General features: G+C 44.5%; 1 protein-coding gene and 1 pseudogene across 1 annotated transcript; both read right to left on the bottom strand.

The window, feature by feature from the left end:
- Positions 1–41958: 41958 nt before the first annotated feature.
- Positions 41959–52320, bottom strand: LOC142768259 (heterogeneous nuclear ribonucleoprotein 27C-like; annotated as a pseudogene).
- Positions 52321–73117: 20797 nt separating this feature from the next.
- Positions 73118–128375, bottom strand: LOC119164438 (venom metalloproteinase BumaMPs1). The gene is made up of 14 exons (XM_075871741.1): positions 128225–128375; positions 127092–127261; positions 122110–122202; positions 120682–120802; positions 119327–119395; positions 119000–119118; positions 118817–118888; positions 108978–109114; positions 95184–95233; positions 90840–90948; positions 90176–90346; positions 83721–83871; positions 83487–83624; positions 73118–73203 (listed from the first exon to the last, which is right to left on the bottom strand). The coding sequence occupies exons 1-14, from the start codon at positions 128292–128294 to the stop codon at positions 73138–73140; spliced, it is 1536 nt and encodes a 511-aa protein (XP_075727856.1). The 5' UTR covers positions 128295–128375; the 3' UTR covers positions 73118–73137.
- Positions 128376–144179: the final 15804 nt, after the last annotated feature.

Here is a 144179-nt window from a genome sequence, read left to right as displayed (position 1 = left end):
TTATATGAGGAATATATGATGAAAAGATGCGAGATGGCGGTACTTGGAGTGTTGATTAGGTGGACGAACAGACACATAGATGCATGGACGGACGCACGGATGGCTGCACGGACGGATGAACGCATGGGCGGACGCAGAAGCGGATGCATGTACAAAAACAGGGATGGACGCAGAGATGAACGTGCGGACGCACGAACAGACGCAGGCACGGACGGGTGGGTGTACGCATGGGCGGCCACTCAGGCGCACGCATGGATGGACGGAAGCAAGAACGAATGAACGGACGGATGCTTCGCCCCACTATCCATCATTCAATCCGTGAATATGCTGCCATTTTTTTATGACCGACAGTCACTATTCAGGCGTCGATTGCCTGGGCTGGGGTGGGACTGTTGGTTGGCGTCTTTCGTCTACCGAGTGAGACGGCGTCCCGGGGCACCAGAGAGGCGGCGGGCGAAATCACACTTTGATTCATACTGCGGCTCATTTATTGCAAGTTAGGGGGCCATGCAAATGTATGGCTTTCACAACGTTATATTGTATAGTGTGTCTGTAAAAGAAGCAGAAAGTTTCAATACAACTGTTTTTCTTTTGAGGAAAAAAACAACTCAAAGCATATTCACGGAGTACATGATTATGAGTGGGACGAAGCATTCGTCAGTTCGTTCGTTCTCTCTTCCATCTGTCCGTGCGTCCCTCTGTGTGACCGTTCGTGTGTCCATACACCATTTTCTGCACCTTTCATGCGTCCGTTCGGTTTTGCGTCCGCGCGTGGCCACGTCCTTGCGTTAGTCCATTCATACATCTCTCAATCCATGCATTCGTATATGCGTCCACTCGTCCGTGCTTTCGTCTGTGCATCGGTCTGTATATCTAGTGAACACTCCATACCGCTATCTTCCATCTTTTTATCATTTTGTTACGGATGTGATGAGATTATTTACAGTGAAAATGCCGACCCTCAACTGTCACTGCCGAATCACCATCGCTCGAGAGCGTCCTACCTCTTCTTCTTTCTCGCTCTTTCAGTCCGCGTTATATTTTCCTCCGGGCAAGACAAAGCTCACCGAGTGAGTGGAAGCGATCGGTTGTTGTAGGGCTTCAATCGGAAAATGTGCACAATAGGCGTCTTGCGCGAACGCCGGTTCTGAGCTGTCACTTTCGCAACAACGTAAGTGGTGTCACTTAGGCACTGAGTAATGACGAATGGTCCTGAGCACGTGGAAAGAAACTTCTCGGAAAGTTCCTTCTTTCGAACGGGCGTCCGCAGCCAGTCGAAATCACCTGTAGCAAAACTCACAGGCGGGTGTTTTGCGTCATAACGGCCTTTTGCGCAAGCGTGGGCGGAAAGAGTTCGGAGCCGAGCAAGTCAACGAGCTTCTTTGGCGTGAAACAAAGTCTGCGCGACACTGACGCTTTCGTTCGTAAAAAAAGGAAGTATGGTGTCAAGGGAACTTTGGGAATGATGAGCACAGAGACAAAAGAAAGGCGTTTAACCGGTGACCTCTTGTTTTGTGGTATAAAGGCTTATGTAACAAAAGGTAATGCAGCATCCCAGTTTTTGTGATCCGCTGCAACGTACATTGAAAGCATGTTGATGATGGTACGATTGGTGCGCTCAGTGAGGCCGTTGGTCTGAGGGTGGTATAACGTCGAATGCCAATACTGACACCCACAAAGCCATAGCGATTCTTCGACAACGTCAGGGGTAAACTGCCAGCGGCGATCACTTATCACCACACGAAAGGCCCCGTGATGGAGTATGATCGAGTGCAGAAGAAGCCTTGACACATCAGATGATGTGGCTGAAGCAACCGCCATCGTTTCAGTATACCGCGTCAGGTAATCTACGCACACAATAATCCAGCGGTGGCAGCTGGTAGACTTAGGAAAAGGGCCCCAGTAAGTTTATGCCGGCTTTTTTGAATGGTGATGTCGGTGGCCTAACCGGCTGCAGTTGGCCAGCCAATGGCGTGGTAGGTTGTTTGTGGCATTGGCAGACATCACAACTTGCGACGTAGTGCTTGGTGTTCTTTCAGAGTCGAGGCCAGTAATAACGTTGTCGGATACGGTGAAGCATTCGGGCAAATTCAAGATGCCCAGATGTGGTGTCATCGTGCATGGCTTGGAATACCGCAAGACGCAGGCATTTCGGCACGATGAGGAGTAGTGTGGAACCATGGCTGGAGTTTTCTTGCAATATAGACGACAAGCGTGGCGCGTTTCTACGAGCCACATCAATTATTGGTTTCAGCGAAGGGTCACGCTGTTGCTTGTGACGAAAGACGTCCAAATTTGGGGAGTTGGATGAGATTGCAGCCATGTAGTTAATCAAGTCATCATCATCAGCATCCATAGTTGGAGATGGAAGACGTCATAAGCTGGCGGCATCTGCTTAACATCGACCGCTCTTGCAGGTCACAGAAAATTTATATTCTTGAAGCCAGAAGGCCCAACAAGCCAACCGGCCCGTTGGGTCGCGTAGTCCGACGAGCCAACAAAGAGAATGATGATCTCTGACAATCTTGAATTGCCGGCTCTACAAATAAGGTCTCAACTTTTGGACTGCGAAAATAACCGCAAGACATTCTAGTTCAGTGACCGTATAATTCCCCTTAGTCTCCCTTAGTCAAAGTATGACTTGCATACACCACGACGTGCTGGTGGCTGTTGTGATACTGAACTAGCACGGCACACACACCAATACCACTAGCATCTGTATGCAGTTCCGTCAGTGCCTCCGGGTCAAAATGGCGCAAGAAGGGCCCGAAAGTAAGCAAATACTTCAGCTGCTCGAAAGCAGTCTCGCACTCAACGGTCCATCGGAATGGGGCGTTTTTGCTGACCAAATCTGCCAGAGGATGAGCAAGCTCGGTGAAGTCGTTGATAAACCGGTGAAAATAAGAACACAGGCCCACGAAGCTACGGAGATCCTACACTGGCATTGGTTGCTTGAAGTCTCCGACAGCACTGATTTTTAGCGGGTCTGGCCGTATACCGTCCCCGTCGACTAGATATCCGAGCATAAAGACTTGACGCTCCCAAAAACTACACTTCTTTGCGTTTAAAACGAGACCATCTTGTTTGACGCAATCTAGAACAACGCTACGACGATGGTTGTGTGTATGTCTTGCCAAAAATAATTTCATCATCAAGATAACACATACATATCTCCCATTTGAGGCCGCGAAGAATGGAGTACATGAATCGTTCGAAAGTAGCTGGGGCATTACATAAGCCGAACGGCATAACGTTAAATTCAAATAACCCGTCAGGCGGGACAAAAGCAGTCTTCTCTTTGTCAGACGGATGCATTGGTATTTGGCAGTATTCAGACCTTAGGCTGACGGACGAAAAGTATGCGGCAGAGTGCAGACAATCAACAGTATCATCGATGCGTCGTAGTGAATACATGTCTTTCTTTGTGACGGTGTTGAGGTGATGGTAGTGTACACAAAATCGCTAAGAGTTGCCTTTCTTTTTTACCTATAAAACAGGAGCTGCCCAGGGACTGCTTGACTCTTGAATAACGCTTTTCTGCAGCATGTTGTTGACCTGGTCGGCGATCACTTGACTCTCTGACGGGGATACGCGATAGGTATGTGGCGTATCGGCGTAGCATCTCCCGTGTTGATGTGGTGGTGCATATGAGATTCGGGCAACATGGAACAACCCTTGTCTTGAGCGAAATTAAAGACTTTCGCGTAGCGTGCAAGCACTTCCTCGAGGACATCCTGCTCGGAAGAATGAAACGACTTATTGATCATACGTTTAATCTCGGCTGAGTAGTTGAGCTCAGTCTGACTGATAGCTGGAGGCTCTGAGACAATTTCTACGTCCATTGTGGCCTGCTCCTGGAACCTTCCCAGTTTGAATCGAGTAGTAGAACAACAGGCTTTGAGGCTGCGTTGAATGCCCACAAACAAGCATGTACGTCGATGGCTGTAAGGACAGACCGTGGGACCAGCACATTCTTCTTAATGGCGTTTGCATGATCAGGCTTGACAAGTCCAGTGCAGGGTCCTGAGCGGACGTGAGAAGAGCATACGGGTACAAACACCGCTGTCCGACCAGGTATCATCACATCTTCAGACAACAAAAGCACATCTATGGGCAGAGCCGGAAAATAGTCAACTATTGCAGCGGGCAACGAGATTTTTTTACTTTGTAAAAAAATCTCTTCAATTCCACAGTCAAGCGTAGCGCCTCATTCATGAAGAAGGTCTATCCCTAAAATGGCGTAGTGAGTAGCGCGAGGCATTACAGTGAATTCAACTCGGACATTTTGCCCACCAATCATGAGTACGACTGAGCAAATACCAACAGGGCATAATGCTTCGTTTACAACTCCACGAAACGTTTCTTTACGATTCCACGCGAACATAACTTTGTGAGCCAAGAAACGATGTTAGAAACGAAGAATCATAACCAAAACAGCAGCACCAGTGTCTACAAGTGCAAGAGTATCTACACCGTCTCTACACAGACGCACTTTGTTGATCCACATCACAGCAGAAAGGAGGAATCGGCGAAACTGACCGTCCCGCAACCACACCTTCATCGGTAGCACTAGCTAGTTTCCCAGCTGATGCGGAGAAAGTGACCGACGACGCGTAGACGGCGAGTGACGGGACCATGTCGGAGGTGGCGCCAGGCTCCGCTCGGAGAGGTGGGACTCGCTGCGAAATTCCTTAGGCCATTGCTGTCGGGAACGGTGGTCGGCCGGGTGAGAGGTCCAGGTTTCGTGCATACGAGGCGGGTATGTCGAAAAACGTGGTGGCGCAAGCGTTTCGTGCATACGAGCTGGATACGTCAAAAAACGTGGCGGTGCAGGCGGCCCGCTGGGACAGAAGCGCGAAATATGCCCTGGGAGACCGCTTGTGTAGCAAACAGGGACTTGTGGGCTTACATTAGCATGGAGCAGATGTGACAGAAGTACGCGGAGACGGGTCGTGCTCCGCATTTCGTGATGACGCATAGTAATCTTCTAGTAGAGGCCTGGTTGACGATGGTCGGAGGTCTGCCAGGGCGCGTCGAGATGATGACATCCGGTGGTGGCCGCGACTTGTCGGGGAAAACGGAAGCCGCGGGGCGAAATCTGCCGCTTCTGTGCGCGGTCAGTTTTCGACGTGGCGCTCTCGCATCCAGTAGGGAGTTGGTTCGGGGCACGTGTCGAACGAGCATTGGTGGTTAACGTCACCTGCCTGAAGTCGTACGAGCTCTTCTCGAACTACCCGACGTACGAGGAAAGGAATGTCTTCGCAGGTGGCGACGTCAATACTTGCAAAAGTGGGAACATTGTCTAAGCACCCGAACTTGGGTGAAATTCTCCGGGTCTTCAACGCATCGAATGCGTGACACTGCTGCCTGAAAATAGAATGAGTGTTCAAGTTCTCTTTTGTTATCGAAAATTGTACACGTCCTTGGTGATGCCTTTTAACCAATGACCAACTTTGTCTTCGCCAGACATATTTGCGTTGACGATCCCGCAAAGCTTCAATACCTCTTCAATGTAGGTTGTGCACGTTCCGCCAAGCAACAGAGCCCTATGTTACAGCGTTTGCTCAGCTTTTTTTTCATGGAACTCGTGTCCCCAAAGCAGGTCTTCAGTTCTCAAACAAATATATCCCAAGTGGGGAGGACACTTTCATGGTTCTCAAACTAAAGCAAGGCTGTCCCGGCAAAGAAAAATACTACGTTCACGAGCTTCGCCGGCGCGCCCCATTCGTAGTAGCGGCTCACTCGGTCGTAGTGTTTTAGCCAAGCGTCCACGTCTTCGTCACTTTTACCTGAGAATATCCGTGGCTCAGGTGCCCAGTAGCCTGGTTGTCGAGGTCGACGGCCACCTTGTGCCATGTCGGTGGCACTGGTGGATGCATCAGCGTAGTACGTCAACGAAACTGCTGTGTCGTCGTTCATGCTGATGTCCGGGGGTAGGCCAGCTAAGCGTCTGCTTTTTCGAAGAACTTCTGCTGCGGGCTGCAGCACGGCAAGTTACCCAGCACCGCTCCACCATAGCTGTGACGGGTTTATTTATTTACACTGAAAATGCCAGCGCTCAACCGTCACTGCCGAATCACCATCGCTCGAAAGTGTCTCACCTCTTCTTCTTCTTCGCTCTTTCAGTCCACGTTACAACATACTTATCAAGTAAAATTGTCGCCATCCAACGTACATACCAAAGACTAAACGGAAGGTGGCATGGCCGGACTAGAGGAGCGGCATGGACGAACTCTCTTACAACCTGCACTTCGTGTCTAGTTTCCACTTTTCACCACTGCTTGTTCATGGCACAGTGGCCCAAACTCCACTGAACCTTGCTAAAACCAAAGAGGTTACGCCAAGCAATTTTGACATTTCGAGATAGTGCTCAAAGTGCATCCTTCTGTTATAACTTTTTTAGAGTATCAAATTCAAGACAAACTTTATTGCACACTGTACTCGTCTCTGTGGGTTCACTAATAAAAAACAACTATCTTTTTATTATGAATAAAATGCCCTGGATTCCCACTCAATTCAAAAAAGTGCGCGCGTGCCGCTTCTCTAGTCCGGACGTGGAGGAAGCCGAGCAATTTCGTTTCCAGGCTTTAGCTACGTGATGCAACTGCTTTTTTTGTTGCTTAACTGTCCCAAGTTTTCATACAGCATCCACAATCCCACAATAACTCTTTCGGGACACCTAAATCCCCAAAAAACTTTTACGAGTACGTTCTCCAGCAACAGGAAGCGTGCTGAACGCTTAGTTAGCTCTGCTACTCCTTCAAGAGGCCGCAAAAATAAAGAATGGATTCGTGTGAAAATTCCCGCAATAAAAAAATTGATTTCACTGGCTTCCTGTGGAAATTTACTCTCTCCTCCCCCCTGTCCCCGTCCCGACTTCCTTCATTGAGGAGGTGGTAGCCTTACTTCAATATCGTCGCTATGTTTTAGCTTGGTGATGTATTTCTGCATCGATTCTCAGCGAAGAGAAACTCTAATTGAACAACACTGGCAGATGATTATTATTGTCCTTCATTGAGAATAAGAACGTGAGAGATAGAAGGAGTGGTCTGTATCAAAAACAGGTATACGTGTATAAATCGTTTGAAAAGTGAAATAAAAATTGAGTATAGGCCTTTATGGTTTTGAAGTCTTCACGGAGCTGCCGTTACCTTTTGCGTTCCCTAGTATTCCCTCGTTGTACGTACTTAGTCCCATGGGCTACGTGACATCGTTTTGCAGCGGCAGCGAGCAAACTGTTCTTGCGTGTAACGTTGTGTGTAGCAGGACTTACGAAATTTCTGCCACACATAACCGTTCATAATTTTCGGTGGGAGCTGATTCGGCTCACAACTTTATTCGGCCCGCAATAGTCGGGGTGAGTTAAGAAGCCTGCAATAATACCAATATTGGCTTGTTGGTATGTCGTAAACTAGCTTGTAGCACAGCGCAGAAAGACATAAGAACAAATAAGTACCGGATGAACACAAATTGTATTAGCAACCAATTTACCAAGTTAAGACTTGCTAAACAGCTGCGCTGTTGAAAAGAAAAAAAAGTGAATGTCAGCCACAATCAAGACTGGACGCTTTCAGTGGGCGTCAGCTGTGTTACCACAGAGCCACACCAGCACATGTCATGGCTTCGAAACAATAGCTTACATTGGCGTGATGTCGGTCAAGTAGACACGAGTAAATTGTCAAAGCTGTTTAGCACACCTGCAGGAGTTAATATTTTTTGGCTTTTGACAAATGACATTGGAAAGATTGTAATTTTTACTTGGTCTCTTCCTTTTTCGTAACTTCACTGTTTCTTTTTGTAGAGAAGCAAGAGAGCTGTGGAGTCTTTGTAGATTTCAGCTTGGTATATTTGGTATTTCTGAGGTAGGTTTTAGCCAATTAGTTCTTTCGAGAATGCTCTTATTTGTACTGTCTCACATGCCATCTTGTATTTTTAATAAAATACGTCATGGGCTCTCTTGCTTTAGGAAGCTTTCTCATTTACGTGCTTGATGTGTTGAATGAGATTCATTTTGTCGCCTATCCTACCTGCAAGCGGCTTGTTCTGTCTAGGTGTGTTAAAGCCGATTGTTTGCTTTATTATGTCGATAACTACCATCATAAATATTTTGTATAACACCGAACGCAAGTTAATGCACATATAGTTTTTCTAAGCACTCGCTTCTTCTTTCTTGTCTAACAGTATTGATGCGAATGTTTTTTCAGCTCACTTGAGCTTTTCATGTTATAAGGCACTGAGTGTAAAGTGCTTCAAGTTTGTTTTAGCTATAATTTTTCCTGTCATTCATCAAGTCAGTTGTTACGGCTGCAGCTACGGCAGCTTTACCGCGTGGCACACGGGGAATGACCTTTTTAACCTCGTACACAGTGCACATGAAACTTCATATTTTAGCTCCACTTCACTGTTGCTCGAGCATATATGACCTAACCGTGAACTATATAGCTTAGAATGACATTCTCCTACTGATCTTCTGCTGAAATTATTAACGATGACTTGTTTGTCTCGTAAAGTGCGCAGTTTGGTATTTGTTAAAGTTTCTATTTATGTGCTGTGATGAGGCTGTCTTATTTAACTGCTGCCTCTATCTCATTGACATTATAGTTCACAGTAACAGACACTCTTCTTCTTAGCCTGCTTTTGTTAGCTTAGCGCATTCTATATTTATTATGGTGTTCGTCCGTTGCATGTGTTGTTATTGACTAGGTTTGCTTCCTTGGGATAAATTACTTATTTCTTCCAAGGGCGATCTCATATTTTTATATTCAGAGTTCTCTAGAATTCAATGCAGAGTACAATATATCCTCCTAGAACTTCGTGAACGGCCAAGAAGCCACTCCTAACTTGGCGCTCACCGTACTCTTTACAGTTAGGCGCACCGCTGCTGGCTTCATTCTCAAGAAATTACAATTGACGACGTCTTTGTTCTAGATTAACGTAAGTTCTATACTTTTCTGAGCGGCTAGAAAGTGTCCAGAAATTTTGGGGATGAAAGACCAATTCGAGGTCACAGGTTTATACAGCGTGTTCCCTAAACCAAGTAAAAGAGGGTATACGGAAAAAAAGTTAGCCGCAGTGGTGGTGTGGTCATGCCAGAGAGCATACTGTTTACTATATTTAACAACGAAGGCTTTTCGTTCCTGTGATCTTAAACATGGCAAACAGAAAGCGGGCATGTACCACATAAGCCATGCATGCACCATGTAACTCTGTTTAAGAAAAGTAAACGCTGTTCAAAAGTAGACGCCGGATGCACTAAAGAGGTCTCTATGTTTGTTTGTCTTCATGCAGTGTCATATCCTGCTTTGGCACGTGTGAAAACGAAGTACCTCTAAGCTGTATTCACGCGGAAGTCAAAATGACGATTCGACCTCGTGCAACGCGTACTATATAACCATACGTTATGCGTTCCCGCCTCCCCACTTTTACCCGCTCGGAGCAATTGGTGAAATGACGGAAGCCCAAATCATAGTTGAGATCCTCAAGGAGCAATGCTGAAATCCTCACTTGTACCGTCAGTGCAACCCTCTCGTGTGAATGTTCATTTTTATTTTGGTGTATTATTTCATTATTAAACTATTTGTATTAGGTAATTGAACGATCAGACGTTTTTTCGATAGGTGGGTTTGTTGCGGTCTTAGCGAGCATACCTCAACCACGCAGTTATTTCTGCTTGCCATGTTGCAACGGCTTTACCAGGGCGGCGAAACACAAAACTAAGCCAAGGCGTGCACCTGGGTGAACGAATAAAGGAAATGGGAGAAGTGCCCTTGAAGCGCCGTTGCCGATTCGCTTTTAAGGGCGACAGTCTTTCTTGGGGCCCTTCGACGCAGAAATTTTGGTCTGTCTGTCTGTCTGTCTGTCTGTCTGTCTGTCTGTGTGTCTGTCTGTCTGTCTGTCTGTCTGTCTGGTCTGGTCTGGTCTGGTCTTGTCTGGTCTGGTCTGTATGTCTGGTCTGGTCAGGTCTGGTCTGGTCTGGTCTGGTCTGGTGTCTGTCTGTCTGTCTGTCTGCCTGGTCTGGTCTGGTCTGGTCTGTCTGTCTGTCTGTCTGTCTGTCTGTCTGTCTGTCTGTCTGTCTGGTCTGGTCTGGTCTGGTCTGGTGTCTGTCTGTCTGTCTGTCTGTACATTTGTGTGTTTGTCCACTCTTAACGGCATCGGGTTCATGAAACGGCCGACCTCATCCGCAGCACCCACCAATGTTCAAGATTGAGCGTTAATTCTTGTGCAATCGTGAATTAAAAAGCAATTATTGCGCATGTCTGGGGTGAATATCGGGAGATATATTCTGGGGAGATATATTCTGCATGTGCGTCTTTTACTAAAAAAGGCATACACAAGTAATTTTAAGGGCCTTACGCTTAGCACGCTGCGCTGACCATGCAACGCTTGCACGAAAAGGTGAGTGTTTCCAACGCTTTGCTAAGACGAGACTGTGGAGGCACCTACCCGCCGCCTTCCGTTCTACACCTTATCACTTCCGAGATGGGCCCACACACCCGGCAAGTATGGTCACACGTGAGACATGAGCGCCATCTGGCAGTTTTTTGTTGGAAAACCAAGCGCTTGGTTCTGAGACTAACGTTCGTATATACTGATGTCTACGCTCATCGCTATTCACTCGCGTTCATACTTATGCCTATATACACTCACTGCTACTCATTCTCTTTTAAAGCGAAAGTTGTTATCAGATCACATCTCCGGTCACGCGCAGCTGTCGGCCACCACCGCCACCGCTGGTGTTCGTAAAGACATCGCATGAAGAAAAAAAAAACCTAGCACCAAGGACAAAGTGGGAAGGAAGGAAGGAGGGAAGGAAGGAGAGAAAATAAGAAAAAAAGAATGGCAGAGAGGTTAACCAGCCTATAGGCAGCCGGTTTGCTACCCTGCGCATGGGAGGGTGATGGGCGACATGAAAGATAGAGAGCAGAGAGGGAAAGAGATAAACACTGCACATTCGGCAGCACAGGCGCGCACACTCAGTTATAGTCCAGTCTTGTCCTTCGCGGTGTGTGACATTGCAGTTACAGCCGCTTGTTCAAGTCTGTGCCGCGAAGGAATTTCAACAGAGCTTTTGTCGCCTTCTATTGCAATCTATTCTCTCGGGCACTTCACAGAATAGTGTCCACAGACCTTTGGCTGTTGTTGATGCACGCAAAAACAAACGTCAGTGACTCTCTCTGGATGTCTTACAACGGACAGTCGCACGGGATGTGGTGTAGCGTCTCTTCGCAATGACAGGCGTCGCAAAGAGCGTTGCAGGCCATTCCTATGGCAAAAGAATAAGATTTTGTGAATGTCACTCCTAGCCATAAGCGATGAAGAAGGGTGGCTTCTCTTCGGTCGAGCCCAGTGGCCATGCGGAGAGCCATCAAAGAGGACAGGTAGTGTTGACAATTTGTCTCTTTTCTTGGTCGCCATTATAGTTAAAGCGTGATTTCACGCGCAAGTTGTCGAACATTACCGGCGGCATCGGTCCACGAAAGAGCTATGGCTTTTTCTCGTGTTCCTTCAAGAGCTGCCCTTGCGGCAGTATCGGCATGTTCGTTCCGTATGACGCCGCAGTGACTTGGAAGCCACTGAAACGTCACATGATGCCCTTTCTCGTGTGAAGTGTGGAGAAGGCATCGAATTTTGAAAACAAGCTGTTCATACGGCCCCCGACGCAGTGCTGAGAGCACAGATTGTAGGGCAGACCTTGAGTCGCTAAAAATCGAGCATTGTTGCGGTGGTTCCCGATTGACCACACAAAGTGCAGCGCGCAAAGCAGCTAGTTCCGCTGCTGTATATGCCATGGAGTGGTCAGTCCTAAAGCTGATGGTAACACCTCTTGCTGGGACGACTACTGCATCTGACGAACACTGGCGGTTCGTGAAGCCGTCAGTATATATATATATGTATTCTGTCTGAATATTTCTCGTGCAAAAGAAGAAAAGACAGTTGTTTCAGCAAAGGCGACGAAAGCTCCGAATTCCTCCGGATTCCTGCTAAACTAAGATGCACTGTTGGTCGAATAAGACACCGAGGGGGTATCGATGGTTTAGATGCAGCAGTGAAAACCCGAGAGAAGTTTCTCGTTGTATTTCATAACCATTTTAGCGAACAGTGCTTGGCGCCTCTCTGAAGGCAACAGTGCAAGGTGATGACAAGGAGCACGTGCGAAGTGCCTGATGTGCATTCTCAGGACTTCTACAACGTGATTTTGTATCGGATAGTCACCAGCAATTGCAATTGTTGCCCCTGTTGACGTACATCTTGGCAGACCAAGGCACACTCTCAGTGTTTGGGCTTGTACTGCCTGTAGAACATGAACATTGGTGTTGCAGGTATTGCTAAGCACGGGCAAGCTATATCTCAGGAAACCAAAAAACAGGGCTCTGTAGAGTTTAATCATTGCGTCTACTGACATCTCCCACGTCTTTCCTGCCAGGAACTTGAACAATTGGGAAATAACGGTCAGGAACGTCTTCATATAGGCCCCATGCGGACTCTAAGAGATATCCCTATCAATAATGATCCCCAGGTAAGAGATATCCCTATCAATAATGATCCCCAGAAACCAGTGGGTTCTGGCAGAAGAAATCGGTGGAGATGACATAAGAGTGATTGCTTTGCGAATGAAAGCCACCAGCGTGTATTTTTCTGGCGATACGCTCAGACCTTACTTTAACAAGTAGTTGGCAATTATAGTTGCTGCTTTTTGAAGCCGGAAAAGTATTTGAGGACGTGTGACTGCCGAAGTCCAGACACAGTTGTTCTCTGCGTATGTTGAGATTTTCATGGTACTTGGCAAGTATTCAGCAAGGCAAATTAGTGTTGATTGAATAGTGTCGGGCTAAGAACTCCGCCTTGAAGAACACCCCTGGAAGTATAGCGTCGCGTAGTTGAGCAAACTACTGTTAACACAAAGAATGATCTTGCAGCCAGGTAACTCGAAATCCACCGAAAGACTCGAGCACCAAGGCCAACCACCACAAGAACACCCAAAATGGCGTCATGTAGTACATTATCATACGCGCCTTTCACATCCATAAACATAGCTGTAGATAGTCGCTTACGGGATCTTTTCTGCTGAACGTACGAAACTAGATCAACAACATTGTCAATGGAAGAGCGGTCGCGTCGGATACCAGCCATGGAATTCGGATAAATTTTGTAATATTCAAGATAGCACTCCAGGCGGCCTAGTATTTTCCGTTCCGTTATCTTTCCTACGCAGCTGACCAGTGCTATTGAGTGGTGTAGGGCGAGTTCGAGTGGGGACTCGCCAAGCGTCAAGATGGGTAACAAGCGGCTTAGTTTCCAGTCGTCAGGAACATTGCGATCTTGCCACGAGATGTTGTAAAGGCTCAACAGTTCTCTCCTTGCACCTTCCCCAAGGTTGCGCAAGGCTCCGCACGGAATACCATCTGGGCCCGGGGAATTTGAAGGCCTGAAGAAAGCTAGTGCCACCTCGAGCTCCTCCATCATAAAAGGGAGAGCCATGTGGTAGTCAGGGGAACGGGGGACGTCACCTCTCACTGGAGAATCTGAATGACTGGCTTGGTTGGCGATCTGCGCACAGAAATTTTCTGCAACATCGATGTCTTGCCTCCTTTGAAATAGCGCGAGCGCTTTGAATAGAAAACGCTGTTCCGTAGGTTGACGGAGACCTTGCACCGTTTTCCAAATATGTAAGAGTCGCTTGCGAGGGTCTAGCGACTGGCAAAACCTGTCCGTCGTTCCAACGTTAATCTGTCCATGCGACGCCAAATCTTCTTTTGCATCCTCCTGGCTGGCCTAAGATCGTGAATTGATTTTGTACGCTCATACCGACGCTTCACCCGGCGTCAAAGTGCTCGGAGTCGTTTTAACTCTATGTCAAAGTCATTTCGTGTGGAAGATATTGTCACCGTGCGAGCGGCATTTTCCATTGTGCTCTTAATTCTTTGCTCTAACGCAGATCGCTGGCCATCACTGCAAGCATCTTCTATGCAGATTTGAAGTTGTTCCATTGGATTGCTCGAATAATCGTCCGTGGACCACAACTAGACAAACCTTTGATGTTAAGGTAGGTTGGAATGTGATCACTTATCGTGTCTCACCATCTGGAACCATTTGACGTATCTCGCGAGCAGTTGGAGACAGCTGCCGTATGTCACCCCTCGAAGAAAAGTGGGGCTACCGTCGTTCAGGAGAGTAAGGCTTCAGTTGTAGGCGATGTTTGCTAACCTGCGTCCACTTGCATTTGTCCGCGTACTTCCCCATTCGTGATGGCGCACAATGAAATCACCTATGATGGCCCATGGTGCAGGACATACTCTCAAAATATCCGCTAATCTCCTGGAATCGAGATTATTCTTCGGCGATATATAAACGCCAATGAGAGTGAGCATGGGTATGTTCTTTTTCACAGTGATGCAGACATACTTATTGTCATCGTTAGGCGCAATTGATTGCACAACATAAGTCAGTTCACGACGAACAAAGACGATGATTTTGCTGCACGCACCGTTGGTTGAAGACATATTAGCTTCGTACCCCGAAAGTCTTATTGGTTTCGACAAATTGGGTTCACAAATGATGATGAGTGGAAACACGTTGGTAAACATAAGCTGACGAAAATCTGAAAGGCGTGATTTAAATCCTCTGGCCTTCCATTGGATGACGGATGCAGCCTTGACTTCTTTACGAAGTGATGATGTGTGAGTGACCATCTTCCTAGTTGAAAGTTTCAAGCACTGGGCTTAGGGCGTCCAATACTCCAAGTGCGCTTCGAGCAGATGGTGTCTTCATGTCGACTAATATCGCTCGGATGGCTTCTATGAGGGAACGCAGCAACGAGATCACTTGACAATAAGTTTAGGCAAATCTTGCATGGCAGGAGACTGCTCTGGTAAGGCCGCTACCTACTGAGGTTCCTAGGCAGAAGAGCGGGTCGGGAGCACGGTTCATTCCTCCAGAGAAGGAGGCTTCTCTGTTTCTTTCGTAGAAGTGGTGGGCCCTTTCGCGGCGCTACTGGATGGAACCGCTAAAGAGTGGGAAGGAGCATCTTGGGAATGTGCCTTCCTTGAAGACTTTTGATAATGCCGACGTCGACGCCGACGCCAGACAACTTCGGCTGCCTCCCTGTGTGTCGAGTGTGTCTTGGGCCATTTGTCTGGGAACCGCACGCACCTTTTGAATTCGAGGACAGTCTTTCGATGAGGCTGCGCGAGGAGCGCTGCATTTGGCGCACTTCAGAGTAGTCACTCGAGAGACGTCTTCAGCATGCGGTTCAGCGCAACGGGGACACATTCGTGAGTAGAGGCTTACGCCCTTGACGTGTCGTAGCCTGAAGCACTGATGACATTGAAGTGGCTTTTGTATGAAGGGCCGAACCGGATGTCGGAAATGTCCAACATTAACGTGGAACGACAGGCAATCTCTCCTGAAAAACACTTTTACGCAGCGCGTATTTCCAAGGCACCACACTTGCGTAATGACAGTTCCCTAGTTTGTAGGTTTGATGAGGGTAGACAAGTCAACATTAGGATGGGCAATGTCAATGTCATATATTACACCGGCAAATGATTTATCCTATATCGGGATAAAGGGGCGGCTTTTTTCTGCCGCCTAGCTCAGTCATTTGCCGCAGCTGTCCTAGCGCACTGACATCGTGCACGTCTATAGCGAGAATATTCTTCCTTGGGTTTACTCGTACGTCCTTAATTTGATGTGGCACCGCACATTGCAGAGCAAACCGAAAAGCTTGCCTGTTCAGAAGTCGTAGGTTGCTTGAAGGATCTTCCGGCACGAAGATGATGACGTGCGGACAGCGCGTAGGCCTTGACTGTGCCGTCGCTGTACTTGCAGAAGCTGATTTTGATGTATTTGCCGTCCTTCTCTTCGCCCTCTTACCCCGGACAGGTATAAATCTGTCATCGGATGTGCCGTCTACCGACATTGAATAAAAATTGGTGTCTTCAGTGCCTCTGGGAGAGCTAGCTCGCTTCCTTGTAGTTGACGGGTGTGAGGACCTCTGACCAGGCGGGCTTCTGGCATGCTCCATGGCCATCACCGCTAGACGGGAAGGCGAGGCACCTTGAAAAACCGATGGTTTCACTAAAAAAAATACAGAGCACAGAAACAAGCGTTCTTCTATTGAGACACTTCTTCTTCCTCCCCTCAAAATGCAGTGGGGCTTGAACACTGGTCTACTAGGTACCAGCCCAGTATTAAACCACTGAGCTTCGCTGGTGCTTGTGATGTCATGGCACAACTGCCTTAGGCTGGCCTAATGTCAGGAAAGCAATCACATTAATATGACTTACAGCGAGTTTTAAAACAGCGAAAGAGCAACAAGTTGTCGCACAATGCGAATGGCGTAATGAGTGGGCCGTCCAATGGTCCAACCCATTACAAAAAGCTTGTATTAACTGTGGCGCACACCCACTTCAGCCATGATTCCTTATCGTCATCAGCCACTGCATGAACAAGTGGCACAAAATTCCTCGCAGTAGTTTAGCGGGTACGATGCTTCTCAGAAGAGTGACGAAAAATAGCATAGCGAATGCCTGCGTACTACCCCAATATTTTATTATTAATTCTTTAGTGGGTATCAAGAAAGTGTGCTTGCAGTAGTTGGCAAATGAGTGTTTTGAAAGGCTCTGCAAAGATGCTCTTCTAGACTTCGCCGAGACTGTGCTTCTTCTCTCCCGCTGGCCTGGCGTTTTTTTCATATTGATGCCGGCTCACTCGGAGGTACTCACTCATATTCATACTCACGCCTACTCACACTTATCGCCACTAGCTCTTGCTCAGGCTTACAGCTACGCACCCTGATGAGCACTCACTCGTGACCTATCAAATGAGTAAGTGTACTCATGAGTGAGTTTGCCTAGCTATGGGTAGTGTTCCAAGAGAGGGACGTCCGTTTCTTTTGCCTCACCTTTCACCCAGAGTATATAGTTCTGCCTTACCCGAGGACGACCTTTGAAGTGGGCACAGCTGGAGGCATGATGTATGGTAGAGTGCCTGGGACTTTGGGTGTTACACTTGTTGGTTTTTCTTTCAAGACGCCACCTATGAACAACTGTCTCTACATTAGTCAAATCAACAATACGTTATTTTAACAAAGCAATGCATTATTCATGCATTGCTTTGTTATGAATATTTTTGTATGTATTTTAGAGTTTTGATTCTATTATTTGCTGTCATTGGCCACATGCGTGTTTCTTTTTGTATTTTCGCTTTCCGATGCCTGTAATTTTTCTAATTTTTTTAAATTTGTAGTTTAATTTTTTTTCTGGGTGAAGGGGCCAGTCAAGCTGTGAAATGCAGCTTTTTTCCCTTCGCACCCAATCACGTATACAGTGTATTTTTGTATACTTGTAACGTGGTTGAATAAACTCAAACTCAATAAACGCAAACTCTCTTACGTGCTGCAGAGCTTCAGGTGTATGCCACGAGTGTGAGGTGGCTGGTGTGGTTGTTATATTTGCGCTTGTACTTCTCTTAATTTCATCAATCTAAGCAATCTTTGTCATTTGCATTTCAATAACGTGCTTGTCAAGTCATGTTTTCTACGTGTGTGGCATGTAACTAGCGAAAATTAAAGCAAGCACACGCATAAACGTGTGCGACAGTCGTAAATTCAAATACAAATTCATGAGATTGCGGTTTCTATTGCCACAAGATTAACAGAGTAATGTTGCCTTATATGCATTTTAGAAACTAATTGATTGATATGTGGGATTTAATGTTCCAAAACCACCCTATGATTATGAGAGACGCCATAGGGGAGGACTCCGGAAATTTCGACCACCTGGGGTTCTTTAACGTGCACCCAAATCTGAGCACACGGGCCTACAACTTTTCAGCCGAGATTTTTTTTGGAAAGTAATCACATTTATAGTGTAAACTCACTCCCTATTCACTCATTCTGTGTTTTCTCTTCAAATAGCATAAAATTGGGTTGCAAACACACTACAAGATTTTTTCATGGTTGTGTCATTATTTAGCAATTAGACTAAAACTTTTTCCATGTATCGCACGAAGCGGCACGTAGAGCAACTTGTCAAACAAGTTGTGCTATCTACAATGTTATCCTTCATAGTGGACATCGCTATATGTAGATAAATGGAGTCAAACTTCAATGAAGAAGGTTACGTTTATTCAAATCTCAATGCAGTTTGCTCTTTCTTAGGTACTAGTCGATGCAAATATGAAAAAGCGAGGTGTTTAGTGGGTCACAAAGTATCTCAATGGGTTATGATGCACAACAACTAGGTACTATCTCTGCAAATGAAGAGAGCACTCGTCTGAATCCACGTAGAGGCAGTCTACTGGGCTGGTCCTAAAGGCACATCTGAAAAGGTGTATACCAAATTGGTTGCAAGGATCCAGAAGTTTCTAATCACTTAGTGTTGCAGATTGACAACCTATAATCACAGGCGTAGCCAGGGAGTTGTACACCAGGCCCACGTATTAATCCGCGTTATTGCACTTGATGTAGTGGGCAGCAAAAATTAATAAAAATTACGTTGATTAGGTTACAATTTCCCATCCTTAAAGCAACTACTTTCTCCTGGGTCATAGGGCTGACATTTTTTTTTCGGGATGAAGTAAGGTGCTACAATCCTGTATGTGATTTCGGGCATGCGTATTGTGTGTGTATATCTTGTGTTCTTGAGTGTGCAGTGTGCGTAGTCTGTGTGCATATATCTACTCTCAACATCACGTGCTGCCAACATGAACAAGTGAGTGCTTGGAATCGCGTGACCATATTGACTGGAAACCAAACAACATGAATCATCAAACAAAGAAAAGAGGACTCCTCTTACAGCCGAAACTGCTATATGCCTAGTTAAAGATACACTGATCCATGCATAGCTACGTCCTGTATTCAACAGAACGGCATTCGAATTCGGCTTTTAACGCGAGAACGAAACTCGGTGGGATACTTGCAATTGGCAGCCCTAGTCACGGTGGAGAGGTACGTCGAAAGCTTCCATGTAGCAGTGAAGCAATGCAGCACACAATGTGTTGCACATTTCGTAGAGCCCGACTACACATTAGCAGTTGAGATAAAGTTAGTGTAACACGCACTAACGGAAAATCTCCCCATAGCGCTCATTCTTCAAAACCTATAACCGCACAGGTGGCGCCATGATGGAACAATACTGAGTTTTTGGTGATCTCTCTCGCACTGGCCAGTGCATGCTGAAATCTCCGCTGGCATTTTTGTGTTTGGCACTGGGCTTCATCTAAGTTTGAAACTGTCATATAAAGTCGAGATGTTGACCCACAGCAACAACAACCAAAAACGAAGATGACGAGACATTACGATTCACACGACGCACGAGCCGAAAAGGCAAACTTCGTTGCATGGCTAACATGACCACGTCCTCACGCTCTAATATTGGCATGGTACAAGAATGGTGGCGCCAACAAGTATGAAAAAATTAACGCTTTCCGCGTACAGTAATTTGCATAGGTTACAATTACGCGATGTTTATGTCAACTACTTTTTGGAATAATGCAATTTTGGTTCATTTATAATACGGAAACACACTTGTTTATAATTTGGTAGTGCGAGAATTTGTATGTTTTACGCTGTTATATTTAGCACTTCTAAAAAGCGCATTATTGAAAAAAGTGTGAACGGTCCAAGCTGTCAGCGCTTTGTTGGTTACAGCTTTCGCGGGCGAGCTATTGCCCTAGAGCCTGTTACATTACTTCAATAGCATCGACCTTCTTGAACCATTGGCTCGGGCGACAGATTTTCTAAAATGGAGTAAATTTGATCCAGGTCACCGAAGAGGTTCAATATTTTCAAATACAGCGCAACTTTCCCGCTGTTTTAACAGTAAAAGCTTTCGTGCCAACGAGACTGAGGCATTCTGCAGCGAATACCATGCTGCTTGCAACAAAGTAACGCCATCCGACGACACAAACAAAACTTCAGCGCATCGCCAAGAGAAAGTCTCGCGTTAACCCTGTAGCCATCTTTCTTTTTTCGGCCCGTTGTTGACAGCTCCCGGAGAGTCTTATAAAATTTCGAATAGTGAAGGGGAGCCAAAATATCAAATAAGCAGGTGCTACAGAATGAAAACAGCTTACAGAGTAGGCAGTATAAAACCCTCGCGTTCACTATGAAGTGCCTAATCATGGCTTTGTCATTAGCAGCCACATCATCAAGAAAGTGCCAGTAGTTCATTATAGATAAAGCCCTCAAAACATAATCGGTAGGTTGGTTCATTGGCTGGAAGGTAGGAAGGTATGTATGTATGTATGTATGCATGTATGTATGTATGTATGAATGTATGTATGTATGTATGTATGTATGTATGTATGTATGTATGTATGTATGTATATATGTATGTACGTACGTATGTATGTATGTATGTACGTACGTACGTACGTACGTATGTATGTATGTATGTATGTATGTATGTATGTATGTATGTATGTATGTATGTATGTATTGTAAGCACAATATTGACCTCGTTTGACCTTCATCTTCTTCATTTGTATATAATCATCATCACGAAAAAACGTCGTCTTTGTTCGAAGGGTTGATCAGGCAATTCGGCCTAATAAACGCCGTCGAGACTCCAACGCTGCTCTTGTCTCACAGAGTGGTGGAAGTGCTTTGATCCCCAAGTCCTCTCCGACGTCACGTTCCCCTGGAGCTTCGTTCGGGTCGCCGCTTGCTTCCCCCGTCCACTGTCATGGCTCAAGAACCACAGCCCGGAACATCCAGCATCCCTGTCCAACAAACCATTCCTGCGTGGATTGTCAATGCCCGGCAGCGCGACCCACCCATCTTCTGTGGTCTTCCACGCGACGACGTCGAGGTATGGCTAAAAGAATACGACATGACCAGTGTTTATAACCAATGGGATGAGCCTCAAAAACTTCATTACGTCGCCTTCTATCTGTCCGATGTCGCAAAACGTGGTTTTTAACCACGAGAGCAGCTACCAGGATTGGCCTACTTTTGCTCAACAAGTCCATAGGATTTTTGGAAAACCGAACATTCATTCCGAAGCGTCGAAACGAAAGCTCGATGGGCGAGCCCAAATTCCCGGGGAGCCGTACACTTCGTACATTGAAGACGTCCTTGCCCATTGCCACCGCGTGAACTCAGCGATGACAGAAGCTGATCGTGTTCGCCACATCATCAAAGGGATAGGCCATGTCGCGTTTAACACTCTGGCTGTTAAAAACCCCACCACCGTTGAGGACGTCATCACGACATGTCAGCATCTTGATCAACTCCAAGCCATTCGATTGCACCCAGACTACCCAGACGCCAGTGACAGCCGGCCTTCCTCGGATGCGGATTTTCGCGCGCTGATTCGCACTCTGATTCGCGAGGAACTTCAAGTGCAAGGGTTGTCATGTGCACCCACCCATCGGCCTCACTCTCAATCTGCAGGTCTGCACGACATCATCGAAGAGGAGCTCTCATCCATGGCTGGCGCTCCCCCATCGAACACTATGGTGCCACCAACACCACCCATGACGTATGCGCAAGTCGCTGCCATGCCACCTGCCTTGGTTAAGGACGCGCATCCTGTTTCTGCGTAGTCCAATGAAGCAGCATTTGCACCACACACGCCGGTCTCAGCGCCAGTACCAGCGCCTGTGACAGCTCCAGCACACGACGCCCCCTGGCGTTCGCCTTGCCCAATATGTTACTATTGTGGCATTCGGGGCCATATTTCACAATTTTGCCGCAAGCGCCAACAGTACGAATGCCATGGCTACGGTGTTTACGAAAGGGATTCGGAGCCATCCCCTAACCAGTAACAGCGACGCCCTACGACACGTTCCTTCTCTCCGACTTCTCCACTCGCCGCACCTCGCCCCTGCTATCCCGGACGCCACCGGTCCCCTTCACCTCTACGACGCTCAACATCTCCTCTGAGACCGGCTGTACCTACTTCTGACTACCACTCGGAAAACTAGCTGGTGCAGTTTTTGGACGGAAAGCTGCATCACTCGAACGAACACCAAGACCTCCAGAGGGCCCAGCCAACTTGTTATTAGTGTATGCGGAAGGGGTACCAGTTCAGGCATTGGTGGACACGGGGGCTGCTATTTCTGTTATTCATGCGGATTTGTGTACTCGTCTACGTGAGGTTACCACACCTTATACTGGCACTCTCTTACGTAGCGCAAATGACTCGCAGATCCGGCCATCAGCACAGTGCACCGTTAGAGTTTTCATTGATGGGATCCGGCATCATATTCAGTTTGCCGTGCTGGATTCTTGTGCTTTTATGCTTATTTTAGGATGGGACTTTCTTTCTGATGCTTCTGCTTCCATCTCTTGTCGACAACGACTCATACATATGCGAGAGACGGATGATATTTCTCCGAAATTATCACGTGACCGGCTACGAACAGCCGATGACTTTCTTGTGCCACCTAACCACGAGCACGTTATCACGGTTATGTCTGACTCAATTGACCACGGTGACGTCCTAGTCAGTCCATCAGCCCGTTGTTTATCCAGAGGGATTGCCCTTTTATCGAGTCTTGTTCACTTCTCCAACGACACCGCATTTCTCGCAGTACTGAATGTCACCAATGAGCCGATTCTGTTGACCAAGGGCACTGTTGTAGTTCCCAGCGTGGACACACAACCTATCTCTGTAGTGGCTTCGGATACCAGTCTGGTGAAATCACGTTCAATACCAACAGATGCTCCACCCACTACGGCTCTCGTCAATACCATCAGCATGGATCTCACTCCCCCGCAAGCAGACGAACTACTGGCGTTGTTGTCTAAGAATAAATTTTTGTTCGACGTACATTCCACTGCTCTAAGCCAGACTTCTGCGGTGGCTCATCGCATACACACCGACGGAACTTCTATTGTCCGTCGTCCACCATACCGTGTTTCTTCCAGCGAACGTGAGATCATCGACAAGCACGTTGCTGATATGCTCAAGCAAAACATCACCCGCCCCTCCTCAAGCCTTTGGTCGTCACTTGTCGTTCTCGTAAGAAAAAAGACGGTTCGGTGCGATTCAAACAAAGTCACCAGAAAAGACGTATATCCCTTGCCTCGCATTCATGATGCCTTAGATTTCTTACAAGGAGCAGAATATGTTTCGAGCCTTGACCTGCGCTCCGGTTATAGGCAAATTCCATTGCAGGAGGATGACAAGGTGTCACACACGTCCCGTTATTTAGGGAGGCGATCGCCGGGCTATTTCAAAAGGCTGAAGTATTGGCCCCCCGAACCGCACCACGAAAGCGTGGACAATTTAGAAGTGGTCCTTTTTGGCGCGCCAGCAGACGCCGGCTGTGGCCCAAAGAACAAGTCAGAGCCGAGAGTTGATAAACAAAACAAATATTATATTCTCAAAAATGGCAGATCGAAAACAACACACAAGAATGCACACTCCACAATAGTTACATACAATACGTCACCAATCAAACAACGTACTACACAGTACAATCAGCCACACTCAAAACAACGGACACAGACAACGATACGCACTACAATGCAGTCGCATGCATTGAACAACCAAGACACTTGAAGACTGAAGAGATAGAAAACCTATTCAGTCCAAAGTTCTTGGAACAAAAGTCTAGATGATACTCTTCCGAGAATCACTCACTCAAAGTCCAGCGTTGTTGTCGTTCCGCGGCCCCCGAAGTTTCTCTTCCAGGAAACCTCACGTCTTCAATAGGCCACTCTCCAAGCTTCAAACTTTTTCGCCGGAAACACGTCGGCTTCATACACGCAGCTGTTGCCACGCGTCTTCGCTCGATAGCGGTAAACACACACTCTTGCCTGTAGCTCGAGTCGTCACCCCTCAGGTGGAAATCATCTTCTTCTCCTTCTTTGTCTCCACGGACAAAACTTTCACCGACTATACGGCGGAATCCCTACGCGCTCTGGCGCTAACTTCCGTCTTCTCCTGATCTCTCATCTCCGCTGCTCGGTTAAATACCTTCCCCGCGACATTCCAGAAAGTTCTCCTCATTTCGTGGGCGCGATGTGCAGCGGAGGCTGGGGAGAGGCGCGAGACTGTACGGGGGCGGTCCCCGACAGATGACTCAACTCGGCATAGACGCCCCTTTCCTTCTGGAAATTTCTAGCGCTTGGCCGGCCGCCGCTGTGGGGTGAGGAGGTTCATCGGCGAAGCCACGCTTCCGAGAGGAGAGGCGTCGCGCGCCCGGGGAGCCTTAGATGCTTGTTTTTTTTCATTTTTTTTCGTTGACCTTGCCGCGTCTCTCTGGGCGCGTTATCGCAAGAATTTGGCGGCGCGCCCGTTTTTAGCGCTCGTTCTGTGACACTGCCCCCCACTTTAAGAATATTATCTCATAATATTCAAATTCACACAAACGAGCGCGAACAGTCACCACACACTCTGAAAGACTGTAACACAAACCGTCGCTCATGACACTTCACATTCGCAATAGATCGCTCAATACAATCTTGCATTGTAGTTCAATTCCACAACACATGAAATATAGCCACAGGTGCATGACTACAACACCTCATCACTCATTCCAAACAATACAAACGTACAAAGTTCTCTCATTACAACAATTATACAACACTATACATCACATCACAGCACAGACACTTCGACACTTGTGACACAGGATAACACAACATTAACACAACGTATGGCACTCAGCACTGCCAAACACATTCTTATTCGACCTCAGCACCTATCCTGTGTATTTCGAGCTGCGCTTGCGTCCTTTCTTGTGGTGCTCGCTCGATCTCTTCTTGTTTTTTCTTGTTCTTTTTCGGCGAGCCTTTTCCAACGACGGTATCTGAGGCAGCGTCTCAGCCATCGTTGTCACTTCTGACACTGTTAACGGGTGATAACACTCAACCGATCCTGTCACCCGCTTGTTCACGTCCCGACATTTGGCCTGGCTGGCCAACTCCGTCTCCTTTGTACTGTCGGTCGCTTGAGGTCGTGCCGACGTAAGTCCAGTTGCCCGGCCCGTGAACTCGTTCAACACGATCATCTTATCATTCATAGTCCCTTGCACCGCGGCTTCACCTTGGGCTCGAGTGGGATCCGTCACGGGTTGCTCCTCCACTGTATCTCGCGGTCGTTGGGTTGGCGAGGGCTCTATCTTAAGGTCTTCCCCCAAACGTTCTGGATCATTCGGCCCTCGCGCCCCGTCGATGTTTCCGATGACAAGGTCGTACAGGGGGGTCGTCATGCACAGAGCGGTAACCTTCCCGCTGATGTACGGAGTTTCCACCTCAATCTCGGCTTCGGGAAGTATCCGAACCGTACGGTCAATTAGGCAAACCGGTTTCGTTCTGCCTGTCAACTCGCTTTCCCGTACCAAATTTCTCCGCACGATAACAGTGGAGCTGCCGGTATCTCTTAACACCGTAATCGTTTTGCCCGCCACTTTTCCAGGCAGCGTTGGCATTCCTTTCGTAACACCGGTTGGCTGTTTTGACATTACAGCACCCACAATAGGAATTTTCTCCCCACTTTTCAACTCTACGAATCCATCTGTGACGGCCTTATCATCGGATTTCAGTGCTGCTAGCACACAGGACACCTGGTGAGTTTGACTCGCTCCGTTTCCACATGCGTCTGCTTTGTGCCCAGTCTGACCACACTTAACGCATTTTACTGCCGTAGGGCTCGTAAAGATCGTTCGACAGTTTTTCGCGCGATGACCCACTCGGTTGCATAGAAAACATCGCGGAATGCTCTCTGGTGCACGCTTCTTTTCTTCGGGAGCCAATTTCTTCGAATCATCGGGACAATCCTTCTTGACCTTGGCCAAATTAGTTCCACCTTGCGCTTCCAAGAATTGATCAGCCAATTCAACCATTCCTTCAAGTGACTCAGCCTTCCTCTCTTTAAAATAAAGCGACAGGCTTGGGTGGCAACTAGTAAGAAATTGTTCTCTAATCAGGAGCTCTCTAAGTTCATCGTACTCCTGCGCTGTCCCTGAAAGTTCAATCCATCTGTCGAAATAATGGCAAAGTCGGGCGGCATACTGCTTGGCCGTCTCACCATCAGCTGGCTTTCCTGTCCGAAATCTGTCCCGGAAACCTTCTACAGTAAACCTAAATCGCTTCAGCAAAGCAGTTTTCACCCTTGCATAGTTGGCTGCATCGGTCGGCGTCAGCCTACCGTACACATTGAGCGCTTCACCACTCAAGCAGGTACTTAAAGCAGTTGCCCATTGATGTTCCGGCCAATTCTGGCTCCTTGCAATCGTCTCAAATCTGTGAAGGTACGCGTCAAGGTCGTCCTTCCTTTCATCAAACGCCACGAGCAACTTGCTTGGGTTCAAGCGGAAGCCATGATCCTCCCGTTCGCTGCTTTCAACTCTAGTTTGGACGGGAGTTTCGCTTCGCTGTTGCAAACGGAGCCGCTCGAGTTCCATCTCGTGCTGCCGCTGCCGTTCCCTTTCAGCCATCTCCGCTTCTCTTTCTTCTTTCAGCTGTCGCTCCTTTGCCTCTCTTTCTTCTCTCGCCCTCTCAGCGGCCCGCTTTTCTCTCTCCAACTCCGCTTCTCTTTCTGCTTTAGCTCTTTCGACCGCGAACCTTTCTTTTTCGAGCTCAGCTGCCTTTTCTTCTTTGGCCCTCTCTTTTTCTTCTTTTTCCTTCTGGGTGACCCACTTCCGTAGTTCGACGCCAGAAAGACCCATCTTCTCACCAAGAGCAACTAACTTTTCGAGATCCATTGTATCTCACAAATAAGAACTTGCCGCGTGCGAAAAGTATCTGCCTAAATCAGTCTAACGGAACACTCCCCTGCACTCGTTAACGAGAACACTGAACAACACACCAAATCGTTCCGATAGCACTATCAACAACTCGAGGCTCTTTCTCACTACTTTGGACGCACTGTGCACCAAGAGGTCCTGTTTCGCGGACGCCAGAATAATTGTCACACACGTCCCGTTATTTAGGGAGGCGATCACCGGGCTAATTCCAAGGGCTGAAGTATTGGCCCCCCGAACCGCACCACGAAAGCGTGGACAATTTAGAAGTGGTCCTTTTTGGCGCGCCAGCAGACGCCGGCTGTGGCCCAAAGAACAAGTCAGAGCCGAGAGTTGATAAACAAAACAAATATTATATTCTCCAAAATGGCACATCGAAAACAACACACAAGAATGCACACTCCACAATAGTTACATACAATACGTCACCAATCAAACAACGTACTACACAGTACAATCAGCCACACTCAAAACAACGGACACAGACAACGATACGCACTACAATGCAGTCGCATGCATTGAACAACCAAGACACTTAAAGACTAAAGAGATATAAAGCCTATTCAGTCCAAAGTCCTTGGAACAAAAGTCTGAATGATACTCTTCCGAGAATCACTCACTCAAAGTCCAGCGTTGTTGTCGTTCCGCGCCCTCGAAGTTTCTCTTCCAGGAAACCTCGCGTCTTCAATTGGCCACTCTCCAAGCTCCCAACTTCTTCGCCCGAACACGTCGGCTTCACTCACGCAGCTGTCGCCACGCATCCTCGCTCGATAGCGGTAAACACACTCTCTTGCCTGTAGCTCGGGCCTTCACCCACAGGTGGAAATCCTCTTCATCTCCTGCTTCGTCCCAACGGACAAACCTTCGCCGACTACACGGCGGGATCCCTTCGCACTCTGGCGCAACTTCCGTCTTCTCCTGATCTCTCATCTCCGCTGCTCGGTTAAATACCTTCCGCGCGACATTCCAGAAAGTTCTCCTCATTTCGTCGGCGCGATGTGCAGCGGAGGCTGGGGAGAGGCGCGAGACTGTACGGGGGCGGTCCTCGACAGATGACTCAACTCGGCATACACGCCCCTTTCCTTCTGGAAATTTCTAGCGCTTGCCCGGCCGCCGCTGTGGGGTGAGGAGGTTCATCGGCGAAGCCACGCTTCCGAGAGGAGAGGCGTCGCGCGCCCGGGGAGCCTTAGACGCTTGTTTTCTCTTTTCTTTTTTTTCGTTGACCTAGCCGCGTCTCTCTGGGCGCGTTATCGCAAGAATTTGGCGGCGCGCCCGTTTTAGCGCTCGTTCTGTGACACAAGGAACAAACTGCCTGTGCCACACCCGATGGGCTTTAAAAATTTAACGTCATGCCTTTCGGCCTCTGCAATGCGCCAGCAACGTTTGAACGACTGATAGACGCTGTATTGTGGGGCCTTAAGTGGAAAACATGCTTATGTTACCTTGACGACACCGTCATATTTTCCTCAACATTCAAACAGCACCTGCAGCACCTGGATGAAGTTCTGACGTGTCTCCCAGCTGATGGCCTTCAGCTTAGCACCAAGAAGTGCCACTTTGCTAGCAAAAGTATTAAAGTACTCGGACATCTCGTCAGCAAAGACGGAATCCGGCCTGATCCTGACAAGTTTACCGCCGTTCTTCACTTCCCGGTGCCTCAATGCGTCAAAGAGTTCCGAAGCTTTCTTGGCCTTGCGTCGTACTTCCGGCGCTTTATACGAGACTTCGCCACCATTGCTGCGCCACTTCACCAACTCCTTTCTTCGGGAGCGTCATACGTATGGTCAGACGAATGCGAAATGGCTTTTGACACCTTGAAACGTGCCCTCACGTCCGAGCCAGTGCTTTGTCATTTTGATAACGCCGCACCCACTCTCCTTCATACTTATGCCAGCGGACACGGACTCGGCGCTGTACTTCTGCAACGAACAGAGCGTTATGACGAACATGTGATCGCATACGCAAGTCGCACCCTCATAGCAGCAGAGAAAAACTATACCATCACCGAGCAGGAGTGTCTCGCCGTTGTCTGGGCCATCCAGAAGTTTCGACCATATCTTCACGGCTGCCACTTTACCGTCGTCACTGACCACCATGCTTTGTGCTGGCTGTTGACGTTGAAGAATTTGTCTGGACATCTCGGTCGCTGGGTACTTCGTCTCCAAGAATACGAGTTTGGCGTTATCTACAAATCCGGCAAGAAACACAACGATGCCGATGCCCTTAGCCGCTGTCCTTTACAATCCTCATCAGGCACTCCTGGCCTGTCACCAACTGTGAGTGAATCCATCCAAGTGTCTCCGTCAGTTCATTCACTCGCCGCTGTCGATTTTCTTTCTACCTTCAACAAGACATGTTTGCATCCCACCAACGCAGCGACACTTACTGTCGCTCTGTAATGCAGCGCCTTCAAGGCTCCTCTCGTCCTCCCAACGCTTGCGCCCATCGACAGCTGCGGAACTTCAAGACTGAAAACTCAATCCTTTACCGTTTGTCTTCCACCCCGAAGGACAGCGCTGGGTTCCTGTTGCTCCTCGTTCCCTAAGGGCGCAGATTTTGTAGGCGTTTCACGATGACCCCAAGGCTGGTCATCTCGGTTTTCAAAAAACCTATGAACGCATCCGCAGTCGTTTTGCCTGGCCTGGCCTTTCCAACTGCTGTTGCGTCATGCTCGCTATGCCAACGCCGCGAGCGACCCACTTCCTCCCCGGCCGGTCTTCTACAACCTCTTCCGTGTCCTGACGCTCCCTTCGATGTCATTGGCATTGACCTCTACGGACTGCTACCAATATCAGCTAGCGGCAAGCGCTGGATTGTCACAGCAGTTGACCACTTAACAAGGTATGCCGAAACAGCTGCACTTCCTTCAGGATCAGCAGAGGACATTGCCACATTTTTTTCTGGGGGCAATCTTTCTAAGACATGGTGCACCACGCATCTTATTGAGCGATCGCCGCAAGGCATTTCTCTCGAACCTACTCGAACAAGTCCTCCACGCATGTAATACGATTCATAAGACGACATCCCGCTACCATCCCCAGACTAACGGCCTCACAGAGCGCTTCCATCGAACTTCCATCGACACGATGTCTATGTATATCAACGCCGACCACACCAACTGGGATACTATCCTGCCATTCGTGACTTTTGCGTACAATACCGCTGCGCAGCGCACCACGGGCTATTCCCCATTCTTTCTCGTCTATGGCCGTCAACCAATTTCTCCCCACAACATCTCCTTTTTTGACGTTCCTGTGAACTCGTCAAGATTCAAGATTGTTTATTGTCTCTTTTTTCATTTTCATCGTCATTGAGGGAGCACTTAATCTCTCGCCTGGCCGATTGTCACCTACGCGCCCACCTCAATACACAAGCAAGCCAACAAGAGTGGAAGACTCGCTACGATGGCGTCCACCACGTAGTTCACTTCGATACTGGAGACGAAGTACTGTTGTGGACCCCAACGCGGGTTCCCGGCTTGTGTGATAAGTTTCACTGACGTTTCATCGGCCCCTACGCTATAGTCGAGCAGACGTCTCCTGTTAACTATCGAGTAACCCCTGTTGTCATACCTCCCGACAGCCGTTTTCGTGGTACGGAGGTTGTTCACGTGTCGCGCTTAAAACAATCCGTGCGCCGTACACCACCGTCATAAACAGCGGCCTAATTGTCCACTTCGGCGCGAGGGGGAAATTGGTGTAAGCACAATATTGACATCGTTTCACCTTCATCTTCTTCATCTGTATATAATCATCATCACGAAAAAACGTCGTCTTCATTCGAAGGGTTGATCAGGCAATTTGGCCTTATAAACGCCGTCGAGACTCCAACGCTGCTACTGTCTTACAGTATGTATGTATGTATGTATGTATGTATGTATGTATGTATGTATGTATGTATGTATGTATGTATGTATGTATGTATGTATGTATGTATGTATGTATGCATGTATGTATGTGTGTGTAGGCAGGTAGGTAGGTAGGTAGGTAGGTAGGTAAGTAGGTAGGTAGGTAGGTAGGTAGGTAGGTAGCTAGCTAGCTAGCTAGCTAAGTCTCCCTACACTTGTATTGCAATTACATGACTTGCACAAGCTGGGGAAAATGTCTTAATCGAATAAAACACAATTTATAGATACGTCCACGAAAGATTTTATTAAACGAAGCAGAAGGTCTGAAGATTTGTCGAATATGTCCACGGGATAGTTGTCTTTTCCGCAGTGAAATCATTTTCAATTTCGAGCAAGACAGTCACCATACTTTCAAAATGTTTCGCTTGTAGCATATGAGTGGCTGAAAGCCCTCGGGAGCGACTGGTTGGTTCTTGGCTGCCATGGAGGCCTCACTAAATACCCGGTTCTCTCGTCTGGTATGCAATCTCCATTTATGCATATCTGTTAGAGAGATGCACATGGTAATAATGAGTTGACCTAGGGTTTATATCTACTTTATTAGGCGCTCTACAATAATGAACCTTGCGCGCACAGACATCTGCAGAAAAAAAAAGAAATGATCATTATCTAGTTCTATTCTATGGTTAAGATGGTTTCTCGTTCTTGAAACAAAATGAATATTTTGTAAAAGGCGTCATATGCTTATTTTATTTTTCAGCCGGTTACAGTTATTGTTTCCCAGAGTGCACTAAGTGTTTTAATAGCTGCATGCATTTCAATATTGGTTTCATTGAGGGTTAAAATATATTTAACAACAACACTTGCACACAATGATTGCTTTTAATAATCGGTAGATCGTTGCTTATTACGTGCACTTCGAATTCAATAGCCCATCTTATGAGCGAATATCTTACTTTACCATGGGATTCATTGTCTTCTCTGTACGCTGAACAATACATAGCACCAGAGCGACGACAGAAGCCCAGCTTCTACAAGTGTTTATAGGGCTGCCTTAATGTACAAGTTTTCTTTTACTACTTGTCAGGCCATTTCATAATTTAGAAGGACGTACAGGTTCATCTAACCACTTCAGTCATGAATTCAGATGCGCTCTCAGGAACGGTTCATTATTGCGTGACATAATTCTAAGGCCCTCAGTTATGCATTTAATGTAGGGAAATGAAAGAAAGCATTGTTCTACGTGAGTATTGGCAATCATTGTTAGTGAGCGTGTAACTAATATTCTAGTTATCCGGCCACCAGTCAGCTACACTACTTCCATATAAAATTTATAATTGCCTCAAAATGCATGCGCTGTTTTTGTTTGCTTTTACTTGTTTCGAGCGAACAAAAAAATACTGTTCACGTTGTTCTTGGAATGTGTAACGTATAACGGCACACAATCGCTGAGCTTGGTAGTGCATTCAGCCAAGTGATCTTCTGCTGCAATACGCAGCATATTGGAAGTAAATGATCGTCAGCTGTTCAATGTGCAAACTAATTTTCAAGTCATTGAAATGAATCACACGGTGTGTAACGTGCAATTGAATTTGGAGTCTCCATTTGTACGCACCCTGACTGAAATGTTACTTTGATTATTCAATTGTCAATGTGCACGGAAGCACATAAACCGCAGCCCCTTCCAAATGATGATGTTTGGCAGCATTCAAGCTGTCTCCAGATTGCTCTCATGAAAAAGGGGAATACACGTGAAAGGGTTTGGAGGCTTCTGTTTTAAGTGAGATGTACATGAGTTATCAAGCGGTGTCAGCTATTTACGTTAGAGGGGCGGTAGCCGCGAGCGCGCCGACACCAAAAAGAAGAGGACAATGACGGCCGCGGGTGCGCTCGGGGGCACGCGGCCGCCGCCGGCAGCTTCGCATTTGCGGCCGAGGCTTAGACGAATGAATAAGGTTACTGGTCTGGCGTCACATCTTTCCTGTGGAACTTTGGGCCGAGCTGCCTTGAAACCCCTACAACGTGAACATCTACGCAATTGTGCGCCTCTCAACTTCGCGTGTACTGAGATGGTACCACTGTTGAACTTGCCGCCAACGTGCCCCCGAGACATCAGCTTCGAAACCCCTGAGATCTGCACGCGTGCGACAGCGTCTGTCAATGCTCACATGTTGCAACAAATACGCTGAGAACCAGCGCCTGGCCTTGTTAACGATCTTTCTAAAGCAGCTTCTATGTCACATTCACCACCTCGACCACACCCGTCAAAGTCTTTTCCAGCTGTTACATCTGCAGCCCAGGTCATCGTAGCAAACGGAAGTGCAGTGCTGCCTAAGAAAGATGATAGCCGGCAACCCATCGCTACTTTGCCAGCCTCACCACAGCAGCGTACAGCGGTTCCTGTGACAAGAGACTGCTTCGGGCTTCGAAGCGGCACTCTCCCATATGCGAACTGGATCATACTACCCCCTAATGACTGGAAAATAACCATGTAGAGACCCCCCTCCCCCCAATGCACTGAACCACTCTGTCATACACAAAAGCTCATCGGTCGGAGTCTGCACAGCAGACGTCTTGCAGTGAAATAAGACGCGCCGCCCGTCAGCGCAGGCGAACTCGACGACAATATAGGTTTTAGGCTTCATGTGGACATTGAATTGCCTAAGAAAGAGAAGATCCCGAAGATCTATTCTGATATTGGAGGGGACTCTATGGAATGGACGTTCTCTACTGTTTGCAATGGCATGGAAGTACCGCCATTGGCATCGCCCACCTGCAGCAAAACATAAAAGTGCTGCCTTTTCCAGGCTATCTGGTATGGCTGAACTGTCAACCGCCTACGCAAACACTTGCAACAAGCTGGCTCACAGGTGCGCTAAAGGGCTGAGTAACTACTGCAAAGATTCCCGACGATATTTTCGTGTCAAGTAAAAGCAGGGCTGCATGATGTGGGATTTTGCTGGATGGCGATTAGAGCGTCTAACGCCCTTTAGTCGGGCGCTCAACCTCAGACGAAGTTGGTTGTTCAGGTTCCAACAAAATGCGTCGTATATCCCTGCAATGGGTAATCAATCGCAGCGGGGCCTCGGAAATTTTCCGGCGTGTTGTCCTTTCGCTATGGTGAGACTCTCGAACGTGTGTTCTTCTTTTGTGTCATACAGGTTGAGCCGAGACACTAGCTCCAACTACACATTGCTACCATGTACCTCGTGACAACCTAGCAATAAAACTTCCATTTTTCAAAGTTCCACCAGGTGCCTGCATTTTAGAGTATTCGTCGTTTAGAGTTGTTCGTTTTAGAGTTTAGAGTTGTTGATCGTTTGGGTCTGCACAGAAGCCGCAATCATTGCTCTGCGACGTAGACTTCACTTTCTCCAAGCTGCGCCATTTAGGCTACTTTTCGGGCTTGTCAACAAGAACAGCCCTATGTCTAGCGGGTTCCCGCCTATGGAGCCCCCGCCTTTCCGGATTTTATGAGTAGGAATCACCTACGCCATTCTCTTTTATCGATCACCTCCGACTGTCCTACTCCGACGGGGCTGAGCTGTGCATCCGCCGGGAATACAGAAGGGAGCTCCATTTCGAAAGCGGAGTGCCTAAAGATTTCCGTTGCACCGGTCAATGCGCATGTGTGCTGCCTCCGGCCTCTTCTTTATCTCCTGCTTTGCTCCAACAGCAAGTGCGGCGATTTGGCCGACGTGGCATGCAATAACTAGGATAGACACATTTGTTAAGTGAGTAAAAGTGCGGAACAACAGTGTAATGACTGAAAAGAGCTTAACACTACGTGAAACCAAATCACGGGGTTCCTATTTCACTTAACTTGCCAACGTATAAGCACGTGAATGAAATGAGAAAACCGCGTAGCCGTTATTAACGTAAGAAATTACTACGCAACATCACGCACCTTCTAGTCAGGTGGCGAAAATCGCGCAGCATCTGCTCACATCGCTAAATTCAGGTAAAACTACACAAGAACTTTTCGCGTAACTAAAACAACGCAATATCACGGAACAGCAAGCGGCAATGTTCAAACCACAAACCATCAACACGCAGTAACGTCTAAAAAATCAGCTAACAGCCACTGACAAAGTATTTCTTCGCCAGAGACAAAGCAATGGCTTGACATTTGACTAAAGTTACGTCACCACCTAGGCGCGTGAGTTAAAATCACAATACATTGAATATAGTTACCTGACTAAAATCATGCTTTATTTTGTAACAACTTGTTGCTTGACTAAAATAACCCAACTGCTCTTGTTAAGTGTCACCGCCCCGAAAAACGTACTAGCTATAGGTACGAGACATGTTCCCACACAAACTGCGAGACACCCGTGAAGTGGGGGCACCACCCCAAAATGGAGAATGCCCTAGCCTAGACGTACCTAGCATGACTAGAAAAAAAATTTAAAAAAGCTTAGGTCGAGAAAAAGCTGTACTCTTGGTTCAAGCTTTGCAACAATATTACAAGCTTCTCTGATATTTTTCTTTTCTTCCTAAAAGATGTATCACTTTGAAAAGTATGGCTGGTTGGTATATAGTACCTAATAAATCCGCCACAAATTTCCAAGAACTAGACTCAGACTATTTGAAACGCTGTGGGAAGAGGGTTCACATATTTTTTCTCACTCGGTTTACCCTCCCCCCCATAAGATTACCTAATCATAAAATGAAATATCTAAGGACTGTCTGGTGAAGCATTTCTCTTTTCATCACCCTAGTACCGGTATATAACTACTCGAAATGCACTGTTATCAAATTATTCGCTATTATTCGTTTCATTTTTACGTACATTTCTTTTCCGCAACGATTTGGTATTGAAAATACCAGTAATTTATTTATTTATATATCAACACTCTACTGAAATAATGAAACAATACATTGTTTCTGGGTCTGTATTCGCCCAGCTCAACCACTTCAGCTGACTTTAGCGGCCGTGGCACTAGCTTCTCATTCGCGCACATCTTTAATTGAGCACACAACAAGCTAAAAATAGATGAAATATTACAGTACATGTGTCGGCTCCTTCCGGCAAACAGTGCCATCCAGGAGAAGAATATGCCAGTAGTGGTCGGAAGCATCGTACTGCGCCCCAGGAACGAAGCAGTAACCTTTGCAATTCCATATTCCCTTCTCCTTGAAAATAAAGTGAGAAGCATTCACACTTTGCTTATATTTAAAAAAATATATATGAAATACCATAAATTGAACAAACCTCTAGAAAATGGGGTTGCCTAAGATAGAGTACCAAATTTTGCATTGAGTATTGACGCTCAAGTAGTCCCCAGGTAACCCATAGCGTCTTAGCCAGTTAAGTGGATATTCCCTCAAATTATTTCAAAGCAAGCAGTTCGCTTCGTAGGCCCTAAAAATGGATATATAGAGATAAATAATCATCAAGCGGTGTTGCGAATAAAAGCTCGAGTCACATTTCGGAACTTGCTACGCGTAATAAGCAGCACTTGTTTGAAGACATTCATAATTGTAAAGCATTCATTAGTGAATCAGAGATAATTTCTATCTATCTATCTATCTATCTATCTATCTATCTATCTATCTATCTATCTATCTATCTATCTATCCAGCCGCCGGCGTCTCGGCACTGTCGTTATCGTCTCCTAACTTCGCATGTGCGAAAGTTTACATGGGAGAGCATCAGTCACGTGCGCCACATACCCGCATACTACGGCCCATACAATCCAATTATGGGCCACAGCCACAACCGCAGCTTCTGCTTGCAGTCTTTATCGACTCACGACCAAAAAAAAAAGAACTTGGCAGATCCCACGTACAGTGAGAATCGATGATAAGCGAAGCACGAATGAGGAATTTTTATTTGTCAGTTTAAAATCAGAACAACGTTACGAGGCGGAAGTAAATTATGCCTTACATAACTTCCATGTCATAATTATTATGTTTCGACGTGTCGTTTACCTTCAGTATCTATTCACGCCACCTGATACCAAATTTGGTATATGTAGCAAAACGGCCATGAGCGTGCTATGAGCGTAGCATGTAGTCATGTTGTTACGTGACACGCATGTTATGATTATCATGTTTGGACATGTCATTTAGATATGTCGTCTGTTCGCGTCACGTAATGCTGAATTTGGTACATGTAAAGCTTGAGAAACGACCGCGAGCGCATTATGAGTGTGGCATGTGGTCGTGTTGTTTCATGACACGCATCTCATGATAATCATGTCTGCACCAGTCACATGGCTTCGTCATCCATTCTGGTCCCGTAATAGAAAACTTGGAATAAGCGAAGCTAGCAAAACGGCGGGGAGAGCATCATGAAGGGCCCGATATACTGCGACGTAGCGTTGACGAGCGCCCGCTGGGCGCAGCAACGCTACGCTAGCAAAACGCGAACACTCTATAGTCTGACGTCAGACGCGACCAGCATCTGTTGGCGCAGCCCGGCGGTGACTGGTGCGAAATGCGACATGCTGAATTTCGCAACAACCACGTTGCCCAGAATGCACCGTGTCTGCCTAGATTCATGACGAAGGGACGCAGGGCATGCTCAAACGCGCATGCGTCAAAGCAACGCAGAGCGGCGCGTGCCTGCGAGTATGGGCCAGGCAGATCGGCGCCTGGCGTGGCATCGCTGGCATGACATGACGAAACGAACGCTGGAGCACACGCGCACCGGGTCACGTCTAAGTGTATTAATGTCTTGAGTCTGGCATATAGTCACGCTCTTGCATGACACGCATCTCATAAGTATTATGTTTGAACAGTCACATACCTTGATATGATATGTGGGGTTTAACGTCCCAAAACCACCATATGATAATAAGACGCCTTAGTGGAGGGCTCCAGAAATTCCGACCACCTGGGGTTCTTTAACGTGCACCCAAATCTGAGCACATGGGCCTACAACATTTCCGCCTCCATCGGAAATGCAGCCGCCGCAGCCGATATAAAATCCCGCGGCCTGCGGGTCAGCAGCTGAGTACCTTAGCCACTAGACCACCGCGGCGGGGCTCACATACTTTCGTCATCCGTTCACGTTAAGTAATACTGAATTCGGCATATATGGATCTTGCGAAACGGCCCCGAGCACATCATGAGTGTGGCATGTAGTCATGTTGTTACATGACACGCATGTTATGATTATCATGTTTGGACATGTCATTTACATATGTCGTCCGTTCGCGTCACGTAATATAGAATTTGGTACATGTTAAGCTAGCTAGACGGCCGCGAGCACATCATGAGCGTAGCATGTAATCATCTTGTTACATGACACGCATCAATCACATGATTATGATGCTTGCAGCAGTCACATCACTTTGTCGTTCATTCACATCCGTGATACCAAATTTTGTGTATGTAAAGCTAGCGAAACGGCTGCGAGGGCATCATGAGAGTAGCTTGTAGCCATAATGTCATAGGACACGCATCTCTGCGTGTCATGATTATCATGTTTGCACCAGTCACATATCTTCGTCATCCATTCGCATCACGTAATGCCAAATTCGGTATGTGTGAAGCTAGCGAGACGGCTGCGAGTGCATTATGAGCGTGTCATGTAGTCATGACTCATGACTTAGATGACATGCATGTAATGGTTTCCACGTTAGGGTCTGTCAGTTGTGTTTGCCATACAATCATGTCACACTACACCAGTATTGCAGCATGTCATGTGAACGAGACCACCGCAAGAGCAGCATGACCGTGAAATGTAAATCATGGCATTCATGACATAGATGTCATGATTTTCATGTTATGACTTGTCAAATATGCTTGCAATACAGTTATGTTATGACATATCAAGTTTGGTATTAATACTATTGTTCAAACGGCCAGGAGAGCTAAAAGTCGTAGGCGGCTAGCTAGCTACCTAGTTAGATAGTTAGATAGTGACAGACAGACAGACAGACAGACAGACAGACAGACAGACAGACAGACAGACAGACAGACAGACAGCCAGCCAGACAGACAGACAGACAGACAGACAGACAGACAGACAGACAGACAGACAGACAGACAGACAGACAGACAGACAGATAGATAGATAGATAGATAGATAGATAGATAGATAGATAGATAGATAGATAGATAGATAGATAGATAGATAGATAGATAGATAGATAGATAGATAGATAGATAGATAGATAGATATGCTCAAAGTCGCCGAAGTTTGCTAAGAAATTCTTCGCATTTAGTTATAATTTTAGCGGTTCAACATCCCACAAACAGTTTAACATAGTTTAAAAAATCCTCACGCGATCGCTAATGGACCTCGTGTCGCTGAAAATTTGCCACAGGAATCAGCAGTAGTGTCGCAGAGAGGTATAGAGACAACATTTTTTGTATAAAGCTTCCGAGTGAATATGGGAAGGTCCCTTATTTCAGGAACCCTCTGGTCTGGGCCACCCACCGGGCTCTACCAAACAGTTGACGCTGGTCGACCAGGTCCGGCTGGGAGATCGCAGCCCCCTACACTTCTCTTAGTAGGTTCGGTTACGCATCTGTTGCTGATGCTTGTATCCTTGAGACACTTACTTACTTTGCACTGAAATAGGATGTGCCCCAGAGTGTCTGTCACGTTGCAGTGAAGAAAGATGTAGGTAAGCAACTTTGGCCTCATATGGTGCAACAGTACGCCGTGGATGACTGTTTTGCTTGGACGGTGCCTGTATTTGGTGCTTTCGTCTGTGGCGAGTTTTGAATGTGGTGTATGGCCACAGCTGTTCGAGCTGATAATGTTGCAGTAATGAATGATACGCTAGCGTACAGATTCTATTGCTTCTGCTTGAATTTTTGGCTGTCGGAGAGGGAAATGTAGGGGAGGACTCTTGACCTTCGGTTTCAAAAGTAGAAAGCAATAGCGTGTTCAGGCCTCGCATGCATCACGCTCCCGTTTTCTAACCAGGCTACGGCTCCTGGTGCATGCCTAAACCACATTGTTTTGGAACTAAAGACTGTGGGCGTAACGATAAATGTTTCAAACTACTTTACAATGCCAACTGCACGTAAGTTGTTGATTGCCCACAACACCATAATTCTTCATTTTTCCCACTGTGTCCCCACAAGGTAACAAGTGACGTTGACACACCTTTTCAGTTTGTTGGTGCTTTTGCAGCTGATCATAATTAATTTTATCTACACGCTTTATAATGAGAGAACATTTGAAAGATTCAGGCGATACTTTCGTCACTAATGATGATTAAACCAATCTAGGCGTTTTGCAATGTGTGAACATTGGAAACATTCAGTCGCTGTTTAATGCACAATGATTGATAAATGGCGCGATTCCACGCTTCTGCCACGCACTACTACAAATATTAAAGCGACTTTATTGGCTACATCAGAATCGTTTTAACTTCAGCCATTTTGAGAGTATCTATCTATCTATCTATCTATCTATCTATCTATCTATCTATCTATCTATCTATCTATCTATCTATCTATCTATCTATCTATCTATCTATCTATCTGTTTATTTATCTATCTATCTATCTAACTATCTATCTATCTATATATATATATATCTATCTATATATCTATCTATCTCTCCAGACGGTTACGTTTGGGCGCTCTCGTGGTCATCCCTCGGCATGAACCAAGATGGTTTCATATATATGACGCACTGGCCAAGATATGAATAAATCACAACCCCGTCGCGTACGTCATCAAACACTTACCACTAGACAGTGGCACATACGCACGGGCGGGTATGGGCCGCTGGTATGCGGGTATGTGCCACAGGTGATGGACGCTCAGTATCTACCGAGGAACGACGAGAACACAAATGCACAATTTTAATGCACGAGCATTAGGAAGTGCCTGACATCGGCAGCGTCGAATCGACGAATGCAAAGAATAAATGTCAGGATCTCAGCTGAAATCGAACTCAAGCATTTTACGTGGCAATGAAGCGTTTTACAACAGAGCTACGCCATGTCACGAAACTACTTTTCAAATAGATGCTGGTTTTCGTGAAACATCAATAGCGGTTGGAGTGCTGGTTACCTAATTTTATAAACATTACATATGTACTCGTTTTATACAGCTGCCACGTCGGTTAACGTCAATTGTAGATTTTACATGCGCTGAAGTTGATTTATGTAGCGGTGTTCAGAGCCAGCATCCTCGCGAGCATCAACACTTCATATCAGCTTCTGGTGCTGCTAATACGCATGTTTTAGTTGGCATCGCTGTGCAAGTGCAAACAACTGGTTATATAAACGTCTGCAACTCTTCAAGATATGTCGGTGCGTGCAACAGGTGTACATATATTTAGCGTCACATCATCACGCGTCGCTCAATAAAATATTGCAACACGGTCACCTTCCTTCCGCATGCTTCACATAAAGTCCATTCCTAGGCTCGGGGTATCTGCCAATTTTTTTTTTCTTTTCGAAGTAGTTTAAAAACAGTAACGGAGTTCTGTAATACAGCCCTTGCTCGTCATGGAGACTGTTTGGTTCAGTTGTCACTCGAATCAAGTTTTTTACGATTTACTTAATTCGCATCTTTTGATTGTCTGGGTCACAGACAAAAGAATTGTTTGCTCACATTTAACGGTGCTGACATTGACGCTGTCAGCAGAATTTCTGTGAAATGAGCTTTTTATTGCTATTGCGTTTACAGCAAACGGCATGAAAAAATATGTAATGAAGGTTAGAGCTGAATTCAAAACAAGTAATTTTACGTCGTTATCAAGTATTCTACAAGAGAGCAACGCGAGGGCTTGAAACTGCTTCCAAAACAAACCCTGCATTGACGCCATATCACGAGAACATGGATTGTGGTAGCAGTATTCTTTAAAGGGTTTTGTAACAATGTAATGATCAGTACATACTGAACTAATGACTCGCCAAGCTAGGATCAAGCATTGCTCAAACTAAAAAAATAAGGCCAAAATCACCTTTGATATGCACTATATTTCTGTGTATATAGCAGAGAGCTCCTTTAAAAAAAGCTGATAATGGCACAACAAATTGAGCGCCAACACTACGTCTCATAATGGCATACAAGCATAATCGAACCCGTTGGCAAAAGGAAGTGAGAGAGGAAAGAAGTAGACAAGCTGCAGTTCTACGAAACTGTTAGCTTCTCAGGTAGGTGCCTTGTTCAAATTGAGTGCTTTCTTTGAATAGTTAAGACCTTCAGCCCAAACATGTTGTGGTCAGCTCCTTGTTTGCACCATTTGTTGGAGGTGCTTCACATACTGTAGCCACCATTAGCGGTTGCGATTGCAGTGTATCCTGCAGGGTGGTGTGCATGTATTCATAGCTATATTGCTCCTGCTGTCTGTAGGATCCATAACCTCTGTAGAACTGGTCACCTGCTCCTCCATAGTCATAATTTTCCTGGTTCTTTTCTCTCTTCTTGCAGTCCCCCTAGCCCTGTTAGCATGTGTTCACGTTGCTGCTTACCCCGTTGGACGATCCTCAGCCTCGCTGTTGCTTGCGCTGCTGCCGCCCATTCCAGCTACCACTTCCATAAGAATGGCTATCCTGGTTGGTCTTCCTGCTTTCCTTTGGTTTTGGCCGCTTGCACACAACGTGCTTCCCAGGAACCTCAATGTGGCGCTGACAAGTAAACTGGTTGTTCGCATCTACTCGCTCAAAGGACACCAAACCACAGCCTCGAAACTACCTCTGCTTTTGCTCATAAATGATTACTTTTGTAACGTTTCCATTTTCGCACAAGAAGGCATACAAGTGTGTCTCATTTAAAGTTGCAGGAAGGCCGCTGATAGATGTCTTAGTTGTGCCTGTATCAGCATCACATGAACCACCCCTGGCCATAGGGCCCCCACCTCAATAATTACAACTGCCACTCGAAGGATTACACGATTTGGCATGTGGGGTCCTCCACCAGCATAGCAGCTGCGAAACTGTGGTCACAGAAACTGACGAAGCCAAAACCACGAGACTGGCATGTCTTATTGCCCACCCCCACACTGTCCTTCACTTCGACGAACCAGCTGAAGGAGCTGGCCAGATTCCTTCTTGTGTGGTTGCTCAATTGAGGTCTTCGACAGATATTTTTCGTTCTTCCTCCTTACAACCATGTGTCACTTTGCGGCTTTTGTGAATAAGGGGCATGGAACTGTATTTGTTGTCCAATACTGCTACATCATCACTGAAACCAATTATTTTGTAAGAATTATATTGTAACTGACGCAGGCACAACAGAGAACAGTGAATAAAAAGTAAGATTCTTCTTTCCGAATCCCCTCTACCCTTCCTCAATCTACCTGTGGAATTACAAGCAAACATACACCCCAAAATAAACGGTTTTTGTATTCCATCAACCTGTGCCTCATAGCTAAAGCGGCCTGCAGGCCATGGATATGCTCTAGTAACAATATGTTTGTTCTACCTGTGGTTCTACTATATGTCCACAATTGCCTTAAGCTATTCGCGACGTGCTAGATTACTGTTATTTCCTTAAACAGGTTTGTCGCAAAATAAAGCTCATTTATTACAGTTCCCCTAAGTTTGCGTACTGCAACATTCTGCCGATGTGCTAGAGTGCTCTATAGTAAGAGTTCGGTAGGCTGCCATAAACTGCAAGTTGTCAAACTTTTCGGAGCTCTCCACTGCAGGTTGTCCAGTAACGTAACGTTGTTGTTAGAATGTGAAATTCAATATATTAATATCAATAAAATAGCGATGTGATAGTAAATATTATTGGTAAAGCTATGAACCAATTTCGTTATTTTATCCGCATTTTTTTTTGCTGTGGCACTTAGCGTTGTTTCTCAGAGAGAGTTTAGAAATAAATTATCAGGTGTCATGCATTTCGTTAGCGAATAAAAACTAACTCCAAACATCATCATATAAGTGACAATTCTGTTGTCAACTGCATATGAGTCACATCTCTAGGCACCTACCAAGTCACTTGTCGAATATCATACTGGCAGCAACTAGGGAACTTCATGCTTCTGTTGTCTTGTTGCTCATAGCTCATGATATATCCATGTCCCCATGGACAGTGGAGACTGTTTGGCGTAAATGCTTTCACTACACCAGGTGCACTCGTTTGGTCGTGTGAGCATCCCAACCTGCGTATTCACCAGATGCAAAGTCATAACGTATAAAGAATGCAGTTCCGGTTATTGGATATTGTAAAAGTTAGCCTCTTGAACTAAGTAGAGCAAGGCTGTCTCAAGGCAGAGCTGTTGGGTACCTGTCTAGTCCTGAATTCACTGATATTTTATTGCGACAGCAATTACATAGGCACTCTCGGCTGGATATCGCTGCCGGCGTCGGCATCGGCATTTACGTTGGCGTGGACGTCGCCGTCATTCACCATATATGTATACGTATCTACATGTATATGAAAAGTCAAAAAAAGAAAACTAATCCATGAAAAGACTCCAGCGCGCGGAATGCAGCGTTTGGCCTCTTGCATATTAGTGTGAGGCGTTAGCCACTGAGCCACGAAGAAACACTTCCTGCAACGTTGAGACGGCAAGCTATTTGTATATGCAGCCAATTGCTGGCAATGAACATCTCAGAGGAACTATCGAGTTTTCAGCATTACTAGCGAGATGGTGCAATGAGCGTGCGTCGCGAGATTGTCACAACGCGGCGGCGCACGCTCTCGTCTACCGCGCGTACTTTGAGTGCGGGAGGGGCGCGAGGTGGTCGCTCACACGTGCGCGCGCTTATCTTGCGGTGAAGAGAATTGTACGCCTTGGGCTTTCACCGGACCGATGCTGTTGCAGTTACCGGGTACACAAAGGTCACTGCACTCGCTACACAGTCTCCGTTTGCGATAAGGGCGTGCTTTTGAGATACAGCGAAGGAGCAACTGAGACGCTTATTCGCGTTTAACTGTACATGTCATTACGTTTTGTGCGTCATTTGCGCGTGAGAAACGCGGGGTACGTTATGATATGCTTGCCATTCTTCCCGTGACCTTTCAATTTGTTGCAATCACGATCATTTTTTCGCCTTTGTGGCAAAGCTGTGTCTCTTCGTCCTCTAACCTCTCTTCCCAATATCTTGCTATAATATGCTTCACATGGCTGTAGCACTCACTTATCAAATCTTTTACTAGGCTGTTTCTTCTTTCACCAGATATTTCTTTTTACCATCCTTTTTCCTTTCTTTCATACTCTCTCTTTTTGTTGTTTGCTCCTATTTTTCTCTTTTTTTCCGTGTTCTGCTTTACTCTTTCCTGCTTTGCGTGTACTGCTTTACTTTCCCACCTCCTTAGCCTCCTTATTTTTTATCTCATCCTGGTTATTTATTATATATTATAAGGCTATGCTATTACCTGACATAGCGTGCCTTGATTAACATATTAGGGTGTGTTATGACGCTCACCTTGGTATCCTAGGTGAGTGAACTGAAATGTCACTTCGCCAGCAATATACCTCTCCCTATTTGTAAAGAGTGTGACGTAACTGCGGGCACCCCGCCCACCATACGCTCTCTCGGAACAGGTGCTGTTTGGCAAGAAAGTCTCTCCGATGGCATCTTTCTGCATAGAGAGCTGCGTGTTTGCATTCCTTCGACAAAAAATTCTACATTGCTATGTTCTAAAGTCACAACTTTTGAAAGAAGGGGGTCGCGGAAAGGTCACTGCTCACAATGTGAAAATTTGCTTCTCGTATATGGATGGATGAAGAAACTTTATTTAGAGTACTGAAAGACGCGATTATCACGCAGTGGGCTTCCCCCACGTTGATGGCAGCCATAAAGAATCTGATGTTTTCTGAAAGCGAACACTTTGAATGTATATGGTGGCTGGCACCTTGAGAAACATTTGCATGGCATGTATGTGAACATAATCTATTTCTATCATGATATGCGCAATGCAGTTTTAAGTGAGGTACAGCATTGGCAGCCACTTCGTTTTGAGCTGCCGTACGCGACGTCATGAATAAAATTCTCAATCATTCTGCAAAAGTCTGATCGGTAATGAATGAAAAAAAGAAGCACATCTTGCCATGCATTAGGCTGAGGTTAGCATAGCTTCACAAAAATTAAAATGAAATTCTGCCACTGCGTTTCTAAATGACCTAGTGAAATCACATGTGATGTGAAACCCGACCACTTAATTATTATCTGGCACAGTTACCTTGCTGAATTTTATACCTATAACGTGATTTAGGCTCGATACACAAATTTCTAATACGCGTCGTCACTTCACAAGGATTGAGTCGTAAAAGTACGAAGTAGATAAGAAGCGAAAATCTCGATTTTATTGATTGATCTGTGAGATTTAACGTTCCAAAACCACCATATGATTATGAGAGACGCCGTAGTGGAGGGCTTCGGAAATTTCGACCACCTGGGGTTCCTTAACGTGCACCCAAATCTGAGTACACAGGCCTACAACATTTCCGCCTCCATCGGAAATGCAAGAAACGAAAATCTCCACTGTTATCAATACCACGTATCAGGTATCTTATAATACAAGTTAAAGCCGTGGTTAAGCGTATATGCAGACTTGGCAACGCTCCAACATGCCTAAAGCTCATGCGCAGTCTTATATATCAGCCGGAGATCATGCACTTTTATTTTTCTGCACGCCGCGCATACGCTGAGATGCATCCACTCGCAGATGATTGCGTGAAATGCATTTTTACCTTGACTAAAATGTCAGATCGTGACGTTCCATCGACAAGTGGTTACTGCAACAGGCCCACAGCGAATGCCAGTGTTTTTGCAAACACGGCATTCACATTACATCACGTTATTTTTACTGCACACACCATGCACCATATTCTCAGTTTCACCGTCCGTAAAGGTGAACCAATATTGTGGATGCCTGTCAACGCACGCTGCACGCCACAATCAACACTGCACATTTTCTAAGACGATGCTACTGTTCCTCACACAGGCCGCCACATGTGTTCACTTCTCCCAGATAAACAGCCAGCCAGCGTTGCAAATATTTCATCACACGCTTCACCACACCTAGATGTTCTCTGACACATACCACAGCAAATGTTGCCACTAAGAGATCAAGAATAAGCTTTCAAAAAAAAAAACACTTGGCCCAAGCACCGAGCGACAGCACTCCTCTCAGCCACCGGCGGGAGTGTTTTGCCAACCACCGCCTTGCACGTGCACCGGTGACGGCATGCTGTGACGTACACCGGTAGAGGTCTATTCCTCTGTTAGCCTTTCTTACTTTGCCTCAGTACTCGCTTTCTCCCCCATCAGAGTTATTCCTTCTCACACCAAAAATACGCCCATGTTCTGGGAGCAAATCAGATCAAGATGAAGACGAAGAAGACAGGATGTTGGTTCTTGATGAGGATAATTTATGCACTTGTGACAGAAAACCTCGAGCGTAACGACTCTGCTTTACAAAAAAACATTTAGCTGTTGTCTGCAGTTGGTTTGTATGCTATTGTTGTTGTACATATTATAAAGTGCATGCACAAACAAGGCACAGGTAAGGCATATATAAAGCACTTTCTGGCGTACCTTTCTTCATCATTGACACCTCCGCATATTAGCACCTCCATCCACATAAACAAAAATGACTTGCAATTTAAGCACACGCACTAAAAGCAATTCATTCCTGGGGCTGCACAGACTCTATCTTAATATTTATGCGGGTATTCCCGCAATCGGTAAAATGCTTTTTTATGTTAAAAGGCACAGTCCTTACAATATTTTGCTGCTTTCTTTGTATCGCGAACAAAAAAGAGGCCGTTATCTTTGGGACGCACCAAACTATATTCTTATACAATTTTTCATACACATTTATTTAAAGTGCTCGGAATACAGTTGGTTCGCAAAACACTACTCAAGACCAGCAGTTGCTGATAATTAAGGTGTTGACAATTGCGCACGTGTTAACTGACTCAAGACCAGCAGTTGCTAATAATCTCGATGTTGACACCGTAAATTTGAGAGGAGACGAGAACAATAACCTACAAGCAGAAGGAAATGGGTCGCACTCTTTTCTTTTAAAATCTGTTACGTATATCTGCTCTACCTACTAAACTGCCCTCAAGTATACATTCATAGTATATTACTCAATAGAGTGAGGGCAACTTTTGTATTTCTTCCTATGTGCATTTTCATAAGTTTTCAAGCGATCGGTTATAACGCACAAAGAAACGTTAACGACGCTGGAGCTTTGTCTTCAAGAATCGAACGGGATAGCCTAATCGTGCGCCCTCCGCATCGCCCCCTCTATGTCAAGCCCGCGTCTATTTTCGCTGCTTGCCTGAATCATGGCGCAAGGAAACAGATATGTATTTGTGTAAGATTTACCGTTGACCTAACAGTAGCACGTTGTGGGCAGTCTTGAAGAACTGGACGCAACTCTCAAAGTTGAGGGCCAGACGCCACCCACGAAGACAACACCAGGTAGCTCTCGTCCATGAACCCGCCCGGGGACCAGTGCACTTAGGCCGGACTTGCAAGCCTCGTGCTTCGATAAGGGAGAGAAAGCCGCAACTAGATTTGACAGGCATATCCCGTTACAACACCCGCATAAGGAAAGCCGGGAGAGAGAAGGTCCTCTCGAGTGGCACACCGCTTGACCTACTGTCATCATGGCTTCACCCTGCGAGCTTTCTGCAGCTTTTTCACGTGACTCGTTGCTTGTTTTATTCTCTTTCTTCATTAATTTGTTGCCGCATCTGTGCCAACTGTCCTACGCTCATTTTCTTCAATTTCAGCTGTCCCCTATTTTGACACCTTCAAATGCCTCATTTGCACAAATCACGCCTAACAAACATCTCTTCTCTGTTGTTTCCTCACAGCTGTACTTACGTCCTGGGGCTGAAGACTCGGAAGCCACAGACATTGCATGCTCTACCGCTGGAATAACCGACAATAATTAAGTGCAGTATCACCATAAATACATGCACATGAATGAGAAGGCTACCCCATGCGACAAGACATTCAGAAGTCATTCGGGATAAATTGATTTACGTTTCAAAAGGCTAATGGGAAGACAAAAAAACCTGATACCGAAAGGTAGTCAACAAACAAGAGAACTCAAAGAAACTGACAACAGGCCACCTTTACCTCACATATTTCGACAGAGTAAACGCTATGGCTCTAGACCTGAACAACGGCGTCTATTCACGCACGTGTTATCCGTCTGATACGTCTGATAAATTTAAAGTGAGCGGCGCACCCTTCACTACCACTTTGGCCTCGTAAAATTGAACGTGCCACAGGATAGCAAAAACAAAGCGCCCCAAGCATCAAATGCCTAATGTAATTAGCCGTCCTTCCACAAGTGAGTAAAAAGACGTGGCTGTCTTTAAGGAGCTTTGCTCCTAATATCAACTTTAGTAGCACTCACTAAAGCTTATTGTCATTCTTTCAACTGACTTGTGACAAAAGTACCACCATTTGTTTCATCGCCTGTTCTCGTGTAATATGTCATTTACTGAGAGCAAACTAACATCAATGTTAACGGTGTCTACGCTTGTGTCTCCAACGAATTCCCCTTGTATGTTTTTAGTCAATGGAAAACTTCTACGTCAACAAAAAAGTAGTTCTTCACTGCAGCGTGTCATTTGAAACATTACTTAACCTAACTTGCGAAGTACGAAGAGATCAGCTGTCTCTTAACATCACTCGGTTTGACAGAACAGTGTGTTTTTATACGGCATCATATGTTAATGTAGTTATGAGCATCCACGTGAACGATCACGTTGGACTTTATCTGAAGTCACTGAGTAGCCATTGTGCCAATTTAGAATGATGTGAGAGAAAGCAAAGTGAGTGCATACGTCCCAGTTCCACAGGCACTAGTGCACTTTACCCCCAAGAACTATATGGTTCAATTCTTAAGAGTCACAACCACGCAATCAATGAAGCAAAGAACATTTCTTCAGTGGAACGTTTCGGTTGCTATGTGTCTGAACAGACGTCCACAAAAGCCAGTGGACACCCGTCCAGTCACTACTGCTGACTCTTCTTTCACAAGTGTAGCGGTACTCTGTGGGTCTACGTCCTACTGACCACTGACTCTCCTGGTTAGTGCCCTAAAGTACTAAGTACTCTAAATCGTTAAGCACTTTTTCTAAACACAGGGATCACACTAGTGCTATTATCAGTAGTTTTTCTTTGAACATGCTAAGGAATGGATACGTGTCATTTCCTCGGAGGTAAAAGGGTGGTGATTAAGAGAGAGGCGACAAGCACAAAAGTGCCAATACGTGCATCACCGACGTCAAACCACAGCCGCAGAACATAGAGCCGCTTGTGGTGCTTCTACCAGCACTTTCCTGGCTTTCAGCTTGACAGTGGCGCACGGGCTCTCAATTTTCTTACCGTAGTTAAGCACTCTGTGCTGTAGGTACTCGTCTCTTGAAAATGTGGTCTATCTTTTTTTACCGTATTAGTTCACTCTCTTTATTCTTGACCCTACACAACGCTGGGACACGCTCCCCCGTATGCAAAAAATGTAACCGTTTTTGCTATACTCGAACCACTACTCTCTCGGATCGCTGCGGCATACTTTCGAGTGTACTCGAGTGGTGGTTTAACCAGTTTGGGTATTGGAGCAATTTCTAGAGCAAGCCAACTTTGTTTTGAAGCAGATTCACAGTAGAAGGAACTGCTGTTTTGTAGCAAGTATAAAGCTAAAAAGTGTGTTCCGAGGCCGTTTGATAAAGACAAATTAGAATTCGAGGTGCTCGGAACTTGTGTAAGTCTTTTAGTGCTTCTTGTTAGTGTGCACACAGCAAAGACTGCTCCATTGTGAACAAGGAGACAAGGCCATTACTCATATAGTAGTTATCAATCACACTGTGAAAAAAAAGAATGTCGTGCGATTGCTTCACTAAAAATATTGGTGGCAAGCCAAGCATGTCAAGCACGGTTTCTGCAAATGGTGGTTGTCCGACACTGTAACACTGTAAGTAAAAGTCATCCGAGGTTGGGGTTTTGCGGCTCCTGAACTCTGAAAACTCCCTCGCATTTCAAATGACTTCATCATGTAAGAGTACAAGGTGGTACATCGCAAAATATAACCACTACTCCTGATGGAATTATTAAAAGATACCACATGATTTTAACCACCGTTTTAGAGTTTATTGATTGATTGATATGTGGGGTTTACCTTCCCGAAACCAGCTTATGATTATGAGAGATGTCCTAGTAGAGGGCTTCGGAAATTTCGACCACCTACCGTTTGAGAGTTCATTACAACGTGTCTGCAAGCGGCGCTCTGAGTTCCAGTGAAGGTATGCACATATTCCACGTATGCACACTCCCCTCCTCATTTTTTCTTGAAAGATTATTATGCAATTACCCACGTCCTGGCTTAGCACTTTCATTCAACGCACTTTATCAGGAACTGGGAGCTGCTTAGGCACAACGAGCGAGAAAAGCATTCTGTGACTGAAAAAACGTACTCTAATAAAAGAATCACCCCGTATCTGCATATAATCTGCAAATGTCGTCGAAAGACGATAGTCTTGCGTGTGGAGAGAGTGAAAAAAAAACATTAATTTGATGTTCTGCGCAAGAAAACTGGTTAATGATATTCTGGAGGCGCTGCGTTAGCATGCCTCGAGCGTGCAGCGGAAGCGAACAAGTGGATCAAGTGAAGTCATGAATGGGTGGATAGATTGATATGTATGTACCCTTTAGATCAGGCGGTGGCTAACGGCACCAAGCCGTAATACATAGTGAACCAAAAACTAGATTTATTTTTTTCTCTTTAAACAGTGAGGTTGAGGACACGTACTTTGCAGTGAAGGTTTTTTTTCACTCGTGTCTTGACTTTAGCACCAATCAGATAACCTCCTTCTAGTTAATTCTACACGCTGAAAGTCTCTTTTGCCCTCCTGACCCTAAACCGCAGTGCTTTGAAGAACTCTGCGCCATCATCCTAAACTATCGGGTGAAGCCCTTTACAGAATATTATCAAGTGTTCGGCAGTTTTCTCTTCCTCTCCACGCGCACTGCATACCATGTCTGCCCCTTCGTATTTGGCTCGATATGTCTTGGTTCGCAAAACTCCCGTCCTGGCCTCACACAGTAGAGAACTACCCCGAGTATTATCATAGATCCTTTCCTTGGCGATTTCCTGCTTAAAAGTTCGATAGATCTCCTGTGTGGACTTCTTAGTCATGCAATTTTTTCACATATCGGTCTCAGCTTCCTTCACTTTCTTCTTAAGCAATAATTCTTTTTGTTTGACCCCCTGCTGTTTTCTAAGTATTTACCAGTAAATTTTCTGGTTCGCTTCCTCTATTTTGCATGGATATTCTTCATGTACAAGTTGCTGAGTACCTTCCTAGCTCAACGCTCCTCCCCTATTTCTCTCAATCGCTTCTCAAATTTTATCTTGCTGCTAGCTTCCGTGCCCTCAAATGATGTCTATCCCATATCACCTTATACTCCCTGTTTTGGTGTATTCCCGTGAGCTCCTAAGGCAAGCCTACCTATTCCACGTTGCTTAATTTCTAATCTTGCTTGAACATCTGATCTCATGCACAAGACCACATTGCGAACATCAGACCAGGAACCATGACTCCTTTCCATATTCCTCTCACAACATCATACCTACTGTAATTTTACAGAGCCCTGTTTTTTATCACCGATGCATTCCTGTTTGCTTTAGTCGTCACGTCTATTTCTTGTTCTCTTTGCACTCGGTATCATTGCTTATCCATACGCCCATATATTTGTATTTATTTGTTATATCTAGCGTGATTTCCTGTATTCTAAGCTCACAACCTTCGTTATCATCAAAGATCATCATTCCTAATTTATCTTACTGAAAATGAAATCTAACCTATCTCCCTCATTACAGCAGATGTCCATCAATCTCTGCAAATCTTCCTTGTTGTCGGCCATTATCACTATATCATGTGCGAACGTCAAGCTGGTAGTGCCTGTTCAATGAGTTTTCCTTGTTTGTCGAAAGAGAGGTCCACTTTCCTCTAATTTGGCCTCTAATCTTTATAGGTACATCATGAATAACAAGGGTGACCGAGGACACCACTGCCTAAGCCCCCGTTTCATCTCTGCGGGCTTGAATAGCTGTTTTTCCCACTTTATAACTGCCTTGTTACCTTTATAGATATCCTTTAAAAGATTAGTGACTCCATCTTTCACACCTATTGTTTCCAGTATTCCTCACAAGTCCTCTTGAACCACGCTATCATACGCTCCCTTGCTTATCCATACACCCAAATATTTGTATTTATGCCCCGCCATGGTGGTCTAGTGGCTAAGGTACTCGGCTGCTGACCCGCAGGTCACGGGTTCGTATCCCGGCTGCGACGGCTGCATTTTCGATGGAGGCGGAAATGTTGTAGGCCCGTGTGCTCAGATTTGGGTGCACGTTAAAGAACTCCAGGTTGTCCAAATTTCCAGAGCCCTCCACTACGGCGTCTCTCATAATCATATGGTGGTTTTGGGACATTAAACCGCACATATCAATCAATCAATATTTGTATTTGTCTGTTATCTCTAGCGTGACCTCCTGTATTCTAAGCTCACTACCTTCATTATCATTAAAAATCATGACTGCTGGTTTTTCCTTACTAAACCTGAAATCTAACCTACCTCCCTCTTTACCGCAAATGTCCATCAGTCTCTGCAAATTTTCCTTGTTGTCGTCCATTAGCACTATATCGTCTGCGCACATCAATGCTGGTAGCGCCTTTCACACATAAGACAGCAGCGCCATCTGGCAGTTTTCTTGGAAAACGAAGCGCATGGCGTTGAGACGGATGTGCGCGCCCATCTCAGAGGTGGTAAGGTGTAGAACGCAGGGCGACAGGTAGGCACCACCATCGTCTCGTCTTAGCAAAGCGTTGGAAACACTCGCCTTTTCGTGCAAGCGTCGCATGGTCAGCGCAACGTAATAAGCGCTACGGTCCCTAAAATTACTTATGTATGCATTTTCTAGTAATAAACAAACATGAAGAAAATATACGTGTTGTTATGGTGCCCCAGACATGCGCAATAATTGCTTTTTATTTAAATTTGCTAAAGTATGAACGCTGAACATTGAGCAACAATGCTGGGCGCTGCGGATGGGGTCGGCCGTTTCAAGTACCCGGTGCCATTAATAGTGGACAAACAGACAAGTGTGCAGACAGACAGACAGACAGACAGACAGACAGACAGACAGACAGACAGACAGACCAAATGTCGGAGCTTCCATATGCATAATATATGATGAAAAGAAGCGAGATAGTGGTACTTGGAGTGTTGACTAGATGGACGAACGGACACACAGATAGATGCATGTACGGATGCACGGATGACTGCACGGATGGATGGATGCATGGAAGGACGCAGGGGCGTACGTGCAGATGGACGTGTGGACGCACGAACAGACGCACGCACGGACGGGCGGATGGACGCACGGGCGTGTGGACGCATGGGCTGCCACACAGACGGACGCACGAACGGACGGAAGCAAGAACGAATGAACAGACTGATGCTTCGCCCCACTCTCCATCATTCACCCCGTGAATGCTGCCATTTTTTGTGTCAAAGATACCCAAGAAAGACTGTTTTTTTAAAAGATAGCGTCTTTAAAAAAAGCTTCTGAAAAATTGTCTCGTGGCGTTTGCAAGTCGTTGGCGTATGTTGTTTAGTGGCCTTGTAGACGGGCGATTGTAGGAAGCTACAGCGCTGTATGACTCGTTGCGCTGATGGCAAGTTCAACTGAATCTCACGTGTTTCTTCTAGCATCAAGTGGGCGCGTGTGTACGAGCGTCAGACTCCAAGTCGGGGCGTCGTGGATATTTCGCTTCCAGGCCAACTTGCAAAGAGCTACTCGGAAAACTGCCAGTGGTAACAAAATCAAGCTGATGTGATCCCCCACGGTATGTTGCTAGAGAGTGACCGGTGTGGAAAACTCCCGATAAGCACCACATCACCACTCTCACCCGTGATCGCAAAAGCGGTGAGAACACCAAGCAGCGAGAGCTTGTGCACATGCGCCCGGACACAGATGTGTTTCATAACCGCACGCGTTGAGAGACCAATGAGGAGTTGTTGGTGAACTACCATTCAGTGCGCATATGTGCGTTGAGTGTGGCCTGCAGAGACAAATGTTAGCGGCACTGGCGATGATGTTGTTTGTTGAAGTCGTTCTTGTAAGTTCGATTCCGTGCCAACGCAACGTCGTTAAAGCTATCACTGATATATGATTTTCGCTTCTTCGGCATCTGCGAGAGCATTGTGTCTGGAGTAGACATCGATGCCACCACATCTGGCGTCTAACGTGCATGATAAGTCTGCTTCGGCAAGCATGGAGGCCGCTGTGAAAATCCTCCGGGAGACGGTGAAGCGCCTCGACCTGGCAACAGCGAAGCTCTACGCGAAGCGGGCAGATTCCACGTCGGGAACGTACTTGGCCGAGAAATGCGCCACGGCCCCGATTGTGGGATATGCAGTAGGTGGAGTGAACGAGGACGCTGGTCGCGTGGCACAGCAGGCTCTAATCATAGGGGATTCTGAAATGGAGGAGGACCAACCCGCCGCGACGAGTGAGAGTACGTGTGGATGGACGTCGCAACCTGCTGCTGAAGCTGTTGCCGACACCATTGAAAACTGTGCATTGAAAACTGTGCAAGCTGGTACCGATTCACAGCTGGTCGAGGTAAACAGCGTTAACAACGAAGATAGAGCAAAGGAGGGACACAAGACGAGCGCTGATTTTCAGCTGAGACATTTATTGAAGAAACATCATATACATTTACTCGTGCATGCTCTCGCAAGACATGAAAACGAGAAAAATTAGAAAACTGTATTTAACGCTTTTGTGTAGAGACGAAGCATTTTCCACTAACAACGTTAGTAGTAATAATCTAAAAGTGATATTTTGTTATCGTGGAGAACAATTTTTGGCTCGCTGGTGCAGTTGTTTTGTTCTGCCTTTGGAATTCTCTGGGCTTCAAATATTTTCCTTGTCTGCTGGTCACGATGGCTTAAAAGACCCCTCGTTGTCTAAAAATCTGGAGTGCACCCGCAGTCGCGGTAGTGCACGGCCAAGTGTATCAAGAGTACAATACCCCGGATGAAATTTCGGTGCTCCCTCAGGCTCAACTTTACACACCGTCCCGTCTGACCAATATAAACGCACCTGCTTCATCTCGGCCTTTGTTTTTTTGCGCTATTTAGCTCGACAAGCTATGATTGCGCTGGTGTCGAGCTACGAGCCGCAGAGAAACGAAAAAAATTACGGCATATTCACGGGGTGAATGATGATGAATGGGCGAAGCTCCGGAGGGATTCATCGGTAAACTGTGAATCTTCCGTGTAATTCGCCCAGTCGATCATCATGTAAAGACGTGAAAAACGCTGTGTGTGTATATACACAAATCAACTTTTATTTGTTCTTAGACGATGGATGGCTTGCGATGTCCCTTCGTTATGACGGCTTTATGGTCTGTGAAATGAAGGGAGAGCGGTTCCTGTATAAGATCTCGCGTCTTTCATCAACTACAAGTACCGCTTTCTAGTTTATAACATCTTGCATCTTTTCATCATCAGCTACAAGTACCACCATCTAGTAAACACTACAAGAACTAAACGAGAGGTGGCTACATACAGGAGACGGTACCGCCATCTAGTAAACACTGCAAGAACTAAACTAGAGGTGGCTACATACAGGGGACGGTACCGCCATCTAGTGAACACTGCAAGAACTAAACTAGAGGTGGCTACATACAGGCTACAGGGGACGCACAGCCCACGCCCTAAGGAGCTTCGCCCCTAAAAGATAGTGACGACACATAAGAAGACCATGCGAGAGCAGCGAGGGCGAATGTGAGTGCGGAGACGCTGGTAGGGATGACGAGTACGAGGACACGGCGGACGTTTTCACTGCAACTGAGGTTGGGCACGTCATTGGCGAGGCTGAGGCTGCATTCTTTATGCAGGCTAACGACAACGCCGATTTGAGTGCGAGCGTGGCCTTGGCAAAGGAGGAGGACCAGGCTACCCAACGGAAGCGAAGGCGAATACGGGGAAGCCTAAACCAGCCACAGACGCCATTGACCAGATGATGGCTATGAGAGTGGTGGCCGCTGTAGCAGAGTTCATGGAGCATAGGCCGAAGGCTGCAGTGCCATGGCCAAGAGGGCTACTGCAACTTCCACGAGGGCTACCAGTGTTACTCTTAACGCAACCGTGGACTATGAATCCGCGCACGAACTTTGGAGTAGCCGACTGGCCAACAACAAACGACCTTCCCCCCTCAATGCGGTATTCAGCAAGCGCGAAAAGGAGAAGTCCACCTAGTTCGGCAGAATCGAAAGAGATGCCCTACGCAGACAGTTTTGACTTCAGACATCGTCAAGAGAAGGACGCCGCCAAGAAGGCTTGTGAAGCGACGCCTTTTCTTGGAGAGGAGAAATGTGTGAGGAAGCCCCGACGAGCACACCATAACCACTCTCGCCTGCCTGCGCACAAGCGGTAATAACGCCCATTAGCAAGAGCCAGTGTACATGCACCTGGATGTGGACATGTTTCGTTACGGAACGCAACGGGACGACAAGTGGGAGTTGCCAGTAAAAAACCATGCGGTGTGCGTATGTGCGTGGAGTGTAATTTGCAGGGGCCAGGGTCAGTGGCATCGGCTAATAAGCGTACTTTTTTTGCAAACAGAGACTGTACAGCCAGTGAAGTGACTTTTGTGCGCCCAAAAACTACAACCAAATCGTTCCAGTGAAATGACAAGGCGTTCGATTCCCCCACGGGATTCTCCCCGCCACGAGATAACTGCGTGTAAGCATCTACCCCCCCAACCCCCCGCACGCGAGGAAAAGTACGCGTGGAAGATGAAAGCATCAGCATGCATCGCTAGGTCGTGACGATCTATAGCCTTCATGTACGTGTGTCTCCGTTCTTAGGATGGTGACAACTTCGATCGTAGTTGCTTACGACAGGATAAAACGGCTGCCATTCTTGACGGGCCACTTTATTGTATCTCAGTGGTAGCTCATTTACATTGAAGGTAGGATGGGCTACAACGAGAAGGGGGTGTTTTTTCATATAGCAAGTTCTGAAAGCTCGAGGGTAGTTTTTTGAAGTTAGCTGCTGTTTTGTAGGACAGAAAAAAAATCACAGCATGTCCAAGGAGTGAATGATGAAGAGTGTGGCACAGCGTCTGTTAGTTCGTCCGCGCGTTCGTTCATCCGTGCTTCCGTCCATCCATTCGTTCTTACTTCTGTCCGTGCATTCGTCCACCAATGCGTCCGTCTTTGTGTGCGCCCGTCTGTGCGTATGTCTGTCTGCCTGTGGGTCCGTCAATGCTTGCGTGCGTCCATGTGGCATTCGTTTGTTCCGTCCATGCGCACGTCTGTCTGTCTGTCGGTCCGTTCATTCGTGCGTGCGTGCGTCCATCCATCCGTCCATCTGTCCATCTGTGTTTCCGTACGGACAAAGTTTCCATCGGCCAGAGCAAGTCGGAAGCCGAACAGGCTCCAGATGGTTTTGCATTGCCGCACGCATCATCTTGGCATTTCAACTCCAAAACTTTTGTAGATGCGCTTAGCGCGATGATGGTGTCGTAGCGGAAGCTAGGCCTACGGCATAGTCAAACGCCGCTCATACCACAGCTTGCACACCCGCACCAACATGCAGCTGGTGCAGTACGGCAGAGCAGGAACACTTCACAGTCACACATGACGCTTGTTGCCTTGGGATTAGGAATGGACAACATTGTGTTTTAGTGTGCGGTGGCAAGTGGTGTGTCATAGGCTGACACCACCCTAAAAACGTGGACATGCGCACGTGAAGGCTCCCTAGTGACGATCTGGTGACGCACGCTCCTGGCGGTATCTCGCTGGTAATGTGAAAAACACGATAGTTCTCCCAAGGTCATTCACCAGCGGTGAGTGTTAGATATAAACGAAGCTAGCCATTTCAACGTTGAGAGAGATGCTCCTTCTTGGCGAAGTGGCTAACGCCACGCACTCAAAAGAGAGGTCGGACGTGTGATTCCACGCACCGGAGTCTTTTTTTATCATTTTAATTTCTTGCGTTTTTATATATGTAGATATGTATACATATACGTTGAATGACAGTGGTCGCTAGCGCCAATATAATTGCTACGTCGTCGGTACCAAGCTGGCCAGCGGCCAGTGTGGTTGCGTTGTTTTGAGCATGTGAAACAGGCGTCGTATTCACTGTAATTACGGGCAGTCATTTTGACAGCCATCTCTTCATCTATTTCAACGAGTCGTCGGCATCAAACGCAAAAGACGGGGGTTCCGCCGTCATTTAGCGAGCGAAGAGAAGCTGGAACGAGAGACAGAAAGGGAGAAAAGTTTCCAGTGCACTTTGGTTGGCTACCACATGTCATGTGACACGTCAATCTCTCTCGCGGCTTTTTGAGGTTACCTCTCCACGAGACAGTGGAAAGGAGGCTGCCGCTGCTGTGCCAGAGAGAGAGAGAGAGAGAAAGAGGGACAGCCGAGGTAGCCGGTGCATGCATTGCCAACCTGTTATTTCGTGTTTCTTCTACATTTGTGCGTTTTTTTTTTCGCGTCGAGAAGGAGCTTGGTGCACTGGAAAGACCGAGCACCCGTGTGCGCGCTTTCTTCACGAAGATCTAGCCTAAACCCAGGTGAAAGGTGGGTGTGTTTATATACTTCTTTAGTCTGTTTTCATCCTTCGGCCGTCCATGGTTCTAACACGGCACCAAGTTTGCGAGTAATGAAGAAGCAACCGCTAGTTTTTGCGGGTTGTGTCGTTGACTTCTTTCGCACGTCTGTGCGAATTCTCTACTTGCAGTATGCATTCGAGCGACGTTCATGCATCGTTGGAGTTTACCCAACAACGCCGCCTTAGGAGGTGCTTTCGCACCTAGGCTGAACAACGTGTAGCAATTTTCAGACGTCAGCTCATGTGTAACATACAAAAAAAAGAAAAGTCCTCTTCTTGAGAAAAAAAAAGAAAGAGGCGAGGGTACGAGGAGCATTAGCGCGTGTTTATAGCACTTATCACGCACTTTCGATCGCGATTGAAAGTGCCTAACGGTGCAAGAACCAGAATCAATTGGTCGAGCGAGTTATCATCTTATGTACCTCTGAATACAAGAGTACCTGATGAAGATGTTTTGTAAGCCTTTTTAAAAACGATAGTCTTTCTTGGGGACCTTTGACGGAAAAATTTTGGTCTGTCTGTCTGTCTGTATATTCTCCTGTTTGTCCGTCCTTAAAGATACCTCACACGGCCGACCCCATCCGCAGCGCCCACCAATATTGCTCAAGCTTCAGCGTTCATACTTGTGCGATTGTCAATTACAAAGCAAACATTGCGCATACCTGAGGTACCATTACACCACGTAGATGTTTTTCATCTGGGTCTCGTGGTGCTCAAATGTCATCGTTCGCCTCCACTTCACGCTCGAGGCACTCTAACACAGCACCTCCATAATACCATTCACCGATTTTTTTGTTTTTTGCGCAGAGCATCAAATAAATGTTTTGTTCACTCTCTCCAGATGCAAGACTATCGTCTTTCGACGGCATTTTCAATGCAACATGAAGATCCGGGCCAATTTTTGTTTTTTCTCTTTTGATCAGTTCGTTATAATACTTGCGCTATAAGCTCATGTTGATCATCACTTTTCTGATGAACTAAACAAAGTGGACGATACAGCCGCGAATTCGTAAAATTATACGTCAATGAAAGATAGTTTTTTTTGTTTAGTATTCTAGCTGAAAACTGCATCTCTTTCGCCATTTCTTACTCTGGTTCTTGATCGCTAGATGGTATAAAAGGAAGACGTCGGTATCTGATTGCGATTTGGCAATTCTGCCCTGATTCGCGAATCGCAATCGAAAGGGACCTTATCTTGTAAATGCACACGGAAGCGTATATACGTCGCAAAATAAAGACCAAGATGGGAAAAACATGGCGTGCACTGAGACACATTGTGCCAGGAGCAATCATGTGCGGTGTCTGACAGAACTATTAAAAAAAAAAGTTACTTCCCATGAAACCAGCAGATATCACTTCTTAAAAATTGACAAACTAGAGTTAAGTGCAGCGTTATGGACATGTGCAAGCATTTGAAACACAGTAGTTTTCGGACGACTGTATGAGATGTGCTTGCAAGTTTTTGTCCAAGTTACTGCATGCAACTGTCTAATCGACGTCATTGACAGACTGCAAATAGCTTCAATCGTCTTTGGTTCTCAGGCCTGGTCTAAAAGGTCAACAGACACCTTCTGTCGTAAACGGGTCAATTTCAAGCATATTTGGTCATGGATGACACTGCAACTTTCACACTGCCAAGTGAGGTATGTACTCAATATCTCAGAAGTTTTTTTATTTAGTGAACTTGTTTAACCACTTCTAGTTACGCGTGCATTTCATATGTAAAAATAGACTAGATCCTCAATAATGTCTTCTAAACTAATATCTCAAATTTGATGTAATGGCCAACACTTCCCATGCACCCAAGCCACAGTTGCTTGGCCTCAATGGGAAGAAAGCTTTTATGAAAGTCGAAATGTCGTTTTATTTTTATCTTTTATTTTGTCATGTGTTTCCTCCCCTTCAACTGTGTGTAGGCTTGTAAGATGAAGTGCATTATTAGCTGCTTATGGTAAACAATGCAAGGCGGCCCTTAGAAGTTTGGTTATGATGTGTGATTTGGATAGGTATGTCTGGTTGTTACAATTTTTCTCCCGAGTCTAACTGATTTTTTTCTTGTGAATTCCCAGCATGCAGGTGAAGAGAGCCTGGAGAGGGTACCAGCAACACCTCATCTTGCTTTACATTGGTGAGTATGTCATATAAAATGTTTTTGCTCAAAACATGGCTTGTGTAGCTTAGCTTGCTATTTAAGGCAAAAGTTCTTGAAAGACAAAAATGGAAAACTAGAGATCATGGAGTGTCACTTAAGCAAACGTTCTGACAAGTAAACTTGTCTTCTTCAAGGCTGCAGCCTTCAGAAAGACAAGTACGTTTGTGTAAAGGCAGCCTCGAGCGACAATACATGATCATGAGTTTTCCAAATGAAATATTGTTTTTCTATAGCTTGACTAGATCTGCAAACTGTAATATTTGCAGATGGTAAGAAGGACTTCAGGCAGTCCCAACCTGCTCCACTAATGTATCGCAGGTAGGATGCACTTAAATTTAGGAATAAGGCTACCTTTGAATGCAAAAATGCAGTGTTTTTCCATTTATATGAACAATTATGTTCGCCAGTCACTTTAGGTCTGAAGACCCAGTCAGACAGATTTCTGTCGTATACGTTTACTTTTAAATTGGGCCATTTAACGCATTAAAGGCTTGTCTCATAACATTGTGCCTATGTCAGTAAACTTTGACTACATTCTGCATTTCTATTTCCTTTCGTAATAAAGATGTCTTTTTCAAGAAGCATAAAATAGTTGTTGCTGCACGGCATTGTTTTCTTTTTATTTCTCGTGCAATATCTGTTTCTAAAGCAATTTCAACTGACAGGTGTTATGTGTTTATCTAAGGGTAACACCTGAATCATTCTAAGCCAAGTGTCTCAACCATTTGGTGGCCATGTTAAATGTATTAGGTCATTTCTTATCAAACGTACCCGGTCAGTTTTCGACCATCTCCGATCATGCTAAAGAAAAATTGTGCAGGTATATGTGATTGTGAGAAGTAGTTATGGAGCCATTATATTTTGCAGAAGAATGTTGTGTAGACTAGATGGCACATCAAACTTTAGGCACCCAAGTGAAACAGTGTCACACTAAATACTTTATATAATTTTGCTAGTTCAATCAACTATAACGATCCAGTGTTTGCAGTCATGTCAATCATGTCAAGGTGCTACTATATCAAGACACTAATAGGTTACTCATTTTGTACTTATTTTTTGCCTTGACAAAAAGTTGCAATATGCTGCATGTTTAGCATTTTTTATAAAAGGCACAACTTCTCGCAATACTGTAAGATAATAATGTTTTCTGTTTATATGTTCCAATATTTTCAGCATATGACAAAAACAAGTAAACTCGCTGCACAGAATTTCTGCCTGATGTCCTTTAATTTCATAATGAAGTGTCTGTATCAAAGAAGTTAGTGCAGTTGACACATTTCTGGTGTTTCATTTCTGAAGCCCAAGTACGTGACTGGCATCGTTTCTGGAGCATGGACTTATTTTGTCATTCTATTTCGTTCTTAGGTATAAGGGGCAGATTAACCTGACTAAGCGCTCTGGTAAAGATGAAGTAAGTGGAGTAGCTTGAAGGTGCTCAACCTTCTCAAAATAATTTAAGGAATAAATGTGCCAGTATTCGCAAAACCTTTCCTTGCATATTTTATGCAGTGCTACCCAACTTGAATGACAGTGGCATGGCGACGTAGACTACACCACAATTCATATTGACACAGAATACAGTTGTTCTTATGAGCCGTTATCCACAATGCATTGAGAGTCTGCCACCACATTACAAAGAAAATGCTACATTGATGGTCTAATAATAGTTTTACTTGACAAAGATACAATAAACGACACTAATTAGTAATTGCCTAAATCTAAAACTGACAACTTGCCGTCATTTTGACGCTGAAATGTTGCCAATCGGACTGTTCAGTTGTGTATGGAGTTCACTAAAAAAACGTCAATATGATGAATGAATACCGTCACTTGCAAATGACGACATTAAGTTTTTTCGGTGCAAATGTTCACAGCAGCGTTGGCAGAATGCTGAACCGTTTTCTGCTTTTTACGCAGTGTTTGGCCTGCCTCACCGATCCTGTCACCAACTCGTCCGAATTTCTTCGCCTTGGAAGCAATACCATGAACTACCGTTCTTCGACCAAATTTCGCTACGTGGACAACTCTGGTCCTGCTGGCATGGACGTCCCTATCAGCCTCGCTAGAGATAGCCCTGGCATGTTCGTTGCCTCGTCGGCTGGTGTTCTACGTGCCATCATCTATGATGACGACATCCTGGTTCCTTGAATCGTTGACCAGCAAGGCTCGGAGACATCGTCGGCAAGGCATAAAAGGACATCGTCGACGCCTGCTTTTTTCAGTGGGCGAGTTCATAGACCTTATTGTCTGTGTTAGCAGGATTGTCTTGCGCGGTAATGTAGAATTGAACCTGAGGCCTCCTAAGTTAAACAAGGCTAACACTCATTTACGTGGTTCGTCCTTTCTGATGAGACGGGTAATTTTGATGCAGCGGATGCTGACTGGTCTTCAGTGACTCAAATGCTTACCGAATTAATTAAGGGTCAGCAACGTATATCGCAAGATATAGCTGATATGAAGAAGTATCATAAAGTTGTCAATCCTAGGTTTGATGCTTTGGAGACTCGTGTCTCGGCATTTGAATCTCTTTCCGTCACGCCTTCTACAGCTGCTGGTAACAAAGTGAACAGCGATATTCAGCAGCTACAAATCAAAATCAAGCAACTCTCTATGCGGAACGATGATCTAGAAAACCGATCTCTTCGCAATAATTTGATGCTGCATGGCCTCGCTGAGACACCAGATCAATCCTTTGACCTTCTTCTGTCTAACCTTTCTGAATGGTTCAAAAGAAACCTGCAAATTGATTGCCCTAATATCAAAAGGTGTCTAAGGATTGGACGTAAGCAAGCCGATCGTCCGCGTCCCATTATCATAAAGCTGCTTGACTATCGTGAAAAAACATCTGTCCTTAAAAATGGCTACCAACTTCAAGGGTCTAACTTTCGCGTTTTTAAAGAATATTCATTGCACGTACAAACAATCTGAAAGAGGTTGTGGGAAGCATCACAACCCTTTCGGGATAAGGGCTTCATTGCACGTTTAAGTTTTGATCATGTGTTTATAGATCAAGATATGTACAACTGGAACGATGACACTAACACCCTCATTAGGATTCATTCTCGCCCAGCAAAAGCTTCTTCTAATGTCACCACTAAAGCTCCTTGATGCCTCAGGAATTATCCTAACGAGCCCCTGCGCATCCTAAATGTTAATGCCAGAAGCCTAGTCAACAAGTTCCCAAATTTTCTTTCACTTATCACGGCCCATTCACCGAATAAAGCTGGCGTAACATAAACTTGGTTAAATGAACATATATACGATAGCGAAGTAACACCCCCACGTTTTACAAACATCAGAACTGACAGACGTCATGGCAGGGGAGGGGGTGTCGCACTACTTTTACGGTCTGATCTTAAATTTTTAATTATACCGAGTCCACCTGATACCGAATCTGTGTGGTGCAAGGTCTTTTTTAGAAGCATTTTCATAGTTTTTGGCGTAATCTACCACTCGCTATCATCGAACATAGATCAGCTGTTCGCTTTAACAACTTTTATGCACGAGTGTTTCTTATCTACTTCCAACTCGATCTGCCTGAAAGATTTCAACACTCCAGGTATTTTGTGGCCATCTCTTTCGCTCATAGGCTATGACGTAGAAATTTGCAAAGTTCTGTTAGACTTTTCGCTGTATTTTTGTTTAAAACAGATTGTTGAAACTAACACACGAGGGGATGCAGTTTTAGATTTAGTTTTTGTTCGTCCTTTCCTCTTAGACCATGGTTATGAATGCGAAGTCGCTGATGGTAATTCAGACCACAAGGCTGTTCTAGTATCAACTTCTGTTCCTGTACATACCAACCATTTTGTCTATTCTACATTTCCCCATTTTTCACGAGCCGGTGAAGCGTCTCTTTTTGATCTTTTGTCAGATTCTTTTGATGATTTCGAACGCCTCAGCGAATTTAATGATATTAATTCTCTGGTGGCTTCTTTTGGAAAGACTGTGGCAACTTGTATTGAGCGCTTTGTCCCAATAAAAACGAAAAAGAAAAACCCTCACCTTCCCTGGATATCGCGTGATATACTTCACCTGTCGCGTCGGGTTGCCAGACTGAGACATTTAAAAAGAAATGGTGACACCCTTAAAATAGAGGAATTTAACCTCACCAAAGAAGAACTTCGGATCGAAATTAATTCGTCGAAGGACTTCTATTGCAACGTTACGTTGAAAGATTTTTTCAAAAGCAACCCCAAACAACTTTGGGCTTCTATTTTACCCACTTCAGCTGCCACAAATACAGTTGTTTTAAATAACGTCACCTGCCGTGACCCCTCAACCATTTCTAACGCGTTCAACGAATACCTCTAATTGGTATTCACGACTGACAACTTAGACATCCCTAGCTTTCTCCATGGTTCAAATAACTCAATCAGTGATATTTCCGTATCTCTCGATGGTGTTATGAACCTAATTTTGTACCTGGGAAATAAGAAATCTCTTGGTCCTGACGGCATTCCTAATATTTTTCTTCTTAGATATTGTGAGTGGACGAGCCGCTACTTGACCATAATTTTTCAAAAGTCCTTACGCACTTCAACTGTTCCTTCAGCTTTAAAATTAGCGAAAATTCTTCCTACGCATAAATCTGGCAGCAAGCAGCCACCATTAAACTATCGCCCAATTTTATTAACGTCTCAATCAAGTAAACTTTAAGAGCACACAATCTTTGCGCATATCATGAGGTTTCTTGAAAATAATAACATCCTAAGTAATGCCCAGCATGGTTTTCATCAAGGTTTCAGTACAACAATCCAGCTTGTAGAATTTTCTCATCACATTTTGAATGCTATAGACTCCGGTTACCAAATTGATGCAACTTTCATCGACTTTGCAAAAGCATTCGGCTCTGTTACACATTCCAAACTTCTGCGCAAACTTCACACTGTTCTTAACAATTATTCCTTAGTTGACTGTATTGCTAGCTTTTTAAACAACCGTTCTCAGTTTGTTTCTTTTAATTCCTCAAACTCGTCTGTTGTGAATGTTTCAACCGGAGTTTCTCAGGGTTCAGTCCTGGGATTACTTTTGTTCTTATTGCACATAAATGATTTGCCCAATTGTGTGCCTGCGAAAATCCGCCTTTACGCTGATGACTGTGTCCTATATCATGTAATTAATACCAATGATCACCACAATTTGCTTAATGGTTTTTTTGCACAATTTTGCAGATGGTGTGACACATGGCGAATGAACATACACTTTACTAAAACAGTTGCTCTTTCCTTCTGTAAACGCAGCTCCGTTTCGTTTTTCGATTACTCCTTCAATGGCTCCTCTCTGTCACGTGTGTTCGAGTATAAGTACCTAGGCCTCATCTTCACACCCAATATTTCTTGGTCTAGCCATATCGAATACTCTTGCAATAAAGCTTCGAAGAAACTGGGCTACCTAAATCGTACAATAAAAGATGCTCCATCCGAAACAAGGTTGCTAACGTATAAATCGCGCATCCGGCCCTTCCTCGAATATGCCTGCCTCGTATGAAACCGTCATAAAAAATCGGAAATCAGCACACTAGAATCCGTTCAGGAGAAAGCCATCCGTTTCATTTTTCGTCGTTACGACTGGAATTTCTCACCCTCCTCTCAACTTGCTACGCTAGGTCTGCTAACCCTGTCTGAGCGACGCGAGTTCGAATGCCTAAAGTTGCCGTATATCTTGTTAATACCCCACGCTACGCATTAACTGATGAATATCTGTCTCCTGATAAACTGAAACGCACAAGTAATAGCCACAAACTCAACCCGACACCATTCCATCCACGTACTAACATATTTAAATTCAGCTTTTTTCCGCTAACTATAGAAAAATGAAATGTATTGCCTGGGTCAACTAGATCATTGCCTTTAGAAGACTTCTTGCATGAATGTATTGATTCGCGATTTGTTTATTAGGAGTTGTGATTTCTTGCATGAATGTATTGATTCGGAATGTGTTTATGAAGAGTTCTATTCCTGTTTGTTAGGAGTTGTATTCTTGTGTGTGCTGATGTATGGCAAACCCACTCCTGTGATAGCCCAATTCAGGCTGCAGTATGTAAAAATAAATAAATAAATAAACTTGACAGTTTGCTTGCATTGTGAAATGACGGAAAACATGTCAAAATGACAAAATTGCGCCGTCATTTGAAAACGACGACCTGTCGTTATTTTGACGGCCATAAGCTTGGAAATAGAGCTGCCGTTATATTCAGCGTCGTTTTGACAAAAGTTTTTTTACAGTGTACATTTTGTTTCTCAGAAAACAATGTTTGCTGGTTAAGGTACCGTTCGAATTGTCCAGTCCACGTGTGAACTAATGTGAAAAATACAGCGTGTTGGCGAGCACTTATGGGAGGCAGACTGAACCAGCATGTGGCTGCTGGTAAGCACGGCGTGAACCCGGACGGTGAGCCATCTCACTTGTGGGAAGTACATCGCTCCGAAAGGGACAACAAATAGCGGATGCGTATTTTTGATCAGCGTCTCAAATAACAACGACAAAAACTTCACAGGAGATGCTTTCTGTGATTGCCAACAGTTCATCACATAGCCGTTCTCCTCGACAAGACCCAGCGACGCCGTCTGTAAGCAGCAAGTAAAGAAGTGACACAGCTCTGTTTCAAAAGCATTCCCTAATATGTGCTGGTACTGTGTTTGTGCACTGCTGCTGTAAGAGTTAATGAGCGGCCGTGGCTTGTTAACGTCCACGTATATTTTGTGGCTTCTGCATCAACAGTGCCACGGTCGCTGCATAAAAACGAAGGTGTGGTCTGTTGTGTCTCGCCACCGTCTACGGACAGGTGCTTTTCCGCTGAGTTAGCAGTTGCGGCCGCTTTTTAGGTGAGGGCGCTGAAACTCTATCTATAATAGCGGGCGACACTTCGTGTTAAAATGTTGTTGCATGAGGTGTTTTGCCTGTCCGTGTGCTTCTTTATGTGCTTTTTTATCTTGTTTTTTGTATGTAGTCATATCTGGGTGTACCTTGCCTCATGTTTCCGGTGATCGAGTACGAATCTTTGGTGGGAGCGTGTGTGTCTGACGGCATTTTTAGGGGTGTGATGCCGCAAAGCTGTTGTGTGGTGCTGTGCAGCTTGAACGCGAAAAAAAAAGATAGTACTGTGAAGCAGAACGTATTACCCTGCGATCTACAGTGTTGACAAGCATATCAGAAAGCATAGTACTTGGTACAGATCACTTATCTTTGTCATAAAAAAGTGGTTTGTCAACCGCTGCCCACCACTTCAAGACGACTGCATCAAATTACCGTGCCAATCGTTCCCTTCATAAGCGCGAGCAATGAAACAAGAACAAAAGTGACATAATCCGTACAGTGCGAGTGGAGTTACGATGGTCTGTCGCATGCTGCAATTGCACTATATCTTCTCTCATCCCTACGAAAGCGTTGGAAGCTGAGCAAGGAGGGGTGGCAGGGAAAAGAAAGTACCGCGCCTCGTGACCTTGAGCACTTTTTTTCTTCGAATGCACGGCTTTCTCAGTGGGATTGCGCGCGCACGCGTGGACTAGTAGCGGCCTCCCGTGGCTATCTCGGTAACTTGATTTTTCAGTCACCGATGCACAGACGACTTTTCGCTCACCACCAACGGGACCGACGCTGGCGGCGTGTTTTCTGCGAGACAAGCTCTTTAACTCCATCGCGTTAAAAGGCACCCAAGGCGTGACCTTTACCTCTGCACACGTGACAGCCCAGGCAAACCGAGAGGATTTGAGACATCGTAGCGTGGCCTCCTTTGCGGTGACTGAATCAGAAGAAGAGCCAATGAGCCGAAAACTTTTCTTAAGGTTGTTGCTGTGGTACGTGCTATGCGCCGTACGATTTGCGCCACTACGCGCCAAAGGAGCCCGCTGTTCACACACAAAGAAAAAATTGTGACACATCGCGTTCGTCCTGTGCGTGTATGTGTTTCATGCGTCTTTCTGTCTGACCAGTGTGCTATGTATCGAGTTGTGACATTTGCAGTCCGCGCTCGCCGGGTACATGCTGTTTTCGTGCCTGCTTTCTGCTTTATGCAATGCTGCAGGTATTGAGCTGCTCTCTGTTGTTTGCGTGAGGTTACAATTTGTTGCTGTAGCATTCACTCCTACACCCTTCTGGCAAAATCACGAAAGATGAATGCTCGGCTGGCTTTGTGAACACATGTTTCACTTTCGCGTGATATCGATGCCCAGACAGAGCCATTAGCCATGTTTTGTTTTGCATCTTACATTTACGCGAGCAATGATAGCTTTACTTCTAAAAATTCTTTTCAAATAGAACTTCTTATTTGCTTTTGTTAACAACGAAACCGTGCAGTCAGCCATAGCTTTCGAAAACTAGCGGTAGCGTTTTGCACTATGGTAAACTGTGTGCAAAACCAACCTCCATCATGTCAACTTTTGCAGTCTTTTGTGACACACCACCACAATTCAGACATATTATGATCGTTGAGGTTAGATGACCAGGGAGTTGTGCTCACTGCATAGCTGCCAAGTCAAGTCGGGATCGCACCGAGTTTTTTTTAGCTATCCTTGTAGGTGCGACGTGCATAGTTTTGCTTATTTTGATTGCCATAAATTTCATTTTTTTCCTCCTTAGCTGTTTCGTAATCTTAAGGTTTGAAATTAGCTAGTCCCTTCATCTCTTCTAGTGAAACTGTATTTATATCTTTATACGCTTTTATGTCTGTAGTTTAATTAAATCAATAAAACATGAGCAGTTGCCTTCATCTTGTACATTCCAACATTTTTAGATTCTATAAGTTTGGTAAATTCGCGCGGTAGCAGCAAGAATAAGCAACCCCTTTCCTTATCCCGCGGAGTGGCGGCGCTACGGTCTTGTTCGGATTGACTTTAGTTCGGATTGCTGAAGAAGCATAGTCTGCTTTTTGTGCATACAGAACAGCAAGGTGGTCGTATTTGCACAAATGAATTTTAGCTGAACTAGCTTGATAGGGACTGAGCGAATACTACTTAGTTTTAAGGATCACGCCAGTACCTACTTATTATTGAATTAATTTCGTAACTGTAATAAATAGCGTTCATTCATGACTGTTGCGGTTGGTTGTAAGTGCGAGAGGCTGCGGTTATTCTTGACTATACTTGAGTTACACTTGACTGGCTGGTAAACACTTTTGAAAACCATGTTTTTATTGCGCGAACGGCGTTCCTAACTTTTTTTACCGAAAATTGGTGGCCTAATTGCCATTGTTATGCAGAATGTTTAATGAAGCTTGGTTCGTTTTTTTTAAAGACGACCGTCGTTCTTGGGGACGCTCGACGCAAAAATTTTGGTCTGTCTGTCTGTCTGTCTGTCTGTCTGTCTGTCTGTCTGTCTGTCTGTCTGTCTGTCTGTCTGTCTTTCTGCTGTCTGTCTGTCTGTCTGTCTGTCTGGCTAACTGTACATCTGTCTGTTTGTCCACTTTTAACAGCACCCGGCACTTGCAAACGACCGTCCCCGTTCGCAGCGCCCACTAAATTTGCTCAAGATTAAGCGTTCCTACTTGCGCGATTGTCTATTGAAAAGCTATTATTGCGCATGTATGGGGCACCATAGCAACCCCGATATATTCTGCATGTGCGTCTTTAACTAGAAAAGGCATACACAAGTAATTCTAAGGACCGTAGCGCTTATCACGCAGCGCTCACCATGGTACGCTTGCACGAAAAGGCGAGTGTTTCCAACGCTTTGCTAAGACGAGATGGTGGTGGCATCTACCCGCTGCCTTGCGTTCTATACCCTGTCACCTTTGAAACGGGCGCCACGCGCTTCGTCTTCCAAGATAAGTGCCAGATGACGCTCATGTCTCACGTGTAACGTGACTTGATGCTATCCTTCACCTCCGCTGCACGCTCTAGGCACTGTAACGCAGCACCTCCAGAATACCATTAACTAATTTTCGGGCGCAGAACCTCAAATAACTGTTTTTTCCCTCTCATCGCACGCAAGGCTATCGTCTTTCGACGACATTTGCAGTGTAACATGCACATACGGGGCCAATTTTTTGGTTTATTTCTTTTTCTCGCTTTGTTCGTGCTTTGTGTTATAGCATGGGGGACACTATCCTTCGTGAGCCATTGTGAAGCACTAAGTGCTCTTCCACACGTCTTGTATCGTCAGGGCATGTGCTGCGGCAGAAATGCAGAAGATTGAGTTGCTCTGATAGCCAACGTACATTTCAGGTTATGAATGCAACCGTGAAAAGCCGATACTTTCTTATTGTGAGTTTATGGGTGATCATATAAACCATGTTTGCAGTATATACAAGAATACCAAGCCTTTTCCTTGAGCTTAGGGCAAGAGCGAAGCATTCTCTTGCCACCATAGATTTGTTGGTGATGTAAGTGGTGCTGTTTTCAATAACTTAAAAAAGTCTATAGTGATACAATCGACATTCCAGGACTCTATCGTGCGCTCCATATCGAAGCAAAGAAACAAGTGATTTTTCTGAATATTATCTTCCATTGTAATAAACGCCAGCAACTTCATCAACGTATCCGTTTCCTGTGTTTACGTCACACACATCGCCGCCACTTCCCGACACACGATCGTCATGCTTCACTCTTCCATTCATCATTAGAGTTTTCCCGTTGAGCTTTGGGGCTGTTAGATTAAACAGGTGTGCAGGAATGTTCGGAAAATTTTGGGAAACAGCACGCGGCTTTGTTGTCTACCGACCACGTGGAACATGCGCCCTGTTAACACCAAACATGTGCCAGAAGAGAGAAATCAAGCTCTCTACTTTAATATGTAGGTCTCAATTGTAGGTCTTGAGTGTCACTTGGAAAATTCTTTTGTCGAATGGCAGTTTTCCACGCTTTTAAAGCTGCAGAAAAATTTGAAAGTTTGAAGATGTTCTACCGATCATTCGCCTTCTTAGCATATTCACTTCGACAGCACGGCGCGCTGTGGGTAAGTATGCTTACTCTCTTGAACTTCTTAACTTGACCCCGCTTTATCATCACGTAACATCCCCGAAATATATTTTGCTAATGTCGCAGTATATCTTTAGGCACGCGCTGTGGTTCACTCTCCAAGCAAACACCATCAAAAGTACTTGACATTGCAGCTTGTTACGTAATAGTCAATACTCACAAAAAATACAAAGTTGTGTCACCTTCAGTGCAACACTTTCCAACTGACATGACCTGAAAACGTTGATACATGTTTCTGCCGCAATACTCTTGAAGAACGTTAAAATAGGTTCAAGTCAACGCAAGAAACACTTTCATTTCATCTAAGAGACTTCAATTTATGTGATGATATTTAACCGCAGTTCAAAACACCAATTCAAGCCTCCTTGCCTTGATTGGCATAATTGACCATTCGATTAACCTAATTATTCTTAAAGTTATCACCCTTCACTTCCCGTAAGGTGCGCACTATTGAGTAACTGTTAGGTATCAACTGCGTGGTGAGTTTATAAAGCTGCTTTTCAGCTTTTTTACATAAGCACTTTTATATCATCACATCAGCTCCGTTCACCAACAAAAACACGTAATTGAAAGGGCTGCCTCGGGAAACGCTAGACTTAAATCAATGATTCGGGTAACTTCTTCAATAAAAAGGACAATTTAGCATATAAGTGGCTTTTAAACGTAGAGTTATCACAAAGAACTATTGTTAAGCAAGGTCCTCTGGCGTATGTCCACAAAAAAAGAACGAGTCGTCCAATACACGACGTAAAAGCCATCTTCAAGAAGCACAGCGTCCAACCACCGTCGCATCCGTCATAATTCAATTGAAAACACCAGCATGGTGCTACTATAGTAAAAATTAGGCGTCCGTAAGACAGATCAGTGTACGAGAATTTTCGAAGGTGGCATATGTCCAGCCATTGTGTAGGTTTAACGTTAACGCGAAGACAAATACATAAAATAGGTGAGCTCAGCTTTCAGAATTTATTTTTATTCCTTGTAGGGTAGTTCTCGATACCCTCTTTTATCTGGAACGCATTCTCCGTTGATGCATATCTGAGAGAAAAATCAAAAGAAGAACCAATATAAAGTGATGCGCACAATAATAACATTGCGGAGAATAATGCTGGCTGTAAACAAATGTGAGCCCTTTATTTAATCAGGAGGGGCTGTTTCTGTCTCTATTTTTACTGGCAAACACAGGAAAAATGGTAAAATGGTGTTTTTGTTCATTTTAAATATTGTGTATATAGATAATTGTCATAGCATTACAACAAAACGCTTCAGATAATGTCTCCTATACGTTCCTTGGCTTCATTAGCCGTTTCACTTGATTGAAAAACTTTAGGATAGCCTGTTTCTGTTCATCATGGGTACATGCTATAGTATTTAAGAGAGCGGGAAGAAAACAACCATGGCTGAGCAGCCGAACAGATGCATCATGTCACCTTAACGCAATAGCTATAAAGAGCACTGTTCACAGACATTTTAGCGTCGGCATTAGCGTCTTTGGTTGCGAGCAGAAGTTTATTATCTTGCACAAGACCGAAAAGTCGATAAATATGAATAAAATCAATTAAGGATTTTTTGGTCAGGGTGTGGACTGTACAAAGGTTTCCTACATGGCTAGAAAGTGTTCAACCAAAGAGGAACAAGGTTTGTTGAAACCACTTTGGGAAAAACAATACTATATTGTCACGGGCCCCGCCGCGGTGGTCTAGTGGTTAAGGTAGTCGGCTGCTGACCCGCAGGTCGCGGGATCGAGTCCCGGCTGCTGTGGCTGCATTTCCGATGGAGGCGGAAATGTTGTAGGCGCATGTGCTCAGATTTGTGTGCACGTTAAAGAACCTCAGGTGGTGGAAATTTTTGGAGCCCTTCACTACGGCGTCTCTCATAATCATATGGTGGTTTTGGGACGTTAAACCTCACATATAAATCAATTGTCACAGGGTCGTGAGGCAGACGAAGGGAGCAAACCCGATGGTCAGATGAAACTGTTTAGTTGGCTAAAGTTGTGGCCAGGTGAAAGAAAAGTCAGATAAGACCGAAACACTGGTACCAATAGCAGCGAAGAGAGCGTCGGTTGCCGATCAACTGACAAGCGCTTACTGTGTCGACATTTATACACTTTCAAATAAATACAGTAGATTTATCACTAGCAGCCGCGTGGGTGTTAGATTTATCTGTGATGTTCGCAAACTGGTTGTACACTTGACGAAATCTTCTGCTACTGTCCTGAACCTTGTCGAACACTGCATGCTGGTGTGGTTAGCGCTGAGAATTACTAACAGTGAAAAGGGGCTATGGCAGAATATAAGGAAGGAATGTGGCATCACCTCTTTAAAAAAATCTATCGTCCTGATGCTTTAACAAAAGATGATAGCACAATAATAACGTAAAAAAGATAAGCTATCAGTTCGCGCCAAAAAATTGGCAGATACCAAGTACAGTGGGAATCGATTATATGGAAAGGATGAACAAAGAACGTTGAATAGTCACTTTAAAATCAAAAATACGTTACGAGGCGGCTGTAAATTATGTCGTACATGGCTTTTATGTTATGATTTTAATGTCTGGACGTATTATTTACCATCGTCGTCTATTCACGTCACGTTATACCAAATTTAGTATATATGAAGGTAACGAAAACGCTGCAAGCACGCTATGGGCATACTCTGTACTCATGTTCCACACGAAAACTGTCATGGTTATCATGCTTAGACGCGTCATTTACCTTCGTTATTCACTCACGTGGCGTGGTAGCAATATTCGTATATTTAAAGCTAACAAAATGGCCGCGACCACATGATGAGTGTGGCATGTAGCCATATTGTTACCTAACAGGCATGTCATAATTATCATGTTTGGATGTGTCATTTACTTTCGTCATCCGTTCGCGTCACATATTAAAAATTTGGTATACGTGAAGCTAGCCAAACAGCCACGAGCGCATCTTGAGCTTGGCATGTAATATTGTTCTTACATGAGACGTATCTCACGATTATCATGTTTGCCCCACTCATTATATATATATATATATATATATATATATATATATAGCTTCGTCATCCATTCACGTCCCGTAATACCAAAAATGGTATATGCAAAGGTAGCGAAACGACCGCGAGCGCACCATGAGCGTGGCATGTAGTCATGACTTACATGGTATGCATTTCATGATTTTCGAATTAAGGTCTGTCACTTATGTTCACACCAAAACGTGGCCACCGGGCTGGTATTCTAGAAAGCTTCGTGGAAGATTGTAATGGTGGCTGCAAGTCGCCTGTCGGTTCAATATGTGGAGGCGGACGAGTTGTCTGGCTTCTTCGGAATGCCGCAGTTAGACGGTGACGTCGACGTTTTCTTCGTGAGCGACATTGGACAGCATAACGTCCAGCGTCGTTGCCAGGTTTTTTTCTGTAGACCAACGTGTATGACGTCATCCACGCCATCTGCTGCACGGTCATACTGTATGCGAAACTCAAGTACAGAAGGTTGGTGTCCTACGTCTTGTGTTCGACGTCGGCGTTAATGGCCTGCATGTTGGCGATGTTCCTGTTTAGACGCTCGGTGAGGCGATTTGTTTGTAGGTCATACGCCGTTATCCGGCGGTGCCTTGTCTGCCTGTATATCATGATTGTTCTGAGTCAGATCAGCAGTAAACGCCGTACATATCTGGCAATGATGACCTCTGCGGTGCCATGTCGATTAACGATGCTCTCATTGAAGTGCTTGGCTACCTTGGCGGCACTGCCTTTAGGCAGGGCTCTTGTGGTCAGTAGGTGAGGTGGTCAGTAGCTACGATAATTTATTATTTCCGTAAGTCGACTTTGGGAACGGCCCTAGGAGGACCATCGCGATCCGCTGAAATGGTTGCCGAGGAGGCTCGATTGGATGGAACAAACCTACTGGTCTTGTGGGTGGCATCTTTCGTCACTCACAGTGTCGGGACGTTCTTATGTAGCGGGAGACGTCGGCGGCAAGGCGCAGTCGATCGTACTTTTCCTTTAGTCTTGCGAGCATGCGGTAAAATCTGAAATGTCCAGCCGGCAGGTCGTCGTGTAGAGCCTAATAATTTCCGGTCGCATTGCCGAAGGTACGACGATTAGGTGGCTGGCTCGGGCTGGAGAGAAGCTCTTCTATTCGGGGACGTCCTTTTCAGGAAAAATAACGCCAGTCCTCACCCGAATACTTTTGGGACGACGGTGGTCCAGCCCTCAAGGTATTCCGATAGGCCCCTCGTTCCCGTTTGGCTCACTGTCGCTCTGTAAAGTCATCGGCAGTTATGGTTCCTAAGAAGCACTCATCATCCTGGTCGTCCTGGTATGGCAGTTTGACGGGCTCGCGAGATAGACAGACGGTGTGGAAGTGTTTCTTTCCTAACTTTTACTCGACGGTAATGTCGACCCACCAATCTTGAGTGGTACAGGTTTCATTTTATTTGAGTGGCGTCACCAGCGCGTGACATGGAAACCACCTACGTGACTTTCCTACGTGGGCTGCTTTCAAAACGCACGTGGCGGAAGTATTCAGGCACCCCTTTGTTCGCAAGCTTCGCTACGAGCAACGGTTGCGTGGCCGGGCAGCAAAATGGTGAAACATTTACCAGCTACATTGAAGGCGTTACCGACCAGTGTAACCGCGTTGATGTCGCAATGAACGATGCCGACAAGATCAGGCATATCTTGGAAGGAATTGAAGACGACGCCTTTCAGATGCTGCTGGCAAAGAACCCATCCACATTGTCTGAACTTATCAATCTTTGCCAAAGTTTTGATGAGCTGCGAAAACTACGCACAGCGACGCACCACTCTCATCTACAGGCGACTTCAACGTCGGAATTGGCGGTTGCTTCTGACAACTCATCTCTGCTGGTACAGATTAAAGATTTCGTTCGTGAAGAGGTCACTCGCCCACCCATATGATCGCGTCGGCATTGACTTGTTCCGGCCTCTTCTATGCCCTCACACTGGCAACCGCTGGATATTCGTCGCCGTGGATCCCTTGACAAGATACGACGAAACCGCTGCATTACCTGCCGCAACAGCCAAAGACGTTTCCTCGTTTATTCTACGCAGCTTTATTCTGCGCCACGGCGCCCCTTGTGAACTGCTCAGTGATCGGAGCCTTGTATTTCTCCGTGTTGCAATCCCTCCTATCCGAATGCACAATTATTCACCGCACCACTGCCGCATATCACCTACAGACAAACGGATTAACGGAACAATTTAATCGAACTCTGTGTGATATGTTGTCAATGTACGTTGCGTGAGACCACTGCATTTAAAATATTGTTCTCCCGTTTCTCACATTCGCCTACAGCACCGCATCTCAAGCCACCATGGGATTCTTACCATTCTTCCTGCTATACGGCCGTGATCCCACTAGCACTGTTGATGCAATTCTACCATATCATCCAGACGTTGACGACTACTAGGCTGTGTCTGTGGTGACTCACCACGCCGAGAAATGCCAACAACTGGACCGTTCTTTCACGCATGACCAACAGTGTTGTCAAAAACAGCGTCACGAATCCTATATCTCTCCTGACGCATTCACTCTCAACTCTCTCGTGTGGCATTGGGTTCTGCCACTTGCTGTTCCCGACCTTTCGTCCAAGCTTCTTCCAAACTATCATGAACCCTAACGCGTGGTTGCGCAGACATCTTTTGTTAATTATGTGGTTGAAGCCGTAACGCCATCTACCGACCTTCGTCGTTGGGGACGAGAAACAGTCCACATTAACCATCTCAAGCCGTATTATGACCCTGTGACATCTCTCTAGGTCGCCAGGATGGCTACCTCTCGATACCGGGGATTATTGTGAGGAAGAAGATAGACACATGCGGAAGCGCATTGCCATCGCCTGGCTCGCTCGGCTGTTCGCTCCCTGGCTACGCTTTTGCAGCTGCGGCTTCTATCTTCTCGGTCGCTGTGTACCTCGTTAAACTCCCGTAACACCTTAACAAATGGTTTCAGTAGAGGGAAGGAAAAAACTTTGACTATTCCCAGATGACGGCAAGGCACTCCTTTTTCGTTGTGGAATATTTGGCATCGGCCTTCGATTTCGAAAGGCCAGCGTAACTGACGACCTTTTCCAGGAAATCAGTCCTGTGCACAAGAACGGCGTCGAGTTCTACGTTGCTTTTACATTTGTGTACTTCTGTTCCGGCGAATTCATGGAAATGCGCAAATATCGGAGGTGTTTGCATGTGTTGTTTAAGTTCCTGAAAGGCTTCTTCTTCTCCCTTTTTCCGCCTAAATTCGACGTTGCTTATTATTAGATTAATTAGCGGCTTGGAGTTATGTGAGAATCTCGTGACGAAACACCTCTCATAGGCGCACAGTCCGAGAAATCGGTGTATCATCTTCTTGTCGGTCGGTGGCGGGAAATCGGTGATGGCAGCCATTTTGCGCAGGTTGGGACAGGCTAAAACATTTGCTAATAACGTGTTCCAAAAAGAAGAGCTCCTCGTACACGAAGCGACATTTTTCTGGCCTCAGGGTGAGTTCAGAGGCCTTGATAGCTTGAAGTACTGCTTCAAGGCCCCGGAAATGCTCCTGGATGCTCTAGGAGAACACGAAGACGTCACTCAAGTAGACGAGGCCAGTTTGGCATAATCCAGCTAGCATGGCTGAAACGTCGCAGACCCCGAGAAAAGACTAAACGGCATGACCTTTGACTACAAGAAGACGTCTGGTGCGATAAAGGCAGTCTTCTCTCAATCTGCTTCATTGACCTTGATTTGCCAATAGCCGATCTTGTGGCCCATCGATAATAAGTACTCATCGCTATGGAGTCGGTTCAAGGCGTCATCTATATGTGGAAGACGGTACACTCCTTCTTAGTGATGTCGTTAAGGCGGTGATAATCGACGCAAAAATAAAAGTTTCCGTCTTTCTTCGTCAATATTACCAGGAGTGATGCCAACGGACTGAAGGATGTCGTCACGTAGAATTTCATTGACTTGTTTCTTTACGACCTCAGGTCTGCCCGTTGAAACTTGGTGCGGGCTCTGTCGGAATGGCCGAGCACTTTTTTCTATTATGATACAATCTTTGGTGAAAGCGCTTTTCAAATTCTTCATGACTACGAGAAGCAGCCCTTGAATTGAAAAAGCATGGCTTTGAGCTGGTCTTGCTCGCGCCACGGAAGGCTCGGGTTGACGCCAAAATCTGGCTGGGGACCTCGATTAGACGAACCAGCTTCGGCAGCATCGAAAAGAGTGAAAGCATTGCTGGCATCCACGAATTCATCGGTGTGGGCGACCATCTTATCAACGTTAAGGTGCATATAATCGTGGCTTAATTTTGCCAGCACTACTTTTCTTTCACCATCACGAAGTTCAGCTACGCCTCTTGCAACGGAAATCTGACGGTTTAGGAGCAAGTGCTGATTGCCCTCATTTACGCCTTCAAGGTTTCTGGCTTTTTCGGGGCCGGCGCAAAAGACGCTGGAGAAAGGTGGCATGGTGATCCGGTCTTCTATCAGATTGAATGCGTTATTTTCCGTCATTGTATAGGGCGGCAGCCTTTTCTCTGAGGTAATTATTATAGATAAAGACCCAAGGTCGATGACGGTGCCATAATGACTTAGGAAGTCCATCCAAAGCATCACGTCCTTTGAGCACTGTTGTAACATAAGAAGGTCGCAGGAAAGTCCGGTTGTTCATTGTGGCTCACGCTGGGCAATCTCCGACTGCTGTTATCATATGGACCCCAGAAGTCTGGATTTCGGGATCATTCCAAGCAGTCCTTACTTACGTGAGCTTGGCGGCGAACGGTTCAATGACGATATATTGGTCAGTGCTATTGTCGACGAGATCACCGTTGATGAAAATGTCCAGTTCGCTTGTTGGCGCTGTGCTACGGTCCTGACGTCTGGTCACGGCTACGACGATTGGTACCACTATTTTGACGTTGCATCATCAGGTCTTCTGGCCGCAATGTTTTGACGTCGGGACTACGTTAAGATAGCGGCAGGTTCTTGAAGTTCTGTTACAGTGTCGTCATCAACAGCAAAGGATCTTCGGCAGTTCAACGAACAGCAACCGCACCTCCGTCGAATGCTGCCTTTAGTTTTCCGGGTATAGGGCCCCGTGGAATGACTCCGAGTAGGGCTCGTGCACTGGTGGCGTTGTGGTGACAGGTAGGGTCTGGCGAAGGTGAACGGTAAGGTCATCGGGGTGTCCACTGCGCTCCTGCGAGGCAATTGGCGTATTCTTGAGGTCATTCGACCCCCTGTGGACACGGCGCGTTCACGTCAACACCGCGTAGCCACCTTTGTTGGTACTAGCAGTGGTGGTAGTTCGGGCCAGTTTCCCCGCAGAGCTAGCATAACTGGTGGTGGTCATGAGCGCGCCAAACGCTGGTCTTTCTCGGCGTGTAATCACTGGCCGGTTGGCGGGCTGTATGACGATGGTGGGGGCGGCAGGGTTGGCTGGTGGCAAAACTGTGGTTATGCGGTGCCTCGGCGTCAGCGTGGAGTAAGAGCCTGATGGCGGGCTGCTTCAGCATAGCTCATCGCTTGAGCCTGCTCCTCTGGAAGCTGAGCAACGCCGACTGATTGCTGGGTTTTCTAGCGTAGAACGTCAGAGGTAGAGTTTATTTGAGCCTGCGGTGAAGGTATCGATGTCCGCGGCTCCTCTCGCGGACATCGATACCTTCACCGCAGGCTCAAATTTGTCTCCCGCAGGTCGTTGGTTCCTAGCGCTTAGATGTCGCCGTAGTTGGTAGCCAAGAAGTTGCGGTTGTGTTGCCGCGTCTGCAACAATAGCGTTTTATCAATTATAGACGCTTCCAAAGCTAATCCAGTTGTGAATTTATCCGTGGTGACGATCAATGCACTCTGTTCTCGTCATTCGTGGCCCTATGGCTGCAACTGGCAGGTGGCCTTTGATCATTTTCGGAGTGGTTCTGAGGTATGGCGCAAAAAATAGGGCATAAACCGCAAGTCCTCGCTAGAAAGTAGCACCAAGCTCATCGCTGTTTTTGGCCGAGGCCAGGGCACATGTGTGTTCAACCACATGAACGCCGAGCAGGAGGCTCAGGAACACAGCTACAAACGGCAACTCATCCACAGGCAGTTAGAAATCCTGTCATCGCACGAGGACCGTACTCCGCTTCCTCTTACAAAAAAAGCAGATACCACGTACTGTGGGAATCAAATATATGCGAAGCACAAATGAGAAATGTTGATATGTCACTTTAAAATCAGCCCAACGTTATGAGATGGAAGTAAATGACGCCTTACATAACTTCCGTGTCATGATTATTGTGTTTGAATGTTTTGTTTACCATCGTCGTCTATTCACGTCACGTGATACCAAATTTAGTATATGTGCAGCTTGCGAAAGGGCCGCGAGCCCGTTATGAGCGTGGTAAGTTGACATGTTCTTACAAGACACGCACGCCAGGATTAGATTAGCATGTTTGCACCAGTGATACATTTCGTCATCCACTGACGTCACGTAACGCCAAATTTCGTATATGTGGATCTAGGAAAATGGCCGCAACCGCATCATGAACGGGCCGATAAACTCCAATGTAGTGTTGATGCGTGGGCACGCTGCGCACAGCAACGCTACGTTAGCAAAACGCGAGCAGTCTGTAGTCTGAGGCCAGGCACGACCAGCGTTCATCGGCGCATCCCGACGGCAACAGGCGCGAAATGCCCAGGCCTCCATCAGGATTCCTGATGAAGGCCAGACTCTAGGCCGAAGCGTCGAAATAAACCACGTTGTGACCGCTCACGGAGGATCTACTAGACTATATATATATATATATATATATATATATATATATGGGAAAGAAGTGTGTACCTAAGGGCTCGTTTTTCCGTGTTTTTCAAATAATAATTACATCTGGCAGACAATAATGCGAAGGAATTTATAGGAGATGTTCTTAGAACGATTGTAATGTAAATAAAAGAAAGAAAAGTAGGTGAAAAACTTTCCGTGTTTTTTCACCCACTTTCCTTCGTTACATTCCATTCGTTCTAATAACTTCCCCTATACATTGCTTGGCATTATTGTCTGTTAGATCTAATATATATATATATATATATATATATATAAAATTAAGATCTAACAGACAGTAATGCCAAGAAATGTACAGGGGAAACTATTAGAACCAATGGAATGTAAATAAGTAGAAAGAAAAGTGTATGAAAAATAACTAGCCGTGAGCAGGAATCAAACCTACGACCTTCGAATAACGCGTTCGATATAACGCGTCGTAGGTTCGATTCCTGCTCATGGCTGGTTATTTTTTCATCCGCTTTTCTTTCTTTTTATATACATTCCATTTGTTCTAATAACTTTCCCTGCACATTCCTTGCCATTACTGTCGGTTAGATCTCATTATTATTGTGTTAAAACACGGAAAAACGAGCCCTTAGTTATACACTTCTTTCCCTTATATATATATATATATATATATATATATATATATATATATATATATATATATATATATATATATATATATATATATATATATATATATATATATATATATATATATATATATATATATTTATATTTATATTTATATAATATATACTTGGACACTATCTTTTTCAGCCCTCGAATTTTTTTTCAGACACAATCTTAGTACATATTTCACTAATAGCTAGGGTTTCAGAAGCCCAAAACCTAAAACTTTAGTCCATAGCGTTGGTATTCACGGATTTACAGCCATGACTTAAAATTAGATCATGATAGCCCTATGGTCATGAAATGACAACAATGACACATTTATTTCTGCGATGAAATAGAGAGAACAAATTCTGAACAAACCTAGTACTTTAAAGTGTTGAAGATGTCAAAACAACTTCAGGAATTCAACTCGAATGTGCCACCTTTCCGCCCCTGCTTTTCAGCGTCACCATCACGAACGACCTCGGTTCAGATTCTTCTTTACGGCTCCATCCTCCGCAAAAATGAAATAAGATTGTAGTCGACGGTGGTGGCGGGATATTAAAAGAAATACTTCTCCAAGAATAGCGAGTTTGTTTACGTTTTTACAGTTCAAGCAGAAGTTTTGGTTGAGTCATGATTGTGGACGTTTGTCCCCAGAATGTGCAACTACAAGTCAACGAAACTGCATCCACGTCAAACGATGCTGTAGCTGCGAGACACCAATAGGGCTGTGCAAGCTGCTATAAACCAATTTGCAATAAAGATTCAACTATTAATTTGTCGACGTGATATAACATTCCTGCAATATCAATTTCTGTGAACAAAAAATTATGGTTGATTTGAATTTGTCTTCTCTGCTGCGTCAGGCTAGTGAAAAAAATGTTACGTAGTATTTTGAGAATAAAATAAGAGGGTTACCCAGCTGTGGTGTCCATTCGCAGTTCTATTCAAGCAAACAGTTCCATCTACAAATAGAAAGTCCCAGTAGTGATCAGCGGCTCTAAACTGATGTCCTGGGACGAAGCAGTAACCTTTGCAGTACCATTTATATGTTTTCTGCAAGGAAAAATGAATATTAAATTTTTTAAATCAGTTTATAGTACTTCTACATTATTTATAGAGCATAGAAGCAAATGATAACACCAAACTAACCTGCACGTAGTATGTTCTCCAAAGGTTAGGGTACGCAATTTCACACTGCCTATTTAGGCTCAAGAAGTCTCCAGGAAGTTTATACTTTATTAGCCAGTTAAGGGGATATTTCATAGAATCATTAACATGCAAGCAACTTGCTTCGCGGGACCTGAAAACGAAAAAAGGGGCACAAATAACAATATTGTATTGTACAAAAGTTCTTCAAAATGTACATTGTAATCAACTTTATCCACTTCGGAAGGTTTTATGCGCATAACTTGCATGTGTACACTGATAGCAGCAATGCATTTTAGCGAATACAAATGTCTATTATGGGGATAGCTAATGTCTTCTTTTGCAGCAGAACATGTACATATGAAGTAGACAAGTTATTTAGAACGTTCAATGCTCTCAATACAGTACCAAATGAACAGAACACCCTCGCCAGTGCAACAAAATTAAAGCTATTAGTCAGGCTACATCAAAAAACATGCCGAGTATACTCACAGAATCAAACAGACAAACTTGGAAAAAGAAAAATCTGCTGAGATATAAGCCTGTTTTGCTACACTGTCACACACCAATCAACTGCTGCATAGAGGCATGTCCTAGGCAGAACCCTAGATAGAGCTTACCTGAGCACTTGGTAATGCATAAATATCCTGTGTCTTTTTTTAGAAATTTGTGCTAGTTTTGTCAGTGATGTGCTGATTTCTGTGTGTGACGCATGGATGGAGAACATATAACGAGTGAGCATATTTTACTTTAACCATTGAACCATTGGACTTCCCACAAATACGGGTGGAGGCGTGCGTGCCACGCAGCCGCTGAGTGCGTACAGCGATTGTGCAGAGGCTTTCCCGGCAGGGCGGAAGGCACCAGGTGCGTTGCCGCAACAGTTGGTGACACCAGATACGGCCAGAGCTGCAACGTCGACGGGAGCAAATGCTATACGACAAGCGCGCCTAAACACAAATGCATCCAAGCTACAAGTTCACGCAAGTCATTTGAATCACGAGCGATGCCATCCAATATTGAAGGGAAACAAGTGGAATGTCATGAGGCAGACTAAGGGGATTATATCAGCCTACAAGGTGTCATGAACGAGATCAGTTTGCCTGACTGATGCATCGAGCAGGTGAAGAATAAAGGATACTGGCAAATGGCTTGAACCACCCTCCAGAAGACGGCTATTGCAAGCTCTGGAAGAAAAGCCATGGGTGTGATTCATCTAACCGGCACAGTTGACCTATCGAGACACCACCCGTGACGAAATTATTTATTGCCCCAGCCCACGCTCTGGAGGTGGTTAGACCACAAAGCTGTATGTCACATCAAGAACGCTTCTCTAGTATGACGCCGCTTGGATGTTCTTTTGCACTAGAAGGGCAACAAATATCCTTCACCTTCCCCAGGGAACCATGAGAAAATGCGAATGCACTCATTGCGCCTAGAGTAGACGGTGTAGTAGTTTTTATGGTGTTAAGTAATGACGAGACGATGATTTGTACTGTCATCACTTATTACACATTCACGAGCCAACGAAAGACCGAGAATTAGGCGCGCAGTTCACTCCATTTATGTGTACGTACGAGCTTCACTACATTTATGTATACGTAACAAGTTAACTGGCGGAACATGGGAGAGGCTTTTCTCCTGCTGTGAACGTAGTCAGGCTGATGATGATGATGATAATGATGATGATAATGATGACGATCGAGTGGAAGGGAGAGTGGGTCACAGGGAGGAGAGAGCGTGAACGGAAAAGGAAAGAGAAGCGAAGCGCCTACTCTCTCCGACTCTCTCTCCCCAGACGCGAGAGTACCACCGAGCCCCCGCGATGCGAGCGCCCTAACACGCCATAGTGCACTCTTCGTCTCCACTCTCTCCCCGCTACTCCGCCACACCACCTGCTCCGGTTCTAGCGATGAAGATAAGCGCGCGTGCCCGTTTCTGTTGTTATGAGAGAGAGAGAGAGAGAGAGTGGAGAGAGAGTGAAGAGATAACCCCTGCGGGCGCGCGGACACCGACAGACGCCCGACATTCTCCGAATAAAAATGTATCCGCCGTTAAAGGTGAGATCGGCGTGTGATCTTCACCTGGATGGATGGCCAAAAAACGCGTTTGATATTTAGACCAGCGTTGCACGTTTTCTTTTCGTACACAGCAGTTTCACTTGATGTGTTGTCACGCGCTGCTTTAGGTAATCCCAGTCTTCAATGTCCAACAGCCTCCCGAACTCGCCTTCGTCTATCTCAACCCCGATCAAGATGCATTCGTAAGCCTATGGCTTGAAATAGGTGTCGTTAAGCTTATGCAGCTGACTCTATAAAAGGAAGTCTAATAAACGAGGAATCTGCATCTTTCAAGCAATTTGTAACGTTGTACGTTCGTCGCTTACGCAGTAGTACATATAAGGAGTGGCGTCGAGAATGACCCTAGGAATTAGAATCTGCATCCTCGGAGAATCAGAATCTTCTTGCCCTCACATCCCCCCTTACCCAATCTTCCCAGTCACACACGTGGCTATGTCATATCTCTACCCTTTTTTTTCAGTCCTCCCTGTCGTCCTTATTTTCAAATCCCTTATATCTGCCACGAAAGGCCATGTTTCACGTCCCTCCTGCCTATTACTTCTCTTTTTTATTCCGTTTACAGACACTTACGTTTTCCCCCCTTACTACAGTACGCTCTCCTTCACTGGGCTGTAAACTGAGCATGAGAGTCTAGGATAAGCGTGCTCCACGGCTGACCCGCAGTTCACAGGATAAAATATAAACTGGGGCGACTGCCTTTATGTTGAAAACGAAAATACCATCAGCCCTTGTACATATATTTACGTGCGCGTTAAAGAACACAACGCGTCGACAATTCCGAAGCCGACAACTACGGCGTCTCTCATAACTATACTAAGCTTTCTGAACGATAAAGCGCAGCAATAACAATATTCTTACAAGGCCACAGTAAGCACACTAGCGCAGAGCTGGTGTATTTACGGCCAATATAGCTGCTGCCTAAGGGGCAATAAGAGAAATCAACTTCTAGTCCAAGAGAGCTTCCTCGCGCTTTTTAACGCAGCATCACCTTCCCGGCGAGCTTAGCTCTCTGCCGGCGCAAGTTACGGAGCATCAGTTATTGTGGGTAAATAAGACCACCGGCTTACGACGTAAGAAATGTCACTGCTGACGCGAGGTATCAAAGACACGTCGGCTGGTGCGATTTCCTACTTCACATCTGACAGCTGGCACAAGATATTGTAGGGCCCAGAGTAACCAGAAAGGAGCGCTTCCGCTAAACCTACACGACGTGAGGGTGTCCAAATGCGGACAATGGAATCAGATGAAAACTGTGTTTTTCAGTGCTCATAGTCATAGCATCACTTTTAAAAAACTTGCGACATTGTCAGACGATGACAAGTAACCATTCTGGCATGGGCCACCGTGGTGATTGCATCGCAGGCGTAATCAGTAGATGAGAATTGTGCGCCAGAGGGTAGTAACGTGCCAAAAGGCAACATTTGGTCATGGCTGTACAAAAGGTAGGATGGCAAGTGTCGTGACGAGACGAATTATAACCAAATGTAATCTTCGATAAGGTGGCGTCCAAGTCACGGGGGTCGTCAGAAACGTGCACGACAAGCATATAAGTTAGAGTACAATTTAGGCACTCGGTGAGCCCGTTTGTTTGAGGGTGGTACGTTGTAGTGATGTTGTGTTTAGTAAAACAGCAGTGAAGCAGGCCGTCGACAATCTTCGACGAAAAGTAAACACGATCTGTTAGCAGCTGTCGAGGGGCGCTGTGGTGCAGAATGTCGTCATGGTGTTAGAGATCGGCCACATTTGCTGCGCGTCTGGCCATTATCTCCAGCCCACTCACATATTTTGTTTCATATTCTTTTACAACAAGAGTACACTTGTTCCCTTTCGTATATATACGAAAAGAGCCTAGTAGGTCGAGGTCCACACGGAAGAATGCCTGTGGAGAGATTTTGGTCGGCTGAAAAAAAACAGCAAGAAGTAAGGCAGGCCGTTGCTGAAAGATGTCACAAGAAGTGACATAGCGACGCACAGAACGATAGAGAAGCGGCGCCTTATGCGGTCCTAAGTCTGAGTTATACCCGTATGGGCAGCAGTAGGGGCATCGTGAAGTTTCTAGAGCATGACCGATCGCAGATGCATGTGAACAACTACTAACAACGCAGGACATTGCGGTCGTGAAAAATTCCTTAATGCATTGTGAATATTTGGAGAGAAGGGTGGGTGGGTGCATAGCTTAGGCGGTCCTTAATGTTTCAGAGAACAGGGTCTCGTCATTGCTAGCTATCTATGTGTAGAAAGTAAGATACGAATAGAGTAAAGTTGTATATGTCTGTATTTATGTCAGCCAATTGATCCACGAAACTGCGAGAAATGAAGTCAGTTTCGCTGTGCATGCGTCCAGATTTATGTACTACCGAAAACGCGATGAATGCGATACTCTTGTAGAAGCAATGTCCAACGCTAAGGTCTTCCAGTTGTGTTTATGAAAGGAGAGAGCCAAACAATCGCGTAGTGGTAAGCTACGACACGGAAGAAACTATCAGACAAGTACAGTAGATGTTTCGCAACAGCCCAAACAAGCGCAAGACTTTCTCACTTAGATATCCAGTAATTGCATTGAGGCTTGACGATAAGGTGGTTGGCGCAGTTGATTACATGGTCGTGCAGCTGTTGACGCTGAGCAAGAACAGCGCTGATGCCCCTACCATTCACGTCTGCCCTTACCACTCGTATCTCTACTCGTGAGGTTAGCTTCATACATTTCTTAGTATTGTCGCACAGTTCCTTTGAGATAGAAGACAGGTTCACCAGCAAGAGGGTCAGGTGCCATCTGCAGCTGTCGCTCGCCCTTTCCTATAACTTTAGCCACTCCTCGACGTCCGTCTTGTCAGGGCCACGAAATTGCCCAGGGTACCGCGAATGAATGAGGAAGACTGCACAAGGAAGCTCGCTGGCATGGACCTTGACGGTTAGTTTGTCATCGTCGCAGTCCCGGACGTCAACGTTTGATTTGCCATCGTAGCGGCAAGCAGATGACGCCCACTGCAAAGTTCAGTAGTGATACCGCCCACCTCCACTAATTATTACGCGAAGACGGTAGGCAGCTCAGAGCTTGTGTACTTACAGAGAATATTGCTGTTGCCCAAGAGGTGATTAGACACGTCGTAAACTTCTAGTCCGAGCGTGAATCCTTGTGCTCTTTATCGCTAAAATAATATATTTGGCTGTATTATGCTTGACCTTATGCCGCTCCTCGGAAAGCGATGTTTGTGCCTTCTTGTAAAATGATAATTATTTCAATATAACATTTAAAATGACACCAGGTGGGTTGATATTGTGTACATTGCGCAAGGCTACATCCACCAGCAACCTACGACATCCTAAACCTTGAATCCTAAATCTATCTATTGCCATTCTCACATAACTCCCCATTTCCTTGTTTTTTTTTACCTCTTAGCATACGTGGCCATGCAATGCTTCAACCTTCACCATACTTCTATCTGTCCTACCGACTTTCACTTGACCTTCCCACTCCATTGCTCTGCTAGCTAAGCTCTGCCATGTAGTTAATCTTCAATCATCGTACCTTTTTATTGCACTACAGAGCTTGTGCAGATTTATGGTGGGCTTTTAGGTAGCTGGCAAGGGCTGCACTGTTTGGCTTCGTCGTGAATCAGAAAAAAATTGGTTGTAAGCCGAAACTAAATGGTCAATACTAGACTCTCTGCTTTTGTCGCTGTGTGAAGCAGCGAGACAGAAAGCCAGAAGGCTGAACGCGCCTAACATTCACAGCGTTTCAAAGCATCTAATTCTATGGGTACCAGTAATTTAACCAATTGGTTAGGGGTGTTTATATGACTCATACCACCCTTACCTATTAGCAATGTCAGTGTTAAAAAGCAGACCCTTCACAAGTTGAAGTCGTTTCAGGGAAGTAAAACAGCCATACACCCGCACATTTTGATTTTTTTAATGAAGTGTTAAGAGTGTTTCAAAATTTTCGTTCGAGCAAAGTGATTTATGGGGTACTAGTCTTTACTTACACGCACTTTCGTGGTAGGGCTTTAGCCAACCAACATAGCTGTGTTAGGTGATTGCTATTTGCTTTTTACTCATAACGGTTCACTAGATATCTCCTACTTTCTGTGATACACTCAACCTAGCCTCTCTATACTCTACGTGTACATAAAGGTAATTTCTCATTTAGGTATGAAGAGTTTTTCATAGCTATGCACTAAGACTTGTTCGACATTCAATTGTACCTAATATTCAGAAAAAAGAACCTATCCAAATATGTTATTCGAATTGAATTGGTTATGAAGGCACTTGAATTTTAAAGCGAATTTCGTAGCTTTAGCTTAGAAAGAAACGTGAAAATGTACAAGCAAACCGTATTTGGTGAACTGTACATCACTCGCCTCTGTAAACACTTACCATGACATCTGGGAGATGTCGTAGCGGCAGCAAGATGAAAACCGCATGCTTCTGCTGTCGTGTTGCTCGTAACTCATAATGTATCCATCACCCCAAGGACAATGTAGGCTGTTCGGCACAAATGCTTTCACAATGCCAGGGGCAGACGTGCCATCGTGAGAGCATCCTAACCTGTGTATCACAAAATTGGAAAGTCACAGTTATTGCAGTGTGACTAAAGCCAGATACTTTTACTCAAGCCGAATACTTCAAGGCTTTTGAAGCCATTCCAACTATGTGCATTTTTTAAATAAAATCCTCCAATCGGATAGATAAATGCTATTGCCAACTAGTATGGTGGCCAGCTAGAATGATATGTTTAGCTCTAATACGATACATATTGCACAGAAGGTATTTGGTTACCTGATGAAGCATATTGTGGATGCACTAAAACAGATCCAAAGAACCGGCAGAGACTGCTCTTTGCCGTAGACCTCGTGGTCTAAACTAATAACAGGAAACAATCTATTTTAGTAGTCAGGATGTTTTTATCAAGAAAGGTTCGTAGCCACAATCATGTACATATGTATTGCGGCTAGCAATGCACCACATTACACATGCGATCCTGTTAAAATATGTCCAATAGCTAAAGAATAAAATATATACCTAAAAAGAGACAACTTACGCGTGTCCTATTTCATGTGTGACAATACGGATCCCCCTGAAGGTATATGCCGTATCTTCACCAAGTAGCTGGCGATGCGTAGTACAAGCAGAGCCAACAAATGCGTAACCTGGGAAGACCGATTGTGAAAGTTGATCGTACATGCTAACAGTAGTAAACTTCATTAGCTCTCAAAGTATTCATAAAAACTTTACACGTTATTTTTATTGAACCCCGTAAGCCTCAAACCATTTCCATAAGAATTTCATGTCTCAAATTCTGGAAACATTTTGTGAATTATTGTGGATTCAAGCATGTGTGCCAACTTATAGAGAGCACCAATTAGCTAGGCTAATAGTAAGATCTTGAAAAAAAGGGTTGTCTTTCCGATTTTTTTTGTAATTTACATTTACAGACATCCTCGTATCCCGCTCCCCTTGTTTGTCATTCATAAATAATGGCCAGGGTTTGTCAACCTTTTCTTCATGCTTTTTTGACTATTGTAGTCGACGCGAACCCTTACGCAAACCCCTACAAAAAAAACCTCGACCAGGAGTATTTTTTGAGCGTACTGTGGACACTCTTGGGACTACTAATACAAGTACACTTGCAAGCAACCTACTACGCCTTAAATAATTCCTTCTGAGACCTGACTAAGCACATATGCTATATTCTTCGTTTCACGGTGAAGAAAGCTGCCCTGTATGCACTTACAAGGCATTATGCGCTCTTTGTTTTTATCGTGGCTGATCACAATGTAAAAATATGGCTGGGCATGTTTTAACGGCCTGAAAGACCTAGACTACGCACTAGTTACAATTTGGACATTGTGAGATGCCCGATTGTTATTTTACTGTGCTGTCTCACCATAATGCAAGCTTCACGTCAGAGAAGAGAATCTAATTGGTCTCAAGCAAACGGATCATGAGGGCATTATGAGCTTCTTAGGCCACTGATACAAATACACTTGCGAGTTAACCCTAACGAATCAAATAATCATAACTAATGAGAAGCTGTGAAGTTAATCATTTTGGCGAAGGGTTGTACCGGTGACTTACTGGCAACGAATAATGTGCACTTTATTCATTCTGCGGCTTATGAAGGAGAATGTTTGTCAGGGAGCCTTTTGCAATAGTTAAGAAACATTCAACGACCCTCTTACTAGTTATGCGATTCACACTACGTGACACTTAGTTCCACAAATGCTACTTTGTAACTCCCGGTTGTTGTTTTTTATCTTTAACAGCGCTACATCACGTATGTTACACTTCGTTCTTTGCCGACCCGAAGCTTTTATAGGGTCTTCTTGAGAAGGATATTCAAGTAGAGGGCTGACCCTGTAGTCAAATGCTGGGCTGCCACGAAGAGGGCCCTGGCTCAAACTACGTTGGGCCTTGAATATTTTTTTACATATTTTGTTTTTATTTACATGATGGTGCCTAAGGACACCTTCAATGGCAGCGGCTAATAAATACGGCTCCAAGAACGCCCATTACTGTGATCTTATAACAGCTTTTGCTCTAAAACCTATTCAAAACACTTCATACCTTAACTATTTCATTCTCAGAGCTCCATTTTCGGCGGCAACAGCTTTATTGAACAAATGCCAAATTCATTTTCAGAAAATTGTTTTTCCGCAAGAAATGCCTGTTTTAGTTCAAAATACAGGAGGCGGTCATCTGAGGTGACTACCTTGTAGTAAGGGTCTACTGGTCACTTTCGGTGAATTTACAGCTGTTTATTTTTATATTCCTTAGCGTTAGCTACACATGCAACATGCTCTCCTAGACTATCAACGTAACAAGAACAGAAGATAATTTGATCTTCGTACAACATCAACGAAAATATTTTGGGTCCACCATCTAGCGCGCCTTGAGGACGATGGCAGCCGTAATAAAGCCCACGTAACATGGCACATCGAAATCTAAACAAAGTAGCGTCATCTCTGTCGGATTGCCGAAGGCTCTAAAATATTCGCCATTTAAAATCTGACACGTGGCGCTCACGTGTTTCAAGAGGAATACAGTAAGCAAAGGTGGTTACCGGGGCTGACCACTGAAAAGAGATTATGAAAAAAAAAGACGTGTACGTTGGTGTGCTTTAGTGATAGCAATATTTAACTACCTGAGCGCTGTGTAACTTACTACGTACAGCGAGAACACACCCCGAAGAGCCGCTTCCGTACTTTCGTGCACTGTATGATGATGCATTGTAATTGTAGCAATAGATGTTTTCTAATATGAGGCATGTCTGAACTGTCACGATTTGCCAAATTTTACAACGTATGCTGTAAGTGGCAGCAATTTGCTAGTTCTCACTTGTTTCACAGCGAAAGCTGTTATGAGACTACAACTCGGGTCACGCGCAGTTGCCGCCTCCGCCGCCGCCGGTGTCCGTAACTAAATCGCGCAAAAAAAAGAAAACACATCCTAGCACTGATAAAACAGTGGGGCTTGAACCCGGGTGCCAGCCCGGTATTTGCTTGTAACTTGTTAAACTTGCCTAAGGCAGGCATGACCTAGCACCAATGGCACTTTGGGGCTCGAAACCGAATCCGCTGGGTGTCAGCGCAGTATTCTACCATAAAGCTACACCGTTTTTTTTCTTTAATGAATGAAATTATCACAACTAAAGTACACACAGGATACTTCATCAGAAGTCAGGCAAACGCACACAAGCGTCAAGAACGGGAAGCCACTCCGGAACGGGGTGAAAGGTCTCAACAACACTGAGCACTTGAGCAGCTGCTTCTCGGAAGACAGATCTCGCCGACGGTGGTGGCTCGGTGTGTCTATCAATCATGCGACTTTTCCATAGTGAACCGGTGCTTGTGACTTGTCAAACTTACCTTAAGGAGGATCAATGTTGGGAAAGCAACCACGTTAATACGACCTGTGCAGCGTTTTAAAACAGCGAAAGAATAACCAGCTGTTGCACAATTCTAATAGCGTAACGAGTAGGCCGCTCAATGCTCCAGCCCGTCACAAAAGCTTTTTCTTGTTCCTCTATTAACTGTGGCGCATACCCACTTCAGCGACATTTCCTCGTTGTCATCAGCCACTGCATAAACAATAGGCACAAAATTCCTTGCAAGTGTTTAGCGGATACCATGCTTCTCAGAAGAGTGACAAAATATAGCATAGCGAATGCCGGCCCCCTACCCAAATAAAGTATTTATATTATTATAGTGGGTATCAAACAAGTGTGCTTGCGGTATAGTTACTCAATGAGTGCTTCAAAAAGGTTCTGAAAGGCCGCTCTTCTAGCTTTCGTTGTGACTGTACTGCGCCTTCCGCAGAGGCATGGCGTTTTTTTTTAATTTTTCCCGACGCCAACGCAAAGAAGTGTATTTCCTATATCTTCCAAAGTCTTTCACAGGAGGCAAACGTGCTTGAAACATTGTGAAGTGTGTTCCAGCACACTTAAACGTACTCAAAGCCACGCAAAACAGTGTGCAGTGTGTATCACTGCATTGCAGCATAGTGGCGTTGTTCTGCAATGTGTCCCACACTCCCAGATGCGATAGAAAAATAAAGTTACTTGCTCTGTATATGCAACTTCTTGCTTCGTTTGAGAAGACATAAAACTTACTATAAATGCGGTATATATTATCTGAATGCCTTACTGTCCACAGTGCAGTGCGTCTTAATGTACCAGAGCACGCTGGCACCTTAGTGGAAAAAACCGGGCACGCTGAATTGCGAACTGACGCAATTATTATTTATCACGTATTTTTTCAATGTTGCCCTAATATGTGCGTATTAATATTGTATACTGTCTATTATAATGATATCCCAAAGAAATACCCTTAAAAATTCACCTATGGAGCACACTCTTCAAAGTGAGGGAAGACTGTTACTTTTGCTGTACAGAACTTCATCGGCCGCAAAAACATTCCCAGCAAAAAGATGACAGTATTAGTCTGATAGGCTCCATCAACAAACTCTTTGATAAGCTCCATTAAAAATCTCTAGTAATCAATTGCACATTTTTTTTATCATATGACTGAATGCTTCACTATTAAGAGTCACCGCCAGCACAATGCCGTGGTCAAATGTTCGCGATGTTAACTTTCTACGTTTTTACAAACTCATTTGCGGAATGAAATAAAAGGGATGGAAAAAATAAAATAGGGAAGAATACTGCTGAACTGATACCACATTAATATAGTTCACAAACGAGAATATAATCTGCTTTGAAAGAAAACGTACCTGAATTTCTAATACCCCTCTGGTCGTCATTTCATTCAGATCTTAGGAGCAACTTAGAAGGCTGATAGTATCTGCGAATTATTCACTGGTGCAGCAGATACGCAATACATAAACGTGAAAGTACAATCGAAAAATAACAAAAAAATGCACTCACCCTCCAGAGCACTCATCCTATCATTCGTATATACGGCAATCATGTCATACCTGCACAACAAAATATAGTTTTTCGTTTATGGTGAACTGGCTCTACTGCAAAACATGCAGCAACGTTTTACAGCTCATATGTGGAGACAAGATGAAAGCGCAAGCAGATAAGGGGTGGCCAGAATGGTTGTGCTCACATCATATGATGAACCTAATCTACTGGCTCTTCAACGCCTGTTATATTTTTCTTTTGTGCGTTTTCAATCATAAAGGAAGAAAACTCAGTGAAAATTGGGTTGGCAACTGTTCAAAATGCTGCCACAATGTTTAACAAGCTTCCTCGATGTCGCGGTAGTTTTGTGCCAGCATGTTTGACTACTAGGCTTGGAGGGACTCATTTTAGCATGACTTCACTTATGCACATTTGCGGCAAATGCTTAAGAACGACAACGAGACACTAAACCAGTGTACTTGATGAATACGCTATCACAAAATAAAATACAATAATGCGTAAAAAAACTACAAAGGCAGTTTTGTTACAATTTGCATTGAAACGAATGATTTAACCATTAGCAGAAGTACACTAAAAACACAATAACGCGCTTGATTGTTTAGATGGACACAATGGTGTGACCAAGCTGTTGCTGCACTGATGTGAAAACAGTGTCAGTCTAACTTGAAAGGGAAGAAGAGAAGCAGAAAGTGTGTGCTTTGTGACATGAGTCTCCCGACTGATCAATAGAGAAGCTAGTGCCTGAACAAGAGTAGCCGCTTTCCTATCGAAGCGGCCTTGTGCTTCCATTTGCAACCACTTCATTTGTGGCAAGTCTAGTCGTATAACTTATTCTTGTCGCAGGCATGAATAAGCCTTCAAAGACAGCAAAATACAGAAGAAAAAATAAAGAGTGCAGTTCAACACAAAAGAGAGAAACTACAATTTTCACATTAGGAAACCAGGGCTTCTTTGAGGATAACTAAGAAGTGGAAGTATTGAAGGGAGCAGCATATTGTTACGCCTACGAGGGGTTTATTCGAAGCAGACGTAACGGTCGACTCGACGGTATACCGCAGTGAACGGGCAGCAGCGAGCTTTTGCCACCAACTGAACGTCCTCCTCTTCTGCTACCACCATGTTCCCCTCTACACAGGCGCGCACACCTAAATTACACATGTGGTAACATTTCCCTCCGCGCAGACGAGGCCCACTGGGCGAGTCAAACAGTCTCTCGAGGAATAAAGCGCTTCAAACGTGCAACATGGACAAGTTCAGTTTTTGCAGACCGTCGGCCGTTTGAATGGAGACGCGCTATGCGGTAAACTAAATCACTGATACGGTCTACAACAAGATAAGGTCCCGCATAGTGCGCTAGCAGTTTCTCGCTCAAACCGCGTTTTCTAGTTGGTGTCCAGAGCAACACTAGGTCGCCGCGATTGTACGTCACGTGTCGGCGTCGGCGGTCAAAATGTGCCTTCGAGCGGTCTTGCGAAGCAAGAGTGCGCAAATAAGCAAGGCGTCTAGCTTCTTCTGCCCGACAGATGATCTCGGATATGCAGGGATCATGATGGTCCAAACACGGGAAGATTGTATTCAGGGTATGACGAGGTGGTCGAGCGTATAGAAGAAAGAAAGGACTGTAGCCGGTAGTTTCATGCTGAGCGGTGTTGAATGCATATGTGATAAAGGGTAGAATGCTGTCCCAGTCCTTGTGATCGGATGCAACATACATAGACAGCATGTTCGAGAGAGTTCTGTTCGTTCGTTCAGTTAGACCGTTCGTTTGGGGATGGTATGGCGTAGAGTGCCGAAACCTTGAAGCACAGACACGAAGCATCTCTTCCATCACGCCTGCTGTGAATTGTCGGCCACGGTCACTGATTACGATTTTGGGAGGCCCATGTCGAAGAATGACAAAACGTAGCATGAAGGAAGACACATCAGCTGCAGTTGCCGATGGTATGGCAGCGGTCTCGCCGTACCGTGTTAAATGGTCGGTGCAAACGACTATCCAGCGATTTCCATTGGAAGACCGGGGAAAGGGTCCAAGGAGGTCAATCCAGACTTGCTCGAATAGAGTTCTAGGGGGCGGCACCGGATGTAATCGCCCTAAAGGAGCACTTGTTGGGCGCTTATGACGTTGACACTCGTTGCAGCTAGACACGTATTGTTCCGTCGTGTGGCGCATTTTGGGCCAGTAGAATCTTTCTTGAAGACGGCAAAGAGATTTTGCTGTGCCTAGATGACCGGATGTTGGGTCATCATGCATAGCCTGCAAGACATAAACGCGAAGACTCTTCGGAACCACCATAAGACATCGTGAGCCGGTGTTGGTGTAGTTCTTTTTGTAAACTAGCCCGTCTCGGATGCAGAAGCGCGTAGGCGATGATTTTGGTTTGGTAGCAAGAAGCTGTTGTATGGTGCTGTCCCTTTGTTGCTCATCCTTAAAGGTCTTGTTATCAGGAAATGGTTGGTCGAGTGATGCAATGTAGGTATCGAAGGTGTCCGCGTCACATTCCATCGTTGGAAGCGGTAGTCGCGAAAGACAATCTGCGTCAGCGTGACGTCGGCTGCTTTTATACGAAACCGTGAAGTCATATTCTTGTAGACGAAGTGCCCAGCGCGCCAGCCGACCAGATGGGTCACGCAGATTAACCAACCAGCAGAGAGAATGATGGTCTGTCACGACGGTAAAGGGGCGTCCGTACAGGTAGGACCGGAAGCGCTGCACTGCGAAGACTACTGCGAGGCATTCTCGCTCTGTGACAGTGTAGTTACGCTCGGACTTGCTGAGCGAGCGACTTGCATACGCTACGACGTGTTCTTGATTATCCAAGCGTTGAACCAGGACAGCACCTTCACCAATACCGCTGGCGTCTGTGTGAATCTCAGAGGGAGCGAGAGGATTGAAATGTTGAAGAATCGGATGGGACGTCAAAAGAAACTTCAACTCCGAAAAAGCAGACTCGCATTCCGGGGTCCAGTCAAACTGCGCACCTTTCTGAAGCAGACACGTGAGCGGGTATGCAATATTGGCAAAGCCAGGAATGAATCGGCGAAAGTATGAACAAAGTCCCAAAAAGCTGCGCAGTTCTTTCACCGAGTTTGGCTGCTTAAATGCCTCCACTGCGGCCATCTTGGCGGGATCCGGTCGTATGCCTTCTTTGTTTACTAAGTGTCCAAGGACGAGTGTTTGGCGCTCTCCAAAACGACATTTCTTTGAGTTGAGCACCAAGCGTGCTTTGCTTAGGCAGTACAGTACGAGGTCAAGGCGTGTGTTGTGCTCACAAAAGGTGCGCCCAAAATTTACAACGTCGTCCAAGTAACACATACACACTTCCCACTTCAATCCACGCAGAATGTTGTCCATAAATCGCTCAAATGTTGCGGGCGCGTTGCAGAGTCCGAACGGCATCACATTGAATTCAAATCGTCCATCTGTTGTAACAAATGCCGTTTTCTCCTTGTCTTCCTCGTGCATTGGAATCTGCCAGTAGCCTGACCTCAGATCCACAGACGAAAAGTAAGAGGCCGATGATAGACAGTCGATAGCATCATCACTCCGTGGGAGTGGGTATACGTGTTTTTTAGTGATGGCGTTGAGACGGCGGTAGTCAACACAAAATCGCCATGTCCCATCCTTCTTCTTCACTAGAATTACTGGGGCGGCCCACGGACTACATGATTCCTGAATTACATTTTGCTTGAGCATCTCGCAAACCTCTTCATTGATCACTGCGCGTTCTGACGGCGATACACGATATGGTTTTTGTCGGAGAGGTCTGTGAGATGTCGTGTCGATTCGGTGCTTTATACGATAAGCAGGGAATGACGGTGAATCATGCTGAGCGAAATCAAAAATACCGGCATGTTTGCGCAGAATACTCGCCAGTTCGTTACGTTCCTTGGTGCTGAGTGACTTATCAATCATAGCCATAATGGTGGTGTCCCTGGCGTGCAGATTATTGCAACGGGTCTTATCCGGGAAATCATTGCTTTCTGCGAGGGTGGCAAGCGAGAATATTTGGTGTTCACGAATCTCTGCAAGTTTCAGATCCTTCGGCAGCACTGTAGGTTCACTAGAGCAGTTAATCACCCACAAACCAGTATGCCCTTGCGGAACCGATAGTGTACAGTACGGTATTAAAACTGTCTTCTTTATGCAACTGAGATGCACGGGCTCCACAGTTGCGTCAAATGTTTTCTCGCTTGCAGGTGAACAGACAACAGGGACGCATTTTGCAGACAACGGCGGCACAGTTGTGTCCTTAGACACGCAAAGAGCACTTTCTTGAGAGGGCGAGTTTTCCATAAACGAAACTGGGATATCAGAATCTACTGTAATTTGTCCTGTGCGGCAATCGACAGTAGCACCACATAGCTTCAAGAAATCGAGTCCCACAATCACGTCATGCGTAGTATGAGGGAGAACAGCAAACTCTGCGACAAAGTTCTGGCACGCCAAACTAACAGTCACAGTGCAGACACCAACAGGTTGTAACACCTCTCCGCTCATTCCACGAAACGTATCAGGACGGTCCCAATGAAACATAACCTTTCGTCCAAGAAGGCGGGTGAAAACTAAACTCATCACTGACACGCTTGCACCTGTGTCCACAAACGCCATCGTTGGTACACCATCGATAAGCACTCGAACCTTATTTCTAAACATGGAAGCTAACGGAGGTATATCTGATGAAATCGAAGACTGTCCGGCGACCTCACCTCCAACGGCCGCGCTGGCTAGTTTTCCGTAAGAGGCGAGGAGTGGTGGCGCCGAGGAGACGGTGATCGGTTGGCACGAGGGGCAGGTGGTGGTGTCACACTGCGGTCAGAGGCCGGAGATTGGTTTCGTAGCGGTCCTGGGATCTCGTAAGACCCGCTTCCCGGGAATGTCGGTGCTCGGGTAACGCCAGAACGGTTAAATCTCGGTGAACGGTCATACCTTGGCGGCTGCCGGTAATTGCAATACCTGGCAATGAGTCTTTCGAAGCCACAGTTGTAACAGACTGGTAGAGGACGCTCACCGAACCAATGCTGGGACCACTCAGCTGTGAAGGTTCGGTGACGAGCTTGTTGAGCGGGGGCTGCCCACCTCTGTGTGGCGGGGCCGTGCCGAAGGGGTTGGCCATATCGCTGGTCGGCCACGAATGAGTCACGACGTGGCCGCGGATTTCCAGTTTCGTTGATGTCTGTCACACATACCGATGGTGGCAAAGAAGCTGATGGTGCCGCCGTGTAGTAGGGTGGATTGGTAGGTGGATGAGGAATGGTTTTGTCAACCCTACTGCCTTGTCGTTGCAGCTCTCCACGCACATTTGCCCGAATAGTAGCGGCAAGGTCGGTGGGTGGGCTCACGTCGACGCTGGCAACCGTTGTCACATTTGCCAGCCTACCAAATTTCGGGGTGATGTGATGAGTCTTCAATTTTTCAAACGTGCGGCAGTGATGTTGGACGTCGGAGGCAGAGGTGAGGTCATCCCTGCCTATCAGAAAATTGTAAACGTCTTCCGCTATGCCTTTCAATAGGTGTCCGACCCTGTCTTCTTCAGACATCTGCGGGTTTATAATCTTGCAAAGCTTAAGAACGTCCTCTATATAGGCAGTGCAGGTTTCTCCAGGAGTCTGGGCTCTTCCGGCAAGAGTCCGCTCCGCGCTTTTCTTTCTAGAGTCGGAGTCACCAAAACACTTCTTGAGTTCTTGAGCAAAAATAGCCCATGTTGTCAAGGACTCTTCGTGGTTTTCATATTACATCAGGGCAGTGTCCTTGAGAAACAGCGCGACGTTTTCCTGCTGATCGATAGAGTTCCAGTAGTTTTACCGGCTCACCCTGTTTTAGTGCGTTAGCCACGCGTTCACGTCTTCTCCTGCCATTCCCGCGAACGGGCGGGGTTCCATGTAGTCATGCCTAGGTGTAGCCAGTGTAGATTGGTGCGAAGTCGAGGCGGTTGATTCCTGACCTTCGCTCTGGGTCATGACGACTGTTGTCGGCGGCAGACCGGCAAGACGACGGCTCCGGCGAACTCCGAACAGCTGTAGCTCCGTGGTACGTCGATGTGTCGTACCCCGCACCTCCACCACTCTGTTACGTCTACGAGGGATTTATTCGAAGCAGACGTAACGGTCGACTCGACGGTATAACGCAGTGAACGGGCAGCAGCGAGCTCTTTCCACCAACTGAACGTCCTCCTCTTCTGCTACCACCATGTTCCCCGCTACACAGGTGCACATACCTAAATTACACATGTGGTAACAATATGATACATATAATTAGTGGTGTACAAAGTGAGTATACGAAAGAACAAAACTACGCAAAGCTTAAACAATAAAACAATAAACTACTGTATCTATAGGATTTTGGGACCCACAATATTGTGTGCGTTATTCAACAGCATGTTAAGAATCTCCTTCTACGCACAAAATAAAGCACAACAATACAAACTCATACAAGAAATACCCATCAAATCAAGGTATTCTGAACGGCTGCTGACCCACAGGTCGCGGGTACGAATCGCGGCTGCGGCGGCGCCATTTCCTATGGAAGCAGAAATGTTGTAGGCCCGTGTGCTCAGATTTGGGTGCACGTTAAAGAACCCCAGGTGGTCGAAATTTCCGAAGCCCTCAACTACGGCGTCTCTCATAATCATATGGCGGTTTTGGGACGTTAACCCTAACATATCTATCTATCAAGGTTGATTTGATTTCTGGGGTTTAACGTCCCAAAACCACCATATGATTATGAAAGACGCCGTAGTGGAGGGCTTCGGAAATTTCGACCACCTGGGGTTCTTTAACGTGCACCCAAGTCTGAGCACACGGGCCTACAACATTTCCGCCTCCATCGGAAATGCAGCCGCCGCAGCCGGGAATCGAACCCACGACCTGCGGGTCAGCAGCCGAGTACCTTAGCCACTAGACCACTGCGGCGGGGCTATCTATCTATCAAGGTATTGTAAACCAAATACATAAGCACTAGTCGCGATACATCGGTTTATAAAGCCCAGATGAAATTATCATACTGTGGGTGCATTGAGTACACCTTAGTTTAGTAAAACAATTCAATTTTTATGTCCAGTGTGTTCATTACTTCGGTGATTCCCATAATTCAGAGCTCTCTATACCACCGTTTTAAGCTATTTTATCAAGTTAGAGGTATATATCAGGCTGTCATAGTAATTTTGGACACCAGGCACGTATTCGTGAAACAGCGCCAATACGAGGCAGGCACACAAGATGAAATCACATACGGTTGTGCTGACTTCTAGCTGAGTGTTTACGGGATTCAAAAGAATTAAAGATTACTGTCGCACCACGACGCAAATTTTCGGTCACGACTGCGGTTAGGTGTTGCTTTCATAAAGCCTACTCTTTTTGCATAGGAACGACAGACACCTCCACATATGACTGAGAGTTTCCGAATTGGAGCTCAACTGTTTTGGGGCCCCTCAAAAAGAGCGTCGTTGCCACTGCGCGTACGCGAGACCCAAACAGGGTTTCGCGTTGGAAACGCTATATCTCGAATTTACCGGGAGCCCAAAAGTCTGTCCAAAAAGCAGAAAAACTGAACGGCACCCTCTGATTTGGTAGTTCTCGGCCAAGACTGTATTGACCCAGCATAGGGGGACTGCCCGAAGCACCGTAGACCCTAGTTGGAAACTCTTTGCCCCGGCTTCAACCAAAGCATGTATACGAAAAAAAAGGGTTTGATGCCGCAAACTTTTAAGGTTACTTTTTGAAAACTCCTAATAGAACACCTACTCGGTTTCTGTGATCGTTATATGAGCGAACACATCGTTTTAAGCAATTCTCCCGACAAACTAGACGATGAACCGTTTACCAAACAGAAGATTCCAGGATCGTGGCCCTGCATGCGTCACAGGCTAGCAAAGTGACGCGAGCATCGCTACAATTTTTTTAAAATTATTATTACGCAACCACTTCTAGCCGTGCAAAAAACATACACACATGTACCCGATAATGCTTCCTTTCTTGTTCATTCTTTATTTTTCAAGAACTTGACTACTTTCTCCAGCGCACCGTGCCTTGTGTGCTACTTGACGCCAATTTTGGTTTGGACAACGACGACGACGTTGTGTGTTCATCAATACCCTGTTCAAGTGTCTCTTGCATTGTTTGCTCAGTATTGTGTGAAACTTATGAAGCCTACTACTGCGTTCATTGCTGATGTACATGGACCAGTTCGGGTATCTGCCAGGTCCTCCGGCGAGCATGGCGCCCACGTCAATGAAGCGGACGGGCCCTTAATGCTAAAGCGAGGACATTGAATTCAACTCACTGCCAGGCGAGGGGCTGTTTGATGACTATTTCGAAGTTGTGACGAGCCGGAAATATAAGAGACGTAACACTAGGGCTTCTTTATCACCAATCACGCTGAATGAAGGAGCGCTGCACAAGGCAGAAACCAACACTATCATTTTCGTTAGCGTTGACCCAAAAAGCAACAAGAAACACCTCAGCACTCAATTTGTTTCAGCCCTCCTCGATGGGATGATGCCAGGTAAATTATGGATATCCGAGTGGATTCGCGCAAGTACGTCATAACGATTGTTGTTTTGCACGGAACTTGACTGAACACACTACAAAGTCTTACAGAATTAACGTCTACTCCTACGTTCAAGTGGGCTGCAACGTCATTACCGGTGTAATCTACGATGTTGAAGATGTTATTTCAAGGTGCTACTTGTGTGCCCTTGTCAAACTATCTAGCGAAGCTACCATTTTCGCAGGGGTTGCTCGTTTTACCAGTAGCCGGCCTTACTATGTAAAGGTGGGCCACTTCCAACATTCAGTAAAACCTTTTGTGTCAAAACCACTGCAATGCCACAAATGCACGAAACTAGGTTCCGTTTGAACAGCTAGTGAAAATAGGCAAGTATGTTCTCACTGCGCTGAAGCCCATTGCCTAGCAATCGTAAAGCCGATGTGCTGAAGTGTTCTAACTGTAATGGACCCACGAGCCCTTCTCAGAGGAGTGCCTAAAATGAAGAGGGAAATTGTCATATTAAAATAAATGGCAAGGGACTATACATCCCAGCGCGCGACTGCTGAAACCATCAGAAAGCGGTGACATCTTTGACACCGGTGCGGTAGTTCATCCATTAGAAGCATTGACTCGGCGTCTGTAGCACCCCTTGAACCCCCTGCTTCACTGACTCCCTTGCCAATCGTACCCTTCATGATCGGTGGGAATTCCGATTGGCCTACATTGCCGAAGCCACGGTTCCACTGATGGGTGGTAGCCAGCGTAAACGGCCACCCCAAAAAAGACATCAACACATTTGACACAGCTTGGTCTTCGTTGTGAAGTCGTAGCAACGTACTGAGCCGCAGGGCACCTCAGTAACATCAATCACTGAATCACCGACTGTCCAGTTGTCTCAGGACAAAACAGTCTTGATATTTCTTCAGTCACTCTTAGAAGCATTTCACATGTTCGTCGGCAAGCTCAACTCACCATACGCTCAGCCCATGCAACAAGTGCTCGATAGCCTATGTCCAGTACTTGCAAGTTTTCAGCAAGTACTATTACTCGACTATTCATAGTACACAATGATGGGGCCGACATCTTGCGTTCACTACCATTGAACGCAGTAGTGTTTTTTGTATGCCAACCTGTTTCTATCTCCCCATCTTCTAATTTCTCATTACCCTTTCGACCATTGTAGGATAGCGCATTGGACGCGGGTCCGGTTAACCTACCTGCCTTTCCTTCCTTTTTTCCTCTTCCTTGACTGGGGGTGTTAGTCGACGGCATGCAGATGTGCCGCTATGAGTTAACTTTTGTGTGTGCACATTACGCGGTGCTTTAACTGGCAAACATCAAGGTATCATGTACAAGTTTGCAAACTAATGTGCAACGTACACATATAACTACTTTTATGACGCCACTTTTTACTTTCGTATTATATTGATTACTATGACTGAGAGGGAAAGGTCAGCCATCTTTTCCTGTTATTGTCAGCCTGAATTATTTTTCTCTTGAATTGGTCGCCCTGCATCGAGAGGACATCAGCTTCATAAAACGTAGGCAAGCAATAACACTGGGCAATGTGTCCGGATGCTCGAGAGTGCACATATCCATGCGAGGCGTAGGAGTACAAGCTGGAGGGGGGGAGGGGGCAAGCCAGGGAAATGAACAAATAAGCCGTAGAACTAAGGCCGAAACGTCGAAATAAACCACGTTGTGGCCACTCACGGAGGATCTACTTGACTAGTTGCAACGATACGGCCACTCAACAACCATGCCTGCCTATATATATATACCGGCTGACGAGTGAAGTAGACTTGCCCCCCCCCCCCCTACTCGCGAAAGAGGTGTTACGCCACTGCTGCGAGGGTCGGCTACACTCCCGGAACCTGATCTTGATGCATGTTTTAAGACTTCGGTAGATTCAGTCAGACGAAAACGGCAATATATATTGCAAACTACTTCGAAAATAAAATGAAAGAGCCACTTTCATATCCGTTGTGTTTTCGAACAACTCTCAGCAGGCGTTTATCCCGTTTAAGCTTTACGGTAACCCTGACACTGCTTAATCTATTGGACATCGAATAACTACTCTGACTAAAATTTGTAGTTGTGGGTCTAAAATCAAGTTATGCGAATATGGAAACACCACCCGAAATTCGCTTCCGATCCGCTGCTGAATGACCAAAAATTTTCTTTGTGCTTAGTTTCACTTGCTTGTATAGATTGTCAATGATTGGCTGTACGACGTGCCCCTTAGCCTCAGCACCTACTTGGAGAGGCTAAAGCACCTTTGATACACGGAGGCCCAAACACCGCCAAACGCAAACAAGAGAGACCGATCTGGTCTTCAGAAAAGTTTGAACAGCCTAACATAAACTCAGCTCCCCACACTTTCCTTCTTACCAGGTGTCTAGGAACTCTAGCTGGGTGTTAGGAGTAGCTCATGCGTGAATTCTTTGTACCTTGTTCTCGCTCTTCTCTCTTTCTCTCACAACGAAACATCAATTTGAGAGCTTCCACATTATCAATCACTTTTCAAGAACGAAGCTGCTGAAGCCGGCCTGCAAAAGCCGGCTTGCTGCAAAAAAGTTCCATCATTATTAACAGGTTCACGACACTGAAATGAGGCAAATATGCCTGCTCAACGCTGATTCCGCATAGTTTGATAGCCTGATTTCAAATCCTCTTACATGACAAGATGAGGTCACAAGCGCCCTAGCCATCTTGAAACAAGCTGGCATAGAACCATGGCAATATTTCTTTTTTTCAACCTTTAATCGCCAGGGTCACCGACACATGCAGAAAGCTAAACAAAGTGAGCGGATGGGACTAAACACGCCAGGGAGAGATGACCAGCCACCAAAACAAAAAGAGACTATAATGCTTCGGCATAACGTCCCAACTTTAAACGTAGTTCATTTTATGCCTGTATATTAGGTTGTTTGACACTTTTTGCAAGCTGCGAACTCTTTGTTTTGCTTTTTTCTGAAACTGCAAATTTGGTCTCAATGATGCTTCGCAAACACTCATAACTTCTCTCTCAGCGTAAACTCTGAACTCAAATTTTGAACAATTAATAAACACCTGAACATACTAGCAGTGAAAGAGAATAAAAATTTATAGAACATTTTTGAATTTACAGCTGAATTTTCGAACAGGCTCAGTCTAAGGTGCCTCTTTCTTCGACGTTTTTTTTTTGTTTTGTGACGTTTTTTTGATAGTTACTGCATAAGATATATGCTAGTTCACTGCACAGCGCAAATTATTAGTTACTTGGAAGCCAAGGTTTTACTGAATGACGCTACCCCTTACTCACATATTACAGCTGGCGTGCATACTACTTTATTGCAATTTTTGACACAGATTACCTCCCAATAAATAAATAAGCAATATTTTGCAGCGTAAATGACTTGTGAAGATATATAATACATGCTTGTCTTGAACGAAAAGATATTTAACGCTGACTGCTCCTAATTTTTTTTTTGATGTTCAGTGGCCTATCCCCTTAACAGAGAAGCTGTTAAAGCTGAATGGGTGTCGTTGTCGTGGATTTTACACGAGGCCCCGTACCATTTACCATAAAAGAGTCATCGGTTCGCGAGGATTCAGTGATTCGCAAAAGTTCCTCCACCGTTGGCCCTTCAGCTTGTCCATTCGACGTTGGATTTTATTTTGTAAATGTCAAGCATCTTTGAGGCCATGAATTGAATTAGTTCGCCTGTATCTCCACTCAGCCCACATCCGAATTGTACGTAATTCCTCAAATTCCCCATCAAGCTCTTTGCGTTGTGATGTGTGCGTAATGGTGCTACCCCTCTACCTTTCTGGTATTTTTTTTATTTTTCTCTTCTTATGTTCAAGCTAGCCTGAGTTTGCGAGCGTCACCTGCCACAAATGTATTATGAATGTGAACGAGAGTGTGCCGCGAGAATTAGATCGATACCACTATTCCATTTCATCTTGACCTAATTGGTTGCAGCGTAGCACTATACAAGCGAAAAGAAGGGTAGGAACAACATGACGAGTCCTTTTTGTCTTTCTTTAGTGTCGCGCTGCAAGTTCAAGATTAATTCCAACCAACTGTACCAACTTGCGGTCCGACTGTTACCACTGGTCCACAAAATGTGAATAATGCAAAATTTAGCCCAACAATATTTGTGAAATCATATGAGTAAGGTGACAAACTCGAGTACGTAGAACGATAAATACTAGGAAACGGGATGGCAGCAACAGCTCCGGGAAGACCCTATACCGAAGGAAAGCTAGTGCCAAAGACAACTAGCAAGTAGATCAATGGAAGGGGGAAACGCTTGGTTTGAGTGCGAGTTTCTGTGTGTAGAGTTCGGACTCGCTTGTTGCGTGTAACATGCATCTATTCGTGATAACACAAAATCAATCAACACTTACCAAGATAAAGCCTAGTAATAGCCTAGAATCAATGTATAAACAATGATAATAAGATAAAGCCTAGTAATAGCCTAGAATCAATGTATAAACAATGATAATTTAGCTCAGGCCTACAGGCTACGTAGAAGTAACCAGATAAACTCAAGGAATTATCTAGTTTTGGCGTTCCAGCACCTGCGCTGCTTTGTGCAAGTGTCGCTCATTTTTTTTTATTTAAACAACTGCACTACATAATTTGAGTTGTCTATAGTACCTTTCCAAGATGCAGGTTGGCTGCTTCGAAATTTTATATTACAGTAACACTTTAAATCATATGATTTCGCTACTAAACTAGTACACACTTGTTAATGTATTCAGTTAGTTCACTTTCTCTTGCATAATGCGCGTAATTGCTATTTCCTAATAGCCTACTGAGAGTTGCTTCATGGACAAACAGAAAGAAAATATATGCTTCTAAAATTTGAGCATGACATAAGGATTTTAAAAAGTGTAAGCTGAGGCATTGACGTAACAATATTTGCATGGTGTAATTAGACAGGCGCCTCTTTACAAAGACACATTTGTATAATGCAGCCATCATTATTGTATATGCCCACCTATGTTTCATCTGAAATTACATGTATTACCAATACTCAGTCTGTTATATGTGCATAGACAGTGAAAACATTTACCAATTTATCTTTGTTAAAGTCAGATATTGTAACGATACAACAAAACAAACCTCCAGTGCTAAGATAACACACGATCACGGATGTCATCCAATTTTCTACAAGATAAGAAGAATGTAATGAAACGTAAAGGTGTGAAAAACATAAGTTACACACGGTATTTTTTCAATTTATCTAAAACTTTACAGCACACACTCTTGACATCGATAGTGACTTTGTGTGAATAATAAATACTACACTTACCCTGTTACAAAATACATCATATCGAATGTTTTGTAAGTCTGGTTCTCAGCAGCGGCAAATGTCACGAGTTTCTGGAGGGATGCGTAAGCATCTATACCATAACCATCGTACACGTAGTACCTGCCTTCTTGCGTAGCCTGTGGAGGAAAGAGTTTTACTTCAGCATGGTTTGCGCACTGTGGACGTCTCTGTGTTGGAACAGTACAGTCATCTAAAAAGCACAACTTTGGCAATCTTTGACTCTTTCTTGATAGCGTCGATTATATGTTCCCGATACTCTCCTATCAGACACCTGATCGAAAAACAGTCACCCCACATAAAAGCATGTTATAGTCAAAAGGTCACACATATCTATTGAAAATCCTGGGTTGGTGGATCCTAGAATCATTGGTGGATATGGTAGAAATATTAGTGGATATGGTGGAAATATTAGTGGATATGGTGAAAACTGTAGTGGGGATATCGGCTGATCACGGCGAGAGTGGAAAAAATGATGGCATAAGTTGTGGTGGCGAGCCAATGGTGGTGACGGTAGAAAATGCCAACTGATGACGGCTAGCGGGGACAAAATGATGGCAGATGGTGATGGTAGTGGCGAAAAAATGGTGGAGATAGTGGAAAATGCCGGCTGATGGTGTCGAGGCAAAACTTGTTTGGTGGAAGGCTTGGGAAGCAAGGTGGAGGACGGTGGCCTGATGGAAGCTTGGTGTATTATGGTGGCTTGATGAAAATTCACATTACATTATGCGAAATCACTTATTGTAGTGTTTCATTCTTGTATGCGCAGAGATATATGTTTGTTGTCAAGAGAAACCAACGCTGCTCATTACGCTTTCTAGCACGTTAATTTTTTTATTCCAGTGGTGTCAACAATGCTTCATTTTTGTGGAGCGTAGAATATGCAGCCGTGAATATGTTTACATTTCGCGCGCGTACTTAGATCAGTTTGATATTCGCGGTGTTTCTTTGTTGTGGTGTTTAGAAAACTTGAGGTGTCACTGCAAACAGTGACAATAAATGTTTTACATCGGCGCGCAGTTGGCGAGCAATAAATGAGCTCCAGTTCGCAATTTCCCATTTCAATGTTACAGCAGAACACAGCGGTCACTTGATGTCACAACGCTAGAAACGCAACCTTGGCAATTCTTGCCCACTCTATGGCTTGAGCCGTACTTTTAAGTTAACAAAGTGCGTGCGAATATACGTAAACTTTCACTTTCGACATGCGTCGAGACGAGCCCAAGCGAATGTGACTTTCAGCCTTCTGTTCTATCACCATGATTTCCACCAAAGGTTAAGCCTACCGACTGAGCCCGTACAAGTGTTATCGGCGCTTCTGAGTTTCATAATGCACAATTTTGACGAGTAACAAAACAATACAGCACAGCTGTGGGATCATTCAACCTAAATGAAGGCTTTTTTATTGCGTGCGGTGTCCGCGCAAGAAGCGACAAATATCGAGGCGACGCGCTTGGAGCACTTCCACTAAATGTACGCCTCCCCTCACCGACGGCCGCCGGTCGCACTCGCAGGCACTTCACTCGCTCTCATGCGAGAACACAGACACGTCAATTCGTATGCTTACTGAACCAATATGATAGCATAATGGTTCTGGCGCACTGCATTCGTTTCGACCAATCCATAATGTGGTTGTTCCAAACGACAGAGCAACAGGTGCGCGCTGGCACGACTGCACTGTGCTTTGCGCGAAAAACATCGCAATCAATTGTGTGAACGTATCTATCAAATGAGCGTAAAAGCGTCGGAAAGCCTGAACAGATATCGCTATGTGGAAGGAGCGAGAAACGGATATTAAACTTGGCAGTAACTGCCGATAAACTTTACCTGCTCGTCAGTCCATTGAGTTGTTTTTTTTCTAGCAGTTGTAAATTGTAACAAAAACATAGCGCTGTTACCATTATCGCAGTTACAATCGTTACAGGCAGCACTTGTTCATGTTTATCAAATTCGAAAATGTTAGTACCAGGTGCAGATCCTGTCAATCTCGAGTAAGCGATTAACAAAACTGAAGTTAAACAGTGAGTTTGTGAGTTGACTACTTCTTTAACACCCTAAGCACCGTCTGTCGGCGTGGCTAAGTGTTTAGTCTGCTCAGTTAAAAATCCGAAGGTGGCAGGTTGGATTCCGCGCTGTCACACATGTTTTTGCGGGTGCTAACTACGTTGTTTTTATACAATTATTTTTATTATTTCTTTACTGGCAGCTTGTCACTGTGGTTCTGACGCTGCTTCGGGCTCCAGCACTGCCGGGTGGAGCGTGCCATCCACCATCCACTCCACCATACGCCACCATACACCATGTTCCACCAGCATGATGGATAGTGGAATCCACCATTCCTGTGGTGGACGTTTTTTTAATAGGTATCCTTAACTGGAGCATAAAAAAAGTACCTCCTTCTCCCTATGATGTATTCGACAACACAGATGGCAAATCATGCAATACATGCCGACCCACCTGACGTGGCCACGAGAGACGAGAGCGGCAAAGAACGCTTACAAGGCAGAAACGTGACCATGCCACACTATTTGCGCTGTTTTTGATCAAAAAGAACCTTATAGCATTGCTGCTTTCCTTCACGAGGACTCCGCTTGGTATAACGGTTCTATAACACATAGGTTGTGGTCCACTTTTCATTTTCTGCCAATGGTGGATTTTAAATTACCCATTTCAGGTCTCACAATCTACAGGTACGTTGATAGTATCAATTATTTCTGGCGCGTACCGCAGTCTGTGGCTTATGGGTATGTGCTACACTTGCCTGCAAGAAAGGGTTTGGTGACTTTGTTAATAGTATTCTCGCAATATTCCGCTCAGGGCAGGAGAGTTAAATTTGCAGATCTTTTTTAACCTGCTATGCAAACGTGAAGGAGACGATCACGGTAGTACTTTCACAGAAGCGAATAGATCAGGGATTCTCAAATGAGGTTACGCAGAACCTAAGCATTCCGCAGACCCCTTCTCGGCGTTCTGCGATCCACCGATAAATTTTCTCTGGTTCCATACTCGCCCACTAAATTCACTTAGATGGCTATCCCGAGGTGTCATCAATCTAGGCAGCCTCCAGTATTCACTATCGAGTATCAGTAAGCAGCTATAATTGCGTTACAGAAACGCCCGAGCTGCAACATAAATTACGTCGGCAGTTGGTAGCCAGCGGGACTCCGAAATCGGGACGCACGGTGGCTTAAATTTAGGGGCCTTACATTAGCCCTATGCGCAGTTGGGCTATTTGAAGATAGGTGCCGCTACACTTTGCGTCTGCACTTTGCGCCTTTACTACGCTCGTTTGACCACCATTACCATTCACCCCGCAGGCGCTGCGCGCTAGCTCAGGTGCCCCCCACTGGCCCGTGTATGCTCGCGTCTACGCGTCAAAAGCGTAAAATGCGCCTCTCGGCGTCGGCGTCGGAGCGGCATACGCGACGAGGCGCGAGGCATCAAGCTGGGCTTGATATTTTCGCCACGCGTACTCTACGTCACCACGCGCACAGCAGCACCAACAAACCAGAGGCCGCGATGCCTCCGAACGCTGTGCCTAATGGCCGCCACTTCGAAGGCATGGCCGAGTGCTAGAAGCAAGCACGGAAACTTCTTCAAACGTTCCTAAGTGACCGCGTTGTAATCTAGAACGACAACGACACGACAAATGACTGCGACGGCTACCAGTGTGACGTGGTTTCGCGCTGAGTTCAAGCGACGCCGACAAATCCAGTGAATTCCAGCCGGCTTCGCTTGGGCCGGTCCTGAGTGCGAGCGATCGTCGGGGGAGCGAAAACATCGTACAGACTACTGGAGCATGTCGGTGTTCCTGTGCTTTAATCTGTGATTTTCGGTGCTAAAAACAAGTGTAAATCGACTTCGGAGGTTTGAAGCCTTGAGCGTGAGGCCTAGTCTACCACGGAGGCCATTCAGTGTTGTGTCAGCAGCATCCACCGTAGGCCTCTACCGTCGAGCTCGTATGAACCAGCTCGTGCGAGGTACATCGGTTGAAAAAATCAACGGTAGTTGCCGTCGCAAAATTGACACTATATACGACGCCCGAAACATCGCGTATTGCCTACGGAGGAATTTTTGTCGGCACTGTGTTTGTTTTCAACATCGGTATTCATCATCGCTGAAAGCGAACCTCGAACTAGCCAACACATTTCGGTGATGTGAAAAGTACGCACTTATCTAAGTGTATTCACGGATTATACGACGCGGAAACACTGGTTGGCTTCAGTGCAACTCGTTTTCGTGTGTTGCCAAGCTGATAACAAGTGTGCGCTGGTTGGTAGTAGTGTGATGGGATTTTTTGTCGGGTACCAGCAACGCTGACACATTCAGCTGTCAGCGGTTTTATTTCCATTCATATACAAGATAGAAACTCGGATATACGTTGCTGTGCTTATCTAAAAAGAAAGTTGCACGATTAAGTACTGCTGGTATTGCCTGCTGTTTCACTTCTCGCTTGTTTTGCTTTTTTGCCACTCTCCGTAGCGCATACGTTGTTTGGCAAAACTTTAACACACACGTTAGGTTCTAGTTCATTGTGATACTCATAGCCATAGACATACAATGGCGCTTCTCTGTCGTTTAACAGTTTACTATATTATAACACACGTTTTGTTTACAGCCGAACAGATAACTGAAAACCTTGTGAAAAGCACTTGATTTGAATTCAGCTGCGCGATGACACGATAGTAGGAAGAGAATATCACCACATGTATGCACAGAATGAATGAAAATGCACTGGTACTGTACTGCACTTTGTTTAGAAGAAATGCAAACAGTGCCTCATGTGACCTATGGGATCATTCAGAACTGTGCATGTATTTATCTGTTTCTCCAGATTGTAATGAGCTGAAGAAATAATTAGACGGTTTCGAACATTGACTCTTTGCATGTGTTTCCAAAGACTGTTTCATTTCTGTTTAGTTTTTTCAGTGTACGCATTACCTTGGACTGTATATGCAAGCAATCAAGCATATTCAAAATATCAAGCCATTCAGTTTAGCTATGTTAGAAAATTCCCAAAACTTCTGTTCAGTGCTCTGGTGCAATACTATGACCGGTACCTGTCGCATCAAAAATTTTGGGCACGCTTTATTGCATCATAGGGTATTTTGACTTCTGATGACGTGAAATCTTTCTACGCAGTGCTTGGCTGCGATCTCAAAATCAATATCTATCTCATGAAGAAGTGCCAGATGCATTTTGTAGATGTTAAAAGATATTTAAATTACCATCAAAGTGCAAAAGCCTTCAACACACCTTTGATCTGCAATCACAATCCAGCTTATATCCCATTGTAGTGCTTTCGAACGCGTTCAGATAAAGTTAACTAACACTGGAATGATCTTCTTGGTTTGGTACGTGATACCAGTGTGTCTCACTTCTTGTAGGCACTTGTTCTATTTTTCTCACTTTCCTATTTCTCTCATAATTTACCAGGCTCCACCTAGGAGGTAGTGATATTTGTTTACGTTGGCACATTTATTGTGATACTACTGTTTCAATGGTTTTATTTTGTATTGATGTACATCACTCCAGCTAAAGTCGTGCATTGGGCTGCAGTATTTGAAAATAAGTAAACGTACCACCCGAAAGCGTTAAACGCAGTGCTTGGTTTTAATCTTATGACTGCTAATTGTTGCATCATGAATTGTCTGGTTTGGTTTATTGCATTGGAGAACATTTTGGCTGCAGACAACGCTAAAAGGCCTTTCGCACAAGGTTTGGTCGCAATCTTATGACCGATATTTGTGACTTCATGAAGTTTCGTGTGCAATTTGTGTTTTTAGAGAATGTTTTGACTGCAGACAACGTTCAGAAGTCTTCCATACAAGATTCAGTTGCAGTCTTTTCAGCAATATCTGTCACATTATGATGTGTCAGGATTAGTTAGTTGCGTTAGAGCATATTTCGAGTACAGACAATGCCCAAAAGCTATCTACGCGTTCCCTGGTTCCTATCTTATGTCTAGATCTGTTGCATCATTGGGAGCCAGGTGTGATTTTTTGCATTAGAAATTTCTAATAAATATATTATCAAAAGCTTTACATACAGGGTTCAGTTGTAATCTTATGATCGATATTTGTGACAGCGTGCAGTGTCGGGTACGGTTTATCGCTTCAGAGAATATTTAAACTACAGACAACGTCCAAAAGTCTTTCATACAGGATTCAATTGCAGTAATATGAGGAATATATGTCCCATTATGAAGTGTCAGGCACAGTTACTTGCGTTAGAGCGTATCTCGACTACACACTATGCCCAAAAGCAATATACGCTGTGCTTGGTTCTTATTTTATGACCAATATCTGTTGCATCAGCACAATGCAGGTGTGCTTTCTTGTATTAGAGGATAATTTTAATAGATACATCATCAAATTGATTCCATGCAGGGTTCAGTGGCAATCTTATGATTTAAATCTGTGCCGTCATGAAGTTTTAAGTGTGGTTTATTGCATCGGCAAACAATTTGGCTGCGGACAACGTTCAAAACCTTCCGCACAGGGTTCAATTGCAACTATATGATCAATATCTGTGACATCAAAAAGTGTCAAGAGTGGCATGTCACTTTAGAGAATATTTCGACTACTGACAAGGTTTAAAAGCCTTTCATACAGGGCTCCGTTGAACTTATGATCGATATTTGTGACTTCATATAGTGTTCGGTGTTATTTGTGTGTTTAGAGAATATTTTGAACAGAGAAAACGTCAAGAAGTCTTTTAAACAGGATTCAGTTGCAGTATTTTAAGCAATATCACTCACGTGATGAAGTACCAGGCACCGTTAGTTGCGTTTTAGCTTATTTCGACTACAGACTATGCCCAAAAGCATTCTACGCAGTGCTTGGTTCTATCTTATGACCATTATCTGTTGCATCATCAGGATCCAGGTGTGCTTTTTGCATTAGTGGATATTTCTAAAGGACACGTAATAAAAAGCCTGCCATACAGGGCTCAGTTGCAGTCTTATGCATGATATCTGTGACATCACGAAGCATTGGGTGCGGTTTGTCGCTTTAGAGAATATTTTGACTACAGACAATGTCCAGAAGTCTTCCATGCAGGATTCAGTTACAGTATTAGGACCAATATTTGTCACATCATGAAGTGTCAGGCACTGTTAGTTGTGTCAAAGCGCGTTTCACCTACACAAAAAAAGAAATGCCCAGAAGCATATCGTGCAGTTCCTATCTTATGACCGATATCTGTTGCATCATTAGGAGCGAGGTGTGGTTCGTTCCATTAGAGGATATTTATATCGCATACAACATCCGAATGCCCTTTATATAGAGCACTAATGTAGTCTTGTGACCTAAATCTGACACATCATGAAGTTTTGGGTGTAATTATTAAGTTAGTGAGTGCTGTAAGCTAAGAAGTGTAAATGTACTGAATGTACATGATATTCGCCTTAATAATAAGGAATTTGAAAGTATAGGTATAGCAACCTGCTGATTTATACACCTTGGTTTTTTATAAAACAGATTTGTAAACATAATGAGGGCGTGGCGACTCCTTAGTCACCGAAGAGAGAGGGGGTGCAATGTCAGCTCCGTAGAACAATATAACGAAAAGGGAGGCACTAAGGCAGCCCCTACATTGACATAATAAGAAGGAGGGGGCACTGCGGCGATCATATCTCCTGAAGGAGAACCCTGCGCACGCCTATGATAGACGCACAGTAGCTTAGACGAGAATTTTCGCTCGCTGGAGTGGCGCATGCACCAATGTTGATTTCTGCTGCATACCGCTCTAGTTACTTTGCTCACTGAGATGTCACTCACTCCTAAAATAGTCCAAACTGTGGCGGGCGAAGCACTATCAATATTTAAACGCGCTATCCTATCTTCGGCATCGCACGAACCCGCTACAGTTCAGAACGCGTCGTTCTGTGCTGAACTAGGACAGTTTTAGGCCAAAAGATCAAGCAACACTGTGCATCGGCCTTGGACACGTGAGCGTCAACGCGATCGACACTTGCCAGTGGTTGCGCGCCCTGTTCCTCCACGGGCGCGACTAGACGCTTCTGACGCGTAGGCGTGTGCCAGTGGTTTCCACTTTCAACCTTTAGACATGATTGTGCGTCGTTGAACATGAGCCAAAAATCCAAACACAAGCATATAGGTTACTTCAAAAGCTTTTTGCTGTACGCATTTTGAAATTATTGTATTGAAAATAAAAATGAAAAAGTTTTCTGGGGGAAGAGGTGCTGGTTTCTTGGCACTTGATATAGCTTAGCGGGGTTCTCTGGAACTAATATGCTTGAAAAACCCTGAAACAAACAAACAAACAAACAAACAAACAAACAAACAAACAAACAAACAAACAGACAGACAGACAGACAGACAGACAGACAGACAGACAGACAGACAGACAGACAGACAGACAGACAGACAGATAGATAGATAGATAGATAGATAGATAGATAGATAGATAGATAGATAGATAGATAGATAGATAGATAGATAGATAAATAGATAAATAGATAAATAGATAAATAGATATATAGATATATAGATAAATAGATAGATAAATAGATAAATAGATAGATAGATAAATAGATAGATAAATAGATAGATAGATAGATAGATAGATAAATAAATAAATAGATAAATAGATAAATAGATAGATAGATAGATAGATAGATAGATAGATAGATAGATAGATAGATAGATAGATAGATAGACAGATAGATAGATAGATAGATAGATAGATAGGTAGATAGATAGGTAGATAGATAGATAGATAGATAGATAGATAGATAGATAGATAGATAGATAGATAGATAGATAGATAGATAGATAGATAGATAGACAGACTCTCAAGTGCTCAAACAACACGGCGAGTCCGAGCAGCTTAAAAACGTACAACCCGAAATGACGTTTTGGTTTGCTGGTATCGTGGTGAGGGGAGCCGCAGCGAGTTCACCATGTCAAGAAGGTCATGACGTATTCTGTAGTGATTCCCTCCAGGGGCCATTCCTCGGGCCATCGGGTACATCAATCAATGGGGGTGAGGCAGCCGTGATAGGATTCAGCTGTAACTTATGCTTTTGTCCTCGTTGTTTCTTTAGATCGTTGTTACATTAGACCATTGTGCGTGGACATGAACGTGCTAAAGTTGACCAGAGGGCTGCGGGAACGTTCCGAGCTGAGAAGTGACGTGCCTGGTGACTTTATCACGTTGAATGAGGGTGGCGCCAATGGTGAAGCTAGACATTTTCATGAAGAGCCCCATGAACCAGCTGGTATGGGATGCACAACACCTGACTACCCTTAGCTTTCTTTTCGAAAGAACTCTAGGTTTGGAAAACAATGTCCTCTACGACAAGTTCCTCCGACGATACCCCGAAGCCCATCCCAAAGAGATTCAGCTTACTACAGAGGCCTGCTACCACGTCCCGTCCACCACATGCAAAATAGATCAACACAAAGGCGAATCCCAACGTAGTAACGTTAGAACTTTTATTTCAACTAACAAGATCATCTAACGAGCTTTGTGATGCTACGCTCCTCAGATGTAACGGAACAATAATGCTCTTCTGAGCTTGGGAACCTGGTTTTGAAGCCACCGCCGGTGACGTATTCCTCTGTTCACGCTGTGGTGGCACTGCGATTCATCTGATTGCATTGCAGGCGTGTCACGCCGATCTCAGATACTGTAAGGGGGAGGCTGTACGGACTTGTGCGCAGATTGTGTCACCGCAAATAGAACCGCTCAAAATGTTTTTATTCACTTAAAAATGATTAGCATTCGTTACTTGATTCTTCGAAAGACCATCTGCATATGCTTACCCGGAGTGATAGAGAGAACTGAACACTTACGTCAGTGAGCTCAATTCCTCGCAAAACGATGCGCACTTGTGGTCCGGAAAGTGTACCGTAACGTATGTTCACCTGACGAGTGCAGGAAGAAAAAGAAACATTGTATGCATGACACGCCTTTAGAAAAAAGTGTAGTGAATCACCTCTACTCAAAACTTGAAGTAATAAATCAACTTTACTTACCACTTGGATGGTTGTCATCAAATATGGAATTATGTGCTCCCTCTTTTTAAATTTTTGTTGAAACACTGAATCACACAGCACATATAATTCCGGATAAATTATTGAAACGGCGTACTTTGCTGGAAATATATATTTTTGAAAAGTGAGGAGGAGTGCCCCTTTCTGTTGCTCATGGACTATAGTAAGTGAAAGTAACAGGGTGAACTTATTGGATTAGTTGCTCGACTTTTCTTTTACAACAGAATTGGAAAAATATAAACAGTACAGTGAGTCAGTCGGCGTGTCTTCTACTTCTATTATGAAAATGCATCCATGTGCGTTACTCACTTGGATCAAAACCAGTCCCACTGCTTTTTGCACGCTCAGAAATATCAACTTTGTTTCTTGCGAATTCACCTGTCCATTCGAAAAGAAAAGTATCCCAGCTGGAAATGTTCGCCACAAAACGTTGCAAAACGTTTCTATATTTAAAGCAGCACATTATTTCGTATCTTCGTCGACATTATTCAACAATCTTGTTAAATGACCACAATCTTCGCGTACTTTCACTTGCAATAGGACTTGAAAAACGGCACGTGCTATTTGCTGAAAGGCTACTGTGCGGACATAAATATTGATCTTTGAACGTTAGCGTAGAGTATGTCCGCTTGTAGGGAGTTACCAACAATGTCTGGTCAGCAGTTATCGTCACATGGTAAATGACCAGGTACATATAATCCTTTTAAAAATCTGGTACCCCATGCATAGCCTGCGTCGAGGTAATTAGTTCACTGAGCTCGTGAATCGTCGGGCCTTTATTTATTATTGGAAACGCTTTGGTGCCGCAGTTTTGCGCCTTTGTTATCACAGCTTCAAATAAGGTTGCCAATACTACGCCAGGCAATAATAATCTTTAGTACATATACTCTGCGTATGTTTGTTTTGCGTGCTCATGTCATTTTGTTTCACATTAGTGCGCCGCATGCGCACTACACTATTCTATGTAATTTGGAGAAAGAGATGCACGAGAGGATTCATATACTAAAAGGCAGGTGCGTTTGGCAGGGCTATAGTTTGCTGTATCCGGCCACTCTACACAGGGGAAAGTGGACATGGCTGCCAAATGGTAATGAATAACCATGGTGAGTTAGAAAAATAAGAGTATAGCCATGCTACGTTGGTGCCAATCTAAAGGTGAGATTTAGTCCAGTGGCTTGACAGATCCTGTAACTACATCTGCACTGCTGACGTCCCACTAAGTATAGGCTAACTAAGTATAGGCTAACGTGTAGGCTAATGGTCTGCAGTGGGATCGTGAGATCGTGATCAACCTTCGCAAGACAAAGTGCACGACAAAAAGCACGTAGCTAAGCGAAACCCGTTGCATAGTTGCTTTAGAAAGTGGAAATAATTACGCAATCGACATTATCATTGATCTGTGCTGTCGACTCACAAAAGCTTTACCTAATTAAACTTTGCAGTTAAAATATTCAGCCTAATATACAGTTGTTAGCGGCGCACATTTCACTATAGGACATCACAATATTCAAATGTCTCTGTTTGTTGTGAATAAATTTGTTGGCGCCGTTTTTGTGCCACTCGGGCTCACGTCTTCCTCTTGTGCTATGAATAACGCCCGTGCCCTCTATGTAGTTGCAACGGCGCTTCGAATATGAAGAACATAAATTTAATTATGAACGCACCGTACACTTCTACTGAGTCGTTGTCTTCAATAGTGTCGACAAGGTGAGCTTGTTGGCCATTTTCGGAGCGCTCAGTGCTTTCAATAGGTCTGATCTTTAGGTTTGGTCCAACAACGCCTTCCTGCAAGAAAAAAAGCCTCTGTGGTACCCAAGTACATTTACGGCAAGATATAGTGACCGTCTTGTACAAACACTTTATCCCTCCACCGTGCAGCACAGTTTTTCAGTTACCACTCATGAGCCCCATCGCATACCAAGAGACACACAAGGCCGCACGTTTTTATAGCATATGACGTTTCTTTGCCTTAACCTAGGCACAAGCGGAGTCTTTGAGCATGACCATTAGCTGCGCATGATCATACCTACGAATTCTTTCCATTTAAACACACGACGCTAGTTACTAACGACGCTACCACAATATGGACGCTAACTGCAATCTCTTCTTTAATGCACGAGCTTTAATGTATAACTCAGTCCTTGCGTACAAAGAACTGAACTTATGCTTTGCCATCATTATAAAAAAAGACCATGCTATTTGGAGGCGACCTATTTGTACCGCACTTCTAAAATAGTAGAGGCAATAGCACAAACTATATTACTAACCTTAACTAAATAATACAAAGTAGCTATAAGGCCTGCAGTTTTAAATCACAGTTATTATTACGCTTTACATATGGTTTTTCGCCCACAATGCCACGATCTAGGTAATTTCACAAAAAAATAAAATACATCATTGTACTCAAATATAATTATCTTATTTATAGAAATAGCAACAAGCCAGGATTTTTGTACATTATTTCGAGTAATCACAAAGCACCAAGGCAATATTTTTACATCCAAATCCTTAGCCCTTTCTATTCATCGGCAAGACTGGACAGAAAGCACCTCAGTCTTGTTCTTAGTTATTTAATTTTGTTTTATTTTTGTGGTGATTTGTCTAGAAGTACAATCACAAATTTCCAGAATAAAGCAAGCTTAAGCTACAAATGCGCTTAGAAGCAGTGTACTAAAGTTCCTTTAATTGTTCTTTATGCTCTTCAAATGATCACAGAATATTGTACGTTCTTTTGTTTAACGTACGATACAAACCATGATTTATTTACGAGGCACACATCTCTTGGCAATCGAGGCCTAATTTCGAATATATCATCTACTTGTATTTAAGTTGAGAATTATAATCGCATTTCGCGTACTCTAAAATTTGGCCACATTAATAGTTACGCCAACTGACGACCCCAAGTTTACCTCTGCCTGCTTAGCTGTCATGATGAGTTGCATACAATTATGACAATTATGAATATATCCTCTCACATGGGCATCATGGGTGAATTGTAACCCTAAACGTCCTGTTTTCTCATTGCCAAGCACTTTCAAAACGTTCAATAGAAATAATTGAATAAAGTACAGAAAGAATATGCTCGTTCATACCACTCTCAGTGTCCCATCTTCCTCGTAAAGCATCAGAGCAGCGAACTGCTTTTTGTCGTGATAAAAGTTCTTCTGTAAATCCCGTATGTCGTACTGCAACAAAAAATATTCGGTGTTTTCATGGTAAATGGTTCCTGAAAACGCTATCATAAATGAGCACAATAGGTTGTTTATTGTAATAAGCACAAGTAGCAAATATGCCTTAGCAAAAGCCGAATGATGAAGCGACTGGCAGTATACAGTACAGCGCTGGAACCCTCAGTTCAAGCAAGCAACCATTCAGGAAGGATACGTCATGATTACTGTAACGTTACATTGTTTCTGCACCAACAGCCGCTACATGAAAAGATTCATTGTATTGTTTTCACTGCAGTTGCTTTGGGCGTTGATGCCACCGTGCACATGATGTACCATACGATTGAAAAACAAATCGATAGCATTACAACAAATTTTGACGCCTATTCACCCGACCTACAACCAGCAAAATTATACTCCATCCGGCATAGGACACGGATGAAGTTGTCACGTTCTATCGATTGTGCCGTCGGCAACACTTCAAAAAGAGCCAAACGCAACAACGATAACCAACTTCTCCGCGGAAAAAAGTAGTTTTCACTTCAAGTGCAAACACTGAATGAAAAATCATTCCAGGGAAATATCAGACGAAGAACAGCAAGCAGCTTCAAGTTTACAGTGCACTGCAAGCACAGACACAAAAAAGCGCATGGAAACAACGCACAGGAATCTACGGAATGAGCGTGAACGGTCACAGTTGCATGAACTATTCGCTACTTTAGCTCTCCCTTAGGAGGTATAGCTAGCTATATATACATATATCTAGCAGCTCTCCTATCGCAAACGTGCTGCTTCAGCCTGCAAATTGGCCATCGTGAACGCTGTAGATCACAAAGATTGCTGTGAAAAGCACGAGGCGTATATTTGCAGTGAAAAAATATTACCATAAGTGACCAGTTGCCGGAGCCACAGAAATGCAAGGCGTGCCGCTGTGCTGTGAAAAGCACAAGACCTACAGTCAAAGTGTAGAAATATTACTATAAGTGACCGGTTGCCGGAGGCACAAGAATGCGAGACGTGGCCTTGTGCTGTGAAAAGCGCAAGACCTACAGTCGAAGGGGAAAAAATATTACCATAAGTGACCGGTTGCCGGAGCCAGAAAAAAACGAGACGTAGCTTTGTAAGTCTAGCGTGCCCGTTTAACGGGATTGCCAGGCATTATAGATTTCCGAAGCAGGGGCAGCGCCTGGATATGGATATCCGGTGGATGGACAGAAACTATCCCATCTGGCTGTTCGCCCCTGCGCAAGCTGATATGTTGAAAAAACTCTTCTTCATTGCTTATCGGCAGATGTGGCTATGCGCTGTTTCTTTTTTTCCTGAAGATATCGAGCTACTATATATTTATCGCAGTTTCCCGAAAAAAAGATATATGATTAAATGCTTTTCACCCAGCACTCATGCTTTTAAAAAAATTACTGCATATATAAAGAGTGAATGATGATGAGTGCACCAGGTGTCCGTCCGTCCGTCCGTGCCTCTATCCATCTGTCTGTGCGTCCGTTTATTCGCCCGTCGATCTATCTGTGTGTTGGTCCATGCGCAGATGAGCAGACGAATGGATGAACGCACGGACAGACGGACCAAAGGACGAACGCTTCGCCCCACACATGACCATTCACTCCGTGGATATGCTGTAACACCGTATTTATTGACATGCAATGCAGTGCAACTGACTACTGCGACGACTACACTGAGATGGGACATACGAACCATGGCGTATAAGGGGCTTCGCCCTTTATAGAAACAATTTGGAAAGCCGAAACCACGAAGCTTAGGCAAAATATTATCATGGTAGCTGAAAGGTCACACCACCAAAGTTTCTTCTAGTAAATATTGTAAGAGGCTCTCTCTCTCTCTTTAGAGAACAAAAATCACAGCATATCCACTGACTAAATGATGAGTGCGGTTGACGCTTCCATCAGTACGTCCGCACTTCCGACCGTCCATTCGTTTTTGCTTCCTTTCGTCCGTTGTTCCGTACCTGTGCCAGTGCAAACTTCCGTTCATTCGTCTATGCGTCTGTCCGTCCTTCTATTTAGAGAACACTCGAAGTACCATCGTTTCTCATCTTTTTACATATATTCATCATATAAAAGTACAGACAACCAGCGGACATTTCAAGGACTGAATGAGAGGTGGCTACCTACAACTACTACCACGACTACTATTAATACTACATACATTGTGGACGCACGACCCATGGCGCAACGAGCTTCGCCCCTAAATCGGAGATGGCGTGCACATGAAGGCTCCCTACTTCAGCGCGTGCTCTCTCGGGGCCACCCTCAGCGCGTGCTCTAGTTTAGTAGGTGGCCGCGCCTATATATAGCGCTAGTTGTCGGCGAGTTTCCTTTCTCTTTCGCCGGACATCACTCAGTACGCATCGATACACTACAATCTACTATGAACATCGCAGAAGCCATGGTGGCGGCGTCTAGGGCTCGCCATACGGCTAGAGCGGGGGCTCGTTGTCAGTACTCTTTTTGAAATTCTCAATATATCCTATATTTCAAGACCGTTTGGCTTTGTGCTTAACGGATCACAAAGCCATTATACTAAAAAAACGTTCCTCCAAACTTGTGTGATTTGTAAATGAGCATTTGAACAAGAGAGAGAGAGATAAATAGAGAGGAAAGGCAGGGAGGTTAACCAAGCTTGGCTCGGTTGGCTACCTTACACTTGGGGTGGGGGAAAAGGAGAATAATATAAAGGAAAGAAATATAAAAGAAGAGGAGTAAGAAAGAGAAGCATGAATAGTCAGCTCAAGACTACACAGCACGGTCTCGCACAGTTGAACAAAATGTATATACTGCACCATTATGCTAAATATCTGTATAGAGGACACTGTTATGTGAGTAATAAACATTGTGTATATAAGGTGTATGCAGAGTCACACCACAACAACTCCCATGTCACATTTTTATATGATGATGATTGAGCATATCTGCAGAAAATTCACAGTTTACCGGATTCAACCTCTGGAGTAAGCCGCTTCATCATCGTTCACTTTGTGGATATGCGGGAATTTTTTTTTTTTTCATGACCGACTGGACTCGAGAGGAACGGCCCTACAACGCAGGAATAGATAGAAAGCAGGCTTTGGCATTTAGTGGTACGACGCACACGATTTGGGAGCAACGATGCAGCATCACCCGCGTCTCGCCTAATTTTATATTCCGCAGTGTGTGGCTTCACATTGATTTTAGTCAATGCTGCGTGTTTTTATATTCTGCCATTCGTGCCCTAAAGTAAATATTTCGTCCTGGCGTAGTTGTCAAAACCGGTGAACTGTGGAGTGAAACGTCACAGACTGGAATCCCCCATGCCACTTTGATAATTTTTTTCTGCTGAATTATTTTTATTTGTGGCTTTACATACATATTTACAGGACAAGACAGCAAGAAAAAAAGGCTGCCGACATTGTCCATAATGGCTGTCGCAGCGAAAGGACACCACGTTGCAAGAGCAAGAAAACATGCTCTATATCCCGACCAATCCAGTACTCCGTTGTTTATAGCATATCGTATATCCTAAATTTGGGCTACTTCTACAGGCAGGTGACATTCTGGCCGTTCGCATGCAGGCTATTTTACTTTGCAATCAATTGAAATGTTGGACGTAACACAACTGCAATCGCCCCACCCTCTTTTCCAATAAACAAAAACGAACAGTCATCCGGCTTCAGCAGAGCGTTACTAAAATCAACTAATCGTGCAAGTAGCAGTGCAGAGTCGTCGCGCACCTAGTGCAAAAAACAACATCACAGAGTTTATCGGAGCTCTGGGCACAGACTTTTCACCAATAGTTAAGTAAGATTATGGTATTACCTGCAGTATCCTACTACTACTATTATTATTGCACAGTTTGCACACATTACAAATTAAATCAGCAGCTTGCGCGCATCACATTCACTAGGTCATTAACTCTAGTGCATCAACGTCTAGTGCATCAGTCAAGGGATTAGAAGCGGAACGGATGCACAAAACCACCGAGCGTTTCATACGTCGTGAGTTTTCTGCTCTTGCTCATTTGACTGTAACACTAAGATGTTACATGCAATGTGGGTCCAAATATACGAGATGTACCGAGATGCAGGGGCAGGACTCGTTATTTCGATGACACTCACCTTTCATCAAATACTTCCTGATCTTGTTTATTTCAAAGCGAATATTATATGCACGAATATGCACACCTTCTCTTGCACTAGTGTTTTCCATATGATGATTGACTAGATGACTGCGTTGAAGACGCAGTGGGTACGAATGACTACTAATCTACGCCTGTAGACCCTTACAAACCTGCTGTAGCCGTATTTTCACCAGGTTCATTTTGGCAATGTCTCTCATATCAGCAAACACTCTTAGCACAAGAGTACCCAAACGGATAGTATACTGCTGTGATATTTTCATAGCAAAACTGTAGCTAATGATAGTACTAGAACATTACACAATTACCCGGTATTTAAGAAATGAATTTGTGTTTTTGGTCTACAGAAGTGAAGCTATTATGACCACAGTGCAGCAAGTTTACACGGGACTACTTTTTGCTTGGCAAATTGTTTAATCTTTCTTCTGCCCTACTAGCTCTGTAAGAAAACTTGTTCCATGTCTGCAAAGACTTTCCTGATGTGCTCTGAAGACCTTACTACGTTATCATCACGCGGAATAAAATTGCGCAGATGCTTCAAGCTATAAAATATAACAGTTCATGCTGCAGGCTTTTTTTCTGCACTTCGAACCAGGATTCATCTTTTAAACACCTAAAAAGTTACCTAACAAAAGATTATACTTTAACGCACTGATTCAAACTCGGCAAAAAATTTGCTTCTATATTTAGAGCGTATCGACGTACTATTTTGCTTCCAGGCTTATTGTGCAAAAAGATTCGTAATTTTTAGTACTCACGTATTGATGCTCTGGAATTCCATTCTTATATGAGCGAACAAAAAAGTTTTTGTGCAGTATTGAGCTGGGCTCCAGGTTAAGAGTTATATCGTCGTTTATTTTGAGAACCTTCGTCTTTTCGTCACGTGCATCGAACACTTGGGGATACGCAATGGCTCGGTATTTCGGCACTGTTGGTGATAAAAAGAGGTTCATGTCTTGTATATAATTGACTACACCGTTCATAATATCATTGTGCATAAGTGGCACACAAACTTTAGGCTTTAATGAGGAAGAAAAAGTGGTCAAGAAAGCAAGGAGAGAACAGAGACAGTACGTTATGTTGAGTTTTATTTATCACAAACTTCTTGGAGACACAAAAATATATGTAATAATTAGGTGCAAATCTTATACCTTACTTTTACTTTCTACTTTTGTCCTCGAAGGGCGTTCTCAGTTAGAAGTGGTGCGAATTTCACATTCTGTGTCTGCTTTCTAATGAAATATTGCGTTAACAAGGTGCTGCGTAAGCTACTTAGCACAATAATACCCAATCACCTCGAGCCCCTTGAAGGTTTTGAAGGGCCTTCATACTCGTTTTTATAACGAGGCAAAATATTTCTTGTGAAGACATTAATAGTCATAACGCCAACTAGTGCATGTTGAAAGCCAATCTGGTATCCATGCGCTGGCAGATAGAGTCAAGAAGCGAAGGATCACTTTAACCAATGAATCTTATACTATTTAAAATTTTATGTAAAGAGTGCTGGCGCACATCCTCATCATTCTCTCATTTCAAAAAAAAATCAGACAGCCACTGATGACAATAGCTTCCTTATTGCCTACGAAGGCTTGTAATACAGGTTGTGTATAGGAGCTTAAGAGGGAAAGACTCGTGTGATAACTGCCCATGCCGCTAATTAGACCTTGTATTTGTCGAGCATGCTTTCAGATGTGACAGCTTCTACCACTAAAACACTCCTGTTTCATCATATGTTACATAGCTTGCAGCAATACAACACTCAAGGTATTGTGTATGTTGCATCAATAAATATGCGTTTGAGCAATTTTTTAAGCTACATCAAAACTATTCTGTTTGTGTAGGTTTTGTATCATATTCATCTGTAAAAGGTTACAAAAAAAACTACACTCACGGTGACCTGCTTGCAAGCTTCTGATAGCCAATAAGAGTTGTAGAGTGCTCACTAACGTAAGCGATTCCATTGATAGGCCTTAACAAACGAGATACAAGAGTTTCGCTAACACTATGACAAAGGAATCTACTCACGTTGTATATATTGCTTCTCTTTCGAAGAACAAAAGGCTTGTAATGACATTTATACTGGGGATGTATGAGAGCTGCTTCCTGCTTCATTGCAATTGGTCTCCTCTCGTGGCATTCCGGCATGAATTATAAATGTCACTGACTTTTTACTTCCCACAAAAAAACTTCGCGTGCGGTCATACCTCGACATCAATCGCGTATATTGAAAAAAAGCAAAAAGTGCACAACGGTCATCTTAATGTATTAGAAGCGATACAAATTGTCCTAGACCAATTCAACGAGAGTCTAAAGATATGCCGACGCACTCTGTAACGACGTGAACCTGTACTTGTTAATGACTGCTTCACGGAGCGAGCCACATTATTCGCGTTTCTTTAAGTAGTGAAACTTATTTCCCCGCTTCTTGGAGAAATGACACTGTGTAAAAAACTGCAACAAAAATAGTGTAGAATAGTTTGCGAGAAGTCTGATCAGACTGCTTCGAGCTCTCTATGCATTCGGTACTAATATTTAACTCCTCTCCACCTATTTACAGAAATACTAGCGGTTCGGCAATAAAGATGCGCAAGTGGGTGCGTCCGGTGTTATTCAATATTTATAACCCGAGCATATACAGTGCGCTTATATACGCTAATATTTATTAGACACAAATGATAAAATTGTCTAATCAAGCGTTAAAAAGCGATATACAACATTATGATCGATGTTTCTCACCTCCGCTTCATTGCTTCGATGGCTAGAATAATAATTTCACCGAACAAAGCAATCAAGCACCGCAGAAAACCATTGTGGCTTACACCGTAGAATAGGAACAGTGTGGCCTGCCCATCCATTCAATCATCCATCACTATCTATCTATCTATCTATCTATCTATCTATCTATCTATCTATCTATCTATCTATCTATCTATCTATCTATCTATCTATCTATCTATCTATCTATCTATCTATCTATCTATCTATCTATCTATCTATCTATCTATCTATCTATCTATCTATCTATCTATCTATCTATCTATCTATCTATCTATCTATCTATCTATCTATCTATCTATCTATCTATCTATCTATCTATCTATCTATCTATCTATCTATCTATCTATCTATCTATCTATCTATCTATCTGTCAACCTCTGTCTGTCTGTTAGACGTCTGCGTCTGGGTGCTCTCGTGATACCGCTTAACTTGAGGAATAGCAAAATAATACAGAATCGTAAGGTGAGTTGACGCATATGGCTCAGTGGTCATGACATGAATAATGTGACAGTTCCGTCAAGTACATCGTCCAACTCTTTCCGCCAGATACGTGTGGCATATGTGCGTATACCATGGCGGGTATGTTCCACAGATCATTGGTACTTTATGAACATCCATCTATAATAATATTGATAATAATAATATTATTGTTAATATATATCTAGGGTTCAACATTCCTAAACCACGATATGATTATGAGAGAAGCCATAATGCAGTGCTCCGGAACTTTCGACCACATGTGGTTCAATAACGTGCGCCTAAACCAGGGCACACGGACCTGAAACATTTTTGCCTCCATGTAAAATGCATCTACCGAAGCCGGAAATCAATCCGGCGACTTTATATCTAACCAAGTCCGCGGAAAACAGACAATTATTGTGGTAATAAGCTTTCTGTTAAGACGCTGAAAACGTAGGCTCAGTGGCTTAGTGATTTGGTAAGTGTGGCGCCCCTCGACATAACTTTTTTGTGTTTTTTTACAATCTCTTTGTTTTAATCTACAACGTAACATACGTGACAAAAATGCGTGGGTGGAGCCGTGATGAACCATTGCATAAAAGTCTGTAATATTAAAAACTGCTTTAGTGACCATATATAGTCTCTTAGAAATTCGTTCTATGCTCTTGGGCCTTTGCGATGCTCCTGCCACAAGTGAAATATTTATGAACTTCGTAAAATGGTACCTAAAAAGCAGCAATATCATTGTGTTATTTTATAGTGCAATATTTATACGCACGTTTTAAGAACATAACTGTTTCTGCCTTATTCTTTACTGTTTTTGACTGCTTGTAAACAGAAACATTTGTTGGGTGAAAGTCAAGCACTGGTTTTAGAATGCTTAGCCGAGAAGAACTGCATCATTCTTGATTCTCGTAAAATGGAAATGATCGGCTTTTTCAACCCAACGAAGTCATTTCGAAAACTTCGCTCATTATTGTACTATGTGCGGATTGTCGTCATGAAATTCACCAAATTATTTTAATTCTATTGCCTGTGATGAATAATTTGTGGTACGATGTGGCTTCAATTGGGCACTGCAGTATGACGCTTCATTATTTTACATTGGTTAGTTCGTGAGTACTGTATTCATTGCTCTAGCGCTCATCTTGTTCGATTGAAATTTACAGCAATACCATGAAATCAGAATATGATTGGTGCTTGCCAAACTTTGCAGTGGCGTTTAACCAAGTTATCGCATATGACAGCCATTGTCTGAATAAACTTGAATGCGATTATAGGGTTAAGCAACAGCGATGCTACTGCTTGCTGATCGTATATATGCTTTGATAAGGTGTACTGGTGTGCAATTACTTAATTACTTTTTAGAAGTAGAAGTATTTTCTGTGGAATGTTTTCAGCATTTAACTACGAAAAATCAATTGCCTTTGAGGCACTCAAACGACGTGTAAGAAAAGAATATTGAAACAATTTGAGGGAACCAAACAAAAACACTTTTCCACTTTGTTCACTATTATCGCTCTCCCGCAACACTGGAGTGAGACAACACGTACAATAAAATACTTTCCTTTGCTTGAATGTTTTCGTCGTACAATACCTGCAATCCACCTCTACTACTTTGAATATCGTCACGACAATTGAACACATTTCTCTGGGTTTCCGAAACTAGCTGGGTCTTGCATGCAGCGTAAATCACAAAAATTATTGTGAAACTCTCTGCACAACCGTTCTCTTGTGATCGTTCACGTCAACCACGCATGACTTACATCCAACCGACAGCTATTGCTAGTATGCAGCGTTCGTCAATCTTCCCGTAGCGCGCTACCTATGTTGAGACGTCACTGCAAAACCGCCCCCTCTTTTTTGAAACCAATATTTCTGTTTGAAGGCAGCAGTTTTAAAACATTTTCAATGCATTGCCAAGCAATACGAGGCTTTTTTTACGGCTTTCGACATGTGTGTTTTCATTTAAAGTAGGATAAGCTGAAGGCCTTGAATCAGATGTTATGCTTTTGTTGCAACCCTGGAAAAGACGCACATAGATTAAATCTCAATACAGTACTATTTGTAGTCTCCGCAGGAATTCGACTGTACTACAGGATCATAGGGGGAACTTTTTTAAATGTAGTTGTATATTTGCTACATACATCGGCACTAAGTACCCTACATTCTTGTAGAAATGTGGGTCGAGAGAATTATTGATATAATGTTAAACAAGAAGCGATGACATGTTAAGAAATCAAGTCAATAAAAGTATAACTTGTTTTCACAAACGACAAATTTTTGTGTATTGCAGCTTCTTGATTGATGTCCTGCTTGAGACGTCAAAAAAGCAGTGTTCTTCGGCTTGTTTTAGGGCTTCCGAGTTTCGGTCTCGTATAGAGAAAAAGCGACACAATGTCCTGGTCGAACCCATTGTTGCCGTACTAACAGCCCTAAAGCATTATATTTTGATACTTTGATAACTCGTTTTGCAGACATTCATTTCTTTGCGACACACAGTCTGTTTCTCCGATTTTGCTATCGGGAAAAGGTCTACAATTGTCATGTAGTGCTATAACTGAGATTTTGCGAATCATGAGTGTAATTGGCTATGGCATCATCTTTATTTTTGGATAACATGACTACGATGCTTACACACTGTTTGTTGCTTTATTAATAGTGTCTAATATTATTTAGTGTACAATTTAATCATTTTCTTTCTGATTACGACACTTACCGTACCTTGTTGTTTTGGATGGTACTATAAATGTCTGGTTTGACTGAATGTACAATGTGCTCCCCTGTGTACCTCTGGTCTCGCTCTTTAATTGCCTGTAAAATGCTGACATTATTTGACTAATGAAACAGAGAAAAAATATTTCAGGGCCCCAAGGTGGATAAACGTGTATACTTGTTAATCTAGTGGATGAGTGCATGAAGTGAAGCAAAAGGTACGTATAGACCATCTCACGGCGCATAGAACCTGAAATAAGCATCAAAAAGAGTCGCAAGCTCAGACACACTGCCGTCCGTCTTTGGCGCACTCTTACAAAACATCATACAGTGGCCGTTCCTTTCATTATCTGTAAAAGTGTGCAAAAAGAACTGCGGTCACACACACACACACACACACACACACACACACACACACACACACACACACACACACACACACACAAAAGGTTAGATATATTCCTCAAGTACGTTAGCCTCGGTTTTTACGCATTCGGTACCATTTAGGAAATATCGGTACACTCAATTGTCCTAGCATTTCAGTAACAATGTAACGTCAGCGTTTTTCATTTCAATATGTCGATAATAGTTTTTTACACGCAACCTCCTATTTCACTGAAAACTCCTGGTCAGATTATTCTGCGGCCATCATAGGAGAAATGTCGCAGTGATGTGCCTACCCTCGAAGTTTTTATATACAGCGTTCATTTATTCACACATGTATTCGCTGTCAATTTCTGATTAATCCTTTTTTTATCAGCCCAGTAAGGCTTATATTTACAGGTGTACTTGGCCAATGCAGTACGAAAAAAAAACTACAGTGCTGACTCACAATTCAGAGTCGCAATACTTATGCAAATCAACATAGCCAAACTAACCATAAATTTAATCTTCAATACTAAATGTAGTACAAAAATGTGAAGACTGTGGTGGCATGACTGCATAAATAAAATTACGTAGTCATTGTAAAATTTGCCCATTTGTTGTACAAAGTATGATGCAGAAAGGAAATAATTCAGAGCGAAAAAGGGAAAGATAGAAAAATACATGCAGGGACTTTAGCAAGTGTTAATGCTCTATTTTATGACTGCACGCTATCACAATAAAGCCTGCAGTACCTTTCAAGCGCTGCCGCTCTGCGCACATTTTCGTCATCATAGCTGAAAAGATTCATATCAAATAAAAACTAGCTCAAAACATGCTGTGTGAAACGAGCAGAGAAAGTACACAGGATAATGTCATCACAGAGTATGCTCGAAAAGTCTGCATGCATGATTTACAGCGTGTGCCAACATGTTTCTGGTGCCTGCGTCTTTCATCACAAAATATATAGATATATATAAGGACTTTTTAAACACCTGTCCGTCCGTCCGTCCATCCGTCCGTCCATCCGTCCGTCCGTCCGTCCGTCTGTCTGTCTGTCTGTCTGTCTGTCTGTCTGTCCGTCCGTCCGTCCGTCCGTCCGTCCGTCCGTCCTTCCGTCCGCCTACGTCTGTATTCCCTTGTGACGATCCCCTTAAGTTGCACTGAACCAAAGTAAAAATGGGAGGGTAAGATGGTTCGAGAAATACGACTCGCTGGTCATTACATAAAAAAAAAATCAGCAGATCCTGCGTACTTTGGGAACCGAGGTTATGCGAAGCGCGCGGATCGAGGGTGATCATGATGCCCTCGCGTTCATGATACGCTCGCAGCCGATTCGCTTCCTTGACATATACTAAGTTTGGTATTACGTGACGTAAATAAACGACGAAGATAAATGACATATTCAACCTTGATAATCATTACATGCGTGCCACTTTATTATGACCACATGCCACGCTCGTAGCGTGCTCACAGCCGTTTCACTAGCTTCACATATATTGGTATTATGTGACGTGAAAGAACTACGAGCACAATTGCCAGGCGCAAACATGATAATCCTGACATGGAAGAGATGTACGCCATAGTTCACGTCAGCCTCGTAACGCTGTGCCGAATTTAATGCGACCATTAAACCTTCCTCATTTTTTGTTCGCATGTCATCGATTCTCACTGAACCTGGGATCTACCAATTGTTTTATGGACCAAATCGTTAAGAAGTGGCGCTAAAGCTTTTTACGATGCACGCAAAGACACAGGCTCAACTTCTGCATATGGTCTGTGTAACAAGATGCTTACCGTCACGTAGCGAAGCTGACAGCAGCATGGTTGTTAGCAACATGGATTTTCGCAGCACCAGAAGGGCTAAGAAGAGATTAAGTGCTGGTGCTCATGAGGACGTTAGCCCTGGATACTGCCACAAAAGAAGCAGTAAAGTAGCAATAAAGAAAAATTATGACTGCTTCTAACCAATTAAAAGAACAGAGGCAAGTTCCTATGCAGCAATAAGTGGAGGGTTCGAAACATATTGTAACGGCCACCTTAAATATAGCAGTGGCTACAATGTTCAATGTAGTACTTCACCAATAGCTTTTAAATGAAACTGGTTCACAAGTATTAAGCAGTTTTCATGAGTGGCCATCATCTTGATTGTCGTGGTGAGAATAGTGGACAGATGTTAACATGACTTCAGAGATTTTAGAATTGAAATATAAAAAGCCTATCTTTTCTTTTTTAAAATATTGTGTTTATAATGCGAAAAACGCACGGATTGCATGATTCTACATAGGATGATGATGAAAATAAAAGAAGATACTGAACGCATCTCTGACGTCTTGTTTCCTGGAGCATTTTTCGACCTTACGGTTTATTAAAAAATTATTTGAAAAAATATTCGCCCCTTCGAATGTGCACTTTTTGCACTGTGTACGAATTCGAACAGAACGTCCAATAAAACGCAACAGAACTCTGCGATGACAAAATGATGCTACGAAAAAAATCTGGCATTTCTTAAGCTTCACTGAATAATATAGGGGCTTTAACATAGATGGACAGGTAAATGTATCCTGCTGTGGCTTTAGATCAGGTGGTGGCTCACGCCAACCAGCCATGAGGTTAAGTGCCATCAATATATGTTAAAGTGAGTTAATTTCACTCGCGCCTTGATTGTAGCCACCAATCAGTTAACCTCCGCCTGGTTATTTCTGCACGTTTAAGTTTATTTTGCTTAAAAAATTGCGCACCATCGTCTTTAACTATAAAGGGCATTTTTTACAGAATTTTATGAAATGTTCAGCTGTTTTCTCCTCCTGTGCACACGCAATACGTAACGTGTCTGTGCCTTCGCATTTGGCTCGGTACGTCTTGGTCCGCAATACTCTCGTTCTGGCCTCGAACAGCACTAATGTACCCCGATATTTATCGTAAAACAAAATAAAAACCGGTGCTGCCACCTACTAGTAGCTATGCGTTCTAAAAGACTTCCGTTTCTTCTCATTACTGCCACGTTGCACTATATTTCACGCAGCGCCTCCAGACAGCATATTTTTGTAAGCACTAAACGCACGCACGTAAAACGAGCAAAGGTCAAAGAACAAGCGATTCTTCCAACTGATTCTTTATGAGAACACCTGATATATAGGTGAAGCCACCAAAAAAAAGCATGACAACAATAAAAAGTTAGGGGACCCTAAAGCTTCACCTTTAGGAGTTGAACACGAAAGCAATATAATGCTCCTAGTGCGTACTTCAAACACTTAGTGCATGAAACCTTTTCAAATTTGCTATCCACCCACTATACGTGGCCTCAAGCGAATAGACGCAGATGTGCGTGTGCCTTTTGCATTGAGGTACCGACCTTCAACCACGGAACCAGTATAATATCCACATATTCGGACGCCCGCTAGCAATGGACGCTTGTACCACGCATTATTACTACAGCATTTCATGTTGCATCCTGAAGAATTTATACAGGACGCGCGTGTTTGTGAAAAGTGAAAGCAACTTCACTGCATTTCCAAGAATAGAAAGTTATTTTCACTCTTTTCACTCTTTTCACAAGCAGAGGTGTAGATGTGTGGTATAAAGCATCCGCTTGTCACGCAAACGACCTGTGTTTGATCCCCACTTGAACCTAAACAGCCCTGGTTCTGTCCTCACTCTGCTCCAGGATTTTCTATAATTTATTTACTTTATTTGCGTAGAGCCTGATGAATATTTTTCACAACCAACGATGCTGACATTGACACCGCAATTCCTGCGAAACGAGCTCTTTAACGCTGTCCCGTTAAAAGAAGACGCTGTACCTATTCACAGTTCCTTCTCGCTAACACGTATCCAGAGATGTGCCTGCAAGTTCCTAAGTGAAGACGTTGTTAGTCATCACACCGATCGCAACTGCAAGAGTGTCAAGACGCTCATTACGTCACTGCTTCATGTGCACACTCGGGAAAATGAAGCTCCTTGATTGGCAAAGCTATCTAGGGCGTGCTAACCCCAAATAAATAATCCCTCTTCATCGCAGCAGTCCCTTCAATTATTCTATAGTCATTGTTTCAGTTTCGCTATAACACCATGGTGTTACCTACAAATGGTTTGCACTCACAGTCTACACAGTGCAGTGCTAGATGCCCATTCACTCCTTTACTAACCTAATTACGATGCTGACTTAGACGGACATCGATACAGCACCGTCTGGCCTACATGAACTCGGCCACATCAAAGCCAAATTCTGTAAACCACTACCTACAAGCAGCATACAACATTGTTTCGATGATTTGTTGCGCAAACCTTCCTTAGCTTCTTCACCGGCGAAGTGATAGGCGAGAGCCCAGATAATTTTTCACGTGCCAACACTACAACTTTGACTCCGACACGTGCGTCGAACCTTTTTAGGTTGTGTGTCATATGGTGCAAGTAGAAAACCACTGCCACTCTTCTGTGCTCATCAGAACTTCTGTCACCCACTGCATCTGTTTTTGGTTGCTCCTTAGGCGCCTCGTGCGCTTTTTCAGCAATCGATATAGGGCAGACGGAGACTATTCCGGCACCCCGCAACACTACAGAGACGTGGCTTTATGTTGAGTTTTCATTAAATGAACTCTCAAGAGAGTGCAAGACATGCAGCAGTATGCGACAACATAATTACTACTGAGATGCGGCCGCATGAGCGGAGCCCAGCTTGCCAATAACAGAATATGGAATCATCCAGGACATTCCTTATGGTAATTCCAAGCTCTTTTAAAGCGCCAGAGCTAAAGAGTTCATTTCGCAGACAATCCGCCGTCGGTGTCGTAAGTTGTCAGTGAAAAATTACATCTTAACCGTCTTCGAAAATCCGTAAAGATGCAAGGGAAATAAACCTATGTTTACGAAAGCGAGTGAGGATTGATGCCAAAGTGTTTGATTATGATTATGAGAGCCACCGTAATGAAGAACTCTGAAAGTTTTGACCCCCAGTGGTTTTCTAACATGCACAAAATCTAAGCACACAGGCCTCAAGTATTTTCGCCTCCATCGGGAGTGGAGCTGCCATGACGGGGATTCAATCCCGCGACCTGCGAGTCAGCACCCGAGTGTCTTAGCTACTACACCACTTTCAGTGCCCTTGTAATGAAAACTGAAAGAAACTATAGAGCAACAACTACGAACATTGCGGACAATCTGTTCAATGCCTTGAACCGAAATGTATGCCGGGAAAAGATATTTTAAAGTGAGGTCAGCCAAAGGCACTCCATTATAAACTAAAAGTGTCCATGTCACTAGTTTCTAGTGGTTCTAAAGGGCATTAACATGTACTCAAAATTAGCATGGCCATAAGGGAAAATTAAGACGTCATCTTGATCCCACTTATTCCATAGAGTTTTACCACTCCGTTTATGGCTTGCTCTCCAAGGAAGTTGATGCGTGTTAACAATATGTTGCCATTTTCTAATAACAACGTCAGCACTTCTTATTCACGAAAAAATGTCGAGTATTTCCACAGCCTGACCTCAACTGAACGCGCTGTCTTGGCTAGAAGATAACACCGCGTCCGTCATATTTCAAGAAATACCACATTAGGCTGACTTGTAACACTCCAGAATAGCCCCACACTGGGGTAATCAACTTTTACAAAGGTTGCTTTGTAAAAGACACTGGTAGTGTACGTCACTTTACTCGTTAAAGTTGTTCTAATGGCTAAAACTATTAAGGTCAAAATAAATATTGCAAATTATTGTGGTTCGAAGCATGAAGTTTACGTGCCAATTGCAGGCGCATCTATAAATTACTTGAAAAGAAAATGGACACCATCGACGAACGAGACTGGTAAATACGCTACCCATTCTCTTTTTTTTTTTGTAGCTCACAGATGAGCACCTTACTTTCCCATGAGTTGCCACAAGTCACTGCGACAAGTCACAAGTCATTCACGAGGCGCGTGATTTCTGAATCATAGGTCCAGCCATACCAATCACACCACATGCGTGCAAGAACACACAAAGTACGCCTACAAAACACAGAACAGTAGAAGTCGTGCATTTTGAGAATTCAGAGAGCTGTTCTTTTCTTCGTTATGCATCTCTTTGTCGATAGAGCTTGCAATCAAATAATTTTTATAGAGTTCTTCAAACAATCATTGAAAAAAGACAATTTTAAAGAACCACTGAATTTCCACGAAAGTTTCAGTGGTACCTTAAAATAACACTCTCACGAGTTCAGCGAAACTCTTTAGGTGTAAAGTGAAGTTTATTCATTCGTTGGCACTATCCCCAAAGTCTAAATGACTTGTGTTGCATGCCAGGATAGCAATGCAGGGGAGAGGCAGGAATTCTAGAAACTTTCAAAAAACATGGCTAGCAAGTTTACAAACTACTCCACTATTAAATCATACTTACTTATTTTATATTCACCTGACATTTCTATTAGATCAACTCGGCCTCCTGCTTTCGCAAAGACGACATGAGTACGCTACTGCCGCCTCTCAAGACAAACTTTTAGTAGTTTTTTATGGCTCATTTGAGTTTACGGAGCTACGCAGGATTGTTTGAATCATAAGGTAAATACGAGATTCATATTTTCATAAAGTAGTGCTGGGTTCTCACAGTATGCATTTCCTTATCAGTATGGCGCTACTTTATATTAGCGACTGCAATGTAAATAGAGCTCGAAAATTTGCTTGGTAACTATGCACAACTCCTATGTGTTGCCCGTACAAGCTCTCTCAAAACGAATGAATAAATTGATACGTTTAACTCAGTTCTACTTAGCATCTTATTCTTAGCATCGTGGCAAATAATCATTTGGGAGATCTGGAAGAGAGGCGAAATTCGCTGTTTTGGTATGATAGCACCCCCTACCACCCTATTTTCTGGGGCCACTATTTTTTCGCTATTTCTTTTACAATACAAAAATGTTCAGCGAAAATGATACATTCGTTGTGTATATACTGCACCTTTTGCAAAAGGAATATTTTGAAGCAGAAACGTACACAAACCTTTTTGCTACATTCATGAAGACAGAGTCATCAAAACACTCGTTTTTAAGATATTTTGTGTGTATTTGCTAGTAACTGAATTTAAAAAGTGGTGATCTTCGAACAAAACAGATCTCCTACGGTATGACATTTCTTTAATTTATTAAAAGAGAACCTGGGGGTATTTTATAATTGAATCAAACTTCTTGTTTAGGAAGGACCGATATTAGTGTAAACGATTCGATAATCGTTTTCGCGGTTGTAGCAGCCGGAGCTTTGGAAGAGGCGAAATAAAAGCTTGTCTTTTTCCGCCCTGGTGAGCACTAGCTGAAAGTTTGGGTGTGGAATAACACGTCATCTTCGTTTCCTCTGGCCTGGAGCAAATATTCTTTCTTTTTCTCAACCATGGCCTCCATGACTAACCCATGACGTGCCGTTGCCGGAACTAATCGAAGACGCCACACTTAAGCAGTGCTCCTGTGTCACATGACGCGTCATATCGAGAATGACGTCGCCGTGTTCGCTCGGCATCTCAAAATGTCCGATGGCAACAGCAACTGTGTTGTCACCAAAACGTACTAATGGCATTCACTTTTGGGAACTCTCACGTCGCTTTTCTAATTCAGAAGTAGTCAAACTGTCCTCAAACGCTTCTAAAGCATTTTTTAGATAAGTGCTTCAGCTTTCCATTTAATGACTATGCCTTGAACTCAGCAGCCTTTTTAGCAGCGCTAACGATGTGAAATCCGCGAAAACTAACGATGGTGGCCCGTCACGCTTAGCATCAACATCTATACCCTTCATATCGTTATCCATATAGATCTTCCAAATATATTCTGAATATACACATGAAAATTGAAAATGACACGTATTTTGAAGCAGAAGATCCATTGACGTAAGGTTTTCTTTGAAGTACAGGCCCAACAATTCCGCATACAAGAATACGCGAGTTTAAAATAACGTAGGTAGGTCAAGTAACAACTCGTCAGTCTTGTTACTCAACTGTTCTACAGAACGTGTAGTGTCATGCTACACAATAAAATGCCATAAAGTCTTTCATGCCATTCCCATGAACCTACAATATCAAACGAAAGTGCGCAAGGGGACGAAAATATTTCGACTTCACCAACAAGAGTCATTTAATTAAACTGATGTATATAAAAACTTTGAATATGTACAAACTCGTTTCTCGGAGGTAAAATATTAGGCAGATATACACCATAGACAATATGTGCACGTGGCATTGAATTCACTGCACATGGAACGTTCGTCAAGGCCCAAGTTTGCTAGGTTGTAGTACGCCAGTGATCGCGACCTTGCAATTAGGAATAGAAACTCACAGCTTCTGCGAGAGGGATCAAAGCCTTGAAGAAACTAAATCTATAACGGTTTCGATGAAAACTCAAAATTTTCTTGAGAGCCTAAAAGGGACTTAGAAAGGGCGAGAAAGTGTGATTAGATTGTAATAGAAATGAGAAGAGCATGAAATGTTTTTTGATATTGCTGTATACTTTCATGTTGTGACTAAAATTCATTCTATTTCATGGGTGAAAAATTAACAAAAACCACCTTGTTGTGCTGCCAAACGGAAGCGCCTTGAAGCTGGGCTATGAATAATGGCGTCCATCACTTTGCTGAGCGTGGTCACATTGATGCTGTCGGGCGTAGCAGTCCTGAAAATTGGAGTATATTTTAAATTCGAAGCATTTCTGAGCGAACTTCGGCGACTTTGAGCGAATCTATCTATCTATCTATCTATCTATCTATCTATCTATCTATCTATCTATCTATCTATCTATCTATCTATCTATCTATCTATCTATATATCTATCTATCTATCTATCTAGCCGCCTACAACGTTTAGCTCTTCTGTCGGTTTCAGTAATGGTGTCGATACCAAACTTGGTATGGCATAACATGACTGTATGAAAAACGCATTTGACGAGTCATAACATGAAAATCATGACATGTAAGTTATTATTCTCATGATTGAAAATTCATGGTCCTGCAGCTCCTTAGGGGGTTTTGCTCACATGACATGTTTCAAAACTGGTATGGTAGGGCATGATTAAAAGGCGAACACAAGCGACAGACTCTAACAATAAAATTATGACATGAGTGTCATGTAACCACATGAATACATGCCACGCTGATGATGCGCTCGCGGCTGTTTCGATAGCGTCACATATACCAAATTTGGTATTACAGTACGTGAATGGATGACGAAGGCTTCTGACTGGTGCAAACATGATTATCGTGAAATGTCTGTCATGTAACAACATGACTACATGCCACGCTCATGATGCATTGCCGACCGTTTCGGTAGGTTTACTTTTATCAAGTTTGGTATTACGGTACATCAATGGATGACAAAGGTATGGTACTGGTGCGAACATGATAAACATGAGATGCATGTCATGTAACAACATGACTACATGCAATTAATATCACCGACCTTCGTCATCTAATAGCATCACGTCGTACCGAATTTGGCATATGTGAAGCTAGCGAAATGGCCGCGAGCGCATCATGAGTGTGGCATGTAGTCTTGTTACATGACAGGCATGTCGTGATTATCATGTTTGAATGTGTGAGTCGCCTATGTCGGCCGTTCGCGTCACGTAATACTGAGTTTGGTACATGTGAAGCTAGCGCAACGGCGGTGAGCGCATCATGAACGTAGCATGTCGTCACGTTGTTACATGACAAGCACCTCATGTTTATTATGTTTGCACTAGTCACATACCTTCGTCATGCATTCACACGCCGTACTACCAAATTTGGTATATGTGACGCTAGCGAAACGGCCGCCAGCGCATCATGAGCGTGGCATGTAGTCTTGTTACATGATACTAATCTTATGATTATCATGTTTGCAGTAGTCACATACTTTCGTCATCCGTTCACGTACCGTAATACCAACTTTGGTATATGCGACGCTAGTCAAACGGTCGTGAGCGCGTCATGAGCGTAGCACGTAGTCATGTTACATGACACGCATGTCAAGAGTTTTATGTTAGCGCCTGTTGCATACGTTCGCCATGCAATCATGTCATAGTGTACCAGTTTTACAACATGCCACGTGAACGAAACCACCGCAAGAGCTGCAGGACCATAATATGTAAATCATGGCATACATGACATTCGTGTCATGATTTTCATGATATGACTAGTCAAATATGTTCTTAATAGAGTCATGTTATGCCATACCATGCTTGGTATTGATATCATTATCGAAACGACCAGGAGAGCTATAATTTGTAGGCGGCTAGATAAATACGCTCAAAGTCGCCGAAGTTCGCTAAGAAATGCTTCGCATTTAAAAGTAGGCGTCATAGAAATGATCGTAGGTCTCTTTAAGAGATTGAAGAGTGAAACACTTTTGTGCTTTGAGCGCACCAGGTTAATAAACAGCCGCACTCCGCCCATTAATACTGCTGTCAGTCAGGGCTACCCAACTAGGCACCAGAGTCCCGCCGCAGTTTTTGTCGCTAAGGTACTCGGGTGCTGACCTGCACGACGCGAATTGCATCCCGGCTGCGGCAGCTGCATTTCCGATGGAAGTGGAAATGCTGTAGGCCCGTGTGCTCAGATTTGGGCACCCGGTAAAAAGCTTGAGGTGGTCGAAATTACCGGAGCCCTTCACTACGGCGTCTCTCATAATCATATGGTGGTTTTGGAACGTACGACCCCACGTACCTACCAACCAAACCAACCAGGCACCAGAGAAGAAGCTGCCAGGCCCGTACAATATATTTTGCATTCTTAGAATACTTTGATGAAGAATTCAACGTCGCACGGAAAGAACAACCACACACAGAAAGATGCACCAACTATCCCAAGAGCGAGTTTCACTAGCATACCTGCTACTCCAACCAAATATAAAGTCTGGGCGGTTCATCTGTAAAAACCATTCTACGATTAGAAAAGAAGCAGGTTTACGTGATCCGAGATCAATTTTTATGCCCTGGTGTTCTTTACCATTTACAAACCCACTCGGTATATTCATGTTAGATACCAGCTGAAAGTGAAACAATCCACTGCTAGGGATTGAAACTGCGTCATCGTTTTGAGCCTAACAACACCTTCAGCAGTGAAGTCACAATGCGTGACGGTAGGGTTTACAATGATTACGCTGTTCGGCTGCTGTTCCTATGGTCACTGGTACGACACCGGCCACAGCGGTCCCCTCTCGGTTGAGGGAGAATTCTAGTAGCCCGTGTACTGTGCTGTGTAGGCGCATGGTAACCAGATAGTTGGCATTTCCTGAGCTGTCGATTGAGGCGTGCCTCGTAATCCCACGTTAATTGTAGCCCGTAAAGCGCCAGATACTCTTTAGGGTTTGGCCAAATGGAGAAATCCTTTCATTTCCACGTGACATTTCGGCTTGCTGGCCGAAAACGACACTAGTTCTCGGCATGCAGACTGTCAGCCGCGCGAAAAGTGAGATACTAAAGGCAACGCCAACTCACCATAAATGTACTGTGCACGGCAATGAGTGAACTGTTAGCACCCGCAATAACAGAACCAACCACACTACACCAAGGCGCCTTTCGCGCCGCGCGTGTTCAGAGCCGAG

Source organism: Rhipicephalus microplus, chromosome 8 (assembly GCF_043290135.1).
Source record: "Rhipicephalus microplus isolate Deutch F79 chromosome 8, USDA_Rmic, whole genome shotgun sequence".
Lineage (NCBI taxonomy): Eukaryota > Metazoa > Arthropoda > Arachnida > Ixodida > Ixodidae > Rhipicephalus > Rhipicephalus microplus.
The sequence above is the reverse complement of the archived record's forward strand: the minus strand, read 5'-3'. Positions and strand labels throughout refer to the sequence as shown.

Coding starts and splice junctions, on each gene's coding strand:
- LOC119164438 (XM_075871741.1), bottom strand. CDS start 128,294: ATGGAATCGCTTACGTTAGTGAGCACTCTACAACTCTTATTGGCTATC. Junction 109,115..118,816: donor GAGGAATTGAGCTCACTGAC/GTAAGTGTTCAG, acceptor TTTCCTCCACAG/GCTACGCAAGAAGGCAGGTA. Junction 90,347..90,839: donor ACACATGAAATAGGACACGC/GTAAGTTGTCTC, acceptor TGTGATACACAG/GTTAGGATGCTCTCACGATG.